The 144,179-nt window shown below is 42.2% G+C and overlaps 4 protein-coding genes across 4 annotated transcripts; 1 reads left to right on the plus strand and 3 right to left on the minus strand.

The window, feature by feature from the left end:
* Positions 1-4,087: 4,087 nt before the first annotated feature.
* C4H1orf198 (chromosome 4 C1orf198 homolog) lies at positions 4,088-31,448 on the minus strand. Its single transcript, XM_063124398.1, has 4 exons — positions 31,066-31,448; positions 21,295-21,345; positions 11,646-12,179; positions 4,088-8,543 (listed from the first exon to the last, which is right to left on the minus strand). Exons 1-4 carry the CDS (start codon positions 31,414-31,416, stop codon positions 8,487-8,489), a joined length of 993 nt encoding a protein of 330 aa, XP_062980468.1. The 5' UTR covers positions 31,417-31,448; the 3' UTR covers positions 4,088-8,486.
* Positions 31,449-43,186: 11,738 nt separating this feature from the next.
* TTC13 (tetratricopeptide repeat domain 13) lies at positions 43,187-83,398 on the minus strand. Its single transcript, XM_063125417.1, has 23 exons — positions 83,140-83,398; positions 79,209-79,303; positions 78,597-78,672; positions 76,728-76,798; positions 74,144-74,209; positions 71,113-71,205; positions 69,372-69,488; positions 67,943-68,053; positions 66,982-67,064; positions 66,187-66,328; positions 64,873-65,047; positions 63,821-63,977; positions 60,793-60,923; positions 60,227-60,359; positions 58,773-58,865; positions 54,520-54,603; positions 52,657-52,741; positions 50,702-50,808; positions 49,437-49,572; positions 46,855-46,934; positions 45,453-45,531; positions 44,153-44,232; positions 43,187-43,334 (listed from the first exon to the last, which is right to left on the minus strand). Exons 1-23 carry the CDS (start codon positions 83,396-83,398, stop codon positions 43,223-43,225), a joined length of 2,565 nt encoding a protein of 854 aa, XP_062981487.1. The 3' UTR covers positions 43,187-43,222.
* Positions 83,399-83,617: 219 nt separating this feature from the next.
* Positions 83,618-97,368, plus strand: ARV1 (ARV1 homolog, fatty acid homeostasis modulator). The gene is made up of 5 exons (XM_063124406.1): positions 83,618-83,819; positions 91,128-91,247; positions 92,746-92,899; positions 94,458-94,682; positions 96,982-97,368. The coding sequence occupies exons 1-5, from the start codon at positions 83,721-83,723 to the stop codon at positions 97,086-97,088; spliced, it is 705 nt and encodes a 234-aa protein (XP_062980476.1). The 5' UTR covers positions 83,618-83,720; the 3' UTR covers positions 97,089-97,368.
* Positions 97,369-109,961: 12,593 nt separating this feature from the next.
* On the minus strand, positions 109,962-119,733 carry FAM89A (family with sequence similarity 89 member A). The gene is made up of 2 exons (XM_063124412.1): positions 119,361-119,733; positions 109,962-111,112 (listed from the first exon to the last, which is right to left on the minus strand). The coding sequence occupies exons 1-2, from the start codon at positions 119,643-119,645 to the stop codon at positions 110,954-110,956; spliced, it is 444 nt and encodes a 147-aa protein (XP_062980482.1). The 5' UTR covers positions 119,646-119,733; the 3' UTR covers positions 109,962-110,953.
* Positions 119,734-144,179: the final 24,446 nt, after the last annotated feature.

Below are 144,179 nucleotides of genomic sequence, written 5' to 3' on the forward strand. Positions count from 1 at the left end.
ACATAAGTGCCATGCTGGATCAGACTTAGGGTCCATCTAGCCCCTCTATTCACACAGCGGCCAACCAGCTGTTGACTAGGGACCAACAAAGCAGGACATGGCGCAACAGCTTCCTCCCACCCATGTTCCCCAACAACTGGTGCACACAGATTTACTGTCTTGAATACTGGAGGTAGCATATAAACATCAGGACTAGTAGCCATTGATAGCCTTCTCCTCGAGGAATTTATCTAACCCCCTTTTAAAGCCATCCAAATTGGTGGCCATCACTACATCTTGTGGTAGTGAATTCCATAAATTAACTAAATACTTCCTTTTATTTGTCCTGAATCTCCCTCCAATCAGCTTCATGGGATGACCCTGTGTTCCGGTATTTTGAGAGGGAGAGAAATGCCTCCCTATCCACATTCTCCACACCCTGTAGCCCCTTAATAAGTGCTTAGAGCACTTTTTCTAGCTCTATAATATCTTTTATTAGGTGTGGTGAACAGAACTGGACACAGTAATCTAAGTCTGGTCACGCCATATATTTGTATAAAGGCAGTATGTTACTGGCAGGTTCTTCTTCGAAACCAAGCACTCCAATTCTCCCATTTTGGCTCGGAGGCTTCTAGCATTTACATAGAAATACCTGTACACGGTGTCCCTCCCCAGATGTCTCTGGCATGTCCCTTTTTCACTGTTGCACTTTAGCCTCGTTGATTGACTATCACATTCTATCCTGTACTCATGGCCTATTTGCTCCGCTTCTATATTGGGACAATCAAAAACATTTTCATATTCATCTCCTTCAAATGATTTAACCTGAACTGGATGCTTCACAGGTCCTGTCGGCTTTCCCCCAGGATTTAGTTTAAAAGCTGCTCCACCACCATTTTTATGTTTAGCGCCAGCAGTCTGGTTCTATGTGCTGGTCTGCCACTGAGCCATAGCTCAAATCCCTTCAGCAGTAAATTTCCATCTCGAAGTTCACAAAATAGTGTGCAAGCTAGTCAAAAGATGTGATGGGGCCAGGAAAGAAATAGGGAGGCTAGAGGCTGGGAGGGAAGGGGAAATAGCATAGCAAGGGGAGAGAGAAAGGAGGGGGCTGAGGGGGGAGAAACAGTGAGGTAAAGAGTGGAGGGGGTGAGAAATAGCAAGGCTATTGGTTGGGAAGACATTGGGGACCCCTGTCTTAGCCTCTCAGGCTAAGTGATTTCTGCCTCAAAATGAAAGCATTCCCTTTGAAATCTCTCATACGGCCTGGCCCCGTCTACATGACAACAGGATTGCTCCTCATTAAATATAAACCCAAAATTTTGTTGATTCGAATCTAGGTAAAGAGCATCACACTGCAGCAGCAACAGCGATTTATCTCCTGAATTTTTTTCGTAGTGCAGTTATAAATGCGCACATGTGCATATGCGCATACAGGATGACACGAAGCTCTGGAGTAGAGATGAGGGAAGCTATAAATTTTATATGTGGAGCTTCATAGATTCATATAACAGACAAACCGGGGGGGGGGGAGGAACAAGGTAGCAGAGGAGGATGCGAGCAGAGGACTGAACACATCTCCTGTCTCTCGCTGCCTGTCCCCCACCTTATTTGTTCTCATTTTAAAAGCTCCATCTTCAGCAGGAAGGAATAAGGCAGCCAGAGGACGCGATAGGTGGGAAGCCAGGAAATCAGCCAATCACTTTGTTCTTCCCTCAAAATTACACCCACATTTCAAAATGTGATTTAACTCCCCCAAGGACACAAACATAATGTGGTGCAAACTCGGACATTAAAAACCCGGCGCTATGGCGTATGGACAGCTGCGTCATGCATCCTGAAACACGAATATGTGCATTTAGGTTGGGGTAAACAAGCAGTATAGACAAGCCCTGTGTTTCCCCAGTGTGTGTGTGTGTGTGGGGATGCCACTGCTATGTCGTAACTCATATAGAGCTGAGACCAACCTAGCATCTAACAGTGTACTTTGTCTGCATCCAAGGCCAGCACTGCTGTGGATTCCTCAAGAGCTGCCAGAGACTTGATAGACCTTGATTAATATAATCCCATTAGAGTCTAGGAAGGAACACAGGAAGCAGCCTTATACCAGGTCAGGATATATGTCTATTCCGTGGATCTCCAGAAGGTCTTTCCTTAACTGCTATCTGATCCTTTTAACTTGAGATGCTAAGAATCGAACCTGGGACTTTCTTCAAGCCAAAGGAGGCATTTTACCACTGAGCTATGCCCATGCCCATTCAACTTCCCCGCATAAGCCCCTTATCCAAAGATAGAGAGTTGCAGTGCAGTTACAGAAGGCAACTGGCTCAAATCTAAAAGGGTTGGAGATTCTGTCCAAACAATTGCTATACTCTAAAAGGGCAGCAAATTTAATCGGACAAATCAAATTCTGCTCTGTCTCCTGATGTAAGCAGAGTGCTCTCTGGGTTTTCGTTGTTAAAATTTATAGAGTGATTTGATCACTTGGACCGAGAAAGTTATTTTCATTGGATTGCAAAGGGATGGATTAATGGCAGTGTGTTTGGTTTAGGAAGAGAATTAGCCAGTTCTATTTATACGCAATAGAAGAGGCTCCAGCTTGCTTTTAAATTAGCCATGTTGACTGCACTCCTGACTTAGGCCTCTGTTTTCTTATTAATTCAAAGGATGCCCCTCTCTGTTTAAGGGAGCATATTTTTTTTGCCCTGGAAACTGATGCAGAACCTTCCATTGGATCGCAGCTCCTTCAGTATCTGTATTGCCTTCCCTTTTCCTTCTGGTTACAATTCAAGGTCATGAAAACTTTTTGATTTGCAATGCTCCAAATGGCTTAGTTCTAACACACAGTAGAGATGTCCACTTCTGGCATGTTGCCTCACGATCCTTAAGATCAACAAAAGCACCTTCTTGACTTCACCATCCATAAACCAAGCCCAAACTACAGGACAACAATCTAGAGACAAGGGATGCATTTCCATTTCTGAAGCTGAGCAGGTCTGGACTTGCAAGAACCCCCTATATACCATTATGAGCTCCTTGCAGTGTAAGCAGGATACATCCTTATCATTAGCATCATCAGCATCTAAATAAATACATGTTCAGTAGCCCACAGCCATAGAATTTGGAGACTGATCAGCCCAAGTCAATAGCACTGAAATTCTTTTTTTAGGAGAAGGGGAACAGCTTATAATGGCTGGGGTTAGCAAGTGTGCTAAGGAAATATCTTTTCAGATAATGAGCACAATCCTCCCCCACACAGCAGAGCACCTGTACCATGATAGTACCAGCCTGGCAGACGACCTGAATAGGTTTATCTCATCTTCTCTCGTTTTTTGTCCTCAAAAATGCAATCAAAACCTTAAGTTCTCCCCCACTTTTTTTTTAAAACTGGCTGAGCTTTTTGAGCTTTAAGTTAAGATCATTAGGAAGTTAGGATCATTGTAAACCGCCCAGAGAGCTTTGGCTATTGGTGCGGTATAGAAATGCAATACATAAATAAATAAATAAGTTGAGTCGTCACTAAAAAGGTTCTGATTTGCTGACTAGATCACTGAATTCTGCATATGCTCTGCAAACCCAAGATTCTACTGTAGTAGGTAACATGTAACTAGATTAACGTTACTGATTTTATTTGGAATTCCGAGGGTGGATTGTTTCATTTCCCTTGTTTCCCCCCCTTTTCTTTCCACCCCACAACTTCTTCTTATATTTGGACATTTGGCTGCATCATTTTAAAAGGAAATTCTCACCAAACTTTTCTCCATACAAAGGGCTGCATGGCTATAAAGATACCTCTTAAGGTTTTCACAAGATTTTATTCAGTTCTGTGTATCTACAGAAAATCCAGAACACCTTTCTTTTTATTTTCTGCTAGGTCAGGGATGAAGGGAAGGAACCTTGGCAATAGGGCTCAGAAAGTCCCCAGTAGCGAGACAGATGAGGTGTGACAAGGGTTTCATCCTCACTGGTGGCAGCCCATCAGTTGTTGTTTTTAAAAAAACGTGGGGACCCCTTGTTAAAGAAGAGGTCTACAAGAAGGAAGTGACTCCCTCTCCCAATCCATAACAGAAGGCCAGGACATCAAAACAAGAGAGACAGTGAAATTGGTGTATGTCAGGTGACTTTATTTAAGAAGAATTTGTATATAAAATGTGACCAAGCACAATTATGAGTAAGAATTTCATTAAAAACAGGTCTAAGAAAGGGAGAAAGCATCAGATTTTAGCCATCAAGGAACAGTAAATGAAGGGGTGAATACAGGGTTTGCAGCATATATTGCTGGTTCGTTCCAGTGGGTACAATCCACCACGTTCCCTTGCATAAGCCTCACTGTCATGAATTGGGACTGCACACAAACGCATTAGCAACAGGTTTATGCCTTTAGTGTATAAGAGGAAACACAGGGAGAAAGAACATAGATCCTGTCAGCTTTTAAAGCAAATATCTTTAAAAGACGCTCCCCCTGGCCTTAGGACATTCTCTCCATTGAGCTAACAAAGTTGGAAAGTTGCAGCTTTTGTCTATTAAACTGAAAATACTTGGTTCTGGAATTTGTCAACATATAGAAGAGGACCTGAGCTGTAACATTCACACTGTACATTGTTCAGCATTACTAAGATTGTAAAACGATTCCCTTTCAAACTCCAAAAGTGCAAATCAGAAATGCCTTGATGGAGAACTTGTGCTCAACTTTAGGTCTTTTTTAAAAAAGATTTGTTGCTTTTATACAGCAAATAGATTTTTTAAAAAATTCTTTTCAAATACCTTTTGCAAATATTAAAGTGACCTGGGAAAAATGTAAACGTAGCAACATAAAAAAAGAAAAACAGGGCACTCGCCAACTGCCACCAGAACTTCAGAGGTTTTCTTGTGCTAAAATCTCTTCAATCTCTTACATTCCTGATAGCTACAAAGAACAAGACAAATGACTCCACAAGTGTCACTCAGCATTTGCTATCCAAATGTCAATTCACACTTCCATGGGAGCACACTTGCAGGACACCGTGCTACTATGGTAAACACAGTGGTAAACACAGGAATTACTGTGGTAAACACATAACGCTAAACCATGAGGTGATTTGTTGAACTCTGTCTTGACTTTACTTGTCCCCCACAAACCATGGTTTGTTAACCAGCTACAAATTGCAAATAAAAGCCATGGTTTGTTGCCAGCTTAAAAAGTTTAAACCTTGTTTAAAGCTTGGCTCGTTATAATGTCTGAACCCAGAACTGTGACATCCCTGGCTTGTTGGCACTGCTGTCTGCTTTGAAACAGAGGCAGTGCCTAGCAAAAGCAGCCTGAAAACAAACTGTTCCAAAGGCAGGCAAAATGGAAAGGAGAGAAACAAACCAGAAATGGTGGGGGTAAGGGAGCCAGTTCGTTTGCTTGTCTACAAGACAGTTCATGGTTAAAGCTACAAGCTGGGGTTAATGTAAATCATGGCTTAGTGTTATGTGCGAATGTAGCCAGTGTGAGGGAAAGATGCATCTCCAAATATGTATCAACGAACAACAAATCAACCAGAGTTTCTCAGCAAGTGTCTACCACATACCTGAATGTTTGGAGAGAGATACATCTGCCTTTCCCACTTCACTCTATACCACAAAACACTTGTGTTATATAAAGGTGAATAAAAGTATGAATCAGCTTTCGAAAGCAGCATTTTCTCTAGAGCTCACTTTACCGCAACTCCTGAATTTTATTATTTTCTGTTACAATGGACAGAAACTTCTTTGGAACACTTCTTTGAAACAAAGACTTGGAATAGCCTCTTCATTTGAGTGGGGAAACTGAGATATATCTTCCAAAAGAAAATGTCCAATATCAGTATGAGGCCTATTCAAAGGGCACAAAATACTGTGCAAGCTTTCAAGTTCTCCAGAACCCCTCATCAGGTAAGATGATAACAAAAAGCTGGGGGCAGTGGGGAAAAAATGGCCGATGGGCAAGCCGTGGAGTCTGCATTTAGTTTCAGCCTTAAGATGGAACGGGGGAAGAGACATTCAAATTTGGCTTTGCCAGGTACCAAGATGGTTTCAGGTTGCACCTGGGAAGAAGGGTTGTTCTCCCATGTTCAAAAAAATAAAATCCAGCTGATCTGAGTAACAGCTGGATGTTATATTTTCAAACTATCTCAGTACCTTTTGCTTTGTTTACCATCTTTCCTGATGAAGAGCTCTGGAGAATCTGAAAACTTACCCAGTATTTTGTGACTTTGGAATTGGCCTTTTAGAGTGATAAAGATTTTGGATTTTTTTTTCTTTTGGTCCACACAACTACCTTCATTGTCTGCCTGCAGACTATGTTTAAGACAGCAGCAGACTGGATGAACATGAAGTGGATTGAAACAGAATAGAGTGACACACATTTTATTGTAGGTGTAACCTGAATCTTGAGATTTTAGTTCACACTAGTCACAGGTCTGGACAATAGAGGTCTTTAAGGTTGCTATGGCCTTATCTTACAGTTGCTATGGAGGAGGCTACTAGTAACTGACCTTTCAAATAGCATTAAATAGAGAGACCACAGACTGTTGTAGGACAATTGGAGGTTTTTCTCTCTCACCATTAAGCCATGCCACCCAGGTTCAGATGACACAGCATACCATGGCAATGCCTGGGACTGAAGATTCAAAATGTCCACCAGCATGTGTCCACCCACTGTGGCTTAAATAATTATGTGAGCGGGCCCAGACAGAAGGCATGAGTTTTGCTTTTTGTCCCACAAATATTCAACCCGATGCAACTGTGTGAAAGCTCCACATGGCATCAGAGGTCAATAAGCACAATGAGCCCCTGTACTGGGTTAATAATCTGGCAATCCAGTTCTTGAGGTTCAAAAGAAGAAGGTCAATCACTTTTGGTACTGGATTGGACAAACCACCATTTTGTGCGTAGAGGAGAAATTAAGGCTTGAAGGTGATGGGGATAGAGTTGAGGCAGGCTGGAAAACCACAATGCACTTTCAAGATGGCAACTCAATGGACATGGCATTTTTATTCATGTCTATTTTAAACCCTAGACAAGAATGAGGCCTGGCCTACAAACACATACATACATACACACACACACACACACACACACACACACACACACACACAAGAAGGAGGTGGTAGAATTCTGAGGTGGTAGATTGGACTGTATCATTTCAAGTTACAGGTGGGAGAAGTCATTTTTGAATGTTCCCCCATGTAAAGAACTCCCTGTAAGTAAAATCCACAACAACTACAAAAATTGAGCACATCAGGGAGTGTGTGACAAGTTAGAGTTCTAGTCCCACTGAAGGAAGTAGCACCAGAAATTAAGTCATGCCTTCAAAAGATGCCATTTTTATTAAAACTGGTTTAACTCCCCCCCCCCCCACCTCCAAATATTCTCACAATCTTTGCAACAAACACAGTGGATTACTGTAAAATTCTTGGAGGGTGGGTGGGAGGATTGACACCACTAGAGATTGCAGTGCCTTGCTCCATTGCCACTCTTATAAGAAATGCCAAGAGGCATCAAGAGAATTGGTTACCTTTTGAGGTTATATTCCCCCAAAGATTTTGTTATCTAGCGATTTGAAATCTATAAAAAAATAAAGGAACAGCTTTGTCCCATATGTTTCATATTTTTTCATGTTGTTCTCTCTGCCTGCCCCAATCCTCCATTTGCTTTACTTTGAGAGAATTATTAGCTCAAGGACAGCTATGCCCTTAGGAACATAGGAAGCTGCCTTGGTCCATCTTGCCCAGTATTGTTGACACTGACTGGCAGCAGCTCTTTTCAGGCTGGAGTTTTTCCAGTCCTACCTGGAGATGCCAGGGATTGAACCTGGGACCTTCTGTATGCAAAGCATTCCCCTTTGGCAAAGCTGGTCCATTTAAAAAAAATATATCTCGCACCATAAGAACACTGCTCAAAAGTTTACAAACTGGTAAACAACAACAGAAAATAAGCCAGGTCAAGCTAAATATACCCACACAAGAATAAAAATGTAAAGTATCTGTAAGCCTCACTGTCTGCAAAATTTATCTGAAAGAGACATGACAAATTTTGGTATTTGAGCTTTGTGCTTCCATAGAATCCAGATCTAACCCCTTCTCTCTATAAATGCTTCTCTTCTTTGTATTAATTCATCTTGTAGCCCATGTAGTGTACAAAATTAAAGTGGGTCTCTCCGTTAGGTAGCTTCAACCTCTCTCTCTGGCCAGACCCTCTACCTTGTCCTTAATATACATACAATTATTAGGAAGTGTATCGTGCCCATCCTCAGCAAGTCTATTCAACCTGTAGAGTATTTACAATAAAATAAAATAAAATACACTTCTAACACTGGACCGTTCCAAAATACAAATACCCATCAGGTTTTACAAAAAGTGTTAGTACAAATGCAACATTTAAAAAGAGCTGGAAAAAACCCATTATTTTTAAGAACACATAGAAGCCAATAACAAAACAAAACACAAAATAAGGAGAGAGATGTTCCTTCTCTTTCTCCAAACTTGAGCTGTTGTTTTGGTTTTCCTTTACCAGTTGTCTAGAAAATCAAATCCTGTCTTCAAGATAACATTACTTGCATTGCTCTGCAGAGAGAGAAACAGAGAGAAAGAGAATTTAGACAAGGTGAATACTCAGAAAGGCAGAAAGGACTAAAATTAATACTAACCAAAGTGAGACACAAATCAGTACATTGGCTTTTATCCAGACCTGAAGGGCTCCTTCCAGCCATGAAAGGCTTTTGATCCAGCAAAACACTTCTGCTGGTGGAACAGAGGGGGAGGTGATTTTTGCCAATTTCCATCCTCACCCTACAGCAGGGGTTGGCAGAAATAGATATCCAGATGGTTTAGGCTTCAACTCCCAACATTCCTGACCATTGGCCATACTGGCAGGAGCTTCTGGGAGTTGAAGTCCAAAACATCTGGAGATCTACCTTCTGCCCAACCCTGCCTTAAAGCACCCCCCCCCCAAATCTGCTCCAGAGATTTGGGGAGAATTGGTAAAAATTGCTTCCCTCCCCTTTCCACTGGCAAGAACATCCTGAACAGAACTCAACTCAGGCAGTGCTCCTGCTGATGGGAGCAAACTCTGGATCCAACCCAACAAAATTACACATGTGCATGTACACCAGAACCGCTGTGAGATTCCGTTTCCAACATGGGGCTGTGGAATTCTAAATTCACATCAAACGTTAAACACCATCCATTCTTAACGTATTTGCCCATACCAGAATATGCCACTGAATATGCTAATAAGCTCATCAAACGTGATGAGCTTATTAGCTCAGTGCCCTGATTTGCTCTCAGAAAGCTCTATGTGCCAGAAACATCTCCTAAATGAGTTCCGCTGAAATTCATGGGTGTTGCACAGGAGTCTCAGGCTGAGCTGTCAAGGGGGCTGTTTTCATGGCGCTGAGTTGGCGCCACCTCCCTCTTCAACCCTGCACTTTCTCTCTTGTGGGGTGACGTCGGGATGGAGTGTGTGGTTTCTGGATGGCCATCTGGGTCCTGAAGCCACCCCCACCCCCTTCCTGGTGAAAGGCGACCAATCGCTGGTCACCTTCCACCAGGTTCCGCCCCCGGGTTGACCCCAGATTGTCCATGGAGTGATATTACACGGCAGAAGCCCCATGTTGACGTCGCACGTTTGAAGAAATCAGGGTAAATCCCTGCCTTTTTCTAAACACAGCATCGCTGGGAAGCTCTACAGTGGCTGTGAACCTGCACTTGTGTCGTCTAACCAATGTGGCGCAGATCCACAGCCAGCACGAGACTTTCCCCACATATAGACAGCCCCCAGGGCTAGGGACAGGGTTATCTTTGTAGGTTTATGGTTAGAGGGTTAGATTGGGACTCAGGAGACCCAGGTTCTATTCTCCATACAATAATGATGCTCACAGCGTGCCTTTGGGACAATCCCTGACTCTCAGCCTAACCTACCTCACAGGGTTGTTGTGAAGATAAAATGGAGAACAGGAAGACCATTTAAGGCCACCTCAGGTTCATTGCAAGAGGAAAAAAGGCAGGATATAAATGTAATAATAAATATATACTTAGTTTTTTTGAAAAGAAAATGTTGCCCTCAAGTGCATCACATTCAATCCCACCCTCCAGAATGGCAGCTATCCACTTATATGGAAGGAAAAAAGGGGGTCATACTAACCCACTCTTTGTTCCTGGTGACCACAAAAGAGATTTTACACAAGAGAGGCAGCGGGTGCTTAAAGACAAGGCTTCTCATGTGCAATCACCCTGCTTTGAACACAGAATTTTATGGGGTGGCGGGCGGTCCAGAAATTGTAGTCTTCCATTTGTAACCCTCCCATGTTTCCCCACCACTTCTTCTATTTCCCCCCATTACAACAAAACATCTGTGAAGGAAGAAAAGTCAGAAGAGCCTTCTGACTGGCAGCACTAGGAGCCCTCTGTCTAGAAATGCCAGCATACACATCTCCAATACACAAAGGCCATTTCTGCCTGATCGCCTGCAAGAGATTAATTGCCACAGGTGACCAGAGAAATGGACTGATCAGGTCTGGGCACCACACTTCAAGAAGGATGCAGACAAACTAGAGAGGGTTCAAAGGAGGGCAATGAAGATGATCAAGGGTCTGGAAACAAAGCCCTATGAGGAGAGAACGGCCTGGTTCTGACAACATGCTAAACCATGCTGCTTAACCACAAAATGGTTAACAGAATGCATTGACCTTAATGCATTCCATTAACCATTTTGTGGTTAAGCAGCATGGTTTAGTGTGTTGTCTGAACCAAGCCACTGAAAGAACTGGGCATGTTTAGCCTGGAGAAGAGAAAATTGAGGGGAGACCTGATAGCACTCTTCAAATACTTGAAAGGTTGTCACATAGAGGAGGGCAAGGATCTCTTCTTGATCCTCCCAGAGTGCAGGACACGGAATAACGGGCTCAAGTTACAGGAAGCCAGATTCCGGCTGGACATCAGGAAAAACTTCCTGACTATTAGAGCAGTGCAACAATGGAATCAGTTACCTAGGGAGGTTGTGGGCTCTTCCACACTAGAGATATTCAAGAGGCAGCTGGACAACCATCTGTCAGGAATGCTTTAAGGTGGATTCCTGCATTGAGCAGGGGGTTGGACTCAATGGCCTTATAGGCCCCTTCCAACTCGACTATTCTATAATTCTAATTAAACGCAGGCTGAATCCACAACTTGATTTGTCCTAGTCAGGAGCAGTTGGCAGCTGTGGGCCTGGCAAGAGGCCTGCTTCCCCACTCACACAAGCGAATGGTGAAGCCCCTTCATGCACAGAGCACTAGCCACACATCAAATCTTCCATGTTGCAGCCTACTGTTTCAGTCTTGCCCACGTGGGCAATTCCCATGAAAATGAATTGAAGTGATGGTTATGCAACAGGAACTGGATTTCAGGAAATGTAATTAGCAGCTAATACTATGTACCTTACGGAAAATGGTAGCATATTCATGTTAATGCTATGACTAGCCTTATTTCTCTGATCTACATTTGGGGGGGGGGGGTGAGAGAGAAGAAACAAGCTTAGTTTACCTTTAGCATTCTACAGAACCCCTAATCTTCTCAAAACAACATCTGGTGAAGGATGTGTGTGTGGTGGTGGTGGTATTTTCGTTCTTTCCTTTATTTGTAAAGCACTCTAATAAATAAAGCAAGGGATTAAACATTGGCCTTTACCTGACCAAACGTCTGCAAGTCATCACCGGCGACTTCGTTTTTGGCCCCAGGGGACGACGGTTTTTCCACTGGTTCAGGACGAGCATTGAGGGCGTGAACTGAAGGCTGACCAATCTGAGGTTTCTCCCATTCTATTGCCGTCGTGGCAAGAACTGGGGCGGCCAGCTTTTCGGGTTTAGGAACACTGGGCTTCTCAGCTTTCGCTGCCTCTTTCGGGCCAGATTCTTGCCTGTAATAAGGCTGGAGGTTCTTCTCCCCTTTCTCCATGGATTTGATCTGGCTCGGGGTCAAAGAATGGAACTGAGACTGCTCCCCTTCGCACTTGGAACGCTCAGCATTTATCTTCCAGAAAGAAGACTCCTCCTCTTTCCTGGTGGGTAGAAGCCCATCTGAACTCGGCGTTTTCCCAATCTGTGCGGGTTTGGGGGGCGGAGGGCCTGGAGCGGTTTTGATGGGTGGTTTCTGTTCGTTTTGAGATGCCACGCTACCTGGTTCTTGTATGGACAGAGAAGCAACGCTGAACTCCATCTGACTCTGTTGGGAGATTAAAAACAAACCAGCAATGAATTTCAAATCTCTTTGCGTGGACAAAAAGTACTGAGAGGATAAGATCAGAGGGGCAACCATAGGCATTTTGGGGGTCAGTGATGGGGGCGGGAGCATTTGGCAGACTCTGCCAGGGATGCTTGGCCCTCAGCGCCTGCTTCAGATCAGCTCTGGGCATGGTTCAGCATCTGGCACACCACTTTGATGGTTTCTAGGCACACACCACCTGCATTTTCTGCCTTGAAAAGGGGGTTCCTGCAACCTACAGAAGTTGTGCAAATATGGCAGATTGCAATGTATTTGCTTACAGAGGCTGGAAATTCATTACAAGAGAGAGAGAGAGAGAGAGAGAGAGAGAGAGAGAGAGAGAGGCAAAGCACTGTTAGAGAAAGGGTACCAGATCTTACAGATTTAGCTTACTCTGGAGACAAACACAGAGCATAAATTCACTTAGAGCATTGATAAGGCAATATGAAAGAACATGCAGAAACATGAAACCTTTTTTTAAGATGGCATGGGGACATCTTTCTGTCACAGGCTTATGTGGTTGCGTGCCTACTGTGCAATCGTGCCCTCAGACTAGTTTGAACATCAGGACACATTCCAATATGCTTGAAGTAAGCGTATGATCATGGAAGCATCAACATTTTACCAAACTGACATTGGCCACAGGCGAGAAGGAAGAGACGTTGTTGGTTAAGGCTTCCATCTCCAACCTAGTGTCCTCCAGATGGGGACTTCGACCCCCATCAGCCCCTGCCAGCATGGCCAATGGTCAGGAATGCTGAGAGTTGCAGTTCAAAACATCTGGAGGGCACCAGGTTGGGAGAGGCTGGCTTAAAGTAACATGAGAAAAGTCATGCCAGTAACCTATAACAATAAAACCGAACTGGATGTTACCTTGGCAAACACATCGTAGCCATCCAATTTTTGCCAAAGCAAGTAAAGTCGGGATGTTTTCAAGGGAACATCAGAGCTAAAGCACATGGAGTGTTAAGTGCAGGGTGCGGCTGATCCCAAGAGTATGAGTTTTTCATTATTTTTGGATAAGCGTGTGGGGCCCCAATCCACACTGGGAGTACCATGCTCAGCCACTTCCTTCTCCTAAATTTGCAGGGGCCAAAGAATGAAAACAAAAACTCAGTTGGTGCAAACCACCCAGGCACAATGGTTCCGATATGGATTGGGAGCCCCCCACGCTTACCTGAAAGTAAAAAAAAAAAAGTCGGGATCAGCTATATTCAGCCCTCAGAGAGGGGAGCCTTTGCAAGGCAGGAAAAGGCTTCAGCCTTCCCCTACATCTGATAATTCTCCCCTAAAAATGCCTCTCACAAAACCCACATTAATACCACCGGGGTGGGTGGGGGGATGGCATCGGAAGCCCTGTTGCCCATGCAGTATCTGGCTTGTCCCCAAGTCTGCTGCAGAAATTGTGCCTCCAGATCCCAGCGACTTCTCAAAAAAACTTTCTTTTGGATATGTGGCCTTCCATTTTGCAACTGCTTTTTTTGCCCCGTTGTACAATGCAGAAATACTTCCTTCCCGCAAGACCCACCTTATTTTATATTTTGGTCCTGCTCCATGAAAAAGTTCTGTGCACCGAGACAGAGAGCGAGCATGCCATGGAGAAGGATAGGGTGAACCTTTCCCCAAAACTTGTCAGTTTGCTACATGGAAGGATGTTTGTTCCACCATGCTAACATGCCAACATCCCATCTTCAGACTGAAGTGATGCAGCCAGTGATGTGGATTTTTCAAAATTTGATTGGAATACAATTTAGGTGGTTTGACTCCTACTTAAGTAAAATAAAACTGAAGCCGGACACCATATTAATTTTATATACTTTACTAATATTCAAAAACTAGTTGAACTGAAATATTTTATTTTGGATGCAATGAAAAGCACTTAATGTGGTTTACATGTTACATTCAAACCAATATAAAAGTGTTACTTTGGAATTATTTTTATTAGAATACTTGGAAAATATCTGAAGACAGAACAACTTAATTGCACATGCTTATGTTCTTGAAAACTTAACACACTAGTTCTACATACACAGCTCTTTAGACATGCTGAAATATGTGCTTGCTAGGGGGAGTTACCTGAAAAGTTAGTTACAACTGCTCAGTTTGACTGGCATTTTACTACTATTTACTGCAGAAACATAGAATAGTGTGTAGACAACAAAGAGACTTGTGTTACCTTAAGGACTAACATGTTTATTCTGGCATAATTGTTTCATGAACAACGTCCACTTCACCAAATGCATGAAGTGTGAGGCACAAATTGGCAGATTTATATACACATGCTTGGAGGTGGCAGAAGGAAAAAGAGATGTAAACTGTATATAAATCTGCCAATTTGTGGTTAACACTTCATGCATCTGATGAAGTGGGCAGTGTCCACGAATGATTATGCCAAAATTTGTTCATCTTTATAGACTCTTCATTGTTTCTGCTGCAACTATCACATCTACCCTTTTGAAAATGAAATACTGGACATTAAGAACATAAGAGTAGCCATGCTGGATCAGGCCAAGGGTCCATCTAGGTCAGCATTCTGTTCACAGTGGCCCACAGGAAACCCATAAGCAGGTCATGAGTGTAACTGGTGTACATAGTCATACTGCCTCTGATACCAGAGGTTGCATACAACCATCAGAACTAGAAGCCATTGATAACCTTCTCCTCCACGAACCTGTCTAATCCCTTTTTAAAGCCATTCTGGTGGCCATTATAACATCTTGTGGAAGTGAATACCATAATTTAACTATGCACTGTGGGAAGAAGTACTTCACACAGTGCATAGAGAGAATGTGCAGACATTGTTTCAGTCCACCCTACCTGAGCACAGTCTAGGTAGAATATTACCGTTCAAATCTGCTGCAAGCATAAACGGGGCCTCAGTAATGCTCAAATGAGGCAGACTGTTGAGGACTGGTTTAGACAATCAGACAGATGGATCACAGTCACTTTCATACAGAGCTAGTCACTGAGGGGGCATCTATGACTTTGGTCAAGGAAAACACACAAACCACTCCTGCAGCAAGGTGAAAAGAGCAACCAAGCCCTTGATCAACTGTCAGAGCAAAGCATACTGAAACAAAAGAGCAGTGATAGATTTACTTGCCCCTGGTAGAAAACTTTCAGCCTGGGATACTGAGAAGTCATTTGTGTCTCACACAAACTGGTGTCCTCCAGATGTTAAAGTCTAAAACATCTGGAGGGCAACAAGCCGGGAGAGGCTGGGATATCATGTTCAGGCAGTTGGAGGTAATGTCAGGCTTGTGGTATGCACTGCCTAGCCTGCCTGGTTTTTTCTACTAGCCTCATTCATTCATCGACATCTGCATTGCCACGCAAGGGTAGGCTGGGTTCCTGCCCAGGCCAAGGAATGCAGAGGTGTTGGCAGACCAGGGACAGACCACACGCCTTGGCCCAGAATGACAAATGTTACATTTTCTATTCTGTTCTTCCTCAAACATTCCCTACTTAAAACATGTATTTCCCTCACAATTTTAATCCCTTCCTCTCATATTTTAGGAGTTGACTAATTTCTAATGTTTGTTTGTTTGTTACATTGAAACATGTCCAATCTTGACAAAAGAACTGCTGTGGATGTCGCACAGAAGCCCTTGCAGCAAAGGACCACGCGCAGCTGGCAAAGCGCTCACCTCAGCCTGGCCGTTTCTGTCACGCAAAGAGCGGGTATGTCTTTCAAGTTACTTTCAGTAACAGCACAACTCTGCGTGATGGCTGCTCTTCAAACAGATGGCTCCAAGATCAGAGTCCTCCACCCAGATAAGGTCCAATGGCAAGAGGGAGGCAGGGTGGGTGGAATGACGAAAGCCCTCCTGTCCCACCTTGAAGCACATTCACAGCTAGACAGGCCACGTACTGCTCAGTGGGCAGGATGAGTGATGAAGAGGAGGATTCATGTCTCTCCCCTGCCTGCCCCCAGCACTCTCCCTTTACACCCTCCCTGTCTTCCTCCAAGGCCATTGCTGTAACCTCAGAAAGAGGAGACACCACTAAGCCTTCCAAGGCACTTGAGAGAGGGAAAGATGGGGGGGGGGGAGATCCATGATCAGATCTCTTCCTCCTTAGCTCTGTCTAAAGGTATGGAGGAGACTGGCAGCATCCTACGGCACATTTGGGACAGAGGCTTGCTCTGTAAGGCATTTTTCCACTCTCCGGCTAAGGCCAGAGAAATCTGAAGCGTGTAGAGACTGGCAAGTAGGAATGGCCCATTTCCCACCCACACCTCTGTCCCTGGGCAATTCTGGGACAATGGAGAGAGAGATAAATGAGTTGTCTTAACAAGTGGCTCGCTTTTTTAATTTTAAAATCCTTTCCCCTGCCCCCTGCAATCTGTTTGTAATTTGTGAGGTGCCCTATCCCCGCTGAAAATAGTCTTGATGACCTCCGTTTCAGTCTTCTTTCAAACCTACGGCCCAAGCATATTTAGACAAAATGTTCACCACTTTTTAAAAGCCACACTTTAACATGGATTCCAGTTAAGAGTTTTGTTGCGCTTTGATCAGGGGTGAGCAGCTTATGGCCCTGCATATATTTTGGCAAACAACTTCCATCATCCCTCACCACTGCCATTGCTGCCTGGGGCAAATGGGAGTTGTTGCCCTCCAGATTTTGTGCCCACCAAGTCACCCACCCCAGCTTAAAAGCTTCTCCAAAGAGGGGTTCTACCCCTCCAAAACTCTCCACTATGCTTGACTGATAATATATCTTTCATAAATAGAGCATCTGGAGAAACCACGTTGATGTGGTGCTTCTGCACTAATCAAGACACAATGTTGCAACTCAAGCTTTTATTGACACAATCGTATATTTGAAAATTAAACACAGTTGTCTTCTTTTCTTCCTTGCCTTTCTCCTCTTCTCCTTCTTCAGGTTTTATCATGTTTACACAAGGTAATGCACCAGCATGAATCCAAAGAGTAATGCCTTGGCACTTTTTGCAAAACCTCTTCAGGCTTTCTCTGTCAAACAACAGAAAAAGTTAGCACAGATCTTAGCACTCATTCTCATTCTCTCTCTCTCTCTCTCTCACTCACACACACACACACACACACACACACACTCTTACACACTTACTTACCCTTAGTAATGGCTTTCCCCCACATATTGGTGCCATTTCTTCATAGATCGGTTCCTTTACAGCCACTTCGCTGTATACTGGAGGCATTTGCTCATCCACTGGCTCCTCTTCCCCGCTGGAAACTCTTTGATGCGGTCTCTAAGTAGGCGAAATCCTTAGACAGATGTTTCTTACTTGCAGCAATTCATTTGCCAATGTGGAGCCTAAAATCTTCTGGCTGACCAAAGTGCTCCTCCCCATCAATCATCCTAGTCACAGTTTCGTAAAGTTCACACCTGTCTCCAAGGGTTACCTTCTTTCCTCCAAGGTGCTGGCACTGCACTCAGCCCTGGACTAGAGATAGATCTTGGGCAGGGACTTGGTGACAGGTATCCATGCGCTCTTCTGTAGATCCACCAGTAAGGGACAGAAGTCTCTGCAGGATTCCACGGCTAGGCAAGGCCAGACTCCAACTTGCAGTGGCTCCCAGCAGCTTCTTGCAGTTTGCCAGAGGAGCCTAGATTCACTACTTTTGACACCAGGGCCTGCCTGACAAAACTCTCATTGGTAAGTCCAGAAGATGGCAGAAAAGATGACACACAGGCTTGGAAATCAACCCTAGACACACCAAAAACAAACATGTGGCCTTCTAGATGTTGTTGGACTGCAGCGCCCGTCACTGCTAAACAGCATAGCCAATGGTGAAGGATGATGGGAGCTGTAGGCCAAAACATGTGGAAGGCCACACATCCCCCATCCCTAGCTAGAAGGGAGGTTATGGAAGTTGTACCATGGCTCTTCCAGAGGTACCCTTTGCAGGCTCTGCACCCCTTTACCCTCACTGCCAATAGGTGGCAAAGGCCGCATGCAACTAGGCAAGTATTAAACTACAAGGCTGATCCCGTCACATCACATCAAGCAGGATCTGAACTGACAAACGCTTCTCTCTGGACTAAAAACAGAGAAGACCACAAGAATCCAGGGAGTTATTTTTATATCTTATTCACTCGCTGGGAATGCGGAGTATGTCGTTCAGCAGATAGCATCCGCAGCCAAAACAAGCCGTTCGACTTGGTCACCTCAAAATAGAACAAGAAAAGAGGGGAGGGAGGACTACGAACATTGAGACAAATCCTGTAAAACAAGAGTTAACCAAAACAAAAAACCCGTCCCAGACCCTAAACGTTAAGCAAAACCTAGTATTCCAAGAAGCAGAAATCCAGCTCGTTCCAGAAGGACAAGAAGAGCCTGCAGCTGGCTGCATTAACAGGGTACATTATGCCTTGGTCTATTAGGCAACCACAGAGGTATGAGGACAGCAAAGAAAGCATGAAAGCAGAGAAGAACTCTTTTGTAAAATAATCCCCACCAGAAAAAAATAAATCTGAAAGTGGCACTGCATCTTGTGACTCTGCACAAAACCAAGATGACAAAGCACCAGAGAAACAGAACGCAAAATAGCTTCCGATTGGCGGATAGAGCAATACTGATGCATGTTCTATTTGTTGCAGTAGCAAAGAACACCCTAGCCCAGCCTTCTCCAACCCAATGGGGAGTGATGGGAGGTGTAGCCTAACACATCGAGAAGGGTGCCTTAGACAATCCCTTCAGGCAGGCAGGTTCAGGCCCCAATCCAGCCCCTTGACTCCCACATTCAAAGTGCAATCCTGGTGATGGCAAAGCTCCCGATATGGTCTGCATTCAGATCCAGAAATTGAACCGGTCTTGGGAGTCTCCCCATCACCTCCCCCCACCCCGCATGCTGAACTCTGATACAATCTGCCAATACAAGCTCAAAGGATAAGCCAGCCTTTCCCAACCTAGCAACTTCCAGATGCTGCGGGCTTCAACTCCCATCAGCCCCAGTCTGCATGGTTGATGGGCAGGGATTCTGGGAGTTGTAGTCCAAAACATCTGGAGGGCACCAGGTTGGGGAAAGCTGGGATAAGCAATGCGGAAAGGACAGGTTGGAGGATCTGCATACGCATGTGGATCAAAGGACTGCTTCCAATGATACAGCTGTCAGACTGAGAACACTTCAAACTGACTCCATGCACTGCGACTGTACGCTGGTTTCACGTCCCAGTTCACGATGCAGACCGGATGCCATTGTGTGTCTCCATATTGCAGCAAGCCACCGCAGGGAACGACTGGCATGGGGACAAACCACAAGGTGGTACCTGATCCACACGGCTGGGACTTCAGCATCTAGCACATTCTGAAACCCAAAGACTCCAAGACTATGCACAAAACCCATTTGAACTGCTGTGGGTCTTGTTTTCAAATATTTTTGTCACAGATGCTTAGTCTCTTTGCATGTGGTTTTCACACCATTCCAAGAATTGCAGAAAAAACTTGAAAAACACAAATGCAGAACTTGGAAGAGGGAGCAGGTTGATATATACCAGGAGTGGACAACTTGTGGCCCTACAGATTTTTTAGCTTACCATTCCCATTAGCCCTCACCATTCCGTCCACTGGCTAGGGCTACTGGGAGTTGTAGGCCAAAACAACAGGAGGTCCGGCCACCTGTGGCCCACCCAATGTCTTCTACTAACTCAGAGTGTTGATCCATCCAGCCTAGCAGTGTTAGTCTATAACACCATCCTCTCAACCCATTGAATGTCACTGTCTGTAGTCTATGCCACATATAACTGTAACCACAACCACAGCTAACAACCAGGTGGACCCTTGTGTTGTTTTGAGAACAGTGGCAACAGAAACCTATTGCCAACCAAGAAGCAAGGATCCAACAGCAATTTCCCCCCAGAAATAAAAATAAAAATAAATCTTTGACCAGCCCTATTTTGAAAAATGTTAGTTCTGCAGCATGGCCAAGCTCCCAAAATAGGGAAAGCTAGAAGTAATTATGGCTTTGAGGCCATGACTTGTTGACTCCCAAGCCGTGGGTTTTAGGAACATATATAACTGGTATCCTCTGGAGTATGATTCATCTGCTTGGTGCCTTCCACATGTGTTAGACAAAGTCTCCCATCATTGCCAGCCAGCATGACCAATGTTAATTGATGGTTGGGGACAATGGGAGTTGAAATCCAATACATCTCAAAGGCACCAGGTCAGGAGAAACTGCTCTGGAGTACTCAGAGAGGGATAAAACTGGCAAATGACATGAACGGAAAAGGGTTAAGGAGGCCCCTTGCTGCTTTTCAGTTCCACAGCTGCTTCTCAGGGGAAAAATATTGGGGGAAGAAATCTGCAATTGTATGGAATGTGCAGTTCAGCTTAGAGATGCATTGTGTCACTCTCCTCTTCAAGCAAAATTCATTCAGGTCAAGCAAAAGGAATAATAAACACAGCACTAGCCCCAGAACTACGCATAGATATTGCTCCTTATGAAAGACAGAGGGAGAGAATAACTAAAGGGATGCAATGTGACACAGGAGAGCTTCTAATGTCCATTCCGAAACACAATGAATTCTGTAGCAGAGTTAAAAAGACAAGACACTCTCCAGCATATAAAAGGAAATGTCACCTAGATAAGGCAAGAAAGGTGGCGTAGGCCTTCTGACACCCAGTAGCTTTGCTGGGGTTCTTCCCGTCACTACAAGCTCCATCTGACGAGCGTCTTATTGCACACTCGTTACTGGGCACTCACTGAGTTTGCTCAGGTCCTTCACATGACGTTGTCTGCTTCCCACACCCCTTCCGCCCCTTCTGGCCTTCCTTGCATGACAAAAAGGCCCCTCATTGAGTCCAATGTATTTTTGAACTTGGAATTGCTGCTCTTTCCTGCTGTGTGCAGAAGAAGCAGCGCCATTAGAGCAGCTGACTCAATGGGCCTTGTGCTCATTCTGTACTTCCTCTTTTGAAAAGAGGAATTAACTGAGGAATGAAAACACGGGCGGAGAAGCAAAGGTAGGGAACGTGTTAACCCCTGGTGTGATGGAGCTTTACAATTACAAAAGCAACCTATTGGTGTCCATTTGGTAAACACTCCAAGGCGAACGGACATAAAAGAGGAATAGAACAGTTTACGAAAATTACCTTGGTCTCCCAGGAGAAAGGGGCAGAGTGTTCATCTTGCCAGGTGATATCCTGAAATAAAATTGGAGAAGAATTATGCACAAATAAGAACACACACTTCTAAAGGCCAAAGAGATGGAACTGCATGGTTTAAAACATAAAAGTAAACATGGATTGGGCAAATGTCCATTTTAATCAGCAAACCGATGGGGGAAGACAAGAGTTATGGCAGGAGGCACCCTTAAGATGCAAAGTCTGTAAGAGATCGGCTCACAGTGTACACTGCCTTGTGGAATAAATCCTGGATTTGAAGTACGGTGTATTACCTGAATTATGACAAGTGTATTTATGACACTATAACTACTTCACTCTAAAGCTGTTACATAAACAGACAGCTGCCATTTCATTTTATATCAAAACACTTTATACACTCAAGAATTGTGGGATTTATTTATGACATGAGAACGTTAGTGTGGCCATCATTCTACATTTATTGCTTCAGATGCCGTCTCTCAAAATGTGCTCAGTTAAGTAAGAAAAAGATACTTCCTCTTGTTTTTAGCCTCTTTACACAGAATCCATCTGGATTATTCCTAGTTCACGTGTCACCCGCCATGTGAACTCCAAATAAAAAGCTGCTGCCCACAGCATCCAAAATACCAACCACAGAGTTCTCCCCTTCTCTAGCTCTGCTGCACCAAGAGGAGAAATGCCCTTTCAGATGTATAATTTGAGTCTCGGAAATGCTATCACGCTCTGGGTCGAGCATACTCTTTCTTCTTTCTTTAGCAAGTTGAAGTCTTCTGGTTGTGGTCACCGTGCCACAACATATGTCTGTGAAGAACTACATTTGCAGAACGTAGACCTGTTGACTGGGGGTGATAGGGATTGTACTGGACTACAATCCCTATCACCCCAAGCCAACCAGTCCACTAGCCATGCTGCTGGAGATGATGGGATTTGTAGTCCAACACATCTGGAGGGTGCCAGGCTGGGGGAGGCCACTCTACATATGTAAGTCAGCAACAGGTAAGGCTCATGCATTCAGCTGCAGCTTTGCTGCAGCAAGTGGTTTTCTTTCTGCAGAAATTTTTCATTTTTCAACTTTGTGCGCTGTGTAATGTTATCCAATAAAACCATACTAAGGATTTTGGCTACAATTTCCCCCCAAAGGCAGCATATTATTTCAGTTCACTACACAGAACGAGCTTCACATACACAGTTTGCACATTGATTTTAAGTGTGATTACACAAGAGAAGCTACTCATCAATTATGGCCAACATTTGAAAATGCCCAAGACTTCTAAAACAGCTGCTCAGAAGTGATTGAATGATTTGATTTCTACAGAACCTATCACATCCTAAGAGCTTAAACAGGTTAATCATAAAGCCCCCAATTATGAACCTTCATATTACTCTATTCTTGGCCACTAAAAGCCAACTTGAATAAATGTGACTTCCACCAATTCCAGGAGACACTCAGGCTGTATGCACCTTTGGAGAGCTGTCCTGGCACATGCGTGATCATCCAAAGAGATGTTCCTGGTTATGGTGGATGCCATGCTGGAACACAAAGGTGGTCTTTTAGGTAAGTTAAGCCCATGCTGTTTGTTTACTGGAAGGGTACAAAGATGTAACATGGCACACGGATGATCAACAAAACAGGAGGAAGCTAAATACTTTGAATAATGTTCAAAACCAGCTTAGAATAAACCCATTGGGGTACTTATCAAAATGGATTTCTCACCCACACCACCAACGCACAAAAAAAGTGCTTCCCCTAAATGGATGCCAAGGAATTAGGCATTCATTCGCTTAGCAGCATATCTAAATAGCTGAAGCTGCTGTTTGCTTCTGTGCATTGAAGCTCATGACAAAAATGCAATCCACAAACAAAAATTCGGTCATAGCCTAACCTCAGTAGCCAGCTGCAAAGGATCAGATACAGCATCTAACAGCGACATCGAAGCAGCTTGTTAGGGAAAAAAATGCACTGGAATTTTAAAAGGGGGAGGGAGAGAGAGACACTGGTATCTTTCTTTCCTGATGGCGGATGACATAAGTCAAGATCAGATCATCCATCATAGCCATTGAAAGAGCCAAATAACTGCTCTGTTATCCAAAGCAACACAACAGATTTCTCTGTTGGCAACTAAGAAAGTCTTACAGTAGCATCTCGATTACATAATAGGCATTTTTGGATAATATCGGGAAAAGTTGAAGGGGAAAAGAAAGAAGAGTATGAGGGCCAGAGATGGAGGTGGCTTTAAAAAACTGTATTTCAAAACACCTCCTCCTGCTCACAGGGATTCACACGCATGCACACCGGTTTCACTACTAACTTGTAGGGGGAGGGAACACTACCACATGTAGCGGTGCACTCCCTAGCTCTGCCCCCTAGGTTGCATTCCCAAAGCCAACCCCCACAAACACCTGCAGCAGGAAGTTTGTTGTTGTAGTATACATGTTGTCTCCTTGGGTGACTTAGAACCCTGATTCTGTAGGCGTTTGCTCTTCAAAGCGTGAGGAATGGTGATGTGGATGCAACAGAGGGGGCTGATAAGCCCTGCAATTCCCTCATGCAATTTTAATTGCCAGAGGGAGTAAATAATTGCACGTAGCTATAAACAGTGTTGAGGCCTTGTAACTTCCCAACAACTCTACAGATGTGCCAGTTTTTCCAAGTGCATAATCTTCATACCACACAGGGTATCGCATCCCATTGACCATAAATTTTGAGAAGTTTGTCCTGGGTAGGACCCGGTAGGTGGGAAAGAGGGAGAGCAAAGGGAAAGAGAAAGGAACAGGTGATATATTAATGACTGGGAAGGTGGTAGGAGACTATCAATAAATATTTGAGAAATACTGGGGGGTCTTTCTTATAGAATCATAGAATCATAGAATAGCAGAGTTGGAAGGGGCCTACAAGGCCATCGAGTCCAACCCCCTGCTCAATGCAGGAATCCACCCTAAAGCATCCCGGACAGATGGAAGAAGGGGCAACCACTGAATACATGTGCAGAGTAAGTGTGCATGAAAGTCAACCTCATCATTCCTGTATCCAACCTTTACTACCTATGAGTCAAGTGCTGCCCTCCAACTAAACTGGTGGTACGCAATGTGGCCTTCCTTATGTTTTGGTCTACAACTACTGCCAGCTGTAGCAAGTAGAGATGTAAAATTTCCAGAAATTTTGAAGCCATGGGGAAAAAACCCAGTTTTTTCCCAAAGGGTTTTGGGGGAAAACAAAAATTTTCTGAATAATTGAAATAATGCAATATTAGCACTTTTTACATATTGAAAGTCACTTTGTTACTTTAGGAACTTAAAATGTAATTATGTCCAAGTTAGTTTGGCATAAAATTATTACATTTGGTATATTAAAACTACAGTGTATTCAAACAATTATTACAAACTGAATTTACTTTTTTAAACTTTTTTTTTACCTTTTTGGTAACAAATGGAGCTACACACTCCTGAACTGTTAGGAACACCTGAACTGTAAGGAACTTCTTTGGTTTTGCTAGTTTATGAGGAGCAGGCAAAAATAATTTAAAACAAGAACAGAGGAAACCATCAACATTAGTAACAAAGAAAATTATTTATGTCTCCGCTAGTCTTCCACAGTGTCAAGCAGACATAAAGCACCCATTCCCATAAAAAGAACTCAGAAAAAGAAGGGACCAAGATTCAATGAATATGCATGAAATTTAATCAGACTCATTTTCTGAGCTATAGCTATCACTATCAGTTTCAGTCTCTGCTTCAGTGGCAGTGCCCCCTAGTGGGGGAAATGCCTCTTCCTCTTGCATTTGAGAGTTGTAGTCTCTATTTGCAACCTAGGACTTCCTTGTCCTCGGTGCACAGAAATTTTAATAAACTGATACCGTACATAGTTTTTAGAAATCATTTGGAGAAGTAAATATCTGAACACCTTGTGTTAAACATTTTATTCATCATGCTAAAATAAAACAATCCATAATCCATTTTTCTTCATTTTTTCCAATTTTTCAGAAAAACAAAACAAAAAAGGCTTTGGGGGGAAACAGAGAAAACACACTTATTTCCAATTTTTCCCCAGTTTTTTTCCAGGCCTTCACATCTCTAGTAGCAAGCAGAGCCAATGGTGAGGAGTCATGGGAATTGTAGACCAAAATATCTGGAGGACTATGAATTGCCCATCACTGAACTAGACTTAACCATGGAGGCAGGGTTTTGGGTACCTCTTATGTCCTGAGCAGTTCCTAGATGGCAGACGGCACAATCCTATGGACTGTGCCCTCAATGATCATAAGCCCCTAAATTCAGAGGCTTACGGTCATCCTATGCAGGGCGGAAGGTGCGGTGGAGGTGATCATCGCCTCCCTGTCCTCCCACCCTACATTTTTGTAGACCGGCTTTTTTGCCCATCTAGCTGGGGAGCTTTGAAGGGGGAGAAAGGAGGCTACAGAGGCCTTAGGATAACTCATACCCTGGCCTCTCCAGCCTCCTCCCCTCCTCGCCCACTAAAACTCCCCCTTCTCTGAGATCAAGTTCCAAACCTTGGAAAGCAGCTGGTACGGTTCCTTCCATGCAGCTGCAAGCAGTGGGTATGTGTGTCAAACCTCCAATTTCCCCTCTCCACTGTCAGGGTGCTGTCTCCTACCTCTGAACAGAGACTCTGAAATATCCTATGTACCTTCAGACACTGTCTAGGGGCTATAGGACTGTTTCCTAAATACATTTTGAGTACCTGTGCTTTCTACCTATTTGATGCTGACACCTAGAAATGTGAAAGCTCTCTTTCACACATACAAATACATATTATGTAATCTCATCATTACAGTTTCAAAACCCTGTATAACGAGTTGAGCTGACAATACGATATTCAGAAGTTGGAGAATGTAACTAGCCAAATTTGGTAACATCCAAAAAGTTAAGCACATAAACAAATACCACTCTGACTTACACACAAATAGTCTTAAAGCTGGAGTAAAACTACATGTTCACCAGGGAGTGGCTACATAATCTATTATATTTCACTGCATGGGCTAAAGCCAGCACACAATTGTCTCTGCATCCTCAATTTCTTCAAAGGACAACTTCCAAAACCATCTTTCATTGCTTTACCATATGGGTTAGGATCCATATGTCCAATTGCCATAGCACTGAATCTCAGCACAGAACCATCAAGGTTAATTTTACCAGCCTTTTCGGCTGAGATAGGGAAGGCTTTGGGCATTTGGCATAAATCCACCAACGCTTTGTGGCAGACTGATCACACACACGGCCTTGAAACTACTGCAGGCTAACGGAGAAAGATATGTTCTTATTTTCGATCTATATTGTTTAGACTGTGCAACTATTTTCATCAAGTAATGGGTGAGCTTCGGAATTATTTAGAGGTGGGGCAATTGCTACATATTACAAGATATTAATTTATGTTTGCTCATTGCAAGCGTACCTAGAATGAACACTAGCCAAATGTATATGGATACACACTCATCCCTTCAATGAAAGATTTTTTAATTAGAGCTCAAGCCATAGCAGTGCATATTGCTTGCCTTTTAAAAATATAATTATTTTGTTGAGACTGGCAGTGCAATTGTTGATACGTTATGTTTCTACTTTGTAGTTGTGTGTAGGCCACTGGTGAAAATGGAAAGTTGAAACACGTTTTGCCCATTTGTAGTTTTTAAAAGATTTCTACACACGCATGCACACACAAACGTATTATATTAAAACATTTTCACCTCACAGTTTTACATATTACAATTCCGTTATTATGTATTATATTGTGACACACAGGTTTGGGATACAATGCCTCTAATATTTGCACTTTTTAACACTAAACTATTTTAATTGTGTGTATATTTTAATTTTGTTTTTTGTAAAAGGCATAACATAAAACCTATAATAAATAATAGAGAGCTTCGGCTATTGGACAATATAAAAATGAAAATTATTATTATTATTATTATTATTATTATTATTATTATTATTATTATTTCTTACCCGCCCCTCCCTCTGGATCAAGGCTGGGAACAACACTGAATACAAAAATACTATAAAATACTAAAATTGATTAAAAACATAAAACTAAAACATTATTAAAATAACAGTCAAGCAAAATTCAAGCAAAACAAAACCTGTAGTAAAAACTGGTTTTCCAAACCTAGTAACAAACAAACAGGTACACGTTAGGCCAGGGATAGGAAACATGGTGCTCATAGGCACCAATATGCCCACAGACACCTTTCTTGACACCCACCAAGGTGACCTATCCCTCTTACTATTTTTGTTTTAAATTAATTTTGGTTTTTACATTTCCTTACCAGGAACTGGAAACACTGTGAAATAGGCTTCTGCTAAAAACTGTGGGTTCAAAGGAGTTGTTTAATATGTTGGGCTTTGAATGTCGTCTTCGACTTGCACTCAGTGTTTTAGGCATGTTACTTATCCTTTGCCACGCTTCCCAGGGCAGCTGCCTTCAAATTTTGATGGAAACCATGCCAAACACAAGACTTGCTACAACCCCAATTCAATGTTCAAGATAAACTTGGGCATACTGACAGTCCTATTACATAAAGGCTGTTATGCTGGTGTGTTTTCAGTAAGCGTCTATATCCAGATTATTATTAGGTTTTATTAAGAGGCATCTGTTCCAGTTCACCATGGCTTTGCCGCAATTATCGACCATCAAGAGTTGAGAAGAGCAAAACCAAAAAATACTTAGGCTTAGGGCTGTTACATTTTATTTTCTACACCCTTGTTTTTCTTGGCTCACCGGTAGCAATGGAAAACCTGACTTAATTTTTAGAAGGTGCCTTAAAAACACCAGAAGTTGGAGTATTCACAAATTATTATACCGCCAAATCTTCCCGAAGAAACACGGAGTGGACTGCCAGATTCCTTGAGTCAAATATAAACATTTCCTCAATTCTAATTTTAGGCGTAACTTCCTACCGCCTGTTGCTAAAGAAGTTAGCTGTCAGCCAACCCTTTTTATACTTTCATACTTAAACCCTTGCTTGATTTCTCTGGATCAATCTTTAGCCTTTGCTACCCAGCTGAAAACTCCAGCAGATCTGCAGAATTTTTTAAAAAATGCTGGATAGCCATTTCTAATTGAAGTAGAATATAAAGTTCTTCCAAGTTTAAACTTGAGGTAGGCAATCTAACACCTCAGAATATACTGTATTTACTCTGCACAGTCATATTAGCCTGTTACACCTTGACAGCTAACCAATTGATTGCAGTAAAAGCTGTGCAATGCTTTAAATAAAAACTGGGGGGGGGGGTGTTAATAGAGGCACATGAACTGAGGTACAGCTGAGGGAAAGAAAACCAATTTAACAAAATGGGAGACAAAGACGCTCAAACTGTTAGCAAAAGATTATGCAAGGAGATGTATTTACAACCCATTCACATGGTCACCACACAATCACTTCAGGCTCTCATACACTTGCCCTCAGATTTTCAGGCTTATTGAACACACAGGATTTTTGGCCATAAACCATGTGCCCCATTGCGTACATTACTGTGCTCGGAGGAGAGAAAAAAATGTGCTTCCACGAATCATGACAATTGGTGCACACTGGAGTGTATACAAACTGTTTATACCAAAGAGACTCTGCACAATCCTGAGGGAACGGATGGGGATGCACCTAGCTATATAAAATTTAGTTTGGGCTCATACAATTCTACAGCTCTGTTTCGCAGCTTCAACTAAACCACATTTGACAGTCCTGATACAACTGAGTTTGCTATTTAACCCTGTATTTGCACATATGTATGTGTGTAGGCTAGGCTTACACAACATTTTTGGCCCCAAGGGCCATATGTTACGCTGGCTCAGGGTTGAGGCTCAGACATGAACACATAAATAGGCATGCACACACATCCAGGCATGTGCACATGCAGCCAGGAAAGAGCCATCTGTATCAGGATCACTGAAGAAGAGAGGGGAAAGCCTTCCCTCCACCCCACACCTCCACCCCAGTGATCCCAGTACAGTTTGCTCTTTCCTCATTCCTGCTACCAGCTAGGAAAGACCCATCTGTATCAGGATCACAAGGGGAGGAGCTGGAGAGAAGGCTAGAAATTAGTGGCAGCAGAAACAGGAAGGAGGAGCAAAACTACTAGGGTACTGATTTAGTGGCAATGCGGAAAGGGCACCCTGAGAGGTCACAGATAAGTTCTCGAGGGCCAAATGTGCCCCCGTGGGGTTGTTTACCCTTGTGAATTTTAAATGTGGTGTAAATTAGGGTGACCATATGGAAAGGAGGACAGGGCTCCTATATCTTTAACAGTTGTTTAGAAAATGGAATTTCGGCAGGTGTCATTTGTACGCATGCAGCACTTGATGAAATTCCCTCTTCAACGCAACAGTTAAAGCTGCAAGAGCCCTGCCTTCTTTTGTATCTGGTCAGGAGGGCAGGGTTCCCGCCGCTTTAACTGCTGTGATGAGGGAATTTCACCAGGTGCTGCATGCGTACAAATGACACCTGCTGAAATTCCCTTTTCAATTCAACTGTTAAAGATATAGGAGCCCTGACCTCATATGGTCACCCTATTTACTGTAAATACACCTACCACCTTCTCAGTCCATATCACCAGCATAGGGACAAGTGCCTGTGACAGCTTATGCCATGATGAACTGGCTAACCAAACCTAAGTGTGCAATCCTAAGCATGTTTTAACAGACATAAATCCTACAACCGAGAGTCTAAACATACATAGAATTGCACTCTAAATGTTTTTTTCTTAAAAGATTAAAAATAAGTTACTGTTTAGATGCCTAGGGTTTAACATTGCTCCTTTTTGGAAATTTCACACAAGCAAATTGGCCTTTCCCCTCCCAGCCCTAAATGCATACTTTGAAGGGAGAGTTCCGTGCACCCCTGAAGAAGAAATGACGCTCCCATTATGACCTCACACACAGTCTTACTTTTTCTTTTTACAGCTGAGTAATAGTATCTTTCACAAGTGCATATTAGCAGCAACAGCTACAGCTGTGATGCACAAGAAAAGAGAAGCTGTGACAAAAAGCAAACAGACATGCCCAACAATAAAAGGAACACTGCCAGAGGTCAGCAGTTAGAACCACCACCAATGCTCTGCAGTTACAGCGCTGATTAACCATGGGAATTCCAAAGCAATTTTAGCACCTGTAGGAGCAGAAAGTAGAGGCTACTAAAGAGGCTCAAATAATAAATAACCGACAGTGTATTAGCTAAGGCTGCAATCCTACACACACTTTCCTCAGCGTAAATCCCACTGCATTTAGTGGGACTTGCTTCCGAATAAACAAAGCATTGGATTGCATTTTAAGGAGAAGCCAGCTCCTGGTTTACAGCGCAATCCCATGCACGTCTGCTTGGAAGCAATGGGACCTACTCCAAGGTAAGTACATGGAGGATTGCAGCCAGCTTACCTAGAAATCACACCTGCCCTCTACTCAGTAAGTCTTCCGTCATTCCAACTACACGAAGCATAGCAACTCATTTTTAATGATTAGCAGAAACAGCACTTTGTACATGCCTACAGAACCTCTCTCCCCCTACAATACGTGTTCCAGGGCGAAGCTCTAACGCTGAACGCCATATCTAGAGATAAGTTCTTTCAAACGTGCTTTGAAGTAAACAAAAGCTCTCTTGTACCTCCCCACGCCAACTTGATTTCTTTCCCCCTGCAGATCTCATTTCCCTCAATGCCACCCTTCCTCAACTCAGCCCTGGCGGAGTCAATACGAAAGCGCGCCCGTGAGCATGTGCAGAGAGCCTTTTTGCCCCGGCCGGGGCGGGGTGTTACCTCGTCTCCGAAGTGTACCACCTTCTGGCCGGTGTTGAGGCGCAGGTTCGGGTAACAGACCGGCGGCGGGGCGGCGCCTCGGACGGCCCCTCGGTGCGCCGCGTACCGGGCCTGAACGTGGGGCTCCACCAGGTTCTTGTCGATGATCTCGTCCTGCTGGCGGGGCGGCAGCCGCTCCCACTCGGGCCCGTAGCGCTCGCGGATGCGCTCCTTCTCCGCCATGATCTTGCGAGCCATGGGGCTCAGCGACGAGAAATAGCTGAAGCGCTTACGCTCCCGCTCGTCCAGCGGCCGGTTGCCGTTCATGACCGCCGTGCGGGACGCCGCGATCGCCGCCGCCATGGAAGCCATCGCCGCCCTGGAACTCGCTCGGGCTCCGGGACTCGGGGCAGCGGAGGAGGAGGAGGAGGACGGCCCGAAACAACGCTAACGCCGCCGCCGCCGCGCCCTCCTGTCGTTTCTTCTACACGAGCCACCTCTCCGCCTCCCTGAAGCCTTTGGCTCCTCCTGCTCGAAGATCCGCCTCCCTTTCTTTCTCCCCGGCTTTTCCTCCTCCCCTTAAAAGAATTGAGCCGGGTGGAATGAATCAGTGCTGCTCTTTATGTATCTATGAGAAGAACGGCACTTGAATCACTTGAAAGGTTTATGGCTGTCGCTGATGTTTTATAGTCGTTTTATGGGGAGATGGTATTTTAGTGAATAATTATTTTAGCTGTTTTAATATTGTTCTAAGTCGCCTGGAGTCTTTTATTATTTTTTTAGAAAGGCATCTATTATTATTACTACTACTACTACTAATAATAATAATAATAATAATATCATCATCATCATCATCTATACCGCCCATAGCCAAAGCTCTCTGGGCGATTTACAAAGATTAGAAAACCATTAAAAATACAGTTAACAACAAGACTGGTATTGTGCAGTTCTAGGGATCTAGAAAGAGATTCTAATCTAAAGCTTAATATATGTGATCATATATTTTTCTGCAATTCTGTAAGGGACATATGTTGATGCTATAATGGGACTACACATGCATGACCTATAGAATAATAATAAAATAATAACACCTTACCTTTCCTCCTCCCATTAGGCTGGGTCCACCTCTACTAAAAGTGCAATCCTAAAGGCAGAGATGGAAAAAGTTCAGAAAGGGCAACTTAAATGATCAAGAGGGTGGAGCGACTCCCATAGGAGGAAAGGAGACAAGGTTTGGGGCTTTTGAGCTTAGAAAAAAGGGTAACTGGAGGACAGGACAGAGGTGTCTAAAATTATGCATGGGGAGGGGAATAAATTTCTCTTTTTAGATAGAATCGCATAGTTGGAAGGGGATGTTTAGGCCGTCGAGTCCAGGAATCCAGTTTAAAACATCCCTGACAGATGGCTGTCCAGTCTCCACTTGACTATCTCCAGCAATGGAGATCCCATCATAATCTGTTGGTTCCATTGTCTGACTGCTTTGACTGTTGGGAAGTTTTTCCTGCATCTGCCTTCCTGCATCTTAAGCCTATTATTTCATGTCCTACACTCTTGGATAACAAAGAACAAGTTGCATCCCTCTTCTGTAGCACAACCCTTTAGATACTTGAAAAGTGCTATCATATCGTCCTCTTCTCAAGGCTAAACATACTCCCATGATTGTTTGCCACATTGACTATGCTAGCTAGTAGGGTGACCATATGGAAAGGAGGACAGGGCTCCTATATCTTTAACAGTTGTATAGAAAAAAGAATTTCAGCAGGTGTCATTTGTATGCATGCAGCACTTGGTGAAATTCCATCACAACAGTTAAAGCTGCAAGAGCTCTGCCCTCTTTTGTATCTGGTCAAGGAGTGACTAACAACCTGATATTTACCCAGACATAACTTAATCAAAACTTAGTGGAGATTCAGTATCATCACAAGGTAGCAGCAGAGACAGGAGTCCCTTTCTTTGATGTTCAGTATGAATCCAAAAGTTCCTTTTGTTTGTTGATCTATTTATCTTTTTTTTATTTTATATAAATCTCATTTCTATACTGCCCAATAGCCAAAGCTCTCTGGCTGGTTTATAGAAAATTAAAACCTTAAAAATACAATATAAAGCATAATATAAAAACCCATTTACATTCAACCCTATTTAAAACACTCAATATCACAGCCTTCTAAAGCACAGGGCAGCAAATCACTTAAAAGCAGTCACAAAAGGGGGGGGAAGGGGAAGCAATCCAGCAAAGCCAGCAATTAAGAACAAAAATCTAAAACCAGTAATTACATTATTTCACTGCTGCTTCTATTACTCTTTTACATTTCTCCCTTTCTTCTCCTTCAACATTTTACAAAAATGATTTATTGGTATTAGGTATGCAAAAACTTTGCTATTGTTTAAAATGAATGCAAGGTAATACTTGCCAGGTCAAAACACCACAGCTACTTTATAAGAATCCCTTTGCAAATCCTTGAGGATTGGCTAATAATGGTGTAAAACTGGAGCCTCCTTAGCAGAAGAGCATTGAGCCTTTTAAGTTGGCAGGGAATTTCCCCCTCTACTAGGAGAGAGGAGGCTTAAATCCCTGGAGTGCCTAATATGAATATAAACTACTGGTTAATTCAACAACAACTTGGATTCTTATCAGCTGATACACACAATAAAGCTAACTTTATTGCTTTTGTGGATAAACATGTTTGATATATTTAACAGATATCACAGACTGCTTTATGTACAATTAAATGTACCTGGGTTATGGTACGTTGAGAGTAATCTCTAATTTTGTGATCACTTATGGTCTAAACCAGGGATGGGGTTACCTTGGGCCAGGGGACAAATCCAATCCTCCGGGGATCCCCGGATGGCTCCACTACCTTTCCCCCGAGGGGTGGGGCCAACCCCCCCTTCTCAGCTCTTGTGTAGTTTTTTCATCCATCCTAAAAGGCTGAAATGCCACATAGCGCATAGCTACTCACTGAACATTTCGGAGAAACTATCCACTTCCTTGAGCTAGCTCAAGATGGTATCTTTGAGATTAATGTAGACTTAATCAACAGTTCCATCAATCCTTTAAAATTTCTGTCAGGTCAGTCTTCAATTGGTTAATAGCACTAGGTTTAAGGCATGCGTGGTTGCTGAAATTACTCAAGAAGTCATCCCATGGCTGCGAAATATTGCACCGAACACCTTTAATAATGCAGATAATCAGGAAGAAATACAAGTCATTTCAGAAAGGAAATGCACACTTCTGACACAGATTGTACGCACCGAAGCGTAATTTTACCCTCTCTCCCGTACACTGGCTTAAATTCCACAAAGAGAATGATGTAAGAAAAGAGGTCAGCATAAAAGCCAATTTTGTTACCTGGATCTAAAGATCAAATATCTATAGATGGGAGATACAGGCTGCAAACTGATGGCTTTAGGTGTACCTAAATCAGAGGGTTTTTGTGTGTGTGTTATGTTAAGTCAGGTGCCAGTCCAAGCAAAGTAGTAGAACCTATTTTGTCCACATGTAATGCATTGGGGGAAGTTAGCCCTATGATGGCCCTTTTAAAATGGTTAGATGTACATTCTAGTGCTGGACAGAACTATTTGTGCTACTGTTCACTTATTTTAAAAACATGGAGCTTCCAAAGTCAGTTGATATAAAACGAAGTCATCCCCTTTTGCCAATACCAACAGGTGTTCATGTCACACAAGTTGCAATTACATTCTGTAATTGCTGAAATGGCAATCGCTGCACATATGAAGAAAGAATTCCCATTTTCCGTGGTATATGGATTGTTTTGAGTTCTTAGTAAATGAGATGTCAATCCAGTGTGCCTCAGTACCATGGAAATGACCATAGAAAGACCCCTTAGCACAACAATAACCCATTAACGTTACCTCCTTCTGTCTAGATTAAACTTCAATTTATCAGCCCTCATCCCATCTATTACCACATCCAGGCACAGATTCAGGACATCCATGGACTTATCTGAGTTCAATGAGAAAAGGGAAATAGAGGTGGGTGTCATCCACATATTAGTGGCAGTTCAGACCAAATCTCCAATGCCCCCAGCATCACTGGAAATGGTGATCGAAATAGGTGAGGAATAACTACCTCCAACACACAACTTGAACAGCCTGTCCAGAAGGAAACCATGGTCGATAGTATTGAGACTGTCTTTCTTTCAGCAAAGGCCACCCCCACACAGTGACCAGGGCAGTATATTCCAAAAACCAAACCTGAAACATGACTGATAGGGATGTAGATCAACAGGTTCAGGGATAGGCTGTCAGTAATTAAGGCTACCCGACACTACCTCAGTCATTAAAATACACCCTGTTTGGTTTGTTAGACTAGTTTGTTTGGTTCTCTGTGCCTATTAGTCACAAAATCTTGAGCATACTGTTATTCTGGGACACGCAGCACATTTCCTGAAACAAAATGTTATTATATTAGGCACTTATTTTAGAAGAGGAATATAAGCAGTAGCACAAACATTTTTGTATAATTTAGGAATCAGCTCTGGAGGAAGAAGTGAAGGCCCTGTATAGAGTCCACATGGTTTTGGCAAGTCACTGTCTTTCAGCCCCACCTACCTCACAGGATTGTCATGAAAATAAAAATGGGCAGGGATACCGTAAGCCCATGCTTGAGCTCCTTGGAGGAAAAAGGACAGGTTGCTTACCTGTAACTGTGGTTCTTCGAGTGGTCATCTGTGCAGTCACACATATGGGCTCTGCGCCTGCGCGAAGCCCCGCTTCGGGAATCTTCTATAGCTAAAAGGCATTTTGGGCGGGAACCCCTCCCCCTCTACTGCGCATATGCAGAGGGGTTCCCGCCCAGATTCCCTCAGTTCTTCTGAGACCCTGAGGCCTCGTCTGAGGAATTTCGACACCTTCAGGTGTACCTAAAAGACACTACTTGATAAATGATTAGTAATAATTGTTGGACACCAAGAGGGGAGCCAGGTGGGTGGGTTGTGTGACTGCACAGATGACCACTCGAAGAACCACAGTTACAGGTAAGCAACCTGTCCTTCTTCTTCGTGGTCTCTGTGCATCACACATATGGGCGACTAGCAAGCTTTTACTCACCGGAGGAGGGTTGGTGTCCTTAGGCAAATAGTGATGACAAAACTGCTCTGCCAAAAGAGCAGTCAGCTCTTGACCTGACGTCCAGCTTGTAATGTGACACGAACGTCATAGGTCGGGCCCATGTCGCTGCCTTGCATATTTCTGGGATGGTAATACCACGATGAAAGGCAGATGACGTAGAGATAGCTCTGGTGGAATGCCCCTTGATCGATTTTGGGGGTTCCAGCTTTTGTAGCTGATATGACAGGGTTATACACTGAACTAGCCAAGCAGAGAGTCTTTGCGATGACACAGCCTGTCCTTTTTTAACCCCTGCATGACAAATAAATAAACGTTGTGTTTTCCGGAATGAGGAGGTACGATCCCTGTAAAAAGCAAGAGCTCTTCTCACATCTAGTGAGTGGAGAGTTTTTTCCAATGTAGTGGTTGGAGATTGGAAGAACGCTGGTAGGATAATGTCTTGATTAACATGAAAAGGTGACACAACCTTTGGTAGGAACTGGATGTCAGGACGGAGCACCACCTTGTCAAGGTGGAAAACAAGGTATGGCTCATCAATTCTTAGGGCACAGAGTTCGCTCGCTCTTCTCGCCGAAGTTATTGCTACTAGGAAAATGACTTTTAATGTAAGAAGGCGTAGATCAGTGGTTGCCAAAGGCTCAAACGGTGGTCTCGATAGTGCATGCAGTACCACTGATAGGCTCCAGGAAGGAGAAAATGTCCTTACAGGTGGGTTTAAGTTTAATACACCCTTCAAAAACTGTTTGAGTGTCGGGTGTGAAAATACTTTAAAACCTTCAACGCAATCGTGAAAAAAAGAGATTGCTGCTATGTAAACCTTTAATGAAGTAACCTTCAGACCCCTGTCAACTAACTGTAACAAAAAAGACAGGACCTGATGAATGGAACAAGATTTGGGGGGAAACTTATTTTCTAGTGCGAAGGAACTGAATGCAGCCCACTTCCTGTTGTAATTTAGTCTCGTGGATGGTTTTAATGCTGCATCTAACACCCCCTGAATCCTGGCCATGTCAGCATTCAGTATTGGGGAAGTAACCTCCACGCTGTCATGTGGAGTGTATGTATGTCCGGATGGAGGATTTGGCCCCCGTGTTGAGAGAGTAGATCCTTCCTCGTTGGCAGGCTCCAGTAAAGGCCTTGAGATCGGTTCAGTAGCGTTGCGAACCAATTCTGCCTGGGCCACCAAGGCGTCAGAATTATGCAATTCGCATTGTCCTGCACAATCTTGGCCAATATTCTCGTTATGAGAGGAAAAGGTGGGAACATATAGAGGAGAGAATGGTTCCATTTGTAGAGGAATGCATCCCCTAATGACTTCTTCCCTATCCCTGCCCTGCTGCAGAAGAGTTTGCAGATTGCATTGTGTTGCGTGGCAAATAGGTCTATTTGTGGTCTCCCCCAGGTTCGAAAGATTTGTTCGATGATCGTGGGATGAATACTCCACTCGTGAACAAGCGACGCATGTCTGCTGAGGTCGTCCGCTAACTGATTGTCTATCCCTGCAATGTGAACTGCAGTTAAGGATACTTGACGTCGGGTGCACCATTCCCAGATGTGCATGGTGAGTTTTATTAGAGGGGGTGATTTGGTTCCCCCTTGTTTGTTGAGATAGAATACTGTTGTTGTATTGTCGGATATTACTTGTATATGTTTGTGGATTATGTGATTTTCGAATGCTACGAGGGCTTTCTGTACTGCCAAGAGTTCGAGGTAGTTTATATGTCTTTTCTTTTCCTTCGATGTCCATGAGCCCTGTACTTGCAGAGAGTCGAGATGTGCTCCCCAACCGTTCGGTGAAGCGTCTGTTGTGATCGCTACAGTCGGAGAGGGGAGCTGGAAGGGTACTCCCTCTGTCAGGTTGTGAAGGCTTTCCCACCACTTCAAAGACTTGATGACATTTGGTGGTATAGATAGTATAGTCCTCCTTGCGTTTCTTAAGGGATTGAAGTTTTTGATGAACCACATTTGCAAGGTTCTCATCTTTAGTTTTGCGAGGGAAAGCACCATGGTGGTTGACGCCATTAGCCCCAGCAATCTCTGCACTGTGTGAGCTGTTACGATTTGTTGTTTCCTTACCCGATTTGTTAGGGTTGCTATGGAAGTCGCTCTTTCTATGGGTAAGTATGCTCTGGTGGTGGTGGAGTCTAGGATCGCTCCTATATATTTTATTCTTTTGGTTGGGGAGAGAACTGATTTTTCTGTATTTATTAGTAGGCCTAGTTGGCTTAATAGGTCCTGAATGAAGGAGATGTGGTATTGGAGGGTACGTTTCGATTCCGCTACTACCAGCCAGTCGTCTATATAGGGGTGAACTTGAATCCCCCACTTTCTGAGGTGGGCGCACACCACGGCAATGCACTTCGTGAATACTCTCGGTGCTGTCGATAAGCCGAAGGGCAGCACGCGATATTGGAAGGCTCGGTCTCCGATGATGAAGCGGAGGAACCGTTGACTGTCTGGGTGGATTGCTATGTGGAAGTACGCATCCTTTAAGTCGATGGATGCGAACCATGAATGTTTCGTTAGGAGTGGTAGTATATTTGGGAGGGAGACCATCCGAAATTTTCTCGGTGTGATGTAATAATTTACGTCCCTTAGGTCCAAAATGGGGCGAATTCCTCCATCGCTCTTCGGTACTGTGAAGTACCGGGAGTAGAAACCTTGGTGCAGTTGTTCCCTTGGCACCGGTTGTATGGCTCCCTTTTGTATCAACGATTGAACTTCCTTTCGTAAGGGGATCGATGGTATAGTTCTTCGTAGATGACCTGTTGGTGGTACGGAATCGAATTCTATATTGTAACCTTTCTCGACTATCGAGAGAACCCAGTTGTCTGTTGTTATTTTCAACCAGGTGTCGAACGCTATCGATAGACGGTTGCCGAAGGGGGCGATGGTGTTGTGTACAAACATCAAGTCAAAGGCGCCGGTTTCGTTGGTAGTCCTGCTTATGGCGTTGGAACTTGGACTTAGATGCAGGGAGTTGTCTCCGTCCCTGTTGTGTAGGTGGGAATTGTCTCTGTTGTGGCCTGTCGGCCTGATATCGTGGTGTTCTGTTATCAGGTCTAAACCATTTTCTTGGTTTAAAGAATTGGTTTTGTTGTCCTACCCCAATTCCCATTTTTCTGGCAGTCGTTCTTGCTTTCTGCACAGTGTCCATTGCCTCATCAGTAGTAGAATTAAAGAGGCCTGATCCGTCGAATGGGAGACTTTCAATGCGTGTTCTGGCCTCTTGGGATAGACCCGCCGATCTCAACCAGGCATGTCTACGCAATGCCACTGCTCCCACCATTGCTTTTGCTCCGCAATCAGATTGATGTTTGGCTGTCGCTATCTGCTGACGAGCCATCCGAGTTGCCTCAGCATGGAATATACGTGCTAATTCCCTCTGATCATCTCCCAGATTTTCACAGAGGGACATCATCTTTTCCCACAAGAAAAGCTGGTACCTTGACATCGTCGCCTGATAGTTAGCTATCTTAAGGCTTAGGGCTGCTGTGGAGTAAGCTCTACGACCCATTAGGTCAAGCCGCCTTCCTTCCTTATCAACTGGCGCTGTATGAGTCCTCTGCGAATGTCCTTGCGCCGACTCAACGATAATCGAATTAGGTTGAGGATGCGTGAACAAAAATTGTGCATCTTTTTCCAACACTCTATACATGTTGTCAAGCCTTTTCGAAGAAGGTTGAAGTGCCGCGGGGTCTTTCCAATGCTCTTTCACTGACTTTGCTAATGTAGAGAGAAAAGGAATGGCTATTGGTGTAGTGGCCTCAGTATAGATGGCCTCAAACACCATGTCGGTAGGTTTTTCGAATGCTTGTCTTGTGTCAATGCCCAAGGATTGAGCCATCCTTTGGATTACGTCAGCAAAATGTCCTAGGCCGTCCGAAGGAGAGACCGCACCTTGTGCCTCAACTATGGAGTCAGGCGAGGGTATTGAAGGGGCCGGAGATGGAGCCGGTGTTGAATCTGAGCAATAGTCCTCTACAGAGTGGTCCGACGATTGAACTTGAATAGTTTGAATATCGAACTGTTGATTATCGAGGGTTACCGTTTCAGTAGGACGAAGCGGACTTCGTATGGTTCTGTTTTTCGTTGGTAATCGGTTTGAGCCTAAATTTGCTGCAGGCTCAGGTGCAGATACCGTAGTCGATGGTCGATGTCGAGGGGATGATCGACGGTATCGATCCTCTAACTCCCCCAGGTCTGCGTAACTGTAGGTATGGCTAGGAGGCAAGGACCATTGAGACTCCCTTTCCCAGTCCCTCAAGGGGGATCTGGAACGGCGTCTATCTTTGTAGTAGCGGGTGTGTTCACGATATCGAGAATCAAATGACTGTACAGATTCTGGTGACCGATATCGACTCGATGGTCGATTGCGATCCTGTGATCTACGATGTTCGGAAGCCGGCAGATCAATAGGCAACTGTGTTGGTTGATGAGGGTGGTCTCTACTGCGCACAGAGGACGCATCCCTTATTTCCCCTTCCGACAGCGAGGCTACGGTTACGGGGTCGATTGTCGAAGGCGGCTGCCTTGGTGTAAGTACGGTTACAGGGTCGGCTGTCGAGGGCGGTTGTCTAGGTATAGTTTGCGTCATCGATGCTGATGATGGTAGAGGAAGATCTGTTGAAGTCAATGGTCTTTTTTCGATATCGTGTCTTCTTTCGACATCGTGTCGGTGAAGTTTAGACTTCTTCTTAGTCTTTGATTTGTCGGACGATTTCGGCGTTCTGACCTTCTTTGCCAGTTTTTTCGCTACATGGGCAGCAAGTGAGCGTCCTGGCGTGGCAGGCGCGTCTTGTCGGGGCCAGTCAGCTCGACTTACAGTCGGCTGGACGGGAGCTGGAGGCACGGATGGCTGTTCTTGTGCCATGGCTGGTTTATCTACCGCCCTGAGTGCCCTTTCCCACAGCTCAGCCCGTAGTTTGTCCGCTCTGTGACGTCTTGTGAGCTTTGAAAATGCCTGGCAGTAGGGACAACTATCCACCTTGTGCCCTTCTCCAAGGCAAATTACACAAAAATTGTGCCCATCGGACGGGGGCAGCTTCGTGCCGCAACGGCCACACTTTTTAAACGGGGCCTTGGGGCCCATGCGGGCGAATGAGGGGAAAAACAAAGGTGAAGAGAAAAGTTTTTCTAACTACAATATTTTTTTTTTTTTTTTTTTTTTAGGAAAGGATATATAGGAAGAAGGAGAGAGTTGAGAGAAAAATAAAGGTAAGCCTTAGCTATTTGTTTGTTTGTTTGTTTAAGAGAGTTCCCGACGAGGCTGTCGCTGAGACGGTCGAAGAAGAACTGAGGGAATCTGGGCGGGAACCCCTCTGCATATGCGCAGTAGAGGGGGAGGGGTTCCCGCCCAAAATGCCTTTTAGCTATAGAAGATTCCCGAAGCGGGGCTTCGCGCAGGCGCAGAGCCCATATGTGTGATGCACAGAGACCACGAAGAAGAAACATAAATTTCCTCCTTGGAGGAAATAAGCAGGATATAACATCTAATGAGGAGATACAAGTGTGTTGCTTAATATAGTTAAGTACAAATGTGTTTTCACTCATGACATTCTTTTCAAGTTAGCTAGTTTATATTATACTGAAATATGGACACTAATTTTTATAGGCCAGCCAAATATTGTTAAAACCATTAGGGATGACAACATTAAATCCAACTATACAAAAAGAAAAACCAAACAGCACCAGGAGGCAATGCCATTCTATTGCCATTTTAAAACCAGGGATGATAACATGAAAAAAAGAAAGTAAAACCAGAAGTTAGCAGATAGCCTTGTTTCAGTACACACCAGTGTAGCCAAAATTATTAGTACTAAGTTAGTGTGGTAGCAAATTTTCATGGTATTTGATTTTCACAGCAAAAGTTCCTATTCCTGAAGAAAAACTAAAAAGTTTTGCCAAACCATTGTTACCTTTGTCTGTCTTGCATTTTTTCTCTGATCTACTGCTGCTTCAGCACCAATTATCCTTTTACTTGAAAGAGCTTCCGCTCTTTGTGATCCCAACCAATCAGGGATCATGTTGTGTACATTTCACAGCACCATTGATTGCAGTTTGGGCTATGAGGGGTTATCATTATAGGCAAATGAAGTGCAAATGGTGGGAGGCAGAAGAGAGGGAGTGCATCCCCACTGCCCTGATAACGAGGTCAATGCTTTCCATCTTCCATGCTGTGCTGGCAAGTTCGTTTCATTGGCCACCAGTGCTACATGGCAATATGTACATAGTTATGTTTGACATATTGGATATGTATTCATATGTCCATCCCCCATCCTGACCCAAATAATCCAACTGTGATCAGGGTGATGGAGAGTCAGTCACTTGCATAAGCAAGAATAATGTATTACTTCTTACTCTGACACTCACACTCTTAAAACACAGGATGTGCTTTACAGGAGGGGAAAAATGTTTATGAAATGTCCTCCCCATGCCCCCCCTCATTTCAATTTAGCACTCTTTTAAATGCCATAATACCAATTAAAAATATTTTTATTCTTAATTTTCTGAAGCCAAGGTAATCATGTAGCATGCTTTTTTTTAATGAACACATGTGCCTTTAATTCATGTGTATACTTCACAATATTTTCATAGCTATCTTTTAATATCCTGATTAAGGGCATATTACATTTTCAGAGGAATGCATTGTTTGAAAACAAGTATCTGGGGCTATTAGAGAATAGCTGTATTTCAATGATCCTCTCAGATTTACACTCCAATCCTTTTCATCATTACCTTTTACTCAGAAGAACCACTGAGACTCCACAGTGTGTGTACAGGATTGTGGCCTCAGTGCCTGATCTTGTGCAGAGTTATGTGCTTGTTGATTTTAATAGGCATAGGAACACTCAATGGGATCAGGCTATTGTTATTTTAAGTACACCAATTATTAGGAAGCAGTGGGATTGAATTATACATGGGGAAAAACCCAGGTCTTTATGTTATCTCTAATAATTCTCAATCATTGAAAAAGCTTCCATTTTCTAATGAGTTTGTAAAAGGAATTCAAGTACATTTTTAAAAAAACACAATATACAAAGCAAGAGGTCATTGCTTTTTATTGAGATAAGTTACACAACAACTAAAGCCTTTTAAGGCAATGAGAGGCATCTGTACTTAATGCTTCAATCATAGTTCGTAATGTTGGGAAGGATTCCGATACCAATGGAAGACTCTTGTAAGAAGGTGAAATGCTGAAAAAGGAAAATACACAGATTAATAGAACCACAGTTCATAGATTTGTTTGAAAAACCCAATATTATGCATTTTGGGTTCAACATACCAAGAATGCTAATTTGATATACCAGTATTCACCTGGAACTTCACTACCTAAGGTTTTTGATCAACTGACCACAAAAAGTCTTTGTCTTCAGAATAAGATAATGATATTAAGACTCATGAGACTATAATCCATTATTTCAGACTTTTAAACATTCTTTTACAATGCATGTTGTTAAATATGCTGCTATCATGAACATCAATCAAGAAGGCTAATCATATAAATGGTTCTAATCCAGAGTACCATAAAGAAACTCAATTTAGGTTATCCTTTCTTTCTCTAATGGAATTAAATTCCACACCTCTACTTTGTGCCCAAATTCAAATTTTAATTTTTCTTCATAAATAGGTAATACCTCCTTAAGTTTGATCTGTGGCATCATTTAATGTCAGCACTGAATTATGTTAATTAAAATAGAAACCAGTGCTATATGGTGATTTTAATTTAACAAGAACTACTTCGTGTTAACAAACTACACCTGAGAGGTCTCCCACAATCTTGAGACATTGGTATATACGCAGAGAATGAAGCAAGGATAGCTGCAATGGGTTGGAATTATTAAATATGCAGGATATACTAACAGATAATTGCAATTATTATGTAAAAACACAATGTTGCGTGGACTGTAAATTTTTGAAGTAACAAAGACTACTTCTCCAGTGTAAGATGTAAGGACTTCTCTAGAACACACAGAAACTTGTGCATAATAAATGTCAACATTAATATTTTTACCTTTTTAGATTCAGCCAATCTTTTGCTATTTTACTGAAGGCCTCTGAACCAGGTGCTGTCATGGCTTCAAAATCAACCAACTAGAACACAAACAGCCAAATTTAAAAACAGGTAAATAAAACGAACTCCCAGAGCAGCCAGAACATGTCCACACATTTAGAACTATTAAAAAGGTGCAGTAATTTTGGCTGAAAGACCACTGCAACTGAGCTGTACACTTTTGTTTGTCTTGCACAGGGTGCCGCTGGTAGCAATTACAGTACAGAGTGAAAAGCTCAAGCTGCTAGAATAATTTCAGAAGAAAATTTAAAATTTAAATTTAAAAGCACCACCACCACACTAATTATATGACTGCTCCTGGAGTGATTATGGACCATAGCTTGGAGCTAGCTCCTTTTCTGCTGGTGAGAGCTTTCCCTGAGCAGTGGTCTGCTCAAAACATTCCTGTCAACAGAAGGTGTGGAGAGGTGATCTCTGTTAATTTCCCCCTGCAACACCCAATTCCACATCCCATGCTGTTCCAGAAGATCCCTCAACCCCCGGGAGCAGATTTCTGGGAGTCATATGGGACTAGAGCGGAGCGGGCGGCGCGGAATCAGCAAAAAATGCCTCCTCCCCCATTCAGCCAGAGGAAAAGATCCTCCGGACCATAAGTCTCCTGCTGATGGAAGGAGCCCTTCTGTCCACACAAGGTGTTTGTTCTATCCAACCCCATATATAACTGAGTTCTTGACCATCTGAAGCACTGAAGTTGTGGACAATGTCATCTGATTATAAACAGAAAATATTATTCTATTATTCACACAAGAGCTTTCTATGCCTCTTTAGAGGGAGGGATAAAGAGAAAGAGCCAATTTCACATACTCCATCACTTGATCAGCTGAAAGGTAATAGGAACATTTCCTTAGAGCTCAAGGCATAATGGTCACAGCTAGCAAATACCTCTGAACTACTGACTAGCGGACTAAAAAGTACTGCTTTGTTGGCTTTCCCCCCCTTTTTTTTTTAGCAAATAAGATATAAATATAACTGTTAATAAATAAAATAATAGATTTTAGAAATTCAGAGCATAATCCTATGCATGTTTACTTGAAGTAAGTCTCACAATATTCAGTCATGCTTTACTCCAAGGTAAGTGGGTATAGGCCTTCAGCCTATACATTCTGCATCACAACCAGTCCCACATTACACTTTGAGGAGCAGTTTAGATGTGGAAGCAAGATGCAGGAACACTTGGGTATCACACACACATCAGAAGCTGCTTTTATCTAAATATCAACATATGTTATGCAGAGCATACCTTTCCTTTTGGAATCTTTCCTGATACTTCTTTTCCACTTGCCATCAATGCTCCCATGACTATTGAATACGCCACTACACTAAAAACAAAACGAACAAAATAAAGGGTACACAAAGCACTTTGGAAACATCAGAACATGTTTTGCAATTTCAAAAGTTAAGGTCAACAGAAATCTTTTAAGAGATTATATATTTTAACAGATATTTTACATCTGTGCAATGTACTTGCTGTGAACCTACTGTACCGATTTCAATATCGTAAAACTGTATCACTCAATGGTGCCATCCTATCCATGTCTACTCAGAAGTCCCACTGAATGCAATAGGGCTTATTCATTCTCAAGTATGTATAACGGGTGGGGAACCAGCAGGCGTGGAATGGATGCAGCCCACTGGGCCTCCCCATGCCACAATCTCTCCCCTACTTCCTACTGAACTGATGAGTAGGGAAAAAGCTAAGAAGTGGGAAAGATGGACTGCAGCTGCCCATGGTGGAGGGATCACTTTCTTCCTCCGTGGCCACGTCACTTACTGACATACCTATGGAAGAAGAGATTGCATTCTTCCTCCATGAGCAGGTTGTTAAGTTTCCATGCTAAAGACTGAGAACAGGAAGTCCCTTTCTCAGTGCCCAGCACAGGAATGCAGCGAGTTGGTAATGCAGAAAAAGAATAATTTCTTCTGGTATCAGCAGCCCAACCCACCCACTCTGCTGCCCTAGGAAGTGGTGGGGGAAGAGAGGAGAGAGATAGAGAGTTAGAAAGACAGGGAGGGAGGGAAAGCGAGAGAGTGTGTGTGGCAGGCTGGCTTCTACTCCTGAGGAGTCTCAAACAGGTGGAACATTCTTTTTCAAGCTGAAGCTTTTTCCTACAAGAACAATTTGACACTAATAAGCCCCACTTATAACATTAAGTGGTGCTTTGGAAGAATTGTCGTCACTATATACCATTCAGGGCTTTCATGCTTCCCCCTCCCCGCAAGTCGCTAATTATTCTAATTATTCCTTGCTGACTTTTGACTTTGGCAATGCCCACTGCTGGCATGCAGCCCCCAGAAGTTTACATGAGAGCAAATGCAGCCTTTGAAAGGAAAAAGGTTCAGCAACCCGGTGCATAAGATTGCCCCTAAGACAAGTTTTAGCATCTCAAACACAAAACGAGAAATTTATTCTTATATGTGTACTACAAAAATTGAGGAATTGTTTTCTCATGACAGGTCCAAACAACAATAGGACAGCCAGCATTGATGCAAAAAAAAAAAAAAAGGGTTAAGAAACTGGAGAGGGACTGGGGAAGAGATTCATGGTTTCTCATATTACTGATAAAGTAATATCTTATATCACTCCACAAACAGAATGTGAGCAGCCATGGATACAGTTATTAAATATGAAGAAAAATACTGACCTGGAACCTCTGGACAGAGGCATTAAGTTATAGAAGTAGTATACAAGAGACAGGATTAGATTGCACACAGCATCTGACTCCTAAATAAAAAATAAAACCATGTATGTAGCAAGAAAAATCGAGATATTCATATAGAACCGTATGCATCAGGCTACTGAATTTTGATGGATACATTTATAGAAATGTTTAAAGTTTTCATTATTACAACATATTATTTCCTGCACAAGTTTTCATTATTACAAGATATTATTTTTCTATTAAAAAGTAAGTAGTTGCATCATGGAAAGAAACAGCATTAACGGCTAAATAAGCATTATGGCACATGGCTTACTGTAAGCCAGGTAAATACCTTTTAATTTGCCCAGGCCTTTTAGCTTTTTCATCTGATGTTGTTGTTATTATTATTATTATTATTTGGAACTGATCTGCTGTTTTAACATTGCTTTTATTTTTTGGCAGATTGTGAGCCACCTTAAAAATTCACGGAAAGACAGGATAGACATGTTTTTGCTTTAGAATTCCTCTGAAAGAAACTCAACTCATGGGACGCTCCGGCTGGGAGAAATGGTGGGGATGCAAATTTTGCCAATTTCTCCTTCCCCCCGAAGTCCCCTGAAAAGCTCCAACAGAGGATCGGGGAAGCCCTCACTAGATCTTAGTCCTTTCTAGAATGGAACATTCTGGGTATAACCCAATAAGAATAAAAAGATTTATGTTTGAACAATTGAAAGTATGAATAATTATGAATAATCTCATAAATAGTATTGCAAGGATGGAATTAGCAATGCTTCTTAAGGCCCATTCAACCTCACTCTTCAGGATGTCTGGCTCTAACTCACTGACCGCACCGTCTGAGCTATCCCCAATGTTATTATCCTTCCTATACAGATCTTCCATATATTCTTGCCACCTTTTCTTGATCTCTTTTGTTTCTGTTAGGTCCTTGCCATCTTTGTTTCTGATCATACCCATTTTTGCCTGGAATTTACCTCCGATGTTTCTAATTTTCTGTGACACTTATTTCACATGCCAGTAAGGTAATGCTCAAGATCCTACAAGGTAGCCTCCAGCAATTCATGGAGCGAGAATTGCCAGATATACAAGCTGGGTTTAGAAAAGGCAGAGGAACTAGAGACCAAATTGCCAATATCTGATGGATAATGGAGAAAGCCAGGGAGTTCCAGAAAAAACATCTATTTCTGTTTTATTGACTATTCTAAAGCCTTTGACCATGTGGATCATAACAAATTGTGGCAAGTTCTTGGTGGTATGGAGATACCAAATCATCTTGTCTGCCTCCTGAGGAATCTGTATAACGACCAAGTAGCAATGGTAAGAACAGACCACGGAACAACGAACTGGTTTAAAATTGGGAAAGGAGTACGGCAGGGTTGTATACTCTCACCTTACCTATTCAACTTGTACGCAGAACACATCATGCGACATGCTGGGCTTGATGAATCCAAGGCTGAAGTTAAAATCGCGGGAAGAAACATTAACAATCTCAGATATGCAGATGATACTATTTTGATGGCCGAAAGCAAGGAGGAGCTGAGGAGCCTTATGACGAAGGTGAAAGAAGAAAGTGCAAAAGCTGGGTTGCAGTTAAACCTCAAAAAATCAAGATTATGGCAACCAGCTTGATTGATAACTGGCAAATAGAGGAAGAAAACGTGGAGGCAATGACAGACTTTGTATTTCTGGGTGTAAAGATTACTGCAGACACTGACTGCAGCCAGGAAATCAGAAGACGTTTACTTCTTGGGAGGAGAGCAATGACAAATCTTGATAAAATAGTTAAGAGCAGAGACACCACACTGACAACAAAGGTCAGGATAGTTAAAGCAATGGCATTCCCCGTAGTAACCTATGGCTGCGAGAGCTGGACCATAAGGAAAGCTGAGCGAAGGAAGATAGATGCTTTTGAACTGTGGTGTTGGAGGAAAATGCTGAGAGTGCCTTGGACTGCAAGAAGATCAAACCAGTCCATACTCCAGGAAATAAAGCCAGACTGCTCACTTGAGGGAATGGTATTAAAGGCAAAACTGAAGTACTTTGGCCACATAATGAGAAGACAGGAAATCTGCAGAAGATGCTGATGCTAGGGAAAGTGGAAGGCAAAAGGAAGAGGGGCCGACCAAGGGCAAGATGGATGGATGATATTCTGGAGGTGACGGACTCGACCTTGGGGGAGTTAGGGGTGGCACCAGCTGACAGAAAGCTCTGGTGTGGGCTGGTCCATGAAGTCACGAAGAGTCGGAAGCGACTGAACGAATAAACAACAAAACCAGGGATGGAATGTGTTTTTATTCATAATGAATGTATTTCATGGATACGCAGATTACGGCCAGAATCTAAAATGTTGCTTAGGCTCATGGAGATGGCTTTTGCCAACCCAGTGGCACCTTTTTTGGTACTTTTTTCTTTTATCAGCTGATCCCCACCCCCACCCCCATGCTACATCACAAAATGCTTCTGGAATTGCCATTGCAAACATGGTTTGCCATGCAGAATAGGGAGCAGTTCTTGGAGAAAAACCACATTCTTTGTATTCTGGATTTTAAAAGAATGAAAGACATTACCCCAAGTTCTGCAGATAAAACAAGTATTTTTCCTTTGGTAGTTAAGTCTTTATATAGAGCATCTATTTCTGAATGATACAGTTGTGTTCTTTCTTCTGTTGTCTGTGTTTCAACTGAAAATAGTATGTTCCCAATCCTGAAAAGTAGGCGTGAGAGTGCATATATAAATACATATATGGAATGATACATTAGTCCCTCAACAAATCATTCCAACAATTGCCAGCGGAATATAGAAATGCAGGCAAAGTAACCAACTCCAAACAACAAAAATTAAAAAGTAGTATCAAAGACAACTTTGGCATATTTTTTAGAATATCAAAATACTTTTAAAACAAGTATTTCCAAAAATGCCTACACTGATATATCTACCATAAGGAATGGACAGAAGCAGGACTTCATTGACTGGACTCTTAGATATTACAATATCCATAGCAAGCATCACTCAAAGGCGTGTGCATAAGCATTCACATGTTATGTGTGCAAGGAGGTCATAATTACGTGCACAAACAGAAAGCCTCAGCCTCACACACTTCCCCCTCCCCTCTTTTTATCCCACCTGCCTGGGTGGAGGAATAAACCAGAATTCAGTTTTGCTTTGGCAAATTCCTGGCTTGCCCTTATGTGCAAACCAGGAATTGTAGACTCTAGTCAATTGCTAAACAAACCAATAACTAACCCTGTGTATTTTAAACCACAATTCCTGATTCTCACAAAACAGCAAGCCAGGAATCTGCTAACACGAAACTGAATTCTGGCTTATTTCTCTTCTCAGTCATGTTGCACTAAATTAACATTTAGTGTTATAGGAAAACACTGGCTATCACTTTGACTTTCCCCCCCTTCAGAACAGAAATCCATAATAGATGACAGAAAACTAGTTATATTAGCGTATTCCTTTGTGAACAGTAGAAGAAGAATGGTAGGTAACATGCACCATCAAAACTTTTGCATACAGGAGAAGCTATTTACATGGATAAGATACAAAATAAACTATAGTAGTGAATGCAATCTATAAGCTGTTAATGAAGTCAGAACTGCAAGAAATGTTAGGGCACTTAAGAGTAGTGTAGGTTGCATGATTGTAAAGAGATTAATGACATATTAAATTAAAGCACAGAAAATGCAGTTTTGCAGACAATCTTGACTAGAGGCAGTGTGGAAAGAACTAGAATCTTTGTAAAATTCTTAGTCGTTGGCTGCAATAACATTGATTAAAACAAAGGCTGCTATGTTTCCCCCCATAAAAAACTAAAAATTCAACATACTTATCTCCTGTTATGGTAATAGTAAACCCATCATATTCTTTTCCCAGATCTTTGAGGCTTGGGACTTTGGTGTTGACAGTGAATCCATCTCTTGTTTTACTGTTAAGCTACTTTCAAGAAGACACACACAAGAAAACAATGTTGAAATATATGGTTTATACTTCACACATACTTAAAACAGTTCCAGTTTCCCTATACCCCACAACAATAATCCTAAAAGGGCAGGGCTTCTTTTCATTCTAAGAGTTCTGAATCAGGATAATATCCAACAGGTGCTTTTTCCTCTCATTAAAGGAGAATTTCATTCCCCCCCCCCGCCCGGGCTCTTAAAAGTACAGGAGGTTTTGCTACTACTGGATTACAATCAACTAGGGCTGAGCAGCTTAATTTCAAAAGGCCCCTGCAAGCAACCTCTGGCAAAAGTGATCTGTCCCTCCCCTGGCAGTCCACTGGGCAGGGAGGAAGAGAGAGAAATAAAAGGGTGGCAATTTAAAAAATTAAAATGCAATACTGTAAAAACCACTCACATATAAAGAGAAAATGCACACACATACACAAACGATTTTAACAATCACAATAAGAAATGCCAGGACCCGATTAAAAAACTTATCATATACTGCCAAATGCCTGAGAGTAAAGGACGGTCTTAATCTGATGCGGAAAAGATAACAGTGTTTTTTTATTTGTTTTTTTAATTTATTTATTACATTATATTCTTTTCCTTCAAGGAACTCAAGGTGGTATACATAATCCTCCTCTTCTCCATTTTTATCCTAACAACAACAACCCTGTAAGGTAGGCTAGGCTGAAACTCTATGACTGACCCAAAGTTACCCAGTGAGTTTCCAAAGCCAAGTCTGGACTAGAATCCATATCTCCTGACTCCCAGTTCAACACTCCAACCACTACACCACACTAGCACTGTTGACACCAGGTGGGCATAATTGGAGAGATCATTCCCATAATTGGGGAGCCAACACTGAGAAGGCCCTCACCCTTGTTGCCACCTTCTGAGCTTCTTGCGAAGGAGGGGCTTAGATGAGCATAGTATATGGGTAGGTTCATGCTGGGAGAGGCACTCTTTCAGGTATTTATTTTTATTTATTACATTTTTATTTTTAAAATTGCGGTCCCTTGCTATCTAAAGCTTTACAGATCAAAATCAGCACCTTGAATCCAGCTTGGAAACATAGGCCTGGTTCAGACAACACGCTAAACCATGCTGCTTAACCACAAAATTAAGTGTAAGCAGGCCAGAATCAGTGAAATATGTTTAAACCTTCTGGTCTCTGTTGTCAATCTGGCCACCACATTTTGCACAAGCTGCAGCTTCTGAACTGTCTTCAAAGGCAGCCGCACGTAAAGCACATTACAGTAATCTAACTTAGAAGTTTCAAGAGCAGAGACAACTGAAGCCAGGTTATCTCTTTCCAGACAGGGGTGTAGCTAAGCCACTTGTGCGCTCCTTCTTACCCTCTACTCTTGCAAAACAAATTAGGGTGCAATCCTACACGTGTTTAGATAGGAAAAAAAGTCCTACATCGCTGGCTGGAGAATGCTGGGAGTTGCACCCCTAGACTCCAAAACAAAAGCCAAAATACCGTATTTCTTCGATTCTAAGACGCCATCGATTGTAAGATGCACACTAATTTCAGTACCACCAACAGTACCACCTGCAATTATAAGATGCACCCCATTTTTAGAGATGTTTATATGGGGGACAAAAGTGCGTCTTAGAATCGAAGAAATACGGTAGGTGCTTGTGTTACACTACTGGAAAGGAACAGCTGAGCATTACTTTTCATAAACATCTATACTAAGGCAATTAATTAAGTCTATTAAAACATAGAGGATTTTTCAGTTCTTCATGCAAGCACAATTGTTAGTGATCTTACCTCTAATATTACCAAAATAAATTGAAGGATGTGGGAAGGTGGGGGAAAAGAGAAAATTACCTTCATTATTGGGAGAAGGTCTTCTACTTTATTGACCTGTTCCAGTGCTTCACGAACTTCTAATAGTTCTTTGTGGTTATTAGCACTAAAAAAGTTAGACAATATAGTTTTAATTAAATATTTCTTAACCTGGCTTTAGTTTTTATATGAATGTGCAAGTATGGAAAGTCAAAACATATACCCTTTAGCCTACCTAGAGGATGTGCTCTAGGTAGCCACTAGTAAGCCATCTTACTGAGATGGCTGCATTCAGGCGCAAAGCTAAATCACGGTTTAGGAACAGGCTTGTGCAAACCTTGGGCTCTGGTGTTCTGCCCTCTTCCTCCATTACAGCTGTGAGGAGATAATAGTTTTCTGTTTTCCACAAACCACAGTTTGCCATTATGTCTGAACTGAAACCACCAGTTATAAGGGAGAGGCTGTGGCTCAGTGCTAGAGCACCTGCTTTGCATGCATAAGGTCCCAGGTTCGATCCCTGACACCTCTAGGTAGGGCCTTTTCTTTTAACTCTGCTGTTTTAAATCAATACTTTAAATCTGTAAAAACTCTGCAGTGCTACTCAGTTTTATTCAGGTTGTACTTTTATACTGTGGTTTTACATTGAGATCTAAGTTTACATATTTTATATTTCAAGTTGTGCTCTATGGATTTAATTTTTATGAACCGCCCAGAGAGCTTAGGCTATTGAGCGGTATAGAAATGAAATAAATAAATTGCACATTATTCACAGGTAAGGATTTGTTTCATTATTTTCATCTTCCTTTCTTCCTGTTGAGACATTTTTTTTTTGTAATTTGGTCAATAAATATGGATAATTTTCTTCTCTAATTATTCCTCTATTACTACCTATTTTGTCTTCCTTCCCTAATTCTGTTGCTAGTTCATTCTATTCTACATTGCTATCCAAACAAGAACCTTTTCTCCCCCTGCATTCTCATCAGTCTCCCATTCCTCATCTCCGGTTAGCACTTCCTTCTTTATCTTCTATCTGTTTCTCAAGCTCCTAAGAGCACATAGCATAAATCCTGCGCTCCTTCTGATCTTATTCATGTTAATGTTTCTACTGCTCATGCTACTCTTCATCCTTTTCTACCTCTTAATGACTTTCCTGGTTGATTTCCTCCATCACCTTTTTCTTCTTTGGGGCTCAGTCTTTTTCTTTTCAGTCAATCTGGCAGAACAAGAACTGCAAAAACGAGCAATTTCCAACTTTTAAGTATTGCTTTTAAAAGTTGTTTGTCCTCTTCTATTGTGAAGACGTTCTCATTCGTTCGCAGGTTGACCACCATAACTCTCCTTTCTGGTTTGTCTCTTTCCCGGTGTCATTATCTCCTCTCTGTTCATACATCAGCTTACCCATGCTCCCCACTCCCTTTTTTCATTTTGCCCATATTTCTACTGTGTTACATCATTTCCATTCCCTTGTACTTCCTTATCGGAAATAGTTTATTGCTATTTTTGTTTTTAAATCTCTTCATATTTTTTGTTTCCTCCTTTTTTATCTCCTTTTTTTCTTCTCTCCCCTTTATTGCAGTCTTTGCTCAGCCAGTACTTTTCTCTTGGCTAAACCTCTGGTTACTTATTCCATTTCATGCCTCTGTCCTTTTTTCTTCACTGTCCCTTTTTTCCAAAATTTGCTGACTCCTGATATCTGCATTTCTGTCCTTGAGTGTTTAAAAACCTGGCCAAGTCTTTGACCTTTATCGCTTCCTTGCCTCCTTTCTGTCATTAAAGTCTCATCTTGATTAGATTGTATGCCTGCAGGCATAATTTTTTAAACTACTCTACAGCACCGTGCACTTGAATCGGTTTATAAATATAAAAAATTACTATAGTATTAACAAAGGAGAATAATTTATTTACCTATGATAAACAAGGATCCTGTCTTTGATGAAATGAAGCATCTTTTCAAAATATTCAAGGTATCTCATGTTAATAACCTGCCCCCTGTAGATACAAACATTTTAAAAATGGGATATTGGACAGTTAGCTAGCATTTACACACTGTTAAAAAAAAAGTACACACAGAATTTCTATGCAGTAAAACACTGGAGTGCAAACTTTGCTTGCTGAAGAAACTCTTTCAACAATGATCTTTCTGCCATAGAACCCCTGTGCATTACTGAGTATTCTAGGCACATAACAGCACACACTTTTAGTTGGTACCTAACCACCATCATACTGTTGCACGCCCCCAACACACATCTGTGATTGAACGTTGTGGGCAACGTTGATAATGGCAGACTAACTATCTTTGGTATAGCTTGTTCACCATCAACGTGTAAACCCTGTGATAGGCTTCCACAGTATGAATAAAGTATAAGAACTAATACTAATGCAGCAATTATAAACCACACTGAAGGCCGGCTGAGAGGTTAGGATGGGGTGGAAGTAATGCTCTGCTAGCAAAGAGGAGTTTCACCAGAGCGGTGCAAACATTTAAATGTGGAAATAAGAGCTATTCCTGCTTTTGAGCCTTGTTATTACATAGACTGGCCATAATAATCAAGATTTCCCCCCCAAGAAGCTCCAGTGAAAAGAATGAAAGCTCATCTACAACTCATTTGTTTCCAGAGACATGGATAGTGGATTTATATTGGCTCATATTCATTTAAACTCCACACTTTAGCTTCAGTATAATATCTATTTTAGGCAATGCTTGCAAACAAATATCAAGGATCTTTGAATTGCCCCTAGAACATAATGAATGCACCTGTAAATGCTCAAAAAGGCAGTGAGGCAGTGGCTGTTCTGAACCAGTGCCTGGGCACGGTAATGGACTGGATGAGGGCTAATAAACTGAGACTCAATCTGGACAAGACGGAGGTACTGTTAGTGGGTGGTTCATCTGTCCAGCAAGGTGATGTTTGTCCTGTCCTGGACGGGGTTGCACTCTCCCTAAAGGATCGGGTCCGTAGTTTGGGGGATGCTCTTGGATCCAGAACTGTCACTTGAGGCACAGGTGAACTCAGTGGCAAAGAGCACCTTTTATCAGCTTAGGCTGATATACCAACTGTGCCCTTATCTGGACAGAGATAGCCTAGCTACAGTTATCCATGCTCTGATAACCTCTCGTTTGGATTACTGCAATGCATTATACGTGGGGCTGCCTTTGAAAATGGTCCGGAAACTTCAACTGGTACAAAACAGGGCGGCACAGTTACAAACAGGGACTGGCCGACGAGACCACATCACGCCAGTCCTTTTCCAGCTTCATTGGCTGCCAGTCCAGGTCCGGGCCCGATTCAAAGTGCTGGTATTAAAATTTAAAGCCCTAAATGGCTTGGGGCCAGGCTATCTGAAGGAATGCCTCTTCCCGTATGTACCTGCCTGGACCCTAAGGTCATCCTCAGGGGTCCTTCTCCACGAGCCCCTGCCAAAGGAAGTGAGGCAGGTGGCTACCAGGAGGAGGGCCTTCTCTGCTGTGGCACCCCGGCTGTGGAATGAGCTCCCTAAGGAGGTTCACTTGGCACCTACGTTATATGTTTTTAGACGCCAGGTGAAGACCTTTTTATTCTCCCAGCATTTTAACAGTCTATAAATAAATTTTAACTTGGTGTTTTAAATTTGTAATTTTGCATTGCTGCTGTTTTTATCTGGTTGAGCTTTTATATTGTATTTTATATTATGGTTTTATACTGTTGTTTTATACTTTGAAAGTTTTTAATTTTTGTGAACTGCCCAGAGAGCTCCGGCTATTGAGCAGTATAGAAATGTAATTAATTGATAAATAAATAAATAAATAAAAATCCAAGAACTCACCAAAAAAAAAAGAAAGAAAGAAAAAGGAAAGGAAAGGAAAAAGGCTAGACTGCTGCCAGACATTCATAAGCTCAAAGGGAAAACTACATACCATTATTGCATTTGCTGAAGTCCTTTCTCGTTTCCCAGTCTACAAAACAAGATTTTATAGAGCAAACTTTATAGTTGCAAATACCAGGTAACAAATCTTCTTGTCAATCACAGGGGTTAATAATGGGAGAGATCCAACATTGTGCAAGCAGACATATACATCTGAACTTCCCCTCCATTCCCTGAAGTCCTTCCGAATCTGGTCCAGGGGTGGGTGGGGGCACACGAGGCTGCAAGTGGAAACGTCCCCTCCCTGTTCCACTGACAGATGCTGTTCCAGCGACGGGAATTGCTAATTCTATGTAACCATCTCAAATTTCATTTATCTCAGCCTGCTATGCTTAATTGCATTTATCAAAACCCATAGGGGTGGTTGAACTACTGTGCTTAAAGAGGGATCAAATAGATAATGACTATGGCCATGTCTAGACGTAGGAAGGGGAGGGGGAGGATCTCATGATATGGTGATCACGAGATCCTCCCCCTCAGTCCACACGCCGCACAAGACATCCCGGGAAGAAGAGGATGTTGTGCCCGCCATTTTTTTAAAATTGAAGACCCCTCTCCCCCCTCCCCCCCACCCACCATGGGCACAGAGCTTCTGAAGAGCCCCATGCCTGGTTCCTCACATTTACTCGGCTGCCCACATGTCCCGCAGTCTCGGGACGATTCCGAGACCATGGGAAAAGTCAGAATTAAAGCCGTCCCGGTTATCCCGGGGAAAGGGAGGGATCATCCCTCCCTGCCCCCGGGATAATGAGTCGTGTAGACATGCCCTATGGGAAGTAGCCTGAAAACCATCCAATTTCCATTTGTGACACATCCCACTGCTGCATATCATACACCTTCTATGCCAACAAGATGTTTCAAGTTACAAAAAATGTACAACCAGATTTTTCTAATTTAATTTCCAGAATGAAAGCTGCAAAATATCTAATAGGAATTCAATGGGCTACATCCAATGTTGCATGTACCCCTTCTCCATTCTGCTGATAGAAAGTGTTGTTGAAGGGATATTGACATCCTATATCCATTTATAGCCAGCAGATTTTAGATCCTGAATTTAGATTTTTGGAAAGATTGTGTATGGATCTACATAAGGTCTGAAGGACTTAAATTGAGGAGAAATCTAAGTGAAAATATCATTTGTACTTTGAAAGGTTGATGCTTTTACAAGAACAAGCAGAAAACAGCCACCACCACCCACAAAGGTACTTTTTAAAAAACAAATAAAGTGTAGGTTAGATAGCTTTTAGAAGTGCCACAAAACTACAGTAGGTTATATCAAGATGGAAGAGTTTTTACACTACTGTGCAGTCAGACAGGTTGAGCATCACCCATGAGTCATACTCTCACACAGCCCAACTGAAGTCACTGAGATGTCGTGCAGGTTTTGTATTTGATAGACTGCACTTACAAGAGACTATACAATATCCCTCCCTAGACTTAAATAAAATGCAGAAATTGGTCTCAGCAAGGATTCAGAAGTTCTTACTAGGAAAAGCAAAACATTTGGCAGCTTCTGCATACTCCCACCACCACCACGAGCTCAAACCCCTGTGATTGACAATTTTTTTGCTATGTTCTCTGCCTTCACTCCTTTTTTGGATGCTGAGATGCACGAAATCCTGTTTTGTAGTATAGGAGAAGAGGGACACACAACGATGACTGAACTTTAATGTTTGAATCTTTTGTAAACCACCCAGAGAGCTTTGGCTATGGGTGGTATTGAAATGTAATAAATAAATAAATACTTTTTGAAGAAAGGTGAGCCTTCTTGTGATGCAGCACATAACAATATGGATTATCCATGTCACATGTATTACCTTCTAGACATACCTGCTTATATTTAGAAACCGCAGCAGGTTTCTGCATAGGAAAATTACTAATTTTTGTGAACCACCCAGAGAGCTTCGGCTATTGGGCGGTATAAAAATGTAATAAATAAATAAATAAATAAATGGTTTCCAGTTTCTGCATAAAAGGCAATACTGAAAGATTTGAGAGATTTAATTGACTCAAAGTTCTGAGAGGTGGGGGAGAATAGAAGAGAAAAAGAAATATCTTGAAGGGGACTTTAATTTGTTCACAGGATTGAAAAATATACAATACAATAAATTGTCACAGGAAGAAAAAAGGGTTATAAGGCAATGTCACGAATCCCAACACATATAAACACATATCATGATATGAACTTCATGAAGCAGAATAAATTATTCTGGCACAATTTCTGATGCAAACAGGATTTCACAGAAGTGTCATACCTGATTAGATTAATGTGATTATTAAAGCCTCTGCTAAGACTTCGAGCTGGCATTTGGTCTAACCATAGTACCGGCTGGTCTGGGTCAGCTATCCTGTAAAGAGATACTGCATCAACACCATTACAGTTGTATAGATTCAGATTTAGGATGCAATCCCTATGCATATTTAAACAGGAAAAAGTCCTACAATTCCCAGCATTGCAGGACGTTTTTCTGTCTAAATATGCATAGCATTTCATCCTTAATACCTTTTTTAAAGAAAGCTTTTTTTATTGCTTCTATTGCTTCTATCTATAATATTGGGCTAACCTCTATCAGTGCCTGGATAAGATTAAACTGGAAATCGGAAGTATTAAGATATTTATGGTGAAGAGCTCACATGTACTATGGCAACTTGCCTGGGTTACTTGCTCTGTGCAAGCAACTGCTGCTTTACATAATCAATCTCTGATCTGCTCAATTGGAGGTTGTTGTGTGACATAAGATCCCAGACAGTATGAGTTATTCGTTGGTTAAACAACTCAAAATTAATCTATGACTAATTCTTAGGTTGATTTTGTGTTGTTTAACCTATGGATTACCCATAGCATCTGGGTTCGCATGTCACACAACAACCTACAATTGAGCTGATCGGAGGTTGATTATGCAAAGCAGCATTTCACATGGAACCTGGTAAATCATGGATTAATTAACCCACAATTTGATGCCATTACCTGTGAGCAGGGCCATAGGTTGGGCCATAAAAATTGTAATCAACAGCAACATAAGAACAGTCCTGCACTAGTCCAGAATCCTATTTCCCATCATGACTAACTAGATGCCTTCAGGAAGCCCACAAGAAGGACATGGGAAGAGACTAATATTCAAAAATATGCTGCCTCTGATCCCGGATAACCATCATGGTTAGTAGCTAAGAATAGCCTTATTATCCTCCATAAATTTGTCTAACCCCTTTTGAAAGCCATCTAGGTTGGTGGCCATCACCACATCTTCCGATAACAAATTTCATAGTTTACCTATGCAAAGAAATATGTTTGACTATCCTGAATCTCCCGTGATTCAGCATTTTAGGGTGACCCAAGCGTCTCATATTATGAAAGAGGGAGAAAAACCTTTCCCTATTCACTTTCTCTACACCATGCATAATTATAAAAAACTCTATCATATCCTCCCTTGTCTTTTTTTCTAATCAAAAAAGTCCCAAATGTTGTAACGTTTTCTTGCAGAGAAGTTGCTCCTGCCCCCTGATAATTTTGGTTGTCCCTTCCTATATCTTTTCCAGCAATAGTTTTGAGATGCAGCAACCTGAACCTATGAGACAGATCTATAAACACAACTTCCTTAGTCCATTGTGCCTCTGTTTTTATGATGCCTATAACTATTCAGCAGTCTGGATAGTGATAAAGAACAAAATTCACAAAGTAAGAGTTCAAGTATAATTCCTCCTTAATTACCTTCGCCATTTCACAGCAATGTCAAACATATCTCTCCACTGCATTAGCCTGGTTTTTCCATTCATCCGCACTTTTGAGTTCACCCATGTTCGCTGTACAGCTTGCATTACTTCTAGCACAGCTAGCCCCATTGCTGAACAAACAAAGTAGGTTATCAGTTAAACCCACGGACGTTTACACTTCATCTGTAAATTTGGGGGAAAGTGAGGCAACTAAACTAATAGTTCAATCCTAGCAGTCTTTACTCAAACTTAAGTGCCACTGTGCCCAGTGAGGCTTACTCCCTGGTAAATGTACATAGGTTTGCAGACTAAGAGAAGTAATGAAGTGGATGAAATTACAAGGGCTAGTATATAATTTAATCATGGGAGGTTGCTGCCTCATTAGGTTTTTACACATTATGGAAAATGACAGCTTGTAAAATTTTAGTATTTTTTTATTTAATGCATAATGAGCTGAACTACAACCAGAAGAAAGCATGTTTCATAGTTAAAATATCCAAGTGATATCACAGCAAGCAACCCCACACTTTTATTTCCTTATTCAGATCATGTTTTCCAACATACCTCTATGTATTCTCTTGTTTGGAAGAAATCCAGGAGTCTCATACTGCATCAGTGAACCCAAATGATCAGCTATACATATCATCTCTTGTACTTCGGGCTTATAGTTTTCAAATTTCTGAAGCAGCACATCCCTTAAAATCATGAACAAGGCTGATATTAAATATCAACATGAAATTTTAATTAGATTCTATATTTAACACGTTAGAAATATGCTTGAAGAGTACTGACTGCTGTCAAGCAAACGGTAATAGCACCATTTGTGCTCCTTGGAGGCATTAAATAACTTTATTTGGGCGACCCACTACTGTGTCCTGTGGCTATTACTTTACTGATGGGGTCTGACAGCTACAGGAGAAGGACTGACTGTCCCCACCCATCTAAAGGAGGTTCAGCAGCTGCTCATGCTCCTTCTAGCAAGAATGCCAAGATCACAACTTCCAAGGGCCCACAGGGTGGACAATTGGTAAGAAGCTACTGAAAAACAGTCTAACCAATTTGGGTTCAAAGAATATCAGCTTGCTTGCCAAGATGCTCTCACCAGCAGGAAGTGTACAGTTGCTTCACATTCTGCACTGCATGCATACAACCAAATTCTCAGCCCAGGAATCTAGTGGATCTTGAAGCAAATGGGAATGAGCTGAATTGCTTGTTTCCGGAACTGGGCAGAAGGAAGCTCTGTTGATTTCTCCCGTTCCGGAAACAAGCATTGTGATGGGTCTACTGGTCCAACAGAAATAGCGGGAGCACAGCAGAATTGGATAGTGCCCATTGTGAAAGATGAAATGGTAACGTATTTGCAGAAACCAGTAGAACCGCTTTCTATACTAACTTTTCATTATTTTGGACCTCTAAGATTTGTTATGGGCTTATTCCAGTTTCAACAATAAAATCTACCATAAAAGAGACACTGTCACAGCCTTTGTTTCTTTTTTAGAGTTGTCAAAAACTGAGCAGGGCTGAATTCTTTCCCCACTTTTTAGATAATAAAAACAAGAACTGGCACTTGTTACAAACAAAAACTATAAAGACATATCTTAGATGGGTAACCCTGTGCAGATTACTCAAGATTAGACATGTACATTTTCTGAGAGTTTTGAAACCAGGGTGGGGTGGGGGTGGGTTGTTTTGTTCCAGAAAAGAAATTGAATTTTTGGGGAAAGTGGAAAAATATGCAATACTTATTTTTTTAGTGCTCTTTACCGTTTTAATGTGACTTGATTATTTTAGGACAGTCTTCCCTAACTTAGTGCCCTACAGATAATTTGGACTTCAGAAATCATGAACAATAGTCAAGAATACTGAGAATTATAGTCCAAATCATCTGGAGAGCACCAGGTTGGGGAAGACTGTTTTAGGAATATGTATAACTTGTTTATGCATAACTTGATTTGCTCATAAAATTATCCTTAAAATTAAAAACCTTTAAAAGTATACTCAGTTACTAAATTTGTAATGACAGTCTGAATAACCTGTACTTTTATATTTTGTATAAATGAGCAAAGGAAATTATACATAATAAATTTTAGGTTCCTATTTTACGTCTGACCAAAGAGACCTTCAGCAAGTAGTCCCTGAAGCATCTGACTCATCCGAGAAACCAGAAAAAGCAGGAAGAACTGGAGGCAGAGGAAGACTGATGTACAGCATCTATTCCTCTTTGTAAGGAAATTTAGGGAATTTCCTAAAACCATCTAGAGAAATCTCGTCCATAGGAAAAACTATTGATATTTTATTCAGCTATGAAAGACTCTCTCACCTATTATGAATAGTAAGCAATTATATTGAATTGAAGGAACTTTAAGCAATCTCAACCTATTATTTCAAGAATGATATTTTATTCTCATTTGTAAGTAATTTCTGTTAATTAACATCCTATTTTTTGCTCATTTTGAAAGGTTTGCCTAGTGGTAGTTTTCTATCCTATGACGATACCATAGTAACCAAGCTACTGAGTTTCTTTTAGATAGAGGGGGTTTATTCTATTACCAGCAGTTAAAGGTTTTATAGCTGAGGCAATATTTCATAGTGGTGAGGTCTAATTTGGAACTTTATTAAAAACTGTGGCAGGGAGTTCCATAGACTCAAGCCTCAAAGTTACTTTTAATAAAAGAAACATTGGTGGGTTAACACAGAGGCTGTTCTGTCACATCTGATGGCAATGGTGGGATAACCAACAGTTTTTTTTTTTCCACATGTCAATTTTAGATTAAAACATGAATTGGCTACTCCAGCATCTAAAGTCTAATAAAAAGTGTTATCTTAAACCAAAAACAAACCTGAAAGCAAAATAGGTTTAAGGAAACTGGTAAAAACAATATATCGAATTTTGGTACAATTATGCCTGTTAAAATAAAACCATGTGTTCGTAGAAAATATATTTCATCTTAAAACAAATATGTACGTAAGTGTACAGTTACTCCAGCATCTAACCAGAACAAGCCCAGAAACTGAGGACTCTATAGAACAAAACTCAACTGTCAAGATTATATATTATCTTCCATATTATGACATGGTGATTCTACTCACATACTGGGAAAGTAAGCATGTCTTGGAGCAACCCTAAAAGTCTATCAGTAGATTAATAATGTTAAAAGGGAATGGAAAAAATAACTATGCTGGGAATCTTACAAAAAATATTTTTTAAAAAAACATTCCCCCACCACCACATGGCTTCATTATTTCCAGAAATTTTACATCCCTAGTCCTTCTATAAAAACAAAATATTACAATTTTTAGAAATCATTTGAGGGGAGTAAAGTCTGGGTAGCAATGTAGCAACACCTTGTCTTAAATATTTTATTCATCATTGTAAATGAAAATATTTAATAATCCAAAACAGTTAAATTTCCCAGAAAAAATAAAATAAAAACGGCACTTGGAAAAAAAAATGGAAGGGGGCACAGGTTTTTTTCCTCCATTTTGTCTGTTTTTTCCACAGCCTTCATATACTCTACTCAAGATTAAGCCTTTAAGCATTTCTGGTATAGCATACTAAAGAATTGGGGGGGAGGTTAGTTCAGTTACTCACTTTATATGCGGTTGTAGCCCTGGCTGTTCTTCATAGTCTTCTATGAGAAAAGGGAGATTTTTGGCCCAGTGATCTTTAAACTTTCCAGGAAGATCCGTATCTATACTGTATTCTGTAAGTGGGGTATCAAGATGTGCATGGAGATAGCGAGAATATTCTGGGAAGAAAGTAAAGATAATTAAGACTCCTGTAAGTCATCTTAAAAGACCTCCAGGTCAAAGGTTTTTCATATGATCTGCTACAGAACATCACATGAGTATAATCCACACCATATGTTGTCACTGTTCATAAATTATTTCTAGGCATTTCTCCCACCCCACAAGCAAAAGGCTGTGCTTCCTGAAAGTGACATAAATCTTTGGGCAATTGTCAAGCTCAGGTCTCATGATCTCCTTCTTCCTGAGCACTTTCCCAATAGTTTGCCGATTTGTGGAATCATTTTAGTAAGGAATCTGCACCACTGCTATTTCACAAATCTGTCTTGCATACTTTTCCCCTTGACAAACTCAATCAAAGTTGTCAGGTCATATATGGAGAATTGCACAAATTCAGTCTTTATTAAGGAAAAATATCCCACACTACAGGAGTATGTATGTGCAGAAAATGCAAAAGGATTACCATTGGTACAGCAAGGGATAAATGTGAAATGAAATATGAGAACAGTGGCAGTCTGCTTGGATCCAAATCCTAAAACCTTGATCGCAGCCCACTGCCCTAAGTGGCCTTATGCATGACAGTATATTTACACTTAAGAACATAACAAATCTACAAAAATGAGGCGCAATTATATCTCAGCAATTAATCCCACAGACAACTAGGAATGGTATAGAAGTCTAAACATCTGCATATACTTTTAAATATAATAATCATATTCAAGCTTCAAGTTATCCTTCTTGTTTGTACTTCTTTGTGGTACAAAAGCGCTAAGCACTGTGACACTGTTGGAGCCTTCTCTGTACAGAGAACGTGTGTCGTTTTATTTTTAATAATGTCTGCAAATATAATGCTTAAATGTTTTATACTTTAATTTACACATATTATTTGCAACTTACCTCTGAGGTATTTCACTTTCAGATATTCTGTACTAGCTTTCTGACCAGGCAAAGGATCGTTTAGCATAGCTTTAGTTTGAGCTTTGATTCCTTCATAAAACTGGCCCATGGCGACATGACTGAGACCTTTCATATACTGGCACACTTCATTATATGGCTCCAGTTGCAGACATCTCTAGAAAATTGAAAAGGGAATAATAAATCTAAGACATGGGTGAGGTTTCAATTTTAAATGTTTTATTGTTTCAAAAACACACAAACAAACCAACATCACAAAAACAACAAAAACAAAACATACAAACTTAAAATGGGCTTCCAATTTTCTCCACAGCAATGTAGCAATATTTTCTCTTACTCTATAATTACAAAAAACCCACAAAGTTCCCCTCTTTCTATTAACTTAAAGTTTTCTTCTTACTCATTGAATCCACAGATAAACAAATCATTTTTTTCTAATTCCCACAAAAAGTCAATAAGAGGTTTCCATTCGATTATAAACCTAGTTGTTGACTTTTCTCTAATTATTGACGTAAGTTTTGCCATCTCCGCCAACTCCAACATCTTCACCAGCCATTCATCCATTGTAGATAATGTTGACCCTTTCCACTTTTGTGCATGTAATAGTCTCACTGCCGTTATCATATATAAAAATAAAGTTCCATAATTCCTTTTCACCTGATTGTCCATTAAACCCAGAAGGAAATATTCTGGCTTCAACTGTATATTGGGTGAGGTTTCAGATAAATAAACCACAGTCATTCATTTACTCTTTATTCATATGCTCATTTTTAGACAAAGAGATTGAAATAGTTTTCAGGGGGGAGCTTAAAACGGCCCCTTTTTCACTTACAAAAGAGATCCCAATCTTCCATAAGTAAACCATGATTATGCTTTCTGGAAACCAAACACAGGTAGCATCATCCTCATCAGATCAAGGTTCTATCTAGTCTACCATCCTGTTTCATGACGTGAGCTGGCAAATACCTGTTGGAAGGTCACGAACAGGACATAAAAGCAATAGCCCTGCCCTGTTGTTTATCCTCAGCACCTGGTATTCAGAGGTATTATGCTTCTGAACATGGACATTCCATTCATGGTTTACAGTAACCTTTCCCAACCTGGTGCCCAGATGAGTTGGGACTACAATGGCTGGGAATTATGAGAGTTGCGGTCCAACACTTCTGGAAAGCTTATAGCCATTGATAATTCTATCCCATCTTGAATTTGTTTGACTGCCTTTCACAATCACCATATGCATGCAAAGATGTTACTAGCATATATGGCAGAACTGTTGTCAGGTATTCCAGTACTGACCTTAAAGTTCTTTAGAGCTTCATCCAGGCTTCCATGATGATAAAGCATCATTCCCCCAAGCTGAATACTCTGAACATGATTTTGATTTAGCATCAATGCCTTCTGAAAGTTTTCTGTAGCGGCTTCGAAGTTACCAAGTTCTCTAGTGTATTCCATAAAGTGATAATGAAAAGCAAAAAGCAACACATGAATTAGAATTTTTCATTTAACACAGGCTCAAAAAATCAGTAATCATATCAGAGATAAGTCAACAATAGATCTGTCATTCATTCAGGCTGCAATCCTATACACGCTTATCTGGGAGTAAGCCCCACTTAAATGCATATTGTGGGTTAAGCCAGGGTTGTTTAACCCTTGAATAACCTACAATGACCGGGTTCGGGCGACATAATCAAAACAGCTGCAGGACATACCCAGCATGTACTGCAGCTCATTGAGGGTTATACAACCCATGATGAGCCAGCTGTGTCATGTGAACCTGGTCAACGAGGCTTACTTCATATGCTTAGGATATTAAAATTTTAAAATCTATCAGAAAAATTACTCTAAAAATGAAAATTATTTTAGCCAAAGAGATTATTTTTTACTTCACAGTCACCTTAAAATAATTTTTCACCTCATTAAATTATTGAAGGTAAGTTGCAACACAAGGTTTGATGCAAAAGCTGGTGTGACATGAGAGATTTAGCAGGCCAGTATAATTCAGTCTGACTTGTGAATGTTTTAGAATATGTTCTTTGCAGAATTCACATTTGAGGGCCAAACAGTAAAATTTTTAAAAAAGAAGTTGCTTACCGATAGGCCTGCCCCAGACTTTTATATGCATCTATGAAATCTGCTTTCTGCTTTAGGGCTTCTTTGAATGATTCAATAGCTTCCTGTGTAAAGTACAATAGTTAACTATTGTTCATTATATCTACTGAGATTAATAAGTCTTACTGGGATTTTAGAATGTTCATATAAATACTTTATAGAAGACCTAGACAATGACTTGCAAGGAAAATGATAAGGCAGCACACAGGGGAAAAAGATTTATAATGGCATCTGCAAAGAAAATTTTCTTAGAAATGGAATTTCTCAGAGGTTTTCAATCCTCATTCCACAACTATGTTACAACTAATAGAATTAAACATAATCAACACAATCTAGGCAAGCGAAGCGCTTTTAAGTCTCATTAATGTATGGGAGAGAATTAACCATGTCTTTAAACATTTCCAGCTGAAATCAATGAGACTACAGTGATTCGTAAAGAAAAAGTAAATGCCAAAGACTTAAAATCTAAACAAATATTATGGCAACAGTGAGATAGTGAAACAGAGACCTGGGCCAGATAAGTAGTAAATGAAAAATAGCAGGTAACATATAGCAGCCCTTTTACTAGAGAGCCATTTTAAAAGTTGCAATTACATTTGACCGCAACTGATCAACTCATGAGGATGGGTAGTGTAGATAGTGTGCTTGTGTTAAACACTGGACAAGGCTCATAATTCAAGGATAGAGCACATGCTTTGCATACTGAAGGCCCCAGGTTCAGTCTCTGTTATCTCCAGTTAAAATGAACTGAAGTAAAACAGCTAAGAGAAAAAAACTTTGCCTAGACCCTTGGAAAGACAATGACAGTCAAAATGGAAAGACTGGGAAAATGGACCACTGTTTTGACAGTGAAAGTTAGATTCATAAAGCAGGCTCCGCTACATCATAACATTATGCATTTATGGAAACATATATGGGGGAAATTCCACATTGAAATAATTACCTTTAGAAGACCTCTGTGAAAAAATGTTAAGCCTTTGTAAAGCATAGCTATAGGCTGGTTTCTGTTTAGTTCAAGGGAATTCTGAAAGTCTTCATGGGCTGTTGCATAGTCCTGTTGCATAAAAACAACTTCCATCAAGCAGAGAAAACCGCTACATCTAATTAATAAAGGCAACACAAACCATGTTGCAGTTGCATAATACCATGCCATCCATAAAATTAGTAATTCTTCATTCAAAAAAGGATAGTCAATTGCACAGTTAACCCACAATTCTACACACGTCCACCTGGGAGTAATTCCCAACAAACTCAATAAGGCTTACTTTTGAGTAGACACATATAGACACACAGTGATACTGCAATCCAATCCTTACTTCAGAGCTTCTTTAATTTCAGTGGGATTTACTTCCCAGTAAACACTCACTGGATTTGAATTGCAAGAGAATATTCTTATATTCCCAGGAAAAAGCAAAACTGGAATGATAACAATCAAAGGGAAATAAGCTGTTGATATAAGCTGTTGCCACAATCCTTAGAGATACCAACTATTCCTTTTAAATTTGAAGTACCGTATTTCTTCGATTGTAAGACGCCATCGATTGTAAGATGCACACTAATTTCAGTACCACCAACAGAAAAAAAAAACCCTAAGACACACCTGCGATTCTAAGACGCACCCCATTTTTAGAGATGTTTATATGGGAAAAAAGTGCGTCTTAGAATCGAAGAAATAGGGTAATACTGGAACTAAGCTACGAAGTTCCATGTCCCATGAGAATGCAAAATACGTGCTTTTTATATATGTGACCACACATTTTGTAGACTGTTCTAAACATTTTAATAGAGAAGCAAGGTATAAATGACTTAAATAACCATATATATAGCTTAAATAATGTAAATTACATTTGTACACTCTTCCTGCAAAAATAGGTATTCAGCATATATTATTCTCCTGGTCTAAAATACCTGACCCTATTTCCTCAAGAAGCCTCTTCTGTAACTCCTATGAGCTAGCCTCATTGCAAGACATAGAGCATGGGGGAGGGGGGATGGAAGATCTGCCCTGACTTCCAAACTGTGTTGTCTAAAAGGACACCTGCACGACCTTGCAGGTTAGGATGTGGTCCCTGAGATGGAAGCAAAGGGGCAAAAATAGGAAGACACCAATCACAGGAGAGAGAGAAAAAAAACAGGAGAGGAAACCTTCAGACACACAGTACAGTTTTGTATCTAGATTGAAGTTGCAACTGTGTTTTATACAAGGCTGAGAACCGTCCTTCAACAGTGCACCTGGAGGAGGATTTATTCAGAAACACGTTGGGCCTGAACCAGTCTTCTCCTGTGCACCTGGAGTTTTCCATTCATCCTTTCCCTTGAGCTTGAACATCTGTTTTAACTCATTCACTAAAAGTGCCTAATTGAAAACTAACCTCGGATATGAAGTAAAGAGTACCTCTGTGCCGGTAAAGTCGTGCTGAGGGTTTTAGCTGAATAGCTTTAGTGAGGTCAGCCAGTGCTTCACTAATTCGACCCAGAGGTGACAATATCTACAATTCCAAGATAATACTTTAGCCTAGCAAGAATATACAAGTAATCCTTCATTTTTCAAAATAATGGTTATGCTAATATACAAAGGGCAGTATCCAATGCTGCTGCTTTTCTTATGCAATTCACATAAGCGACCTCTAGTGCTATACCAATAATGGAAAACCCACGATACCAGCTTATGCTAGTGGCATAGCTCTAGACATCACTTACTCTAGTGCTACATCAATTGCATAAGTGGAGAGGCACTGTTCAATGCTGCCCAAAGTATAACATTTGTGTCGAGCACTTAAATAATTAATCAAATGCATTGTATAGAAAGCGTACATTAAAAATCATATGTTAACTGCATTTATTTAACCTTCCAAAAACAGGCTAAGGCCTACTGGTTCTGCCAGGCAGTTCAGGACTGAGGAAGGAAAGGTACATTGGGGGATACTTGGAATTCTGTATTTCTGTGCTCAAATTATTCTAAGACCATATGCACAATTCATAGAAATTCTTGTTGTGTCTATAATTGCAAGCATCTTTCTATACAAACAAAAAAACCCAAACATTCATACACTCTTTGAATTCTTGTAGCTACAACCACAAGTTTAATTATGCTGTTCAGTTTGTTTACACAATATTCCTAAACAGGTTTTGCAAGTACAATTTTGGTATGAACAAAGCATTCTGTGAACTGGTTCACATGTAAAAACTAACTATGGGTTAAACAACTCAGTTAGTCAGAGCTGCACCTGAGTGAGCAAACACGCTGCTTCCTGCGCACTTGCCGCTTATTACTTTGCATTCACTTCCATCAACAACCCAAGAACATCCTGTTCCTGGATTGCTCATCATGGAACCCTGGATCTCTGAGTTGTTGAGGGAGAAACGATCCAGAGTTTTTACCCATGGTTTGTAGTTGGGTCAAGAGTCTAGATCGGTTCTCTCTCAACCACCCAGACATCCGGGTTTGCACGTCACAGTGAACAACCCAATGAACAACAACCTCATTGTTGCTGTATTGTTTTTCAAGGCTGAAGTGACAACAGTGCAGGAGGTAGTGGGCTCACTCTTATGCACCCCAGACTAACTATGGTTTGTTTAACCCATAATTAATTGTTACATGTGAACCGGGTCTATGGACAAAAACGTTCTTCTTTAATGTACACCAATATATAGCTATCGGTACATTAAAGCTTAATTAAAATTATATATTTACAGCAGGACTGGGCAACTTCCAAGGACTGGAGGGGGGGCATACTGCCACCCCCCCCATGCAGCCGTGCCTCTGAATTTGTCACAGGAAAGCTTCTGGCAGCACAGTTCTGCTTCCAAGCAAGGTGCACACTCCCTGTGCACCTCATTTTGAAGCAAAATTACAGGTGGGGAGGAGAGAGGGGTTTTGCCACCACTGCAACAAGTTCAGCTGTGATGGGGTGGTCGTGGCTAAAAAAGGGGAGGGCAGCTGCATGCAGCCCATGGGCCACATGTTGCCTGCCTCTGATTTATAGGAATATTACCAAGTATATCTTTCCTTCTATCACATACATGACACAAAAAAGTGTAGGCACATTTTAAGACAAGAACTCCCAACAATAAACGTGCAATCAAAAGGACTTTTTAATAAGAAAAAAATACCTCTGCTCGCTGTTCAAACACTTCAGGGTGATCTGGTGCCAGACTAATTACTCTGCTTAGCTCAAACAAAGCAAGCTCTGCATTTTTTATATCCTTGAAAATGGAAAATAGCGCATGTAAGCAGCAGAACATGTTTAGAATGAGGTTAGTTGACAATGTTTAGAAGGAACAATGCTAGGTGAATCAAACCAGTTGCTTTCATCATGGAAGACTTTGGCTTGGGCTAAGAGAAATGAGCTTTTAAAACCACAAAGAACCTGTTCACATAATAGAGAAACTGAAACAGCTCTTTTTCAGCTCTGAATATACCCGTTCACTACGTTCAACATCTAAGGTCCTCCTCCGGGTGCCTACTCCAAGAGAGGCTTGGAGTGTGGCAACAAGGGATAGGGCCTTTCAGGTGGTGGCCCCCAGACTGTGGAATGATCTCCCTGACGAGGCTCGCCTGGCACCAACACTACTATCTTTCCGGCTCCAGGTTAAGACTTCCCTCTTTGCCCGGGCATATGGCGGCACATCCTAATTACCCACATGTTTAGTTTTTAATCGGTTTTTAATGCTTTATGTGTGTATGTTCTGTGTTTTAGAGTTTTAAATTTTGTATACTTGTTTTTACCTCAATTTTAGAATTTCTGTAAACCGCCCAAAGAGCCCTGGCTATGGGAGCGGTATATAAGTTTAATAAATAAATAAATAAATAAATAAATAGATTTTTCCATCCTCAGCACTAATTTGGAGATGGGAGTTCTCCAACATGCTGATCTCATTTGCATGTAACAGCAAGCCACCGTGGGTGAATTTCCCCTCAGAGCTTGCTGTTTTGCATTTTAAAAATTCAAGAAACGCTGGGGGTGCACCATTGCTTGTCGTTACATGCGAGCCCGGCTATGGTGGGTTGTTGGGATGGTTAAGAAGCCACCCAGAACACACAGCCTGTTTTACGGTTGTGGGTGGCTTGTTATCTACCTCCAAAAAACCACCCTCACTGAGTTCACATGTAATGACAGGTTGCAGCATGCCCCCACCGCAGCTTGAATTTTCAAAATGGCCAGTGCTGCAGGAAGAAGCCCCATGGGTAAATTCACCCACAGTGGCTTCTTGTTACATGCAAACCATCTCGTTCCTTTCAGCTAGTTACTATTGGTTGTTGGCTGTGGAGGTACAGCAGCACACCTCATAGTAATGCCATGTGTTGTATTTGCCTTGATGTTACAAGGGAAAAGGAACAAAGAGACATGGGGCAGCAACACCTTAGCCTCTTGGTAACTTCTACTTAAAGCCTTAGCAAGATACATCTGGTTACAGGACCACATTTGACCAAGTGCTTCTAGTCTCACTATGCAGCTTCTAGCAGAATTCCAGTGAGCAATTTGAAAATTGAACTCGGGGGAGTGGGGGATAGTTTTTTGCTGAAAGGAAGACACATATGTATGCAGCAGAGGGAAGAACAGCCCTGCTGGATGAGACCAAAGGCCTACCTAGTCCAGCATTCTGTTCACACAGTGGCCAACGAGCTGTCCTAGGGAAGCCCATAAAAAGGACACGAACACATTTGCACCCTCTTGCTTGTCTTCCCCAGCAGCTAGTATTCAGAGGTATGATGCCTCTGCTCCTACAGTTAGTATATAGCCATCATGACTAGTAGCCATTGATAGCCTACATGAATTTGTCTAAATCCTTTTTAATGCCATCTGTTTTGGTGGCCACTGCTGCATCTTGTGGTAGCGGAATTCCAGAGTTTAACTATGTTGCTGTGTGGAAAAAGTGCTTCTTTTATCTGTCCTGAATCCCCCACCATTTAGCTTCATTGGATGAGCCCATTAACTAGTATTGTAAGCAAGGGAGAGAAAAAAAATCTGTCTATCCATTTTCTCCACACCATCCATAATTTATACACTTCTATCAGGTTTCCCCTTGCTCATCTTTTTTTCTAAACTAAATAGCCCCAAATATTGAAACCTTTCCTTATAAGAAGATTGTTCCAGCCCCTTGATTGACCTTTACCCAGCTCTACAATAGCCTTTTTGAGGTGCAGGGACCAAAAATGCACACAGTACAGTATTCCAAGTGAGACCTCAGCATACATTTGAATACAATGTGGTGCAGGGGTACAAACGTGATCAAGGCAAAAGACTATGCTTTCCACACAAAGTTCTGTGGAGATGTATGCTGACAGCATTTTACATTTCCCTTTGGAGTCCTATCAGGCCAGCGATACAAATATTGCTGGATATCTAGGGCATGGCTAGACGAGGGGGGTTGAGGGGGAGGATGTCACAATTTTATGATCGCGAGATTGTCCTTCTCGTCTACACGTGGCGCATGACGTCCCAGGAGGAAGAGGACGTCGCGTCCGCCATTTTGGATTTTTTTAAAAAAGGAAAATGAGTGCATGAGCGCTTGAACAAAACTGTAAGTTGTTTTTCTTAAAAAAATACCTTGTGCTCCCCCACCCCTCCAATGGGCACAGAGCTCCTGAGGAGCTCCGTGCCCAGCTCCTTGCGAGGGGCTGGGATAAAACCGCGATGACGGGCCACATGTCCCACAGTCTCAGGATCATCCCGAAGCCTCAGGAAAAATTGGAATTGAAGGGTAGGGCGATATCCCGAGGCAAGGGACGGATCATCCCTCCCTGACCCCTGGGATGCCTTGTGTGTCATGTGGACTCACAGGGACAATCCCCGGACAATCCCCAGGATATCTCCCTGTCTAGACATGCCCCTAGTCTCCTTTTCACTTGTTAACTCATCCTACGGAAAGCTGGCATATTAATTAGCTGAATGTCAACTGGAAGACGTCAAATGTTTGTGACTGTTAAGGTTTCACATAGATTTGAAATAGCACAACATCAAAGACCACAGGATAGCTGTCATTTAGATGGTAGCCTCAGCCATGTACATGCAACATCAGAAAAACAGGAACTAAGTAGCTAAGTGTTCCAGTTGACCTTGTCCCATCATGAACCTGCTAATGCATATAAGTTGCAGCTATTAATATAATTGTGTGCAGCTTCAAAATGTTAGATACTCACATGCAGCCCTTTCTTTCCATAGGCTATCCCTCGCCCATAAATTGCACTAACGAGCTCCGGTTGTTCCTATTCAGAGCAAAATAAAATTATCTTTAGAAGATTGCAGTACAGTAGTCTTAATATATCTTCCAACAGCTTATTAGTTTCAGCATATTCCTTACTGTGAAGATCTTTGTTCATTTCAAACCACTTTGCTCTGCTTTTGTTGCATATCTCACCTTGTATATTTAAAATATATGCATATATTTGAAATACATTCTATCATATCTTAATAATTAATTCTTAAAACACAAGAACATTCTCTGTCACTTGAGGCCCAGGTGGCCTTGGTGGCACAGAGGGTCTTCTACCAACTTCGGTTGGTGGCCCAGCTAGGCTCCTATCTGGACAGGGATAACCTGGCTTCAGTTGTCTATGCTTTGGTAACCTCCAAATTAGATTACTGCAATGCACTCTACGTGGGGCTGCCTTTGAAGATGGTTCAGAAGCTGCAGCTTCTGCAAAATGCAGCGGCCAGATTGGTAACAGGGACCAGAAGGTTCAAACATATAAGACCGACTCTGGCCAGCCTGCATTGGCTGCCTGTAAATTTCTGAGCCCAATTGAAGGTGCTGATTTTAACCTATAAATCCTTATACAGCTTGGGACCACAATACCTGACAGAACGCCTCTTCCGACATGAACCTACCCGTACACTACGCTCAACATCTAAGGTCCTGCTCTGGGTGCCTACTCCGAGGGAAGTTCAGAGGACGGCAACAAGGGCCTTTTCTGTGGTAGCCCCCCCAATTATAGAATGATCTCCCAGATGAGGCCCACCAGGTGCCAACATTGTTATCTTTTCGGCGCCAGGTTAAGACTTTCCTTTTCTCCCAGGTATTTAACAGCATATCTTGAGTTTTAACTGACTTCAAAATGAGCTTTGGCCTGACTGAGTGTTTAAAAATTGTTTTAAATGATGGCTGTTTTATGCTTTTGTTTTTACATTTTGTATATTGATTTTTAAGTTCAGTCTTTCCCATCACGTAGTAGGAGACGTAGCCAGTGTTCAGGTCCAAGGACAACATACCTGCTTTTCAAAGACCAATAATTTTAGGACCAAACTATGTGTGACATGCATGTGCATGCATCTTTCTGTCATTCTCTCCCATTCCCTCAAAACACACATACCAAAAGTATCTTCAGGAGCTTGGGTGTTTTAGTAGAAGGATGGCAGGACTAGCTAACTCTTTACCCAGCACACTCTCAAAATCACATACAGATGTTTTTCTCTGTGCGGGGAGTTACAATTACCCTCCTATGGGGAGAAAAACAGCTGGAGGATTTTGCTCAGAAAAATCGTTGGGAGGAGTTCAGCTGCCTAACCTTCCTCAGATGTTACATAACTCAAATTTGCAGCTTTCCAAATGCTGTCGTCGAAAGTCTTTCCATCACCAGGAGGAATGAATTGGATCTATATGCCATATCTTGAGTGGGCTTTGCAACAGGTTTTGGAGCAAGGAATTTAACACCAACCAGAATTTGCCACAGCCTTTAAAAACATCTTATTATTTTGACCGAGATTCAGAGTAGATGTGCCTACCCAATTATATTTTCTAAAGTTTTCCAGGCAACTGTTTCCTCAACAAGTTGCATGATACATTTTGCCAAGTTATAAACTTTAGACAACATTCATATCCACCTTTTCCTCAGTCTAGTCTTCTGTTTGTTCTTGAACTTCTGAACTCTTCTATTGAAGAGTTACTGATTTAATAATAGCAAGACTGATATACTATTAATAAATCAATATGTTTTAAATTGAATATGTTTACTAATCAATTCAGTTGAAAAGCTGGAGATAGCCTGAGTCAGTTCACATCTGAATAGGTTTCAGTTTGGCACCACTTTAATGATGAATAAATATTTGAATTCTGATTGGCCAATCAACTAGCTTTATTCGTAAGTCCACAAAAGTCTCCAGCCCACAAAATTTTTTACTACACTGCCAGTCCATGCATGCTTAAATTACCCATTTTGTGACACATCAAGATTCCTGAAAAAAATGACAAACTCTTCGAAGTTTATAAAAGCATTCCCTACCTGGTTGCCATGAAGCAACTCTTACCTGCCACAAGCAACCAAACTGAACTAAACTAATATGTCATTTAAATCCCCAAATCACTACACAGGTGAGACCAAATGTTTAGAAACTGCTTGTGATAAGGTGCTGTACTGTTTAAAGAAAGTGTTACAGTATAAAAATAATTTCCTATCATTCTCTGTAAAAGGAGTTCCCTTTTCCAACCTTTTTCTTAGGGCTACTTTTACTCTGGCTGCATGTCAGCAGTTCCCTTTCTATTACACAACCTATTATGCCCAAGGAAGAGAATACACCACTGTTACAGTGCTGCCTCAGCCCCCTGCTTCCCTTCTATATGTTAATGTTCCATCCATACACTTTCAAGTAAGTTTTAGAGAATGGAAGCAAGCTAAGCGAAGCAGTTTTTCCCTTGTGTCACTTTTCCCCAAGAACATAGGTGTTCTGCTTTGGGAAGGTCCATTATAGAAGTATAGTTTTACAGCAGTAAAATGAGCAAATTGTTACCTGGAGCATTGTTGAAAAGTGTCGTATAGCTTCATCATAAAGGCCACTTCCAATCAATACATAAGCAATAGCTGTCAAAACAGTGTTATGGGTTATTGAGCCAAGCAAGGTTCCATGAATTCCATGTTTGCCATACATCTAAAAAAAATGGAATATCTCCCCAAAAAGCTGAAGAGGAGAGTGTGAACCCTGAAATCCAAGTTTCAAGAAAACCTAATATCCTAACTTGTCAAACACAATCATTAGCAAGTAAAGTATCAAAATTCAAAGTATGCAACGTGCACTGCTGCAAAGAGTAGCTCAAGACACTACTGCACAGTTTAAAGATAATTTTTAACTTTCACTGACCTGTGGATAGAGTAGGCAATAAAAACATCCCACTTGCACAAAAAGGCTGGGTTCACACAACATGCTAACCCATGATGACCTACTGTGTTGTCAGAATGCAGCACGTTTTCCACAGGGTGGGTTAACATGTCAGAATGCAGCACATTTTCCACAGGGTGGGTTATCATTTTGTCTGAATGCGGTGTGCTTTCCGCAGGATGGCTTTTTAGCCATGCAGTGAGGTTTATTTTATTTTTTAACAAGCCACTTGGCTTGTTGAACACTGCATGGTTAACGAGCAGCGCTATGTTCAGACAACACAATAACCCATGGTTCAACAACAGGCCGCACCAAGTGGGTTCACATGTTGTGTGAACCCAGCCAAAGTCTCCAGTTCAACCCCTCCAGCCAGGGCTGGGAAAGACTCCTGCCTGAAACTCTGGAAAGCTGCTGTCAGTTAATGGAGATAATACTGAGCTACTTCTGTGACTTGGTATAAGGCAGATTCCTATGTTCTTCCTATGATCCAGCTGAAGCTCCTGTTCATGGAAAGAGGGAGAGGCAATTTTCACCAATTTTCCTTTCCCCCATAGCTCCCTCCAAAATCTGCCTTGGACTCTTGGGGAACATTTTGGCACACCATGTCGGTGATGTGGGGGGGCAGCTCCAAGAAAGGCAAAAAATGTGTGGGGAAAGGCCAATGAGGTCAGTGAGTGTTGGGCCTGATGGGGGGCAATTCAGCCTTCCCACCTGCAACATGTTCTCCACCCCTGGTATAAAGTTATGCAATAGCAAGAAAGGGCATTTTTCCATTTCACATAATACACAGAGCTTACCCTGGGTTATCCAATGAAATTTCATGATGGGAAATCAGAGGTACAAAACCACATAGCCATATTTAAACTATGGAATTCACTACCATGAGCTGGAGTAGTGGCCAGCAACTTAAACAGATTTAAAAGGCGATTCAATAAATTTATAGAGAATAAGTACCATGGGAATCTTCTGGAGCAGTTGAGTCTAAGGGACAGTATTTTACAGTGGTTCCATTCCTACTTCAATGGTAGTTTCTAGAATGTGGTGCTGGGGGGGTTATTGTTCTGTTCCATGACAATTATCAGCTCTCCTCCCCATCCATCAGCAAGAGCCTCTGCTGTATCCAAGTCCCTCCTATAAATGGAATGGCTCTTTCTGTTCACAGAAGGGCACTGCTGGATACAATCCTTAGGTCGCAATCCTACACTCGGAATGGGGAGAGTAAATTCTTCCCTCCACACAGAGGCCTAAGAAAGAAAAGAAACCTTCACTGACTATTTTTACAACGAGCAGCAGTGCACAATGAGCAACATCTGGGACAGATAGGGTGAGACGACAGAAGTGAAACTGGATTCATAAGTGCAAGTCTGCATTCATTTCTGTCTATGTGGTTCTCTCTACCACCAAGTCCAAATGGGTAAATGTACCTTTTCCGTTAACACATCCAAACCTGCAGATGTGAATCAATCCTACTTAGAGACACAGATCACTCATAGCACATCTTACCTAATTCTTCATTTGTATTGTCATCCTCTGTGGCAAATGGAAACCTCTTTTGTTCTGCAAGCGATTTTGCTTGACTCTGCAAAAACATTTAACACATCAGACTACAACAAAATAAAAAAAAATTAAAGGGATAATCAAAAGTCAAACTGTTGATATCATTGCAAGCAATTTAAGAATGAGCTTAACTGTATCACTGTAATCAATGTGACTAAAAGCTTAACTTTGGCACGATTGTACCCCAAAATTTTATCTTATCAATATTTAACACCAGACAATCCAAAGCTTGAATCTTCAGAATATTTAGATTCTAAAGTATCTGTAAAGTAAAATCAGTTAAAGCATTGTTTATATAATTTCAATGACATCCAAAGTGCTAAATAGTGCTTAGTAGTATCTCAGTGTACATACTTTCAAACATTGCAAGTAATCAAATAATTAAGATTTCCTTTGTGATTCTTTTCTCAAGAATCAAGGCTTAGGCATAAAGGCGTAATTAGACAAATGTTGTCATCATCAGTAAAACTAATATCCTAAGTAAAATAGCAAAATAGCTATTTTAGCTAAGATCCTTCAGCATTCTTCTTTCCATACACAGTGGATAGATAAACATACCAGAAGTTTTTCTGTATTGAAAGAAAGCAGGGATTCACAAGATGCAGACCCTCGTAGTTCACAATCTGACTCATGAAAGTGCAAAAAAGAAGAGTCTAAAATGGAAAGATTGTCATTGTTAATTGCATGCTCCTCTTAAAAAAGCGATACTTAAACAGAATTAAAACCCAGAAGAAATCAGTGCCAATTATACAACAAATTACATGGAAATTGTTCAAGCATTGATCACTTCCTTAAAAAAAATACAAGAGTGAATTGGTTCCAAGAGGAAACTAGCACTAAAGATGTTCTATTTTTGAAGACCATACATCGGCTGGGAAGAGAGAGTGGGTAATCATGTTCTGTATAGTGCCTTGTGCACAGTTGTACATCAACATTAATTTATTATTTACTCTATCAGTCGCCCAAGAACTGTTCTTCTCTGAGCATTCTTGCAAAATATAAAAATATAAAATCATAAAATCAAGAAAAATACAATTCCATAAAACAGGACTAAAATAATTATAAAACTAAGGAAAGCTAAAGGATCATACCACATCAGATAATAGAAACCTAAAAATACAGAGTGTAAAATACCCATATTAAAAATAATACAGAGTTAAAAGGATCATTTTTTTAAAAAAGCCTGTGAGAGAATTAAAAAGGTTTTAGTCTGGCATTGAAAAGACCTTAAATTAAGCACCAGGTGAGCCTCTCTGGCATGAGTAGTCTGAAAGTTTGTATCCTGAAAAATGTATCATAAAGAATATATAGGGATTAAGATCTTGATCAATTTCTCATTTCAACAATATGTTCTAGGCTATAAAAGACTTGAAACACTATCACTGTAGTCATCAATGTTTTGTTTTTAAGTAAGCGGGGAAGTACAAAGAGATGTGTTATTTCTGGGTTGCATTCTGGCTGTGTCTTTTGGACTCTGCAATCAAAGTTTAAAATGTTAACAGAAAGTTGGCATCCAGGGCAGAGAGACCAGAAAAACTAGCAAACTGCATACTTGGTCCTTGAGGGGAAGTTCCATCCCATCTAAGACAAGCTATAAACTTTTGTCCAGAGTAGGCTGTTTCCTTACACACACCACCTCTATCTTGACTAGATTAAGTTTCAGCTTGTTTGCCTTCATTCACCCCCAAGCTACCTTGAGACACTGGTTCATGAGTTCCATAGCCTCCCTGGGAGACATTGACTTAGAGCTCAGTATCATCCGCTTTCTAGTGAGACTTCAGCCCAAACCTCCAGATGACTCCCTCCAGTGGTTTCATATAGATATTAAGAAGTATGGAGGACAAGATAGAACTTTGTGGCCCATCATGGGCCAATGGCCATGGGGGGGGGGGACAAAAGTTCCCAAAGACCACCTTCTGAGACCAGTTCTTCAGGAAAGACCAGAACCAACATAACACCATGCCTCCTAAGCATTATACACACAGAGGGTCCAGACAAATACCATAGTCAATGAAATCGAAAGCCATTGAGGGGTCCAGGAAAATTAAGATTTGCACTCCCTGCCCACGCACCCCCTCATAAGGCATTCTCCAAAGTAAATCATCACTAGGACGAACAACACTGTTTCTGTCCCATAACCAGAACTAAAACCATATTGGAAGGGATCAAAGTCATCAATATCACCCAACACTGCCTGGAGCTGAGAAGCCACCACCTTCTTCAACATCTCCCTCAAGAATAGCAAATTAGACACTGGACTGCAGTTATCCAAAACTATAGGATCTAAACTTCTTTCTTTTTTCTTCAATAAAGTCCTCACTGTTGCTTCCTTCAAAGCAGCAGGGACAACAGCACCATCCCTCAAGGAAGCATTAACCACTTTAAAGGTTTAAATATTCAGCTCCAATTTCATTAGCCAGGATGGCAAGTGAAAGGCTTCAGTCCTCCAAACAATTCATCTATAGGTTACACAAGCTGAAAGATGTCTATAATAAACAACAGCATACAGGTCAGCATAGATACAAGTGATCTATCTGCAACATGTCCCATAAATTGGTCAGTGAGCCTTTAAGGTTCAAGCTGTTGTAACCCAGAGCCTACAGCAAGGAAGCCTGCAACTACCCGAAAGCTCAACTGGATGATACTGAGGAGACACAATGACGATGAAGAATCATGTGCTCTTACCCACACAATTGGAATACCAGCCCACTCTTTAGGGAACATTATCAAGACCTCTAATTTCTATGTATCTTCTCTTTCAGTCTTCTCCCAAAAGCCAGTCTATGACCCCCTGGCAAAAGTGAAATACAAACAGAAGGGGAAGGATTGCAGTTTGAGATTGATAAACAAACGGTCGAGGAACACCTAATTTCTTTGAAGGAGTTCAAATTTCCAGGGCCTGATGAACTGCATCCTAGAGTAATAAAGGAGCTGGCAAAAGAACTCTCAGAACCACTGCCTATTACCTTTGCGAAATCATGGAAGACGGGTGAGGTACCAGACAACTGGAGGGCTAATATTGTCCCTATCTTCAAAAAGGGCAAAAAGGAGGAACCTGGGAACTACCAGTTAGACATCAATCCCTGGGAAAATTTGGGAGCAGAGTATAAAGAAGCCAATCTGTAAGCACCTTGAAAACAATGCAGTGATTACCAGAAGCCAGCATGGATTTGTCAAGAACAAATCCTGCCAGACTAATCTGATATTCTTTGATCAGGTAACCTCCTTTGTGGACTGTGGGAATGCTGTGGACATAATATATCTTGACTTCAGCAAAGCTTTTGACAAAGTACTACATGCCATTCTGATTAGCAAACTAGCTAAAAGTGGGCTAGATGGAACAACTATTAGGTGGATCCATAGTTGGCTACAGAATCGGACTCAAAGAGTGCTTATCAATGGTACCTTCTCAAACTGGGGGGAGGTAACAAACGGGGTACCACAGAGCTCAGTCCTAGGCCTAGTGCTCTTCAATATTTTTATTAATGTTTTGGATGAGGAGGTGCAGGGAATACTGATCAAATATGCAGATGACACAAAATTGGGTGGGAGACAGAAACAAACTTCTAAGTGATATTTATAGGCTGGAGCACTGGGCTGAAAACAACAGAACAAAATTTAATAAGGATAAATGCCAAGTTCGACACCTAGGATACTGGTTAGGCCTCATCTTGAATATTGTATCCAGTTCTGGGCACCACACTTCAAGAAAGATGCAGAAAAGCTGGAGCGTGTTCAGAGGAGGGCAACGAGGATGATCAGGGGTCTAGAAACAAAGCCCTATGAGGAGAGACTGAAAGAACTGGGCATGTTTAGCCTGGAGAAGAGAAGACTGAGGAGAGACATGATAGCACTCTTCAAATACTTGGAAGGTTGTCACACAGAGGAAGACCAGGATCTCTTCTGGATCCCCCCAGACTGCAGGACATGGAATAATTGCCTCAAGTTACAGGAAGCCCAATTCCGGCTGGACATCTGGAAAATCTTCCTGACTGTTAGAGCAGTATGACAATGGAACCAATTACCTAGCAAGGTTGTGGGCTCTCCCACACTAGAGGCCTTTAGGAGGCAGCCGGACAGCCATCTGTCAGGTATGCTTTAAGGTGAATTCCTGCATTGAGCAGGGGGTTGGACTCGATGACCTTATACTATTCTATATTCTATGACTAGAATGGCAATGCAAGTTAGTAATACTGGCTACAGTATTGAGAGCCTTCTCCTCCGGGAATTTATCCACACACACCCTTTTAAACCCATCCAAATTAGTGCCCCATCCCGCTGTGGTAGGTTCGTTCAAGTCGCGGGGAGCTTCTTCCGTTGAGGGAGTATATTCGGAGATGACGCTTCCGCACCTGCTGCCACCTCAAACGGCCCAGCCCAGCCCAGGATTCCCCTCCTCAGCCAGAACTCGGAGAAGGAAGAGGCGCGCGGGGCAGCTTTCTCGCCAGAGACTGACCCGCCTGGCTCCTTCCTTCCTTCCATCACTCACCGCACTCGCCAGTGGCCGCATACTGCTCCCCGCCCCAGTCGGCCGCCAGGAGCTCCGGGCAGCCTCTGCTCCCCTGGCCCTGCTGCTGACGGTGCAGCTCCTGCCTAAGCAGGGAGAACGAAGGGTACTGCGCGGTCACGGCGCGCACCGCCGGCGCCGCCGCCACCAGCCACAGCAGCAGCGTCCAAAGCGGCCCCGGCAACGGCGCGGCGATACTTAGCCAGCAGCACCAGAAGCCCGCGGCAGGTGCCATCTTCATAGCGCGCCTGCGCAGAATAACGTGCCCTTCCCCCCCCTCTTTCTTTTAGCGCTTCCCTCCCCCTGGGCCCCGCCGGGGAGTGGGTGAGCGGGTTCTTTCCTGGGAACTGTAGTTCCCATCCTGCGGACTTTGCTGAGCAATATGTGGCGCGTGAAACTACGAACCCCAAGATGCTCTGCGGTTTCTCCTTCATTTCCCCCCCCCCGCTCTGCTAGCGGAACCCGGAAGGCCAAAAAGAAAGAAAGAAAAGAAAGCCTCCCCCAAAGACGAGACGGCCGTTTCTGTGGCAACGGAGTTTGGAGGGTCGGTTCTGGGGCAGGAGATGGAAGAGCCTGGCGTCTATCGGTGCATCGAGTGCAATCGAAAGGCTACGGAGCTCTACAAGGACTACCAGCGTGGCGTGTTGCGCATCTCTATCTGCGTGAGTTGTGCGAGGAGCAGAGAGGAATCTCAGGCTGCCCGGAGCTATTGAGGGGCGTGGAATGGGGCGAGGGAAGAGGCGGGTCCACCAAAGGGATGAATGAAGGACCGGGAGAATTGCCCAGAGAAGAGAGGGAGGCACCTACTTTGTGTGCCGGGGGTGCGGGAGGAAGTTGTGGCCCTCCAAATGTTTTGGCCTACAATTCCCGTCAACTCTACCTGATGGAATAAGGAATGATGGGAGTTGTCGGCCAAAACATCTGGAGGTCAAGAAGTTCCTCACCCCTGATGTGGGGATGGTCATCAATGTAGATCAGTGGTTCCCAAACTTTTTCAGGTCACCGCCCCCTTGGTTCCACAAACTCATGCCCAGTGCCCCCTACCCTACGCTATAAAAATCATTATTCAGAATAGCGGTTTTTAACGACCCACTAAGGAAGATAATAATAAAATTCAAAACAGTAACAATTAATTTAATATTTATTCAAAATCCAATTACATCTTTTCCCTCCCTCGGTGAGCCTGGGGCGGGTGCTTCCCATTTAAAGGGGCTGCGCTCCTCTGGATCCTGCTGGTCTGGGCGCCCGGGCTGGCATCAGCCGGGTGGAGGAGCTGAGCTGAGGAGCTGAGAATGAAAAAGTGGCCATGCAATGGGAAGCACCCGCCGCAGGCTTGCCGAGGGAGGGAAAAGAGAGCGAACACCTCTGTTCTGCAGCTGGCGTGGCGGGGCATACCAAGCAGGGTATGTCTCTTCACTAGCGTTTTTGGTGCTTTTGAAACATTTCAATTCACTGTTAAAAGGACTCTTCTTAAACAGTATTAATACATGTGTGGATTCTTCCCCTATTTATTTATTTATTTATTTTATTACATTTTTATACCGCCCAATAGCCGAAGCTCTCTGGGCGGTTCACAAAAATTAAAACCATAATAAAACAACCAACAGGTTAAAAACACAAATACAAAATACAGTATAAAAAGCACAACCAGGATAAAACCACGCAGCAAAAATTGATATAAGATTAAAATACAGAGTTAGAACAGTAAAATTTAAAATTAAGTTAAAATTAAGTGTTAAAATACTGAGAGAATAAAAAGGGCTTCAGCTGGCGATGAAAGGAGTACAGTATAGGCACCAGGCGGACCTCTCTGGGGAGCTCATTCCACAGCCGGGGTGCCACAGCGGAGAAGGCCCTATATGGCTTGGGACCAAACTACCTTCTCCCATAAAAATGTCCCTGGGTTTTAAGACCTTCTGGAGAGGCGCTTCTCGGAAAAGACCACCTTGAGCGCCCCCCTGCTGCCCCTTTGCCTCTTAGAGCCCTCTGCTGCCATCTTGCCCCAACACCTCCCTATGGAATCCCACCGCCCCCAAGGGGGTGGTACCGCGCACTTTGGGAACCACTGATGTAGGTGGTTTTAAAAAGGGGTTAGACAATTTCCTGGAGGAGAAGGAGGAGGAGGATAATGATAATATCAGTGGTTACTAGTCCTGAAGGCTATGTGCTACCTCTAGTATCAGAGGCAGTATGTCTGTGTACACCAGTTGCTGCGGAACATAGGCGGGAGGATGCTGTTGCACCATGTCTTGCTTGTGGATTTCCCATTGACAGCTGATTGGCCACTGTGTGAACAAAATGCTGGACTCCTGGTCTGATCCAGCAGGGCTCTTCTCATGTTCTTATGATGTATGCAAATATCATCCCAAAGTCTAGAATAAATGAGAACAAGGATATGAAAATATATTTTTTCACGCCTATTTATAGACTACCTCTCTCTCTCGTATTAGATTGCCAATGCAGCAAGTAAGAAATCCAGGACAGAAAAGTAAAAGTGGTGTGGGTACATGCAATTGATTTGCAGTCTGAAGTGCTCATTTAAATCTGGAAGGGCACAAGGCAAGCCCCAGGCAAGATTAACATTGGATAAGGCCTCCCTGGCATCGTGTTGTGTGTGCTGCGGGCCTATGCTTGTTTCCTCTGAAATGTAAGGTTAATTGAGTTCAGGTGGGCTTACTCCATAGAAAGTATAATTAAGTAGGTTGTCTTGCTCCTAGAGCATGCTGCTACATAAAGTGGTTTTCTATTCATATAAGGATTGTGCAAGCTTGGTGTGGAAGAGATTTCCCCTAGGTCTTGTCCCTCTGTACTCTTGACTGTTTAATTTTGCCTGGTCACGTGCCCTATATCCTTCCAGACTGGGTCTTCCAGTGGAAAAGACAATATAAGAATGCAAGAGGAGACCTGCTAAATCAGACTAATGACTTATCTGGTCCAGCATTGTGTTCCCATAGAGGCCAACCAAATGCCTTTGGGAAGCCCACAAGTAGTAGTGCCCTCCTCATTGTGATCCCCAGGAATACATAGGTATTGAGAGGCAAGTTTCCTCTGGTACTGAACGTAATATATAGCCATTAGGATTAGTATCCATTGATAGTGGTTGTTTCCCAAAGATCATCCTATCATGATCTCCTTTTATAATAAAGACAAATCATATTTCCTAGACCTGTGATATACATTCTGACTACTGGGCATTTAAAGTTCCAACGTTTTTTGAACAACCATGCATAACGCCTAAATTGTTACAGACCTGTATATTTGGCAGCTCTAATTAGCTTGCAGTTTAAACGGTTGAGATACATGCTGGGCTGCTCTGAGACCTAAATGCATCCCTATACACCAGGGGTGTTCAATATTTTTCAGCCCAAGGGCCAAATTCCTTTTCAGATGAGCTCTTGGGGGCTGCATTCCAGTGGAGGATGGGGCCGAATGCAAAAGGGGCAGGATGACAATACTAGCATATTCTAGTGTAAAGCTCTTACTGCGAGTAACTAAAACTGGCAGCAAGGTTATCTCTGACCTTTCACTATGCCAAGGTAAGGACTGGATTGTGGATTGGATCCACTGGATCTGGATTGGCTAGTGCTGTTTTAATACAATAACAGAGTCTCTCCCCCCCCCTTTCCCCCAGTATCTTCTAGGAAATCCTTTACTGATAGAATCAGTACTTAGGTGATGTTTAATCTGCACAGCTGCAGTTTTAATGAAGGAGATTGGAGTGTTGATTCCTCTCAACATATTTGCACAAATATCTGAGCAGTCCTTCCTCAATGTTCAGTTGTCACGCTGACTGTATATCTTTGCCAGCATGAATTTTGCTTTGATGATTCCATACACTAGACTAGGACTCAAGTGTCAGTTTTTCTATCTTTGAATAACATGTGAGATGTACTTTAACATGTTCTCAGTCAGATTGGTAACCTAGATGTTCCGTTGTGTGCTTAAAAGCCAGGGGTGGGGGTGGGTTGCTTCAATTTATTGGGAGGCGGGAAACTTGTCAGAGTATATGCATTTATTTAGGTCAGCTTTATAAATATGGCCTGGATATTCCAAAAACATGTGGGTAATGAGAATTCTATTTGCATAGGATTAAGCTGACATGTGACTTACTAGGAGCTGAGAGAAAGAAAGCGATAATTATTTTTGATAACTAAACATGATCTAAACCTCAGTTATCTGAAATAAAGCTTCTAGTACATTGTATTTACATATTTTATATACGTAGTTCACTGTTATATATCTGTTGCCAGTACAATGCAAATAAGATCTGAAGCTGAATGGAGGTGGAGGCTTCCTTGAGTCTTACATCTTACACCTGTATTTGTTCTATTGTTTTCAGAACATTCCTTGTTTTGAAAAGCCAGCATGACACTATTTAATTATAGTAATAATAATCTGTTCCATAATAGATTTCACACTATATTTAATTAAACATATCCTTTGTTCATCTCTCTGACTCTAGTTTCATGCTCATCAAACTACTGGCTAAGTGGCTTTTTAAATTTTCTTTTTAACTCTTTCCTAGTTCAGTCTTCCAAAAGCTTTATGGTTGCAATGCATCCAAGTGTCCTTTTTTATGATCTGCCTTGACTACAACATTTTAGATATAAATTTTAATATAAACTCCTCTTCTGTTTTCTGTTGCTTTACCCTCCAGTTCTTTTTAACTACCCAAGCACAGGGTAGACAAAATGTTACTGGCTGTCGTCCTACATATCTTTCTAGCCGGATCTTTAGGGCAACAGGATGTCCACGTTGTCCCCCATGCCTTGTGGCCTCCTCCTCCTAAGTTTCCTATACATCTCAGGGGATCAGATGCTCTGATGAATAGCCCTGCCTGCCCCATAATATTCTCTGACCTCATACACTTCAGTTACTTTGGGAACATTGTTGTGTTGTTCTTCAGCCCATTCATTCATTATATTTCTATACCGCCCCATAAGCTGAAGCTTTCCAGATATAACACATATTGTGGCACCTTAAACACTACCACATTTATTATGGCATTAGCTTCTTTGGAACAGAGTCCATGAAATCTTAAGCCATAATAAATTTGTTAGTCTTTAAGGTGCCACAAGACTCTTTCTTCTTTCACCACTGTGTACTTGAACACTAAGTTTGTAGGGTAGTGATGAAACTAGCTTTTTCCTCTCTAAAACCTGAACACCTATACCGTGAACACAGAGAGGCTCTTCATCAAAATAAAAAATTGTACCACTCATGCACATTTTCACTGTAAGCCTGCTGCAGTAAAGGGCAGTCTAAAATTTATGTCTGACAGTTTCTGAAAGCATCAAGCTGAAGAAGATGCTTTCCCCTCTCCCCTGTTCATTGCACCATGATGTGCTAGCCAGAAGCTTAATAGTAGAAGTTAGAGACTCCTACCTTTGTGCAGCCTTGTTTATGGCTATATAGAAGATTAGTTCTCAATCAATTTGAGTGTTGGTGTGTACAACTGAAAACAGAATTGGGGTTCATTCATAAAGTATGTCATGCACGTATTTGTTGAAATGTGATGTGCACTGATGTGTTTATTTGCCTAGCATAATTTAGAGCATCGTTATTTGGTGTCAACAGATTCATTAGCAGCATACCTGTGCATATTTACTCAAAAGTAACACCTACTGAGTTCGGGGGGGGGGGGGGCCTTACTCCCAAATAGGTATACATAGGATTGCACCATGTGTTTCTCTCCCTTGACTCTCCCTTTTTTTTCATGAGACCTACTATTGACTGAATCTTCACTTGCTTTACTGCATTGCTCCTCTACAATGATGTCTGTGCAATGATGGAGCAGCTAATTGCCATTGCTGATCTTTTCACTGAAGATTCCCCAGAGCACAGTTTGAAAATAACTGATTTTAATTGTTGCCCAGTACACAACCTGTCATTCTGAGCTGGAAGATGGAGACTACAGAACCGAGTAGAGACTACCAAGCGCAGATTGGATGATAAGGAAATTCAACGCTGTCTGGATGTAGTCTTTGTGGATATGTTTCCTACCCAGTACATACCATAATACAATTGTATAGTAGTTGTGCAAGTGGAAGGCAGCTCACACAACCAATCTTTCTCTTCCCTGCCTCTCTTTCTGTAGCTCCCCATATCCTCCCCGCCCCAAAACCTCTCTAGAAGATCCTCCTGAACAGTATGGGCTGTGTCATATGGCAGTGCAGGGGCGGAGAGCCTGAAATTGGCCAGATATAGCTTGTACTTGTGAAGCTCCTCCAGGCACAAAATCCCACTGCCCAATTTTAGGCATTTCCCCTCTTGCACTGCAAAACCTTGACCCTTTATGGGTTTTGGAGGAGTAAAGGATGAAGGCAAAGGAGAAAACAGTCAGTTGCACGAGGTGCCTTCTGCTTGCACAACCACTGGATGCAACTCCAAATACTCTTAGGGTGCAGTCCTATGGGTTGCCCTCCTGGAAGACAGAGGGGTCCAAATCTGGAGGCCTCCACGTATCCTGTGTCCTGTAAGCAAGAGCCAGGCAAGACTAGAGGAGGACAGGCGATTTCAACTCTATTCATAACAATACAGAAAGCAGCTAGACGGACCTCTGAGCTGCTCTAGCTGACTTACCTTTCTGTGAGTGGGTAGGGAAGGGGACTGGAGAGGCCATAGGATACTACTTGTCCCGGCCTCTTCTTCCATCCCTGCTCACAAGCATGCCCCATTTTCTCCCTCTCCAACTTCCCTTATGATGTCACAACTAGAGAAACTCTCTGCGGCAGCTGAGAGGAGTTGGGGGGATCCACAATTGGATTTCCTGCACGCTTGGGCATGGAGGAGGAGAGCCACAGCTTCCTATAGCACTCCAGTTGCTGTCGAGGGGCTGTAGGATTTCTCTCTTAAAACATGAGGAAAAGTTAGCTTTCTTATGGATGATAAGAGGCAGGCAGCTGGGTAGTTGATGAGAAAGCTAGACAGGACCTGCAGTGGAAAGAGGGAATAAAATGAGTTTTAACTACTGTCATTTCTCTCCAATGTCAAACTGCCCTTCAGCAGCAGTTTATTATCCTCTAGCTGCTAACGCTTCTTTTCCTAGTATAAAAACTAGAATGGATTTGATCTTTTATGGTCTTCACTATATGTTATTTGTCATCTGGATGAAAGTAATTTCTTCAGCAAGAATGCTCTCAAACATGTTTAGCTACATCAAAAATAGTTGACAGTTTGCCTAAACATCTGTGCCAAGATATGACTACTCATTCTTCTCTTTGATGTTAGTTCATACAGTTTTCATTATCAATTTAGATGTGGCCAATTCTGTCTGTTTTGGAGATTGCTGAATATAACTTAAGATCTTAGCCAAAGAATAAGATACACATCAAGGCAACCATAGTATTTTTTGTTAAAATTGCAGTCACCAAGGGTCCCTCTATCCCTGGGTTGTCTTACATTGCATCCAGCCTTAGATCTCTGGCTTGTCTCTCCTTCAACAAGCCAGAGAAATATCCTACGGAGGAACCATAGTTCAGTGATAGAGCACATCCTTTCACAGATCATCTTGTAAACCACATGGCTCTGTTTTTATTTAATAAGTAGTATAGAGTTAACCCTAAAATAGCTATCTCCGGATAATGTGTAATAAAATATTGGAACTTAAAAATAAGTTCTTCATCTGGATAAAAAAATTACAATCATAGCTATAAGACTTCATGACGTTGTAGTGTATTCCTTTATGTCTGGTGATTCATTACATAGCCCTATATGCATTGTGGCTTGCACAAACACTGTAAACTCACTGTGGCTGAATTTCAATGTTGGATAACTTAAAACTTTTGTTTCTGCTATTGAGGCAAAAAATTCAGATGAAAACAACATTGTGAAGATATAGAATGGAACAGTTTGGCTTGTCTTCTATTCAAAATGGGGGCTTTCTAGAATTCTAAGAGCATTACTAAGCATTTTATTATTGTAATATTAATGTGAGTTTCTTTAACCTGCTTTTGTTCTCTTACTTTCAGAAATCGTGTCAGAAACCAGTAGACAAATATATAGAATATGATCCCGTTATCATCTTAATTAATGCTATCTTATGCAAAGCACAGGCTTACAGGCATATTCTGTTCAATACAAAGATAAATGTAAGTTCCCTGTATTTTTTTCTTAATTTAATATAAGATATGCAAATCTTGTCCTGAATAGATGAGAGACATGATGAAAAGATTTGGCCTGGAATGGATTTTCCTTCTTCCTTTCCATGTGCTAACAATATTAACTTTAGCTGGCTTCCTGTTCTTAAGGTTGTGCCTTGTATGTTTTCCATACATTATGAGTCTTGAAAATCATTCTAGTGCCCATGTAACTGAATGAATCCTAGTTAAGCAGGGTCTTGGGCAGGACAATGACAGCAGTCCAGACAGCAGCCTGCCTGGAGAAAGAGGGGGAGCAGACTAACAGAGGATGTTGGGCAATTGGCACTGAAGCTGGCGGGGTCGGTGGGGTCGTCATCATCGCCAATATGCCAAAGATCCACCCAGCACTTGGACAGCAGTGTTATAAAAGTAGTTCTGCAATTAAAAAGTCTGACAAAGAGCTAGTAACGTTGATCATTCTTACAAGCAAAGCATTCTTTTGTATCTGTTGTATGTACACTGACGGAGAAGAGAGGTATGCATCATTGCATCTCTGTCAGTGGCAAAATGCCAAAGACCCACCCAAGCCTGGTGCCAGTCCTAGCAAGTGGTATCAGGGTCCCAGCAGGCAAGGCCTTGGCTGGTTCTGTCATGGGGTAGAAGCCAACTAAAGTCCTTCTTAGAGTGCACCCATTTAAATGAATGAGACTTAAGTTAATCATGACTAACTTAAGTCATAGACCTTGCAATAGGTCTACTCTAAGTAGGACTTCAGTTGAATTCTACACCTGAAGTACAGCCTCCAGCACTTGCCCAGCCATGCTGAACATGGGCCTGGTTTTAAGGTAGCTGCTTGCTTAAAAAGAAAAAAGGATTAAGTAATGACCTTTCAGTTTGACAAGTGGAATGAGGGAGTATGTCTTTGGGGTAGAGGGAGGGGCCCTTCTTTTTGCTTTATCTCCCAATTCAGGCTCAACACTCGAACAGGAAGGCAGCCATTGGGGCAAACGAGACAGTCCGTGGACAGAGCTAACTTGCCTCTTCCCCTTAAACCACATTTGTTACATTTGGAGTCTGGGACAGGTGGGGAAGAGGGATCAGTGAGGGGAGGGAAGATGTGCTGCCGAGTGCCGTCAGCTGCCCCGTTAGTGCCAAGCTTGGAGTGCTCCAAGGCCAATATGAGGAAAGTGGGGAAAGGGGAGGAGGTAGCTCTGTGCATTGTGTACATGGAGACGCACACTCTTCTCTTCAGATATCATCTTCTTTCCTTTTGCATCTCCCAGCATGAGAGAACAGATGAGATGTGCATCTATAAATTTGATAAAAACCAAACCATTTTTTAAAATTTATTTTTAAAATGTATATCTACCATCCTTCACCCTATTTGGGTTTCAATATGGATTGTACTTGTAGGCAAGTGATAAGGTTATGAAGCACCTAGGCCTACAGCTGAAAAAAGATTTGGAATGGTGCCTGCTTCTGATGCTAAAGTTCTTTCATATTGTAGATTCACGGGAAGCTCTGCGTATTCTGTTTGCTTTGTGAGGCTTATCTCAGGTGGTTGCAGCTACAGGATTCAAGCCAAAGTCCTGATCCTGATGATTTTATTAGATATGCGAAAGAATGGGATTTTTATCGAATGTTTGGAATAGCATCTCTGGGTAAGACCAAATATAATTACTTGCTGCCAAATATTTTTAGTCTTTTAAAAAGCATTGTTTAAACATTTTAAATTGGTTTGAATGCATTATAGTTATTAGTGCAGAATAGATGTGCTGTATTATTAATTCATTTGTCCATTATTTCTCTCTTGACTTCACTGAACTCGCTTGGAGGATGCCCAACAATCAAAAGATCACTGCCTTCCATTAATTTGAATGGGCAGTCATGTATGAAAATATTATTGCAGGACAATTGTGAGAGCAAATCTTTCCCAGTGGAGAATCTTGAACTTGAGCCTGGGAGACCCAAGTCTAAATCCCTGCTCAGCCATGGTTGCAAGGTTGGCCTTGCAAAAATTACTTATCTCTTTGGGTGAAATCCTCTTTAGGCAGAAAAAGTCCTACAACTCCCAGTGTGCGAACTGGGGCATGATGGAAGTTCTACAACTTTTTTCTGTCTAAACATGCATAGGATTGTACTCTTACTCCTTAAAATCGGAACAATAGTGACTTACATAAGGGATGAGAAGATCTCACGTTTGGTTTTTTTTTTTTACTTTATTTTTAACCCTGAAATCTACCAACCAGAACCAGATGCAAAATGGTGGCTTGCCATTTTGGTGGAGCCAATGTGTTCAGTAAACTCGGATGATTTGAACATAAAAGTACGAAAGTTATCTAAGTTAGTACAGAGTAACAGGAAGCAGCCTTATCCTGAGTCACACCATTGGTCCATCTAGCCCAGTATTGTCGACACTGACTGGCAGTGTCTCTCCAGGCTTTCAGGGAGGAGGTTTTACTGCCTTACTTGGAGACGCCAGGGATCGAACCTGGGACCTTCTGCATGCAAAGCAGCTGCTCTACTACTGAGCCATGGCCACAGTCCATAAAACTCTCAAGCTGGCCAGCAGAACTGCAAAAGATAACCAACTGATAGCAATATTTTACAGGAGTGAATTAGTACAAGGCAAGCTATGGTAGATCAAGTCAAAGAAACTCTTGCCGATCTCCTGGCAGAGGGAGATGCAGAATCCAGACAAAACAGAAATGCTACGAGTCAGAAGGCCAGCTCAAGAGCCTGCCTGTTCTGGACGGGGTGCACTTTTTTGAAAGATCAATGTTGCAGTTTGGGTGTGCTCCTGGACCTAGCTTTGTTCCTGCGTATTTAGGTGGCAACTCTGTCCAGGAGTGATTTTGCTCACTTTTGTCCAGCTATTTCTGTTTCTGGAGAAGTCAGATCTCGCCAGTCATGGATGCCAGTCCAATTTCAGGCACAGTTCAAGACGCTGGTAATTGCCTTTTGAATTCTTAAATGGCTTGGAACCATGATCCCCAAAATGCCTCCCGCTATACGAACATACTGTTCAGTGTCTGAGGTAATAACTAATTTCCACATTTAATCCAATCGAAGATGTACTACTTAAAGATGCCTTGTGGGTATATGTAGCAAAAAAGCTGTACAGACATCTTGATAATGACTGATTGTTTAAGGAACACTTTATGATCTCAGTCGTTTCTCAAAATGACTTGTTTTCACCTATCCCTCTCTTTCATTCAGAACAAACTGCTTTCTTGATTGGCATCTTCACTGCTCTGTGGTTAGCAAAACCTGTAGTCCTGAAAACCAAAGCAGATTTCACCTTTCTTCTGAAAGCATTGCTATTATCCAGCTATGGAAAACTGCTACTGATTCCAGCTGTTATTTGGGAACATGACTATACTCATTTGTGCCTCACACTCATTAAAGTGTTTGTCTTGACATCTAACTCTCAAGCAATTAGAGGTATTTTTTTCTTTCTAATTTCACTCTGCTAATATAATAAAACTGTGAAGTAGGTTAGGATTGGACACATTCACTCAGTCCAGGCATTCAGCTGCCAACTCAAGTTTCAGGGTTTCAGCTGCATGAAACTGAGACAGAGGTCCAGCACTGAGGTGTAAACAATTAGAGAAGGAAATTTTATTCAGAGAGTAAAGTGCTCTCATCAAGTGCTCTAATACAGAGAGATTCAAATACCTGACAACAGACCTAAAAAAAAGGGTGGTATGCAAACGATAGCAAATCGAAAAACTTAATCTTTGACTTCAGCAGTGCTGAAGGTTATTCATTGGTCCAAAGCTTTTCGTTCTAGGATTTTTTTGGCACCCTAAGACAAAATTAACAGGGCCGTTTCTTCATATGTATTGTCCTCCGTACTTCTATGAACCACTCTGTTTGCCCTGGAATTTGTTTATTTTCCCAGTTTCTTGCCAGTGGAATGTTAATACATTCCAGATCTCTGTTTAGTGAGTTTTTAAGAAGTACAAGCAAAATCTCTTCTGGATCAAGAGGGATTCCATATCCAGTTATTTGCTATATAGTTTCAATGATTTTCTCCTAATAACTTTTCATGTTTTTGAGGTTTGCATTGTGTAACCATCATACATTCAGAAAATGATTATTTTTATGTAGCCTGGCTCTAACAAGCATAGAGAGAAATGCTGTAATATTTTAAATTTTGTATATTTCTTTTTAATGTTCACTGATTTTAACTTTTGAAAATCGCCCACAGAGCTTCGGCTATGGGGCGGTATATAAATGTTAATAATAATAATAATAATAATAATAATAATAATAATAATAATGGCATTTACATTCAACACAGAGAGTTATACTGTGTTCTGCAACTGAACATTCTTCATTAGTAGAATTCATGATATTCCAATCCCTTTCCCAATTTCAGGTTTTTCACCACCTTCCATTTCTAATTAAATCTTTTAAATATTTTGCATCTGTCCCAATTTAATATATATTTGAATATAGATGAATCACTACTATTATTAACACATTGTCTTTAAAAAGAATAACAAATCATCACCACTCGACCTATACAAATAAAAATATTAATGAACAATTTATGTTGTGCAGAATGAAGAAAGGCTTATTACACAGTGCTCCTATGGTTTTGTAATTAGGGCTATCAACCAGTTATAAAATTTGGAGCTGATCTTATCTGCCTTTCCATTGATGAATTGGTTAAATGTACGTTTGTATAAAACCAAAACTTAATATGGGTGCCTTTTTGTGTAAACACAAAAGTTTAACAACAAATCTTGTGGTATGGCTTGCCTAGCCACAGCTGGAGCTGGGGAACAGCAGCTTTTTCACCTTTTCCCTGTAGTTCCATGTCTTCTCTGCCCCTCCACCCGGCCCCAGCAATTAACCTCAATAGGAGGAAAGTAACTATGCCAGCGCCAGGCTGGTGTATTTTTGGAACCTGTTTGGCCCTGTTCAGAAGACACCTTAAACCATGACTTTAAACAAGGTGTTTAAACCAGAAAGCCGGGCTGTCTTCAGAAGACACCTTAAACTACGGCTTTAACCATGGTGACTAAGGCTTTCATGGATCTATGGATCGCAATAAAGAAGTATGGTATGGTGGTTAAAGCCATGGTTTAAGGTGTCTTCTGAACACAGCCTGGCTTTCTGGCTTAACCACTGTGGTTAAAGCTTTGGTTTAAAGTGTCTTCTGAATGGGGCCATTAAAAGCCTTAGGAGCCTGCAAATCCATGGCCTCCCCCAGAGCTTTGCATTCCCCCCCATTCACTCACTGGCAGAATACCAGCAGCAGAGCTTTCCCCCCACATTGGGGGGAGCTCCGCCAGTGGATGGGCTGGTGGGCCTCCACCGGTGGAGCAGCACTTCCAGTGCCTCCTCAGTCACCCTCCCAGGGAGTAAAGGATTGGTCCGTAAGCTAACTTATTAAACAAACACTCCTTCTTGTGGTTAAAAAGAAAGACCATCTTGAGCATTTTATTTTTCTGTCATAGTAAGGCACCAGAAGCAAAGTAACTTTGAAAAATAATCATGATGCCTGTAATGGTTTGCCTTGTTGATTAGAATTAGAGCCACATCAATTAAACAAAGCCCTTCTTGAGTAATGTAGTGATTAAATTTGAAACTCTGGTTTAACAACTCATATTGATCCCAGTCCTGCAGAATTTATTCATAGCCATCATTTATTAAACAACTAATTTATTTACTACCACTGTTGAAAATCTGCTAGGAACGTTGCCCATCCCATATTTCCTTTCTTTTGCAGTTACTTTGAACACAAGCCGAAAATTTTGTCTGGTGGTCATTTTGAATGGATTAATTTTGGAAAATGGAATCATCTATTTGTTCCAGAGGATAGGATGGAACATTTGAGACCATCTTGTTTCATTATGTTAACAGTGGAAATCTATGAAGATATAAAGAAAAGACTGCCTTTGGAGTCATTCACTTTGCCACGGTGGTAAAGATATGCTGAATGTAAATAAAACTTTTTCTACTAAACAGTAAAAAGTAATGTGAACAGTGTTTGAAAACAAACCAGGAAATTATGGGTATGATGCACTGATATTTAATTTTTATAATATGCTTTGATACTTTTGGTTTGTCAAAAAGGATCCAATTGTCTATTTTCTTACTCCACTATTTTGTATTTTGCATTTAAAAAGACAAAGAAGTATCACTTGTTTCATTTCCCTCATTAGTCTCGCTGGGCATAGCTTGTCGTTACCTGCGAACCCAGCAAGGATGGTTGGCTGATAAACCACCCAGAACCCATAGCCTGTTCTAAGGTTACTGTGTGATTTCTTAAGCATCCAGTCACCTCGCCAGATTCGCACATAAGCCTGCATTGCAGAGACATTACTTTGATATTGCTGGGAACTGTGCCACTATAAACACTTTTTAATTGAGGAGTAATCACAATTTAATTTGAGGTTTACAGATACTCCAAATAATAATTATACTTTGGGGTTTGTTTTAAGTCTCTAATTTTGTAGTGTTTAAAGCATGTTCTTGATGTAAAAATAAAAAACAATGTTCTGTTTTAAAAAGAATTGGATCCAGATTTGGTCATACTTGGGATTAGACCCATTGACATTAATGGGATTTAAATCAGTGTGTCACTTCTACCGCGGAGTAAGCCCGATTGCACTCAGTGGATTTTTCTTCTGAATAGGCATGTAGAGCATTGCACTGTCAGGGCTGTGTGTGCTTCACTGAAAGTGAGTGTGACAGCACAATGCTATACATATTTACTCAGAAATACTCAGTCCAACTCAGTTCAGCTTACTCCATGTAAGTAGGTATACTACAATTATGTCATAATTTCATTCAAAGCTTAACTAGAGTAACTAACTTCTTTGCAAGCCACCCTATGTGAAACTGATTTGAAGATCAGTTTTAAATTAGTTCCAGTTTTGTGATTAGAACAAGATTCTCTACAGAGCTTCAAATATTGAACACATTGTAGACTAAAACATCTGCTTTCTTTCATTTCTGCTCTCATTGTTAATTTAGGAAGGTAAGCCCAAGATCAAAGAAGCATTATTTAAAGAACCACTTGTGATGAAATCTTCCATTCCTTCCAGTTCCTAGAAACCATCACAACCTGGGATATAGGGTACCTGGCCTGTGTCACATTAGGTTGTCAGTGTATTCACTCTAAATAAAAAAGGATTTTACAGACCTGAATGGTAAGGGTTAACCAAGCTCCTGAAATGAAGGGAGCAAATTGCATCAACCAGGGTGTGCTGATTAGCAGCAGCTGGGATGTTGCAGGTCAGGCTGGAAACCCTGTGTATATATTCTGTAGATAATGTTCATATTGTTGTTGGGTAGTGGATGAAGTCGGTGGTGGTGGATGGTTGTTAGAAATTATATTTGTGAGTAATTGGACCAGCAGACTGTGTGTCTTTCTTTGGACTGGAAGAAGGGAAGCGCGTACTCTGACATAGGTATTACCTTCTAAAATGATTGAGAGGCAGCCAGTGAATGAAGCATGTTGTTCCAGGCCAAAGTGAGGAATTTGATGGTCATCCGATCATCTTGTTGATCATTTTCAATCTTATGATGCTGTTGAACATCAGATTACAGCAAATTAGCAAAGTGGCTGGAGAAGAAACTTAATACAAATCTGAGCTATGTATCTCAAAATGGGCATCAAATTAGCCCAGCTGGGAGAATCAGGGGCTGTATTAACTCTCCGATTCCTAATGAAAATTAAAGTTAAGCTTATTTTGATGTGCAAGAGCCTTGCCAGATCTTTTCTACCACTCTTTTTGGCCAATACCATACTTAGAAGTGCAATAGTAATAGAAGGTGGCTGGAACAGAGATTATTACAACTAACTTTGGGAAACTTAGCCGCCACTTAGGAACCCATGTGTTTTATCATTTTCTCCCCAAACAGGGCGTATCAGGTAGGATGCCACTTGGAATCCAGAATAAAAGGCCCTTTGGGGTTTGCCATTGTGTTCCAGGAAAAGTGTTCATTGACATTAAGGCATCTCAATTTCTTTTATATTTAATTATAGTAGCATAAATACTTGAATCAAAGGACCTTAATTCATAATAAGTGTGGTTTTACAAGGTTTTACCAGAGATGGTATAGATGTAGGACATAAAGGTGATCAAGATGAGCCTTAGTAATAACAAGCCAATCAGCTAAATGCCCTCTCATATTTTTGTTTAATCTAGAACTGCACCTGATGACTGATTAAGCAATTGAGATCATTTCAATTAGGCTGCCAAAAATTATAGGCCTGTGTTTAGCAGCTGCTAATGGCTAGTGTTCATGCTTGCTTGTTGATACTTATTTGTAACGTTTCTATATTGCCTTTCAGCTTAAAAAATACATAAAACAGAGAACTAATTTTTTAAAAAATACTAAATTAAAACAATAAAGCTACATAAAAGGAAACTCTGGGTAGTATCCAACTGTGCTCCAGCGCTAGCACTAATGACATTGTGCTAGTGCAAAGCAACATTTGCGTAACATAAGTAGCGCTTGTTAGGGCAATGTGGAACAGCAGGCATTTGTTACTGAATTTCAACAGCAAATTGCTGATTTTTCCCATTGCCCTACCAAGTGCTAGTTACATTGCAGAAGTGCTGGTTTATGCTAGTGCAGCATCGTTAGCACTGGGGCATGGTTGGATGCCATCCAATAGAAGGATACAAACTCATCAGGGCCTTCCTCAACAGTTACTTATGGAAGCTTTGGCTAGTATTTAAGAGTTATTTAGGTCTCCCCAAGGACCTTGTGATGACCCAATATAATTCTTAACTTGGAACAGCACATTGTCATGCCATTTCATAAACTGTTCTGAAGTTCTATTCCATTTCAAACACTGTTTCTGAATAGCATGGGAGGGGGTGCTGTTTGGGGAAAACGAATGGAAAAAACCATTCTTGAAAAAGCCCCGCTACGTAGAAAAGTAGATGGTGATAAGAAGGATTCTAATGTAGCCTTCTCCCTGACATACTAGCTTTCTACAAGCAGGAAATATTTTTGTGTAGAGGAGATTTACTTATGTAAGCTTCCACCTGCTGTTTTAAATTGGTACTGCCTAGCATAGGGCTAAAGCGATGGGTTAAGTGAATTATAAATCCCTAGGCCCCTACTGCCCAATTCAATCCTGGTTTACTCTGAAGGAAGTCACACTAAGTTCAGTTGGACTTACTTACAAGCAAGTGTGCAAGGGGTTGAAACCTAGATCAAATTGTATAAGAGGTAGAACAATAGTTAACAATCTATAATTTGTTGCTGACATTTTTTTACTATACTATCTTGGGGTGATTTGTATAATCTAATCTCCAGTAAGGACAGAACATCATAATTGGCAAAAAATAACAACATATTAACTTCCTCCTTTTTTGGACACCTAAGCCTCCTTTAAAATATGGGGCTCAAGCATTTGTTTCCACTTTCTTTACAGACTACCTGGTCTGATTAAAGGCACTATATTACTTGCTCTGTATTCCAGTTTTCTTTTAATAGAGTAGCTTTCAGTACCATTCTATAATTTCAAATATATTCAGTTTACATTCTTTAATATATCTTAAAACATGCTCATTTTAATTAACAGTCTTAATAAAATGTGGAGGATTAATTTTAAATCTTCAGCTGAATTTCCATTAAGTAAATCCCAAATCAAAAGTCTAATAAGTGATCAAGATGAAATTGACCTGAACAAAAAGGGACAGGGATTATTATTATTTTTTGCTTCTCTTGGAATCTTCTTGTACTGCTGCCACTGTGGTTTTGCCTAGTTCTAAATGGTTCAAAAGGTGCTTCTGCTTAACCAGTCAAAACAGTTTAAGCAGTAGCTGGCACAATTCAGACAGGCATAATTATTGTTTGTGACAGAGCCTGGCTCTGAAAGTCTAACATGAAATCTTGGAATATCACACATGAGCCGACTCTTCCAACTCCACTAAACAGTGTCTTTGATGCTTGAGGAATAACATTTTTGTATGTGGACAATGGGCTTGATGGGATAAAGTAAGCGGGTTTTTTTCGGAGAAAATGAATTCTTAACCTAAATTATTAACCTAAGCCTCATAGAACAAACATTTTTTATGCATGTTGCCATTTTAACTGAATTTTATTGACTGCATTAAGGGAATGCTCCCTCCCTTTGGGGGAGTTGTCCCTTTGGGTTTTTTGGTTTGGGCGACCAAAGGCCAAGGGCCCATTTATTATGAAGAGGAATCCTTTGATAGTTTGGGAGGTGGAGTCAGGAGCTGTACTAGTAATGCGGGTTACTTGGGTTGGGTGGGGTTGAGGAATAGAATTAGTTCCTGTTTCTGCCCCGGGTAGAACATGAGAGATTAGGGTCAATGTTACTATGTGTGAGTTTAACTATTTTAAAAGCTGCATTGCATTTCTGTTTAAGGGCAACGTTGGTTTAGGCCTAAGAAAGCTTGGAGAGACCAGTATGTACTTGGGGATGTGGGAGAAACAGAGGCCCAGGAGAGAGATGGGACAGAGTGATAGAGGGTAGAGTTATTATGGCAGTGGAGGGCTGAGATACCAAGTTAGGAGAATGAAAATTAGACATCTTTGTATCCTTTCTCCTTCCAACCTTGACAATGCTAGTGGTTTGGCTGTAGTCTCGTTGAGTCTGAAGGTGCTGTTAGTGAAGGCTAAGTTAATAGGAATAGCTTTAGTTAATAGGAACAACTTTTTCCATCAATGACCTCATCCTGCAAGAAGGTGCTTACCTGACTTGTGTGACCGAGACCTGGTTGGACAGTGATGTTAATCTCTCCCAGATATTTCCACTGTGTTATCAGTACAGCATCAACTATGACTGGAGGGTGGGGAGTAGTCTTGACCTACAAAAACTCCACCTCTCTGTTTGGGTACTTTGTTCCAGTCTGCCAGTTTTGAGTATCTATACCTGATATTGGGAACTCGACAGTTTGGGATTCTGTTGGTGAGCAGTTCACCTCACTGCTCTACAGTCTCCCTGCCCAGGTTCATGGAGGTAGTTGCAAAGGTAGTGTTGAGAACCCAAAGTTTGAGAACTCCAATGCCAGGACTCCTTTGTCTGTAGTGCCTCAAGATGTTATTGTTGACCATGGCAGCTATGGGCTTGTTTCTAATAATAACAGGTCCAACACATGTGGTGTCCAGATTCTGGAAACAGACTTGGTCACACTGCTGGATGACTTATGCAAGGGAATGGGTGAGGAGAAAAAAAACTTATTACGTAGTTCCACTGGATTTCTCAGTGGCGTTCTTTTGGACTGACTGGCTGAGTTGGGCTTAGGAGATACTATGTTTTGGTGGTTCCAGTCCTTGTTTGAGAGTCATTCCTAGAAAGGAAGGAGGTTCTGTTCCCTCCTGTGACCTTTGTTTTGTGAGCTTGTGGGGTGCCACCTTGTCCTCAATACTATTTAACATCTACAACTTCCATCAGCCCTAGCTAGCTATGTCCCTATGTAGAGCAGTTGGACCTAGCCTAAGTTACTCATGAACTAGTTACCTTCAAGCTTGACTACTGCAGAGCCTTTGAAGATGGTTATTTTACTGTTTAGACTATGTTGTAACTACTGCCCTGGGAGTATTTAAAACAGTGAAGGTGTGGGATATTATAAATACAACTTTCAGAAATATTTAGAAAGCTTATTGTTGATGAAGCGTAGTTTCTGCTTGTAAACTTTCACAAGAGTAATCTAGTTATTAGAGACAGTACACATCTTCATGTCCTCTGTGCATTACACACAAGGGCTGTGGCGCCTGTGTGAATGCACAGATGATGACTTGAAGAACTACAGTTACAGGTAAGCAACCTGTCTTTTCAGAGGATTCCTTGTCTCTAGCCAAATAGTTAAGAAGCTACCATGCAACAGGGCAGGACCTATTTGGGGGGGGGGGGGCAGTTCCAGAATCTTGGGAGCCCACTGGCAAAGCCAGTCAGTGAGTTCTCCTAATGAGCAAGGTATGTAAACCAATGAAATGCCTGCATGCATGCCCCAGTGACGTAGCCTTTCCACTCCGCGTTCACCATCTCATTCCCATGAGCCTAATGTGACATGAGAGATCCCACCTCGACCGTAACTTGACATGAGAGAACCCACCTCCTATATGCACGGCAGAAATAGAGGGGAGAAAGGGTAAGTTCTCTCTGAACCAGGCTCCTGGGAAAAACAGGGCAGTAAGGCTTTACCAGGAGCCCTATGCAAAATTTAAATGGAAGTCCAGCCAGCTCAGTGAGCTGTCCACTGGCCCTCAGGCCCTGGTATTTGCCAGCCCTTTGACACTAGCCATGACTGATTCTTCCTCTCTTGCTGCCCTGCTACTGTTCTAACAGTGCATGTTACTCAGAAGTAAGCTACACCATATTTAATAGGTGCCTACTCCCTGGAAAGTGCGCACAGCATCCTGGCCTAAAGCATTATTTTTTGGGTGGGAGGGGTAGACTCCTGACTAAACTGGCACTAAATTATACACTTTTCCCTGCAATATTGTTTTTTTTGGGGGGGGGGACTGAACATTTTTCTTATTTTTAAACTGAAAACGTCTAAAGTTTAAATTTTCTGCAGAGCGCAATCAAATGTATGTGTGTTACCCGCCTCCCCCCACCAATAAATTCTCTGATGCTTGCCCAACAGAAATGGAGACTGTCTCTTCAAATATTGACATAAGAGATACTGACATTTTTGAACAACAGAGGGAAATCCACAGCAGGAATCCATTTCCTTTGCTTCCCTGAGATCCTGTGGTGAATCTCTAAAGAATGCCAGATGAATGTGGAAATGGCCCAAAACAAGTTGAGCAATCTGAACTTTGTGTAGTTTCATAGGAATGTGTCTCAGCAGCAGGATTTACATTTTACAGATAAGTTGGTATGTCATTAAGTAGAAAAAGTCTCTTGCTTTCTTTGGCAATACATAAGCTACTGGTAGTTCAAGACTTTACTGAGTAAACAAGTGTGTAACTTAGCACTAAAATATTTAGAATGCGATCCTATGCATGTTTAGTCAGGAAAAAGTCCTACAACATGTGCTACCTCCAGTATCAGAGGCAGTAAGCCTCTGTGTACCAGTTGCTGGGGAACATGGGTGGGAAGGTGCTGTTGCACCATGTCCTACTTCATTGGTCCCTGGTCGACAGCTGGTTGTCCACTGTGTGAACAGAGTGCTGGACTAGATGGACCCTCAGTCTGATCCAACAGGGCTCTTCTTATGTTCTTATCCTGCATTTCCCAGCTAACATGGCTGGCTGGGGAATGCTGGAAGTTATAGGACTTTTTTCTGTCTGAACATGCATGGGATTGCCCCCTTAATCTGGGTAAAAAGTAGGGATGTGCTCCGCTCCGATTAGGAGCGTAGAAGCAGTAGCGGATTGGCCTGCTCCGCCTTACCCAGAGGCGGAGTAGGAGCGGACCGTGGACCCCCTAGAAGCAAGGCGAAGAGAAGCGACCATTTTTCGGAGCTCCGAGTTCAGGCGGAGCGCTCCGGTCGCCATCTTGAAAACATTTCGCCATAGGATTGCATTGCGGCAAATAATCGCGCATAACTACGTTGTTTTTGAAGCTATCGCTCTGGAAATTCTTGTGCTCAGAGAGTCGTGGATGGGGGTCATTTTGAGACCACTCTCACCTCTCTGCGTTGTCCGTGTCGCGTGCTATATTTTTTTGAAAATCGGGTCAACCGCGCGGCTCAAACTGCGTTTCGGCTTTTCGCCCATAGGATTGCATTGAGGGAAAGAATCGGGGATAACTGGGGGGGGGGGGTTTAAGCAATCGTTCTGAAAATTCTTGTGCACAGAGAGTCGTGGATGGGGGTCATTTTGAGACTACTCTCAACTTTCTGCGTGCTGTGGTTCACGTGCAATGTTTTTTTGAAAATCGGGTCAACCGCACGGCTCAAACTGCGTTTTCGGCTTTTCGCCCATAGGATTGCATTGAGGGAAAGAATCGGGGATAACTGGGGGGGGGTTTAAGCTATCGTTCTGAAAATTCTTGTGCACAGAGAGTCGTGGATGGGGGTCATTTTGAGACTACTCTCAACTTTCTGCGTGCTGTGGTTCACGTGCAATGTTTTTTTGAAAATCGGGTCAACCGCACGGCTCAAACTGCGTTTTCGGCTTTTCGCCCATAGGATTGCATTGAGGGAAAGAATCGGGGATAACTGGGGGGGGGTTTAAGCTATCGTTCTGAAAATTCTTGTGCACAGAGAGTCGTGGATGGGGGTCATTTTGAGACCACTCTCAACTTTCTGCATCGTACGGGTCGCGGGCTAGAAGTTTTTAAAAAATCGGCGGGAAAAATACCTTTTTCAAAGGGCTGAGGGGCAGAGTCAGCTCCCGGTCATGATGATCCCAAAGTTGGAGGAGGGCATAGGCAAAACAGGTAACTTGGGATTCTGGGAAACTTCTCTTTCTTCATCTGAACGGGCTTTTCCCCGTGTTTTTTAACACAGTAGCCCCACCAAATGCACAAACACAACCTGAAATCATATACTAAGCCAAGAATAAGAGATAGAAACACAGCACTGCTCCCCACCCTAACCTTGGTGAACAACTGAATCGATGTGGTGCAAGGGGATGAGCTCCCCTAGGGCATCTCATCGTGGACGTGCCCCCACTCTCTCCTGCACTGGAAGGCCATTAGAGCCTTCCAAAGAGAGTAAAACGGTGGAGCAATGCCTATCATGAGTTGAAGTGAATGGTCACTTTTCAGTGGTGGAGCAATGCCTGTTCTGAGTCGAAGTGAGCGTTTTACTTCTTCTCGGAGCTGTGGCTGTCAGTGTCTTGAACTGGCAGCTACTTCCCCCTCCCCCGGGCACGTCCCCCTATTGCTGGTAAAAGACAGATATAGCCTTTTAAAAAAAGTTCTTGTTGTTTATTGAGCAACACTGCTGCTTTTAATTCCACCCCTCCTTTGTTTATTGATTGATTTATTCCATTTTATATGCATTACTGGCTTATCCTTGGCTCACTTCCTTATGCCCCCAGAAATGCCAGCTGCATGCCTGCCTGCCTTCCCTCCCTCCTCCCCTGCCCACCTCGCAGGGATGTTTCAAAAATTCGCCAAAAATCGGGATGATGGGATTGCTTTGAAACTTGGCATGCGTGTGTATATCCCCATGAGGTGTCATGGTGCCAAACATGAGGTTTCTAACTTGAACAGAAAAAAAGTTGTATAATTTTTTAGCTTTCAATGCAAGCCTATGGGGGGGGGGGGGGAACGGAGCTCCGGATCCGGATCCGGAGCTCCGGGCGGAGCGGAGCGGAAGTGGGCGGAGCGGGGGCGGGGCGGAGCGGCCCGATCTGGAAAATGGCGGATCTGCAAGTGAAGCGGAGCGGGGGGTCCGTGCACACCCCTAGTAAAAAGACTGTCCTGACTATATCTCCCTGTAGGTTTGTTGAATCCACACATCTAAAGTAGGCCAAATTCCCAACTTTCCATCACCATCAACTCTGGAAAGAATAGAATTCTTTCTGGAATGAAAACCAGTTTAGAGTTGAAGAGAGGGGTAAAAACTCCTGTAAATATAAATAACTTTGCATATGTGTTTTGAACATCAAGACAGTTTAGCCAGGTTGGGTCCAAACTTTGCCAATCTGTGATATTATTTATTTACACTACCCTATTTTTAAAAAAGTTCTCTGGGTGGCTAAAAACAAAATAACAACAAAAATTCAAAAGATAAAAAGACAGCCACACTGTAATACAGGTGGGCAACTTGTACTCCTCCAGATGTTTTGGCCTACAATTCCCATCAACCTTAGACAGCATAACCAATGATGAGGGATGATGGGAGTTGTAGGCCAAAATGTCTGGCACCCCTGCTGTAAAACCATAAAACATAATGCTGCATAAAAACTCAAAACAGTGAAGAAATAAAAGCTAAACAAACTTACCATGCTACCATAGTTTTAAAGATACATCTACAAAATATGAGTGGTGTTTAGCACATCTCACAAAAATGGAGGATAACTATAAAGTGAGTGTCTATAGCGTGCATAAAACCTGTAATCTATTCAAAGTGGAATTGAAACAACACATTTTAGTATGAGTTCCATTCTCCCCCTGAAATTATTTTCTTTAGAACAAAATTAATCTTCACACAAGTTATTCTGCACTGTGGCTTTTATCTTTCCAACCACACCTTTAAAACAAGCAAGTGCTGCCCACATCGCTTTCCATGCAGAAAGAAACACCGAGTTCCTAAGGTCTGTGTCTTTGTGGACAGGGACGTTAAAATGTTCACCAACAGGCTTCCTGATATTTGTCTGATTTAAATGGTTGCTGTTGATTAAATGGCACCGTTCACATTTCGGTCTGTTGCAAGATCCCTGAACTCTAGCTATGAATCAATTATTATTATTTTTATTTATTTATTTATATAGCACCATCAATGTACATGGTGCTGTACAGAGTAAAACAGTAAATAGCGAGACCCTGCCGCATAGGCTTACATTCTAATAAAACCATGATAAAACAATAAGGAGAGGAAGAGAAAGCAAACAGGCACAGGGTAGGGTAAACAGGCACTGGGTAGGGTAAAACTAACAGTATAAAGTCAGAACAAAATTCCTTAGGGAGTAATTGTTAAGGTTACCTATACGCTAGCATAGGTTTCTTTCCAATTGCTGTTCTTAGAGCAGGGAAGGGCAACCTATTTTGGTCCAGGGGCTGGATTGCCCCATGCTGCATCACCCACTCCCCACCCCACCCCCCATGCCTCTCTGTACATGGAAAGTGACTTGGCCAGCACCTGCCTGTTTTAAAGGTGTAGCTGGAAAGGTAAAAAACACAGTGCAGACTAACTTGTGAAATATTTGTAAAGACTATAGCATAGGCCCACCTTCCCCCAACCTGGTATCCTGAAGGGTTAAATGCAAATGAACTGCCAAGCTTTGCATGACGTACAATGAACTTTTCAGAAAGTGCAAAGGATGAGATTTGGATTTCACTCCTCTGTGTTAGCGTCCTACATCAATATTTTTAGAGAATCATGAGAACAGAAAAGAGTTCAGGAATGATCTTTTTTTCCTTTGCCTGTAAGACTGCAGGCTACAATAACCTTAAAAGCTTTCCACAATCCTTGGAAGTTCTGTTTCTGATGTCTTCATACATTGGAATAAAACTCCAGATTGGGAAGAGTCCAAAGGATTTTAACTGCATTATATTTATAAAGTAAAGGATCCACCAATATGGATTTTATACACACACCATATTGCAGTTAGTGATCAACTACTTCTGGATTGAATAACAATAGAACAAGGTCAACTTTTACAGCTGCATTATGGGTGTGCATTAACGACTTTTAAAATAGTTTGTATGATCGTCCCCCACCCTTTGTAATAGTTACAGCTTGGTGTAATTGTCGGTTTAAGCTTGGTCATGACCGAACAAGCAGTTACTACAGAATAGTGCCTCACTGGCAGTTCTAAACCATGCAATATAAAATATTCCATTCTCCTCTAAAGCTTCAGCTCAAATGTCTTTTAAAGAGATGGCTAAGTAACTCACAAAGTGTCTAGCGTCTTCCAAGTTATCTGAACAGCTGAAATCATCCCCAGCACTCTTCTCTTAACCCGTCAATGACCTGGTTCATGCAACCCAACAGCCCACCATGGGTTATTTGAGGGTTGTCTAAACCTCAAACAACTCTTCCTGGGTTCACACAGCATGACAAGCTAGGCAGCTGTGGGTGCCATGCAATAATAGTGCCCGTGGGCAACACCCTCCGCAGGAAAATTATGCCCCAGTGGGATAATTTTGTGTCAATGTACCTAGCATGATTTGCTACTTGTAAACTGTTTCATAAAACAAGGCCATCAGTACCATACATACTCTACTCTAGCCTTCTTCAATGTGGTTCCCTCCAGATGTTGCTGGACTACAACTCATGAGATTCCTGACCATTGGCCATGCTGGCTGAAGCTGATGGGAGTTGAAGTCCCCAAAAACATGAAGGGCACCAGATTGGGGAAGGCTGCTCTACTCCAAATAGCTTTTGGCTTGCACTCCCAAAACAGTTCTTGTGGGAAGCATAAGGGGATGTAAACTGACTCAGTTATAGTGATGTTGCTGCCTGAGCTACTGGGGCTGACAGATTGGGGGCCACTATGGTGTTGCTACATGTTCAGAGATGCAGGGGGTGTCAATACCTGCATTCATTGGCTCCCTATGTATGTGGTTGTTGCTGTCAGTACAGCCTCTGCCTGATGAGCTTTGGGATGCTTTCTTATATAGAAAATCCTAAGCCAGTGTGTGTGTGTGTGTGTTTCTCTTTCCTCGTCTGGCCTGAGCACGTATAGGATATGATGACTGTTCTGTTGGCATAATCTTCCCCTGCATAGTTGGGATATAGGATTGCTGTGCTAAATCTTGTTTGGATTGTTAGTTAGAAAGCAGTCTTATGTGCTAAGATGGTTCACATCTTACCACATTCCTACTTGGAAAAACACATTCTTGCTGCACATATACTATGTGTATATGCTGGGAAGTCAAAGCCACAGTAGTCACAGTATCCCACCACAACTACACATATCAAGATCATCTCACAGATCACCCGGTTAACACATCCTAGGTACAGTTTTCCTGAACAGTTCTACATGGAAATATGTTCTATGCAAACGTGGTGAGATAAGGTGGCCTGTGAGTTGGAACAGAATGCTGGACTAGATAGGCCCTTGGTCTGATCCAGCATGGCTCTTATGTTCTTACTTCAAAGCACTAATTTAATTACACACTCTCACATACACAAAGAAATACACAATAAGTTTGTTGAAAAGTTTAATAAATTACAGGTAAAGCTTGAATTTTCAATTATGGTCAGTTATAAAAACAAAGCTGCATGTATTAGCCTACAAATCATTTGTGTAGGTCCTTTTGATTTATAAAAAACCAAGTTCACAGCTTGCCTTCCAAGCATTTTAGTAGTATAAAATATTGCTACTGTTCTCAGTTCATCTGAAATTTCCTCATGTTACTATCCATTGAATGATAAGCACCTAAAGTATACCTGTGTGAGCTTATGATAGTGCAAAGTCACACAATGAGCTAGACTGATTTGCTTTTACTGTATTTGAGTAAAACTATACAAAGTGTTACAAAACAAACTTAGATTATATTGGTTTAAATAGCTAAAACTCATACTGACACATAGTAGCAAAAGGGAAAGCAAACTGAATTACTGGAGGGCAAGGCTAAGCTGACCAATGTGTAAACTTTGGGACGGAAAAAAGTGATACAGGCTTTTAGAATATTTGACACTGCAAAGTTCATCCAATATAGTATTGGAGCAGATACACGTTGGTCCCCCAATATTTTTTTTAAACACGCAACACCAGTTCAAAGGTGATCATAATGTTTACAAGTAGATGAACTCTGCATAGTTGTAGGTATTCCTTTGCATGTCAGAACACTCCAGATGTCATTGCTTTCTTGCATGATCCAAAGCTACAGCTTATAGAAAGTTATTTGCCAACACGTGCAAGCTGGAAACGCCCAGTGCACAAATTATACTGACATGGCCTGTCAAACATGCTCAAAGATGCTTCAAAATTTGTCACACACTGCTTTCCTAAAGCAGGATTCACACAGTGCATAACTTGGGTTGACAGCATGCCAGAAATAAATGGGTTGCAAAGTCGTAGAGCCTCTTTTTCTTCAGCACAAGGCAGAAATGCACTTAAGCGTTCCAATTAGGTACTGATGATCTCACAACTGCAAGCCGCTTCCAAGCTAGACTCTCGGGAATAGTTCCATGTTCTTAGAAATATTCCTCCTCTTCATCAAAAAAGCCATTTTCCAGTGCATATGCACAGTCTGCACTTGATACAGCTTGGCAGGCACCTTTATATTCTTGAATTGACTCATAAAGGGAGTATAGTTGACACAGTAATGACATATCTAGCTGCCGGAGGCCAACCTTGTAGGAGATAAAACACACACATGCACGTTAGTATTTATGGTTTAATTTTACTTCTAAAATGCTGGCCCTTGCACATTTTTTCCTACCTTCAATGTCTTAACCCAAAAAGATCAGCGTTGAACCTGACAATTACACAATATAGTAGGATGATTAAATTACTTAGGAGATTCCACCCCACAGAACATGACATGAAGAAACAGCTGTGGGGAATATGCTTCAGTACACAGGATGCAGTGTGGCAAAGTATTCCTGTTGCTTCAGTCATGGTACCAGGCCCTCTTTAATAACAGAAGATCCATATAATCTTAGGCGGATATACTGCAATAATGGGAAACTAGATGTGATCAAACCAGACCTCTATTAGAATTGGGTCACTGCCGATTTCCCTATAAAACAGGCACGGGGGTACAATTTAACGTGCAGCATGGGGTGGCAGGAGAGGGGGCACTGAACCTCCCTCCCCTGGTTTGTTTCACTCCCTAGCCCATTATAAGAAATCAGCACAACCCAATACTGGCAAACCAGCATGCCCCATCACACCTAGTTGCTCCCTAAAGAGCACTCAGATTAATACACTAACTTCCCAGTCTGTCCTGTTCACTCCATCTTTCCCCCACAGGCATTTAAGGGAAAGTGTTCTGGTGTATCTGACTGAGGTTAGCTTTAAAAAAAAGCTGGTTGGAAGTAAATAATCAAAGACGTTCTAAACACTTATGTTCTTGGGTAGAATTAAACACAGAACTCCCCCCGGTATAACTAATTTCTATTAGTACTTTATAGCACTTTTTCACTTGTTACAGCTCCCTTCGTTCGTTCCTTCCTACACAGAGTTGGCCTGCATGAAGGCTTACGTGCATGTGAAAGGTGAGAGTGTATCTTGGATGGTTTTTAATATTATATTAATTTTCTTTTTGCCTCAAGCTCACCTATTGCTTCACAGATACTATAAGCTAGTTGTCAGCAGGTCTTCTGCAAAACTCTTTTTTTTTTTAGCCATATGCAACAACCTTCACCTCACAGAGGCAGTTTTGTCTAAAGCAGGGGAAGGCAACTTGGTGCCTTCCAGAGCAAGGTGATTATCAAATGGAAGAATGGTATAAGGAAATTTGGGATATCACTATTAACGATAAGTTAACGTGTAGTATTAAAGTTTAAAAAAGGATTATTGAAACGAAATGATTTTGAAGAGATATGGAGATTATTTGTCGAGTTTGTGTTGATAAAGGGGAAAGGATGTAAACCTTTACAAGAATCATTACAATTTTGGAAAGAAGAATAAGGGTCCCGGGGGTGGAGTGCACTTATTATTCATTAGTATTTTGTTATCAATATTATGTATTGTTATTATTAATTGTGTTATGCTAGTTAATTGATGTTTGTGTATAATGTTAAAAATTAAAAAAAATTTTTTTTTAAAAAAACAACTTGGTGCCTTCCAGATGTTCTAAGATGACAAATCTCATCAGCCCCAGCCAGCATGACCAATAGTCAGGGGTTATGTAAAATTTAGCTCAAAACCTCTGGAAGGCACCAGATTGTCTACCCAGAATATGTACAAGAAACAGAATATGAAAATGAAAGGAATAAAATTGGAATATGAAGATGATAAAGCACACCATCACATTCTCTCCTGTCCCTTTTTTATTACAACTCTTACAAAGCTATGCTTTTCCAGTGCATCCTCTCAGCAAAGTGTGCTGAAGCCTCTTCTCCTGAAAGTTAAAATCTCTATATACTGCAGCGTCCAAGGTCATAGCACATTATTTTACTCCACCTCGCAAAAAGGTGATAAATTACTACCAGCCACTAAGTCTACTTCCCCCCCCCCCCCTTTAAGGTGGATCTAGTGATGATGACCTCATTTGCCCACCAAAACCAATCACTCACTTCCAGCTCATGGGCAAAATTAACTTTCAGGGGTGTCTCACCTTGTTATAGTACAACTAGTGTGACAGTACATCTAGATACACGTAAGTTAAGGCAGATAGAAAGCATTGTGTCAGAGGAGAATACCAACAACTACAGGTATTTGTGGGGGTGGCAAACTGAAGAATTAGAACAAGAGGTGGGTGTAGGCCAAGCAAGTCAAACATATAGGCTGGATATCAGGGCAAGCAAACCTGGCCATAAGATTAGCAAATCTCAAGAGCATGTACAATTTCATTTTCTATCTGAAAGATAAAAGGAAGATTTATGGCAGAGGGTGTGATCCCATCCAATTAGTTTCTTACAACTGAAATATAATCTTGATATTAAACAAAAACCACACAACTAGGCTCCAGACCCCATAAACACATCTTCACTATCTTTACAATTAGGAATGGTATTGTCAAAGTCTAGACTAGCTACACGCTTCCTCTCACCCTGTCTACACATTGGCCCTGCAGCAAAGGATTCTGACAAAGGGTCGAATGACAAGTTGTGTATTTGCATTTGTGTGTGTGCCTGCATTTTAAAATAGCCCCTGCCTGCCTCCAAACAGTATGTGTGGAGGGAGGGTTAACTTTTCCTCCCCCAATCATAATCCCAATGAAAGTCTTTCCACCCCACACACTGCTATTTATCCTGGGAGCACAGTCCCTCCAAGGTAAATAGCCATTTTGGTGGTTCCTTTTGCTGCTTTAAAACAAATTAAAAAACACACCACATGCATACATATTTAATATGTTGTTAGTTCAGCTTCGAACTCTGCAGCCAGTCAATGCAACCCTACCAGCAGTATCTAAACCCCGTCAGGAAACTGATCTCTTAAGTAGGCGGCATGGGGCTACATCATTCTGAGACGTCCTACATCTAGGTATACTTACATCAAGAGACTTTAGGAGTACACAGGTGGTGAGTCCTCTTGTGAAAGGACCCTGGGTGCAAAAAAGGAAGCATCCTACCCAATAAACAGCCAAGGCTAGCAAATGTTCGAAGGACACATTGCTAACACCCTTACAGCAGCCTCCCCCAAACCGGTTCCCTCCAGATGAGTTTGACTACACTGCTTATCATCCTCAGCCACCATGGGGGCTGCTTGCTGGGGTTAGTGGGAGTTGTAGTCAAATACATCTGGAAGATGCCAGGTTAGAGGAGGATACCCTTAGAGATACCTTGCCTTGGGACTCCAGAAATAAACATCTAAGAGGAACCTCAACCCCGGAAACAAACATCGAAGAGGGACCTCAACCCCAGGAAAACAAAGATACAACACTTCACACAACTAAGCAAGGGAGGGGGGAATCTAGGTCTCAAAATAGGATTGCTCCAGATGTTTTTCATGCTCCTCTCCCTCACAAGAGGTCTTAAGAGTATTGGCTGAATAGCTCTGCCCTTCAACAGCGATTAGAAGTGTCTTGCCACCTCACAACAGGTATAGGGCTACTTTGTAGAATCAAACCCACATGAAGCAGCACAGAGTTTCACTGCAACTCCCAACAGGGAGAGACAGTACTGTTTCAGTGATGACAGAACCTCCCCCATCAGGTGGAATTTCAAACATGGATATCAGGTGGAGTATCTAGATAAATGCTCCCACCTTTGGAGGTAAGATGGGTGGCTAACAGAAACAGGGCCTTCTCAGTCGTAGCACCTCATCTGTGGAACTCTCTCCCTGTATCCGTTCATCTGGCATCTACTCTGATGATCCTTGGGTGCTAGGTAAAAACTTTTTTTAAAAAAACACCATTTGTTTGGCCTTCTAGCAGTTGCTTAGTATGATTAGCAAAGGAACACACCCATCAGCAAATCATGAATCATTTTAACAGTGTATATCCCACCTTCCTGTTTCAGATTACAACACCCAATGTGGATAACAATTAGCACAGGAACTCTTTGCTAGCTGTTGACTACCAGGGATGAAGAACCTCTGGCCCTCCAGATGATGTTGGGACTCAAAATCCATCTGCCCCAGCCAGAATGGACTGGAATGAAGGGAGCTGTAGTTCAGTGACATCTGAACAACCAGAGGTTCCCCATCCCTACATTGTACTGACTTGTGGCGCTCTATGAGTGTGCTACCTTTTGCTCTAGCAAGGTTCTGTAAAAGCTACATGACAAGGCATTTATATGATAGATGAAGCCATAACTACATTAGTGCATCTAGGGACCTAAATTGTGCTATTCCACAGAGTTGCAACTTCATCTACAACCCGCCCCCACTCCTGCATAAATGGCTGGCTCTGTTGCCTGGGCTCCTGGGGATTAGAAGTGTCCCATGATTCATCTTTCTTTTATCTAAGAACATAAGAAGAGCCATGCTGGATCAGACCGAGTGTCCATCTAGTCCAGCACTCTCTCCACACAGTGGCCGACCAGCTGTCGGCCAGGAACCCACAAGCGACACACGGAAACTACACCCTCCTGCCCATGTTCCCCAGCAACCGGTGTATATAGGCTTACTGCCTAGGTCTCTGTGCTAAGAGATCTGCTCTGTGGAATATGTTGCTTGACTTCAAGGCCTATATCCTCTCCCCACTCCCCCTCTTTTTTTCTTTTTTGCTGGTGACATAAATTTTGCAGGCTAGGCATCCCATAGGTGAGAGTGGCCTTAATTCTACATTTCCCCTCAACCTGCCCCCCTTCTCATTTCCTCTTTTCCATCTCAATGCTTTTTCTTCCTGGGGTATTGAGGAAGTCAGAGGATTGTTCCCTGTGAACATGCAGCTGTGGCTTCATTGTCCTGGTGTCTCTCTCCCAGCTCTCTCTCGACCCAATTTCCCATGCAAGAATAGCTCCTTTCCCTCAAAGGCATTGTTATTCCAGCAGGACTTGAACTCTTGTCCAGGGGAGACCATGAGGTCTCCATGCACACCTTCACCCAAGTAATGCTGGGTCACATGCCAGGAACGCCCATCCTTCCTGACCTGCATGTTTTCCTGTCAAAAAGTCTGGTTGCTTGCCGGCTGTGCATGAGGTGTAAGAGCAATGAATCCCCTGCACCACCTGTCAGGATCACTGGAGTAATTACAGGCCTTGTGCTAGGCACACTGCTGTGGTGTATGTCTACCAGGCCATATCTTATCTCTGTGTTAAGGCATAGTGAGGTCACAAAGACGTTTCGCCATCACTGTGCGTAGACTAGTTTCTTCCATGTATGGCTAATCTTGAGGGGGGGGAGCTGTAGCATGTTGCGCTGTGGTGAGGGTTCATAGTGTTTTCATGTATGCAAAGGAGGAAGATATTGTCTTTGTCATCTTTTTTGCTGCTAGAAGTACATAGAGCCAGTGTGGTATAGTGGCTAAGGTGTTGGACTGGGAGTTGGGTGATCCGGGTTCTAGTCCCCACTCAGCCATGGAAACCCTTTGGGCCAGTCACAGACTCTCAGCCCAACCTACCTCACAGGGTTGTTGTTGTGAGGATAAAATGGAGAGGAGGATTATGTACGCTGCCTTGGGTTCCTTGAAGGAAAAAAGGTGGGATATAAATGAAATAAATAAATAATCACAGTACATTATATGCCACATATGATCTCAACTACACCATCTTCTGATGCCTTCATGATGTATTTCCTAGGGCCACATACAGGTTGGCAGCACCATCTCACAAAAGAGAAAACTCCACATTTTAATCGCATCTTGAAATAGCCAGATGTTCTAGAGTGATCATATGCTATGCATATTCATGAACTGACGGAAACTCAGTCATTGCAGCTTCCTTCCTCCAGAAGTGTAAGAAAAAAAGACAGCTCCAGAGTACTTAATCAGGGGTGTGCCAGGTAAGTATAAATCATGCTTGCCTTTAGGAATTTCATGTCGCAGATCCAAGGCAAAGGGTTTTAAGTACCTAATAATTAAACCTTGTTTCACTGTGGACAAAAGAGCTTGTTTACAGTGAAGCTCTTGTTAAAGACACATGTTCAAACCTTTTAGACTGGAATTTTAAAGAGCCTTTGTTTGACAATGAGAGAACTCACTGTCAGCTAGGTGTACATTGACAAAGAAAAAGTCATGCTTGATATTCAGAGTGAGTTTAACCCACGCTTTGTTTGCCGACATGATCTCGTCATGTGGCAGTATTTCTAGTAGTTCAGTTTTCAGTCAGGTTTACAAACCAATGTCAATCGACTGCTGTAAGCACTCCAGTATGCAGCCCAAGAAGCAATCCTGTGCGAAGCAAAAGCCCATTAAGCCAATTGACCCACATTTCAGAAGGAGGAGGAGAAGTTAAATCAAAGGTGGGAAAGAAGCAGCTCGCCTCCTCCAAGTCACATTCCACTTTCTGCAGCTGAACAAAACACTTCTAATCCACATGCTGAAGATACATTGTGTGCGCACACAATATGCAACTAACACTATTGAAGGAAGACAGGATGAAAAATACCTTCTAGTTAGAACAGAATTTTTAGAGGAACTGAAAGATTAAACTACATCCCTTCATTTTAGGAGGAAAATAATTGAAACTTTTTTTTGTTTTTTAGAAGGAAATAAAGGGAGAAGGGCTACAAATGAGATAAGGCATTTTAACTGGGAAATAGACGTAAGAGTGCCTTTTAAAAACATACTTCAGATGTTTTTATCAGGAACCTACGATTTTCTGACTTGCTGAGTTCCTTTCACTGGAGTTCCATTTGCTCTTTCTCTCCACATGAGGAATGTTGCAGTCACAATCCCTAGATTTGTCTTCAATCCCATCATAGCAATTTAGGAAACCACTATAGGCCTTGGTCCAGAGAACAGCACAACTAGTTCCACAGGCCCAAGGAGGCTTTGGCTTGTGTTTCTAGAATGGCAGAATTGCCCAGTCACCACTTCCTTGGCAAACCTCTTTCTGAAACTGCCAGGAGTTTTTAAAACAGTTTGTGACGTGGGCAGTGATCAAAGTAAAAATAATAATTAAAAAATGAGCAAGATCCTTTCCTCTTTTTGTTTTATTTATTTTTAAAAAAACTTTTATATACCACCTTTCAGCCCTGAGAAATATTTCCACAGCAGTTTGCAATGTAAAATCTTACATTTAAAAAACAGAGAGCATTAAAACAAGCCAATACAAAAAATGCTTCAAATGAGTCCACAACAGGCAAGGCTAAAATATACAAAAAGCTTGGCAGAACCCAAGCATCTTAGTCACCTACGAAAAAGACAACAAAGGAGATGGTAATCTAACCTTGCTTGGGAGGGAATTCAGCAATCAGGGTGACACCTCTTATTAAGGTATTACTGGTTCAATATAAAATAGGAGCTTCAAAGGCATGTCAAGGTGGCAAAATAGCATTTTCTTATATTTCCTGGATCCAGCTTAGCATTTATGTAACACATATCAAGTATCCAAAGCACTTTGCCTACTACTTTGAGAATAATTTCAAAAACAGCCCTATAATGTAGGACAAAAGAAATCTCCCCAAAATGCAAATGTGGACTTGAAGTGAAGAGAACAGCGGCAACTTGCCTATGGCCTCCTATTGGGTTTGAATCCTATTTGAATCTGACACTTCAGGATAGGATGGTGGCACAAGAACAACAGCAACATTGTAGTTGGGGGTGAAGAGCCTAGTTTTCAGTGTCTGGACAAAACTGCCTAAACATTTCACATTCAGGGAATTTGTTGTCTGTAAGTGTAAAAATAAATAAATCCCAGTCCCCCACCTCTAGGGGCGACTACCATCTGGCATGCATTTTATCAGTATTTCTCTAGGTAAGTACCCCTTAATTATGCTTTCTTGAAACTATTTGGCATGTCTTGCTATTAGGTGTTCATTTTGTGAATACATTTTAAAAATAAAAAATGTGGCCGTACAACAAATGGGTTTTGAACCATACATGTATCATCATGCCGTACATAGTATGGAGCTGAAATTGCCAAGGGTTGCCCAGATGCCACCTTCAAATGCATTAAGAAACCATCTATAGCAAAAACAAAATGTGTTGTGACACCTAAGACGAACTTCATCAGATGCAAAGTGGGCTATATAGTCCACGACAGCTTATGGGGGAATACATTTGTTCGTCTTTTAAAGTGCCACAAGATTCTCCCTTGATTTTGCTGCTGCAACTATCCTCTGGAAGTTGTAAATAGTAAAGGAACGGCATTTTCCACATGCTCAGAGGCTTACGTCCCACTTCCTTGAACGCAATGCTGAATTTTTGCAATCAGGAGCTGGGACTAAGTCCTAGCTCAAATGCAATGCCTTAACAAAACCGTGGCACAAAGTATACACATAGAAAAAGAGGGGGCTAAAATAAAACTTATTAGACAGCCACAGGCATCCATAGATCTCCCGGCCATGGATCTTGCCGCGCCTAAGCAGCCCCCGCTGCATACTCACCATCTCTTTTCGGAGCAGGGCCAAGGCGGCGTCTAGGTTGGGAGGCTTCGGCGGCCGAGGGGATCCTCCTCGGCCCCCGCTGCTGCCGCCACTACTCCGGCTCAGTTCGTCCTGGATGCGAGATTTCTGCGCGTAGAGCCGCTCTAGGTCCCGCCAGCGCCCCCCGGCTCCGCCCGGGCCGCCCCCGCTGGACGAAGAATTCAACAAACCGCTCAGGCTCTTGGGCAGCGGAGGCAAGCCCGACCCGCCGCCGCCGCCGCTCCCGGGCAACCCTGACGCGCTCATGCTGCTCGGGCGGCCAGCCGGTCGCCTCGGCGCAGCTGAGCGAATCTGGAGCGAGAAAACAAGAGTCGTCGTCGTCGCGGCGGCAGCGGTGGCGCCTCCTCCCAGCCCGCCCAGAAAAAGACTCTTTCTGTCCGACTCTCCTCGAAGCCCGCCCCTTTTAGCCGGCCTGGGCCCGCCCTCAGCGGGGACGCGCCCTGAAAGGCAGTGAGCAGCGGAGGCTGCTGACTCCTATTTCGGTGGGGCTGTGAACCCATTCTGGCTTGCAGTCACGACTAGCAAGAACTCGAAAGGGGCTATCCAAGGTGCTGAACCTATGTTGGCGATGGGGTGCGGCACTTTGGATATCTCCTTTAGAGTTCTGGCTGCTTTTGACTGAAACCTAACATGGATCCGCAGCTCCACCGAAATTGGAGTCACCAGGTTCCACTGAGGAGGGGTGAAGGTGAGAGCTGAGGAAAAACAAGCGGGGCGGGGGTTGAAAGGCAGGAATGGGATAGCCGTCGAATGATACCTAGGTGGATACCCTTGAGTTACACAGGACTAGTTTATCGCACACTGGCTACTGCCCACTTAAATGGATGTTCTCACGGACGTCCATCTCCCATGCGCCTCCAGTCTGTTTTTCCGTCTCAAAATAGACCCTTGTTAATCCCTCTTTTAAAAACAACAACAACAACAGAATGTGCCGCTATTTCCTGGGGCCCATCTACACCGAGCAGGATATAACACTTTAAAAACGGTATGAAAATGGTATTTGTAATGTGTCCTGGGCCTGAACAGTTGTCATAACCATTATAAACCGTTATAAGCAGTAGTAACTGTGTGCAAGAAAAGCGGTGTGACATAAACGACCCCTGAGTGTGCCATGTGGTCCTTGCTGCTGCTTCCTCTTTCTCTCCCCCTGTAAAGAGACCATCGCTATTGTGGGACAGCAGTAGGAGACCATAGTGACGGTAGGGAAAAGCGAAAATCCACCTGTCTGTGGACTGATGTCCAACTGTGGGATTTCGATTCCTCCCCCCACCCCACGGACCAGTATCTTTGTTTTTTTGTGTGTGTTTTAGTGAAATATTTATGTTCATTTTGTTTATATATTTTTTAAAAAAATCAAAAAGTGCACCTAAAGCTAGAATTGTGAAGGCCCACAACTCTGTTTTTTCTTCCAAAGGATTTCTTTTCCAACAGAAAAATGGGAAATGTTGGTGACCACTGGAAAAAAATTCCTGTGAAATATTTTCTCTTTTGGAATGAATAAAATGATTTTTAAGATAAGGCTTTGCTCATTCCAACTGGATAAGATGAAGATGTTGTTGTTGTTTTTAAAAAAAGTAAAATGATAATTCCTGTGTATACTACAACATATACATGTAGATGTATGCAACACTCAAATCCAAGATGCATTTCTTTATGGTGCTGCTATCTTTATAAAAGGAGCAGACAAGGCCTTCATTGCTTGTAATTTCCTATTTGCCTTCTTCTGGTGATCTGTGATCTAGTTTGAAGATACTAGAAGCAAGTCTTGTGTGTCTGCTGTCCTTATTTTGCTTGTACAAAACTAAAGCTCCCATCCTCTATGTAAAACTCTATCTAAAGTTATAAATAAAATCAAAATACAGTTAGAAACAATGCACAAATGTAAAACAGCAGCCCTAAGAACACAACAGTTTGAAACAACAGTTTTAAAACACCAGACCATTAAATCCATAAAGGAAGATTATTAAACATTAAAAGTTTGCTGAAATAAAAAGGTCTCAAGTAATTTCCTAAAAACAAAAAGAGAGGGAGCCTGATAAATATAACAGCTTTCCTCAATTTTGGCAGCATCACTGAACAAGCCTTTTAAAAACATTAGCAGAAATTCCTTCTATCTACTGTTCTGCTTTTAAACCTGCTCTTAAATAATTATTGTTTTATTGTGGATTGTTTTCACCTATTATTATTAATAGTGCAGTCAATCTATACTAAACAAGAATAGCCTGGTTTAATTCAAAATTATGTTTTACTTTATTTTACAAGAAATCATTTTGAACTTAGTCACTGAAGGGAATCTCAGATAGCAGTGTCGATGTTTAGTCACAGGAAACAAAGGAAACAGGACTTCAATGACACATAAGGGACACAGATGTTTATATCAGGAAATAGATAAAAGTTTAGGAAATTTACTTTCTAGGCTGAAGTAAAAATACATATGCAGCTACATGGTCTTTCAAAAACAGATATTTCAATGCACCTAAATGAGCAGATACACAACTAGCATTGTGAAAACAATGGAAAGAATATGCAAAACACTACAAAAGGGTGAGTGATACTGGTGTGATGAAAGAAAGCGGTGAAGAGATGTAAGCAAAGAAATATGAACTGCTCATGAGATATTATTATGGATCCATAAATGTATCAGCTGACCTATCCCAAATGAAGCTCATGGCTGGGAGAAAGCCAAAGCTAACAGTTAAATTTTCAATAAATGCCTAAAACATGCCAGTGTTGAGAGGCCTAACATATTTCAGAGGGGAGATTCTTCCACAGGGTGGAAGCCACTGCAGAGAAGGCCCATCTCTGTGTCACTGCCAAACAGAAATCTGTGGAATGAACAACAAGGCCTCCCCTTAAGATCATAGCGACTTGGGAGGTTGGTCTAGGGGCAGATGTTCCTTGAGATAACCTGGTCTCAAGTTATATAAAGTAGGGTGACCATATTTGGGAAACCAAAAAAGAGGACACCTAGTGTGTGTGTGTGTGGGGAAGCAGCTTTCTGAGTCCTGCAGAAAGTACGTTATTCCCCCGCCACCTTAAAGAACCCGATTGGAGTGGAGAAAGGGAAAGGATTTCATTCCGTACCACCACCATCCACTCCAATTGGGGCCTTTTCTATAATGTCCACGAATGACCCACTTTCCCCTTTAAGACCTCAATTGGAGCTCGGAGTGGGGGAATGACGTGCCTCAAGAAAGCATGTCATTCCCTCCTGCCATGCTAATGGCAGCCTTAAAGAGGAAGGTGTGTCATTCCAGGACATTATTGAAAATTATAGAAAATCCCCCGACACCATGGAAAGAACAAAAACCAGGACAAATCCGGGGAAATCCTGACAGTTGGTCACCCTATATAAAGGAATTTTGTATACTAAAGTTGCAAGCAGGACACGAGTGAAAGAATTGCATGACACTTTCATCACAACCATATTTTCAATCAACTCAAGCTGCATGTTGTCAGTACAGCCCTATAGATTCCAAAACCCATATTAGATTAATTCCTTTATTAGGCCAACCAAAGATAGTAAAAAGAAGTATGTGAAAAAAGATGTGCCCTTTTGGTTGGCCTAAGAAAGATGCTACACTAATATGGGTTTTGACATTTTACTTATGGTCAATACAGCTATCTTTGCTTTTTGTTAGACTTGGAGAATCCTATGCATGTTTACTCAGAAACTATCTTTCCTCACCACCCCAACCCACTGTGTGTGTACAGGGGGGAGGTGTCCTTGCCCCATTGGCAACAATTATAGAGCTGCCGCAGGATAAGTATATCGTAGCCAGGCCTACAGGCCTTCCTGCTCCTGTCTGAGTGTGCTACAAACTCCTTCTGCTTGTGCTATTTGTAGTATGTAAGCTTTAGGTTGGCCAACCTGGGTTTGTGGCGTCTTTGTTGTCTCTGGTGTTACTCTGAGTGGTGTTTATTCATACTAACCAAACAGTCGTTACAGACACTTGGAGAGAAAAATACAGTTCTGCCTGCAGACTGGGTGAGTTCTCCCTCCCCTCCCCATAACATCTAGTACAGTTTACCTCTCCTGTCCAGACATCATTTCATTATGCAGTCCGCCATCCCTGCTCCACATCAGTGGCAATTGCTGGCAGATGCAGGGAAACTATCAAGATAATGGCATCAAGAAATGGGTTAAGTTGTTTACAGAATGGGAAAGGAAGGACTCATCAAAGGGTTATCATCTCAGTAGCAGTTCTCTGCTTCTTCTAGTGTGCAATTCTTCCTTAAGGATGCTACCGATGCACACAGAACAGTTTTGTGTGATTTGAATGTGGTTGTATATCTCTCTTTCATCTATTGCTCATCAACTACAAGAATGATGGAAGAAAGCTGTATCATCACAAATGGCTCCTGCCAGTCCATGGAATGGTAGGTGCTTCAGTGTTGCATGGGTCTGACCTGACATTTATGTATTTGTTTATTTATTTATTTAAAATTATTTATTTTATTGAAAATATTTCTAGGCTGCCTCTGAGGCCAGTCATTGGCAGATGCAGAGAAATGCTCAGGATAATGGCATCAGGAAATGGGATAAATTGCTTACAGAGCAGAAGCTCTGTAAACAGAACTCTTGCTCCTAATTCACCGCAGATTCTAAAAGAGGGATTCAGATTGTGATGCCCTGTTGTGAACCGGGGCAGATTGGAAGTGCAACTGGGGCATTAACCTGGGCAGGAGGAGCATGTGGAGACTTGTGTAGGTGACTAATACATCACGGTGGAACTACACCTTACAAGGATAGAGGGTTCCAGCATTTTTGTTCTCTTTGTAATGCAAATACAGGGTTTACACTTTTTTTACTGGCTAATTCCCTCCTGGAAATGCCCTCTGACCCTAGTCATTTTAATCCTTTCCCCCAGGCAGACCAGGAAATTATAAGTAAGTCTAGCCTGAGCAAAACGGCCTGGGGAGATTTGCAGAGCAAAATCGGCAGACATGAGAGGGATTAACAACCACTCCCTCCTTCCTGCCAATTGACCTCCAGTAAGTGTCCCTCTCATTCACATTATCTGGGCAAATATGGGCTTGGAAACACACATTTGTTGAGATAGCATATTATTCTGCCCTAAGGCAAAGAATAGGAATAATGTTGTGAGTATGCTCATAGGTATACTTCTTTCTGTGCAAAGCTTTCTCCTTGGGCTCCACCACACCTACTTTTTTCCCCCTGGTTTGCCCCCATGATTTCCACATCCGTTTCATTAGCACATCAAGCTAGTGGTCCCGTTCACATGTGTTTGTGGTATCACCACTGTACCGGTGAAACCTCCTTTCTATTGTTTGCTCTCCCACTCCACCCTGCCTCCGCCCCTACTCCTTCCTCCCCCCAGTTCATTGGTCCTTGTCATTGATGGACATTGTGATGGATGGGAGCCTTCCCCCCCCCCCCCCGCTCTGGCTTTGATGTCTAAAGTTTTACTGATTTAACGTTTCATCGGCTGGGTGCTGTTTCTGTGGGCAATGAGAGTGAGGTTGGAGCAGCAAAAGCCCATTCAACTGAGTCAGCACAAGTCTGTTTGTTCAACACATGGTGCTGTAGGAGGAGAACAGCCCCACCCTTCCCTTTCGTCAGAAAGACCTTCCTTCAAAACACAGGCCTCCAACAAAGGACATAGTGCTAGGACAGCAATACATGGGGGCGGAAGGGCACTTTAATCACGCATGGAGGAAATAAACCAGACTTTCCCTGCTCTAGGGAAACACAGAAAATAGAGGGGAGGAGGCGGGGTGACTGCAGGACAGGCACGACATCATGTGAGTACCATGCTGTGAAACTGCAAACCAGGCATGATGAGAGTGCGATAAAACGCTGGTGTGAAGGAGCCCCTTGTCTTCACTTCTTGATAACGATATGCATGATGAGGTGAAGGCTTTCAAGGCAGAAGTTGTTACATCAGCTTTTTCTATTCTGTGAAATACGATATCAGAGATTAGTGCATCATATTGATTTCCGCAGAGCCTTTAGAAGTGCTGGGAATAACCCAGGTGCCTGAACTTTTGATGCAAGTGCCTAGAAGTGTTGGTATGTCTACTACACTGTGCATGGCTCATTCCTTAAATCAAGGGAATAGGGAACCTGATGTTGTTGGACTACAATCCCCATCATCCCTGATCATTGGCCATGCTGGGTGGGGCTGATGGGAGTTGGAATACAACATTTGGAGAGCCACCGGTTCCTCACCCCTTCCTTAAATTATGATGTGATCTGGGCATATGCAGCCTGTTTTCAACTGCGTCTGTGACTATTGCATAGAAAAGACAGCCAGGTGCAGTTTTCTGATCTGTATGGAGTAGATTCTTCCTTCACTTAACCTGGCTGAAATATAAACTGTACCAATCCTATTTTATTTTACTGAATTAAGAGAAGCAAGCCTTTCCAAGATTCTTCATTCAAAAGGATTGTAACCAGTTAACCGCTCTGTAATGTAGAATGAAGTAAGTGTTATTGGTTTATCTCCCAACATGAATCATGTCCTTTACATTAGAAGATAAGATAAGAAATAAGATAACATTTATTAATGCTGCTTTTAAGCCTTTAAAGAATTATTTTAATGTTTTACCTTTGGTTTTGTTGTACCTGTTTTTATTATGTATGTCACCCTAAGAGCTTTTCCTGTAGGGTGACTCATAAATTTAATAAATTGAATAAGTAACTATAGCAGTTATGTCTTGTGTCTGCAGAGGCAGCCAAAATATTGTGAGTGAATTACGAAGACTTTTAATACAAATGAGTTTGTTAGAATAGAGGAAGGAACTAAGTGCTCTCTCTCTGAAAGGAGCAACTTGGCTTGACGAATTCTCTCCCCTCACCCTCTCTTTCCAGTCACCATGCTTACACTTTTAATTTCCTTTTCTAAAATGGCAATCGCTCTTCCAGGGCAGAAATAAAAACCGAGAAATGTAATTCTGTGTGTTTTAAATGACTTTAAATGGACTTTAGGTGATATAAAAAAATTAAAACACAGACACTTGTCAGTTTTTGCTTGTTTGAGTGACAGAGGCCCCATCTACCCATACAATGCAAAGGCGGTGAGTGAGAGGTCCTGTCTACCCATAGAATACAAAGGCGGACTGCTCTGCCGATTCCACGCATCTTCGTATAAAAATGTCTCTGCAAATGTTGTTCCCACTACAAATTGTTTATTATCAAAGTTACACATTATTATTTCTTAACAACGCAACCTACCCCCTTTTATTTCCATTGAAATTGGTGCCCGTAACTACAATCTCGCTTGCAGAAACGGGCAGGTATGAGAGAGGTATGGGAAGTGAGAGGTGTGGCGGGAAATGGGCAAGATGTGACATCCCTTTGTCCTGCCCTCAAAGCTACGCTACAAAAGCCGAATTTACACCACCATCCCCAGCGACACATAAGGGATAAAGCAGGGTAAACGCGAAGGTTTTGGAAAAGTCATTGTATAATTGGAGGTACGAATATGCGCATTTTCGGGGCTGTACATCGGCACTGCAGCGACTTTGCAGCTGCGTCATGTGTCGAACAACGGGAAAATGAGGGGGTAAGCTGATTTAAAGAGCCCGTTTAGATGTGCCGTGTTGTAGTCCATCCATTCCCCCATCCACCCCATGCCCATCATAAGTCGCCAAAAAAGAGGAAATGCATCACCAAAAGTGTGTTTTGAAGAGCTGGATGGATTCAGGGAGAACAGACCTCAGTCCACAGTAAATATTGTTCTTTAACTCAAATTAGGTGTCTTTATTATTTTAACAGGAAGTTGATGGCAGGCCTACCAAAGTCTGGTCACTACAGGATGTAATCCTATACACACCTACCTGGAAGTAAGTCTCATTGCACTAAATTGGACTTACTTCTGAGTAGATTCTGAGTAAATTAATTATTATTAGATATGCCTAGGATTGCACTGTTAACTTCTGCTTAGTGCTTTCACAGTGCAACTTTCTGTGTATTTGTTCAGAGGTTCCCATGAATTCAATGAGTCTTTCTCCAAGGAGAGTGTGTATAGGTTTGCAGCAGCTGAGTTGTTATGCTGCTGCAAACCTCTGCACACTTCTTAGCCATAGGAATAGGAAGGAAAGAGAGAGAGATAACACCCAATGACGGGTGGGCAATTTTGGCCCTCCAGTTGTTTTGACCTACAACTTCCATCAACCCTAGCCAAAATAACCAATGGTGAAGGATCATAGAATTTGTAGGCTAAAACATCTGGAAGGTCAAAAGTTGCCCCCCTGCCCTATGATCAGCATGCTGTTTTTGACAGTAGCTAAAAAATATTTTTATTTTAATACGAATTTTAGTTCATCTCGATTTCTATTATTGTTTAAGTGATATTCTGTTTCATGGCTTTTTGTCATATATACACTACTGTGGTGTGTGTGTGTTTAAAAAAATCAGACTCGCCATTTTAAGAATAAATGGGTGTCCTGCATCCAAAAGGAAATGAGGGTACACCACAGCAGAATAACTGTTGAAAACAGTGTCTTAGAAAACTCTAACAAAATCTGAACACAGTATTGGGAAGAAGCTAAACAACATGATACTGTAGGATTGCTGGGTGTCCTACTTTACAGAAGACACTCTTCTATTTGGAGGCATCTATTTGATGGGCTGGTTTAAAATCAAAGAACCATCAAAAAGGAAAGCAGGGAGGGGTCTTGAAGTTGCTCATAAAGAGTTACACAGGAACAGTAGACTAAGCAGGCACATAGGTCATAAGAACATAAGAAGAGCCATGCAGGATCAGACCATCTAGTCCAGCACTCTGTTCACACAGTGGCCAACCAGCTGTTGACCAGGGACCAGCAAAGCAGAACATGGTGCAACAGCACCCTCTCACCCAAATTTCCCAGCAACTGGTGCACCCAGGCTTACCACCTTGAATGCTGGAGAAAGCACACAACCATCTGGCCTAGTAGCCATTGATAGCCTTCTCCTCCAGGAATTTATCCAACCCCCTTTTAAAGCCATCCAAATTGGTGGCCATCACTACATCTTGTGGTAGTGAGTTCCATAATTTAACTATGCGCTGTATGAAGTACTTCCTTTTATCTGTCCAGAATCTCCCACCAATCAGCTTCATGAATGACCCCGGGTTATAGTATTTTGAGAGAGGGAGAAAAATGTCTCCCTATCAACATTCTCCATACTATGCATAATTTTGTACACCTCTATTACGTTTCCACTTAGCCTCTTTTTCCCCCAAGCTAAACAATCCCAGTTGATGTAACCTTCCCTCACAGAGGAGATGCTCCAGAGCCCCTTAATCATTTTAGTTGCCCTTTTCTGCACTTTTTCCAGGTCTATAATATCCTTTTTTAGGTGTGGTGACCAGAACTGTACACAGTATTCTAAGTGTGATCGCACCATAGATTTGTATAAAGGCACCTGGTCAGTCTTCCTCACTATGGTGAGATTATTGTATTTCTATTTCAATTGCAGTTATTATTTCTGAACTTTTATGTGCACATGTAAATATTACGCACATTTGTGTCCTCTTTTTTTGGCAATGTGTAGCCATTTGACACTGACTGAACCCACTTTTGCAGAAGTAAGTGATGCTTCAAATCTTCTTAGGATTGTTGCCCCCTCCCATCTATTTTGGATGGAAACCCGCTCTTTGCCTCTTCAAAAGGACCGCTGGGGGAGATATTTCATGTTGTCGCAATGCAAGGCCATGTTTGTTGCTAGCCATATAGCAACAAGCATCCTCTCTGTCAACCGTGCAGGTTGACTTACAGTAGCAGCCTTGGAGAATGAATCTGATTACCAAAAGCAGATAAGCAAGGAGATAAGAGCTGTGGGGTTTAAAAAGGTATTTGTCTCATTATCCCAGTGACACTGAACAGACCTTTCTCTTCAGGGAGGGCTGCAGGAAGGGGCAGGCTGTGGGCCCAGCAGAGGTTATCTGAGGTAGAAATGTAATCTCTAAATCTGTAGATAAATTACATGCCAGAAATTAAATTCTATGAAACAAGGTAACTGCTGACCCATAAAGGAATGGGAGGATGATCGGTGCCCCAGATACACACAGGCTCTTATCCACAATCCAGTTATGCTGGAGCACTTGATTTTAGTTGATTTTTACCCACCGGCTGCTTTAGAGCTAATGGCTTGATCCTTAGAAGTTACTGTTTCCTGGAGCAGTGCAATCAATGATTTGTGCTGGTTCAGCTGAAGCAACATCCTATATCTAGTGAAACAAAGCCATGCAATTATGCTATACTCGCCATTAAAATCCTTGGGCCCGATCCAGTTACAGTTAAGTTAAGCACTAGATGAAATTTCAGAAGCTGTTAACACTGCCACTGCAATGAATGAGACTTTAAAGCACACAGTTTTGGCTGGATTGTGCTTCTTATATTTATTGGCTAATAATAAATAGAGAGAGCCTGTGGTTCAAGACCCCCTTCAGTTTCAGCGGAAAAGAAATACTGTGGTTACTTAATGCTGAAGCAAATGCACACCACACGTTCTCAGAGGCACTCTTATGACTTACAATTTACTATCCTGATTGTAAGGATATGGGAAGCTTTTGGGCACAAATCCTTCTGTCCCGTTATTATTGATTTTCAATAAACTTAGGATCATGTGATAGTGAAAGAAAATCTCAGCATTCTATTGTTTTCATTAACTGAACAGGCCTTGTAAAAATGAAGCAAACAAAATTATTTTTAAATCAAAGTGAAAGTACTCCTGTTTGCTTATTTATTTACTTCCGTTCAGCCTTCCTTCTCTGGAAACCCCCACCAAATGAAGTGAGGTAGAGATGGCTACTAAGAAGAGGGCCTTTTCTTTTGTGGCACCCCTGTTGTGGAATGAGCTCCCCAGAGATGCTTGTCTGGAGCCTACATTGGCCTGGTTCAGACAACACACTAAACCATGCTTCTTAACCACAAAATTCCCTTAACCATTTTGTAGTTAAGCAGCATGGTTTAGTGCGTTGTCTGAACTAGGCCATTGTGGTCTTTTGGGGGTCAACTGAAGACCTCATTTTTCCAGGAGTTTTAGTCTTTCAGTTTGTGTTGTTTTAAACCAGTTACTGTATTTTAAATCTTTGTACTGCTGCTAGGTTTCATTTCGGTTTTTATTTTATAATATAGTTTTAAATTGTTAAGCTTCTCTATTATATTTTATTGTGTTGTATTTTACAGTTTTAATTGTTGAGAATCATTAAAAGAGCTTTAGCTATTGGGCGGTATAAAATGTAATAAACATATATATACCTTCCATTTATAGATATTACCAGAGCGGATTACAAACATTTTTTAAAAAATACAATGCAATAAAACAATTAAAAGAATTAAAAAACACAACACAAGAAACAGGGATAGAAAAATATAATGATATAAAAAACAGACATAAAATCTAAAAACATGCGGAGCTATCCTATGGAATTATGTGATCCATAGGACCTCTCCATTCTCACCCACTGGAAGATAAGTCAGCTTAAAATGGTTAAATAGGAGCCCAATGTCTATTTAGCATCAGTCATTTAGGATTCTGCTCTAAATCTCTAAACTGCCTAATCAAAAAATAAAAGTGTTTGCCTAGTGCCAAAATGCTAGCAATGTAGTAACCAGGTAAGTATCCTTGTAGAGGGCATAAACAAGATGCCACAACCAAGAAGGCCCTGTCTATTTTAGCCAACTGCCTAGCTTCCTTCAGTGGGGGCACCCAAAAAAGGCCCTCTGAAGATGACCTAATGTCCAAGCAGGAACGTATGGGAGAGGATGTTCATTTAGATTTTTTTTTTTTAAAAAAAGTCACCATCCTAATCGCTGAACACATTCTCAACTATGTGTGTATACTGCTGCTGATACTTAAAACTCCACCCAACAAGCATTTTATTGCACATTCATTACTGAGCACTCATGGAGTTTGCTCAGATCCCTCACATGACGTCATCTGCCTCCCGTGCACCTTCCACCCCTTCTGGCCTTCCTTGCACAACAAAAAAGACCCTCATTAAGTCCAGTGTTTTTTTAAACTCGGAATTACTGCTCTCTCCTGCTGTGTGCAGGAGAAGCAGCGCCATTAGAACAGCGGACTCAATGGGCCTCGTGCTCGTTGCATACTTCGTCTTTTGAAAGAGGAAGTAATTGAGGAAGGAAAACACGGGCGGAGAAGCGAAGGTAGGTAGCGTGTTAACCCCCGGTGTGATGGAGCTTTCAAACATGTAGCATTCCCAACTACAATATTTACAAAAAATATTGTTAAAAATAATAATTAAAGGCTGCTCACCACCACTCTTAACAGTTTTATGTGCAAAAATCTCCGTTCATTCAGGGCCAAATCTTTTTCTTCATACATCAGCTTGGTTGCCATTAATGGGCTGAGTGTTGGGCAATGTCCCAGATTTGAAATCATGTCACAGCTGCTGTGCACTTTCCTTTACGGGGAAGCTAGCTAAAGTATTTCCATCATCAGTCTTGTAATATATTATGCATTTGTCCCAGAAAACAAGGAGCATGAACACAAAAAAAACATTTTCAGTATACAGATTAAAATGTGAAGTGTGCATAGCTGTAGCTCCTTGCTGGAAGTGCATTTGATGGTAAATCTTTTGGCTGCTGAGTAATACATTACGGGCACACTCCCATGCAAGTTTAGACAGAAAAAAGTCAGACAAATCCCATGCCAGCAGGGGGATGCTGGGAGTTGTAGGACTTCTTTTCTATCTAAACATGCATAGGATTGCACCCTCAGTAATCCCGGGACAATGGCAGCTATAGAAGAGACAAACTGTTTTTTAAAGCAAACAGGATGATTTGTCACTTTGGCAGTGTGCCCTGCAGTGGATAAAACATCAAAGCTCCTGTGTATAGATCCTGTGTGTTGCCTTGAAAAGCAGCCAATTTTTGCTCTTGTTTTTTATTATTAAAAGGACTTTCAATAACAGCAAAGTGAAACCAAAATGCCTCGCTCAGCTTTTGGGCACTGAGCAGGCAGCAGCATCAGAAAAAAACCATCATGGCTGTGCAGTGGAGTTGCATTGTTTATATGACGCAGCTGCCAACTCCCAGCCATGACGAGCTTTCCCCCCAAAACTGCGCTTTTTAAAAGCGTTGATATCCTGCAACTTTTTCCTTTGCTCTGTGGTCACCTCATATATTTTTTTCATGTGTCAGTCGTGGCCTCGGTTTGGGTTATACAAGTGGGCAGATTGGTAAGCATTTCCTCATCAGGGCAGGGGGCAGGGCTTAACAAGCCGAATGGCTGCTGGCACTGCGGGTTATACCTGCGCTTCCTTCTGCTATCGAACGTCATCGCTTCTGCCTCGCTTCAGCAGTGCTGCAGGGGTTTGAGGGAATGAGACACCAATGCGTCGTCCTATAGACACCTCCAAACCTAAATCCTTCAGCCATCTCTTTACAGTAAGGTAAGCACTGAAGCCCTGCACCCAGAGAAGTATCTCTGAAATTCTCACCACTTCCCACAATTTTTGGTTGCAGTTTCTTTTCACCGTCAAAAATAAATAGGTCAAAAAATTCTGCAAAGTGCTAGTCTCTGACACCTGTCTTCTGCCAAGGACAACTTGAGATTGCTGTGAGTCTGTGCACTCATTGGCAAGCCTCAAGATTCAACTCATTTTATTACATAAAATGTAATAACTAAATAAATAAATGGACTACAATAAGGACTTTACAGTGGCTGCCCTAGAGAGCACGTTATTTAAGCAAGTTTCGTAATGATAAATGATGTAACATTTTGAATGTTTCAATAAAAGTAGTCAGTTAAGTTAAACTTTTCGTCAGATTCTATTTTTCTCCTTGAACTATGTTCGCAGATAACCAACTTGTTTTAAATTATTTTAGGCTGTCATTAGAACCCTCTCAAGGTGGCATACAAGATTAAAAAAATACAAAAATATACAAATAAGCAATAAATATACAATAAAACACTATATTTCCCCATGCAGAGAGTGCCCCAATTTAAGTGCAGCTTCAGAAAAGTTCTAAGGTTTATTTTTACTACAATGGGCTTGATCCTAGAATCATTTGTAGCACCTGCAGTTTCCATTCAGTCAAAAAGCAGAAACAACCGAATGTTAAAATTGCAAAAAGCAAATTTGTCTCACCAGAGTCATTTTGGAAATGGTGGTGTGATGGTAACAGAAAGCACAATGGATTTGTGCTTCCAGTGTGAAATGCTTCTCTGGCCTTAGCTAGACCTAAAGTTTATGCCGGGATCATCCCGGGGTCGTCCCTGCCTGCTCCCGGGATATCCTGTGTGTCATTTACATGAACAGGGATGACCCTGGGATGATCCCGGGATAAACCTTACGTCTAGCTAAGGCCTCTGTCTTTTTTGAGACTGTTTTTGAGGTTTTTGCTATTTGGGTGTTAAGGCAGCTATCCCACGTACACTTATAGTTGAACACAATGGAACATCTGAATAAACATGCATCGGATTGCACTGCATGACACTACTGGGTGGTACCACCCCCATTTTCAGTATAATGCACCTATATGTACATCATCATCACCACCACCACCATCATCTGTTACATTTCTCTAGCACCCAATAGCTGAAGCTTTCTGGGCAGTTCACAAAGATTGTATGTACTGAAGGTGAAATTCCACTAAGTCAATTTATGCAACTGCCTTTGACTTTCAATGATGGGAGAACATGCAGTTGGTGGAAGTGGTCACTCAGATGCAATTAACCACTGTAGCACAGGAGTCCTGCACCTTTTGATGTTACATTACTTGCTTGTTTACGTACCAGTGGTAAGGAGAAGCCCTTCTGTGTCATTAGTCAAGTCATTGGTCAAAGACAGTAATATACTTGAAATGGTAACAGCTCTGGACTCCTCTGGCACGATAACCTGGTCTTGTCTCCATGAACATGATGTCATCAGCTTTTTGTAAACTTTCAGTGTCAAGGAGAAATATTTCCCAGGTATGGTAATAAATCACAAGGTTTGACACCTCTTCAGAAGGAAGGGGGAACTGATCCATACATTCGTATAAAAAAGAGCACAATCTTATGCGTGTTTAGACACAAAAAAGCCCAACCATTCCCAGCATGCTAGGGAATTGTAGGACTTTTTCTGTCTGAACATGCATAGGACTGTGCACTGAGCCAACTTTCTAACCAGTCTTCAAGAAGACATACAGAAAAGGATATTTTATTCACAAACCTCTTCAATGAACAATTGGTTGGAGGTTTTTTTAATGATGTAACATCCCATACAATCCACCCTGCACACTCAGGTCCTCTGGGAAGGGTTTACTCATGTCAGCCACAACTAGGCTGGCAACTGTTACCCAGAGGACCTTTTCTCTGGCTGCCCCAGACTGCTGGAGGAGATTCGTCAGCTTAATGCGCTCTCTGAGGGCCTTCCTAGACGAGGCCTTAGCGCGCCTTCAGACCCGGTTTCCCTCCTGTGCGTCCACAGGCCGGGGCTGGGGGAAGTGTAGTGACTTCTGAGGCTTTTTGCGGCTACTCGCTTACTCGCGAGTAGCCACGAAAAGCCGCGGACCTGGCACAGCGCTCATACGAGCGCTGTGCCCATCGGCCCGGGGGGGGGGAAAGAGAGGGGAGAGGGAAGGATGGCAGGGGGGGTGGCAAGGGGGTGGCAGGTGAGATCGCGCCATGCGCCGCCGCCACCCGAGCAAGCAGGCGAGCGGCTTGCCTGGCATGGGGCAGCATTGCCTGGGCAAGCGCCGTTCGCCTGCTTGCTTGGGCGGCGGCGGCGCGCGGCGCAATCTCACCCGCCCCCCCTTGCCACCCACCCTGCCATCCTTCCCCCCCCCCCCCCCGGTAAAAAAACACACACAAAAAAAGGACTTACCAGTCCGCCGTCTTCGGGCCGCACCCGGCCCCTTTAAAAACAAACAAAAAAAGGCAGACGCCGCAGGGATCCGACTTCCCTGCGCGTCTGACGTCTGGCACCCTGGGCGAGGCGCACTAACGTTAGCGCGCCTCGGCCCTGCCTCCCTGCCGGGATAACCCGGCAGGTCTAGCAAAGCCCTGAGTTTAAGACAGCTGTAAAGACTAGTCACTTCCGGCAGGCCTACCCAGATGAATTTTAAACTTAAGAACTTTAAGATGCTGTGACTGTTATTTTAATATTGTATTGGTTTTATATGCTCTTTTAACTAATTTTATGTATTATATTTTATTTAGTGTTGTTCCCCACCTCGATCCAGAGGGAGAGGCAGGTAATAAATAAATATATTATTATTATTATTATTTTAATGGAATGATAATAATTGTGTTACATGAGACCTGGGTGTAATTACAGTCTACCTACCTCAAAGGTTAATGGAAGAGTAAACAAGAGTAGAGCTGTAAAGTCCTTCCCAAAATAAAAATGCGACATAATTATTCAGTATAAACTTTATTAAATTTACAATTACTCTAAGGAAGTCTGTCAGTGGTCTTTGGCATATGTTGCTGGTCACCTCTTCATGGCTCTAATAAAGGAACTTTATATTGGGGAGATGCAAAAATCATAAGCGCAACATTGTGGAGTAGAAGCAGAAAGTTTTGTGACTCCATGAGGTAACATATTGGTCTAACTCAGCCTTCCCCGACCTGGCACACTCCAGGCGGGTTGGACCACAACTCCCATCATCCCTAGCCAACATGCCAGTGCCGTGTTTGCTGGGGATGATAGGAATTATAGTCTAGCACATCTGGAGGACTTCAGGTGGGGGAAGGCTGTTCTAACAAAAGAGCAAGTATGAAAAAGATGGGGGGGGGAATAATTATGCCTGCTTTTGGAGGTTTTCATTCTCATATATTCTTCACCCCCAACCCCCGTTCTTTCACCCAGCTGCACTAATGCAGCATGAGGGAGAACAGCTTGGGCCAGAAAAGCCTTTAACCCCTCTGGCAATCCTTTTCAGATGGCTGTGTTGGTTTGTGCTGGCATGCCTCCCCTTGCATCCCTTTGCAGGTCCTCATAGATGACAACGACAGAATGTCTTAGCTAATTTCAATTCCCTTTAGGCAGCTCCTCTCATCTCAATTTGCAGTAGCATTATGGACTGATTGCTTCAGACCAGGCCCCATGTGTTAGCTCTCCCAGCAAGAACGCAGCATTTTTGCCTTTTGTTATCAATGTCAAAAGCAATAAGTGGGAAAACAAAATGGCTAAGCAGAGCAAGAAGTGCTAAATTTTAATCTTACTGATGAAATAATGCGTATAAATAGTGAGTGGATATGCTAATGGTAATATGTATTACTTATGATAATCTGGCAGTTATAAAGCTCAGCTTTAATAAAGAATCCAATTATTTTTCGCATCTGATCTCTGTTTAACACTCAATCTGACTTAAAAATCTAACCCATACAAAGGATTAAAATACTGCAGCTTCATTAAGGTGTGTGTATGTAAGCTCCATCACACCTACACTTTTGCCCTTGTATTATCCCCCTTTGTTTCCATAGCGTGTGAAGCCATGATCACTTACATCTGTGCGCTTTTAGAGTTCATGCATCTCTACACCTCTCCTCCCCTGCGCACCTGCGAAGCGGCTATTGCATCTGCCTGCAGATCTCCTTTGTACCTCCCCCTACACTTTATTGGGTGGTGGTGGCTGGACAACTCCCCACACCCCCTGCACTGACTGTGATGGCCATAGGGCTACTAGGGTGTTGCTCTGCTTTTTCCTCAGCAGTAGCTTCTCTTGTTGCTGAACAGATTTGGGGAAAACAAGAACTTCTCTCCCCTAAGTGGTTTCATGGATATCTATCCCCTGTAAGTCATTAAGCGCCCTCCTACACATCTTTACTCAGAAGTAAGTCCCGGTTAGGAGCACTGAACACTGACTGGGATTGGGCTGGTAGAAAGAAAGAAAGGAAAGGTAGGAGTGTGTGTGTGTGTAGAGAGAGAGAGAATCCTACTTCAGGAAAATGCCCACCTGGATGGAAAGAGACATGAGGCTCTCGCTTCTCTGCTGCTTGACTCAAGGTTGCCTCACCTTGATGCAAAACAGAGGGGGGGGGCACCTGGAATAAGAAAAGAAGCCCCCTTTTGCCTTAGCCCTGCCCACCCCTGGAATGTGACCCATGATTGCATATCTGAAATGGAATTTGGTCCTTGGCCTGAAATAGGTTCTGCACCCCTGCTTAATTTGAAGAGCAGACCAGTACAGGTCTGGATTAAAGTTCTCAGGAACAATCAGAAGGGAGACCAGAGGGGCCTTGAAGTTGCCCATCAACAATTAGCAGCTGGACAGCAGACTGAACAGGCATAACAGGTCACTTGGACACTGTCTTCCCTACTGTGGTGAAAAGTATTGCAGTTCGGTTTAACTTATTGTCATTATTTCTAAAAGTGCATCTATACAGATGAATTCGCAAGTGCACATTTATGTAAATCTGTGTCCTCTTTAGAAAGTAAGCCACATACTTGCATGGCTACAGGTGAGCCCTATGATAGCAACTCAATTTGCATCAACAATAACCATGCAACTAATCAGTGTTGTGGCTGCAAAATTGTATTGTAACACCTTTGCAGAGACAAGGGGTCCTTAGTAAATGGAAACCATTCCCCACTAAGGTATCCCAGCACACAAAAACCCTCTCCGAGAACCCTCTGCATTTTTATTGCCAGACCTTTATAGAAAAACCCTTTCTGAATTGCCTGCTGGCCTCATCATCCACAACTCTGACTCTTATGTGTTCGAAGAGCCAGCCCAAGACATCTTGCCATTCCCCAAGCATCTACACACTATTCAAGAACTGTGCCAGCATCTGGGAATACATCTCTTGGACTGCATGCTTCTAGCAATATATATGGTGCAGAGTGGTAAAGCAGCAGTTTCTGCAGCTGAAACTCTCCCCATGGCCTGAGTTTGATCCCAGCGGAAGCTGGTTTCAGGCAGCCGGCTCAGGTCGACTCAGCCTTCCATCCTTCCGAGGTCGGTAAAATGAGTACCCAGTTAGCTGGGGAAAAGGTAATAACGGCCGGGGAAGGCAATGGCAAACCACCCCGCTATAAGGCCTGCCAAGAAAATGTCAGCGAAAGCTGGCATCCCTCCAAGAGTCAGTAATGACTCAGTGCTTGCACGAGAGGTTCCTTTCCTTCCCTTTCAAGCAATTACATGAGCTGCTTGTTTATTCAGGCCGGTTCTGTGCATCATTTATTTATTTATTTATTTGTTTGTTACATTTATATACTGCCCCATAGCCGAAGCTCTCTGGGCGGTTTACAAAAGTTAAAAACAGTAAACATTAAAAGTATACAAAATTTAAAAACATAAAAATAACATTATAAAAACAACAGTATCCATTTAAAAACAACAGTTCTGGGGGTCCGTTAAAAAACAAACTTAGCGTTGTTAAATGGTGTTAAATGCCTGGGAGAAGAGAAAAGTCTTGACCTGGCGCCTAAAAGACAACAGTGTTGGTGCCAGGTGAGCCTCATCGGGGAGATCATTCCACAGTCGGGGGGGCCACCACCGAAAAGACCTTCTCCCTTTTGTGTTAGAATTAATTTGTACTTATTCTGAGAACATATTTGAAATATATAATCTTCAACAATGATGCTATATAGAGATTCAGTGAAATCACTCCATGTCGCTTTGATTGATTTATTAACCTTGAAAGAATTTTGTTTGGTTCTTCGGTGGTGAGGTGCTCCCATAGCATAAACCACTGCAGGAGTCCTTGATTACTTCCAGACAGGGCTTTTACTGTACATTCGTTTTGCCTCATTCATGGAATTTTACAGGAAGTCCAGATGATGGCATCTTCCATTTGTAGCCCTTCTGTGTTTTCCTATTGCTCCTTCCATCTTTTTTCTTACAAGGAAAAAAAATTAAGGAAGAAAGAATGGAATAGCTGTGCAAAATCTTTTGTGTGTTAGCTGTGAGCCCTCCGACTGGAAACATCCCTTGTGAATCTTAATTTCTCCATAGGAGTCTATGTAGAATTTTTAGTCTCCGAAGGAAGTCATGGAGCAATAACATCCAGAGAATCTCTCTGTTCTCCCTCTCTGCTCTCCCCCTCTCTCCTTCCTTCTCTGTCTGTCTCTCTCTCTCTCACACACACACACACAAACCATTGTTGCAGAGGGATTTGCAAACATAGGATTTTGGTAGGAAGCAGTCAGAAGATAGAAGCAAAGCCAAGTGGGAGATTCCTCAAGCATTCTTTTTTATTTAAGGTTAGCTATCCCCTTGCTAAACACTAAATTGCCTTCCTGAAGCTGGCTTCTTTTTTCTTTAGGTCAGAACATTCTCTCTGTGGTGCTATCAGCCATGGGCAATTGCTCTGGAAAAAATGTGAAATGGATGGCTGCCCAGGGTTACTATGTATTCATCTGTGCAAAATGTCTGAGGAAATTGGGGTGAAGGGTATGAGGCAGAACTGAACTCTCATTCATGATCCATTTCAAAATCCTTCACAGGTTGAAGGAACTGTATGTTTCGATAGAAGAAAACCATTATATTCTTTTAGGATCTGTTTGTGAAAAGACTTCAGATGTCTCAGCAGACGTTCCGTCAAGAACAGTAGCTGCCTTAGTCTATTGCAGCAAAACTACAAAAAAGTCTTTAAGAATCTTAAAGACTAACACATTTATCATGACACGAGCTCCCCAAATCCCCACCCTGTAGCATAAGCTTTCATAGACAAAAGCCTGTATCATCAGATGCATCTACTCATCCGATGAAACTGAACCATGGGAGACTCAGGACTGAAAAAAGGATGTACTACTTCTTCACATAGTACTTAGCCAAATGATGGAATTTGTGATGGCCACCAATTGGGATGGCTTTAAAGGGGAGTTAGACAAATTCATGGACGATAAGGCAATCAGTGGCTTCTAGTCATGATGTTTGTATTATTATCTCCAGTATCAGACAATTCCCCAGTTGCTAAGGAAAAAGGGCGGGAGGGTGCTATTGATAGGATAGTGGAGAGAGAGAGAGAGAGAGAGAGAGAGAGAGAGAGAGAGAGAGAGAAGGCTTGGGCAGGATCTACACTACTGCTTTAAAAAGGTTTATAACAGTACTGGCAACTGTTGGGGCCCAGGACACACCCCATATACAGTTCTCAAAGTGTCTTGTCCTTCTTGGTGTAGATCTGGCCTGGGCTACTTTAAAGACCGCCTTTTCTCATATGAACCAACCCACACCTTCTTGTGTGTGCCTCCACTAGGTGCAGATGGTGGACACACAGAATAGAGCCTTTCTGATTGTGGCATCCAAGCTCTGGAACTCCTTGCTGCAGGAGATCCGCTTGGCTCCCCCACTTTCTCTTGTTACTGATACATGTTGGTTAAGGACATTGCTTTCACAGATGGCATTTCAGATGAGTGTAATTGAATATGCCCTGGGTTTTTGTTTTTTTTACTGTTAATATTTGGTTACAGTTATTTGTTTTCTGCTTCTCTTAATTTTGTTAATCTTGGTTTTGAGTTCTACAATAGTTTGCTATCTAATGGATTCCCAACAGACCAAAACATAGGATACATTTTACAAAAGAAGAAGCCAATCCCTTTCTTTGAAGTCCTTTCTGATTGTCCTTTCCTTTGACTCAAATTCCCTGAGCAGAGTAGGGGAATTACTGCACACAAGCAAAATGCTTTTCCTGTTCAGCTCCCTGCCTTCTTCCAACCTCCACCTTCCCATCCATCAATCCCATTCACACAGCTGTAATCTCTTCCTCCAATAAAATCAGCACTGAGCATCCTTAAAGATATCTATACATTTGTGTGTAAGATATTCCATTTTCTGTTCCTAAACAAAATTGCCAGTGCCTTCTATCAATTCCCCACCTCAATCAGTTTACAAAAATCAATGTCCATCTCTTCAACTGCTCAGGCTGCTGCCACTGCATTCTTCCTTCCTCGTGTCACGCAGGAAAGCTCAATTTCTGTTTCTAAAACAGCTTTTGTTCTTTTTCTTCATTCAAGTACCGGGAAGGCGGCTTTTGGCTAGGCCAGGCCCTGACGGATTTCTTTGCTCTTGTTCTCTGCTCCAAGATTTACTGTGAAGACGATTTATAGCCAAGAGGCAGTTGCCCATCTGCAGGCCTGAGAGGGCTTTCATTGTTTCTTTTGCCTTCTCCCCCCCCCCCACGTGTGCGTGTGCCCCCTACCTTTTATTCTGTCTCTGGTAACAAAAGACTCCGTCTACAGATGGACAGTAAAAAGAACTGGCAAGCAGCTTGGAAACCAGAGTAGAGACTCGCTCAGACAGCAGTGAAGAGGACAGCACAAGGGAACACATGTCCAAGGCACAACAGCTGCTGGTTGAGGGATGCAGGAGCTGTGAACAGAAAACATGGCTACTATTAAACATTAGTAAGCAGCCACAGTATGCTGCACGCTGGGCAGATGGGATGGGAATCAGATGGCGGCTGGGGTGGGTGGGTGGAAATATGACTGCAAGACAAGGAAGCATGTTTTTTTTTAAAATCAAAACTCAAACTTCAAGGCCCCTCCACCCCCAACCTTCCATCATTTTAAAGTAGCTTCCTGTGCAATCTACTCAGAAATAAATCCCACTACATCCAGTAGGGTTTACTCCCAAATAGTTGTGCATAGAAATTCAGCCTTAGGGTACTCCCAGAGGGAGGGCTCCTAGCACTAGCAATCTGAAGGCATTGCATGGCTGTTCCGACTTTTCTTCTTTAGTGGGAAGAAGCACTGGGAAAACACAGGAGGATTCCAAATGGAAGATGTTGATGTCTGGAACCTTCCCTCTTCCCTGTAAAATTCTCTGAATGAGGCAGTGAGATGGTGCCATAAAAACCTCATCCGGAGGTACTCCTTTAGGGGAACAATCCTATGCATGATTTGACAGAAAATGTCCAATTCCCAGAACCAGCTATCATGCTCAGAGTTGCAGGACTTTTTATTGTCTAAACATGCATAGGATTGCATTCTTAGTCCATTTTCTGTTTTATGAATGCTTAAAGCTTCATCACACCGGGGGCTTTAGGGATCACACATTAGGGATGTGCTCTGCTTCTAATCGGACCGGCGAATTAGAAGTGGAGCGGGGGGCTTCGCCAGCCCTTAAGGTGGAGGCAAAGAGGATTAGGGGGCCGGCGGAGCGTGGCGAAGACAGATTCTTCGCCACGATCCGGAGCTCCGCCGGAAAGGTAAGTGGGGTTTACCGGGCCCTGCTGCTGTCGCCCATGCGGCGACGGCGGCAGGGCCTGGTAACCCCCCCGCCCTCCTCTCCCTTACCTGCCTCCGTCCGCGGTCCGTTGGCTTCTTCAATTGAGCCCGCGGTTCAACCAGGAAGTCTGGTCCACGGCCCAGACTTCCTGGTTGAACTGCGGGCTCAATTGAAGAAGCCAACGGACCGCGGACGGAGGCAGGTAAGGCCCCCCTCCCCCTTAGTCCCTTACCGGGCTCTGCCGCCATCGCCATCGGCTTGTACCTTGGCGTGCATGTGTATCCCTGGATAAGCTATCATGGTGGCGAGTTTGAGGTTTCTAAAGTGCAAATTGACGGAGCTATCGAAAGGGGTGTGAATGGGGTGCCCGATTTTCATACATTCCCCAAAAATCAGGGGATGATGGGACTGCCTTGAGTCTGGGCGTGCGTGGGTATCTCTGGAAGAGAAGGGGAGCGGGGGTCCGTGCACACCCCTAGTTAACATGCTCCCTACCTTCGCTTCTCCGCCTGTGTTTTCGTTCCTCAGTTACTTCCTTTGTCAAGAAGAGGAAGTACACAACGACCACGAGGCCCATTGAGTCCACTGTTCTAATGGCATTGCTTCTCCTGCACACAGCAGGAGAAAGCAGCAATTCCGAGGTTTTAAAAAATCGGACTTAATGAGGTTTTTTTGTCATGCAAGAAAGGCCAGAATGGGCGGAAGGCGCGTGGGAGGCAGACGATGTCATGTGAGGGACCTGAGCAAACTCCGTGAGTGCCCAGTAATGCAATAAAATGCACACTAAAATTTTAGTGTGCAATAAAATGCTCGTCGGATGTGACTTTTAGCATGAGCTGCTGTTTTGTCATTAGAAGTAGTTTTGCTCAGTGCTAAGAAGAGACTGAGATGTGAACCCCAAACTTCCTGATTCAAATTGCTCTGCAGTTACCTCACTGTTTGGTCCTAAGCATGTCACCCCCTCAGCCTCTGTCTCCAGCCCACCTGCACGATGTGAATAATAATAATGATCTACCATACATGGCTGTTGTAAGGATGATTAAAATAATGAATATAGAGTCCTGTGAACCCTCCCTGTTCTCATGTTCTGTTTACACAGAACTGGTCAGTTTGCGCAGAACCCATGTCCCCTCCCATCTCAGAGCCAGCTCTACTATTAGGCAGAGTGAAGCATTGGGTGGCAGTGAGGTGTTGGAGGACTGTGCCATGGTGGCCACGCAGCCTGTCAGAAGCCCCTCGAGCTAACCTTCAGCTATCAGATGCAACAGAGTATGTTGTCCCATCACCAGTGTTAAAGTAAGATCCAAATGTGGCCAGTCTGATCAGGTTCAGTATGTAGAAACATTGTTTGTGTGCGTGCCTCAGGTGTCAAATGCCTTGGCCCAATCCTCCCCATCATTCTCCTGAATCTCTTGCTTCCTCCACTCCTATCTTAGCTTCCCCATTTACTTATCATTTTTAAAAATTTATTCATTCATTATATTTCTATACTGTCCCCTAGCCAAAACTCTCTGAGCAGTTAAAAAAACAACACCACCACAAAGTACAGCATAAAAACAGTCTAAAATATAAAAAGGTAAAACTGAAGTATAAAAATACAGCCAGAATAAAACCTAGCAGCAATGCAGAGATTTATAATACAATAATAGATTTAAAACAGCAAAGCTAAAAGACTAGAATGCTAAAATGCTAGAACACTGGGGA

This window comes from Elgaria multicarinata, chromosome 4 (assembly GCF_023053635.1).
Source record: "Elgaria multicarinata webbii isolate HBS135686 ecotype San Diego chromosome 4, rElgMul1.1.pri, whole genome shotgun sequence".
NCBI lineage: Eukaryota > Metazoa > Chordata > Lepidosauria > Squamata > Anguidae > Elgaria > Elgaria multicarinata.

Bases quoted from the DNA above. Each gene is read 5' to 3' on its own strand.
- C4H1orf198 (XM_063124398.1), bottom strand. From the start codon at position 31,416: ATGGCTTCCATGGCGGCGGCGATCGCGGCGTCCCGCACGGCGGTCATG. The intron at 21,346-31,065 runs GTAACACCCCGC...ATTTTATTTCAG, and splicing joins TGGTACACTTCGGAGACGAG to GATATCACCTGGCAAGATGA. The intron at 12,180-21,294 runs GTAATTTTCGTA...ATCTCCCAACAG, and splicing joins CTTTCTCCTGGGAGACCAAG to AGTCAGATGGAGTTCAGCGT.
- TTC13 (XM_063125417.1), bottom strand. From the start codon at position 83,398: ATGAAGATGGCACCTGCCGCGGGCTTCTGGTGCTGCTGGCTAAGTATC. The intron at 50,809-52,656 runs GTAATTTTCTCT...TCTTGAAAGTAG, and splicing joins ACCTTCTCCCAATAATGAAG to CTTAACAGTAAAACAAGAGA. The intron at 49,573-50,701 runs GTATGTTGAATT...CCTACTTTTCAG, and splicing joins ATTACCATAACAGGAGATAA to GATTGGGAACATACTATTTT.
- ARV1 (XM_063124406.1), top strand. From the start codon at position 83,721: ATGGAAGAGCCTGGCGTCTATCGGTGCATCGAGTGCAATCGAAAGGCT. The intron at 83,820-91,127 runs GTGAGTTGTGCG...TCTTACTTTCAG, and splicing joins TGTTGCGCATCTCTATCTGC to AAATCGTGTCAGAAACCAGT. The intron at 92,900-94,457 runs GTAAGACCAAAT...TCTTTCATTCAG, and splicing joins GTTTGGAATAGCATCTCTGG to AACAAACTGCTTTCTTGATT.
- FAM89A (XM_063124412.1), bottom strand. From the start codon at position 119,645: ATGAGCGCGTCAGGGTTGCCCGGGAGCGGCGGCGGCGGCGGGTCGGGC. The intron at 111,113-119,360 runs GTGAGTATGCAG...ATCTCCTACAAG, and splicing joins CCCTGCTCCGAAAAGAGATG to GTTGGCCTCCGGCAGCTAGA.